The 144,179-nt window shown below is 45.4% G+C and overlaps 1 long non-coding RNA gene across 2 annotated transcripts; it reads right to left on the bottom strand.

Moving 5' to 3' along the window:
* Positions 1–43,462: 43,462 nt before the first annotated feature.
* Positions 43,463–98,016, bottom strand: LOC119855928. Of its 2 annotated transcripts, none has more exons than XR_005293076.2 (3): positions 97,456–98,016; positions 71,751–72,071; positions 43,463–44,406 (listed from the first exon to the last, which is right to left on the bottom strand). It is a non-coding gene; the product is annotated as an uncharacterized LOC119855928 (long non-coding RNA). The 2 variants fall into 2 exon arrangements; XR_005293077.2 differs by lacking the exon at positions 97,456–98,016 and adding an exon at positions 94,440–94,498.
* Between the last annotated feature and the right edge of the window lie 46,163 nt (positions 98,017–144,179).

Raw genomic sequence — 144,179 nt, 5'->3', positions numbered from 1 at the left:
TTTTAAATTACTTTCTCCCCGTTAGTAGCCTATGTCCAAATTGATAAAGTATTTCTAGAGCATCAGTCTTGTGTTTTGATAAAGGTTATTTAATATGATAAAGATACAGTTTCTCAGCACCGAAGGGAAGTGCCTATGATGACTGCTATGCATTTAGCACAGCGTTCCTTGTAGAGCTAGTCATTTGCCGGGGGCAGTACAGAGCTTTCACTATCTTCCTGTGATCTATTCAACGAGGTCAATGACCATATTGTAGTCTGGAGGTATTCATTGTCACAAGGAGGAGCAGGGGTCTGTATAATAATTGCTTGTAAGTATAATGATAGCTGTTAATTAAAATTTTGTCTTCATTAAACTTCAAGTTGTTTTGGTTTGCAGTAACTAGTTCTGGTAATGGTTTGCTCCTTCAGGGAGATAGTGCATACAAAATGAGCCTTCTGTAGCACCATTGAAAGGACTGTTTGCATTTAATTAGTTCAGAAAGAGTGGCAAGCAGCTGAGAAGAGAGGAGAAGGCACTGAGTTACAGAACTTAAATGTGCAGTGTTAGATAGGGAACGAAGATCAAACCTTGTGGAAGGCTCTGCCAGTTTTACATCTTTTGAGTGATCACTGTTCTTTGAAGATCACCCCCCGAATGCCAAAGAATAGATTCCTGCACTGGGACACAGAAGGGTGGAGTGGAAATGTTGGGGGTTAGGACAGATGCATGGCTCTAAAAGACTAAAGCCCCCGTGCAGAGGAAGTGTTGTGGGCATAGGCCAGTTATCCCTCTAATGCCCTTCATGGCTGATGGCACAGTAACTACCACATAGTGTGGCTGAGTATTCCCTTTTCTGCACATTTCTCTAATTGTGCTCAGCTGATTTGCTTATTTCCAGCACATGGGCCACAGATTGCAAGCTAGTGTTCCAAAACTGGCCTTGACCATCAAAGAGGAAAGTTGGGGCAAGGCTGAAGCCTCTATTTGTGAAGCAATTACTGACCATTGTCAAAGTAAAACCCCTTCCACCTTGCACTTATTTATTACCATTATAACAAATTGAAAACCAAAATGAGGCTTTCAAAGTTTTTTCTAGCAGCTGTTTGGAGTCTGTCCCCACAGAGGCCGTTCAGATAAACTCTGAATGAGCATCTGAAATGTTCCTGTCTGAACTGGATGGAACATCTAACCTATTTTAAGTTTTCCCGACACAAGTAACAAAGAACCTTTGGCCTGAATCCTGATAGAACACATCCCAGCACCTGAGTCACTTTGTTAGCATTCTTTAAAAGGTCCTAGGAAACCAAAGTGAAAAGACACTTTTAAAAAGTGTTTAAACTAATCCTTAATGACCATGTGGAGCAAATCTATTAATAATCATAATTTATAATTATCTAGTGCCACAACCCTACTGGCATGTGCAGAGTTATGCACAACAGTGTAAAATACAGTTTAAAAAACAAAAAATTAAGGAAAAAAAAAAAAGCCCAACCCTTTCAGAAGTCATTGTGAAAGGCTGAGGAGCAGGAGGGTAAGGCATGAGACTGGAACCCACGAGGTCTAGGTTCTGCCCTGGCTCTGTCACGGACTCCCTGTGTGCAACTTGGGGCGAGTCACTTGGGTCTAGTCAATCAAAAGTATCTAGGGTCCTAAATTCCATTTCAATTCCAGCTAGGAGCCTAAATACCTTTGAGGATCTGGGCCTCAATCCCCTTGTGTATCAGTTTCCCACCTGTACACGAAGGTGCTGTGATTCTTCCTTGCTCCCATCCTTCACATGCCTGGTCTACTAAGATTGTAAGCTCTTCAGGAAAGGGACTGTCTCTGTCTCTGAAACCTCTCAGTGTGTGCGTACAGTGCCTCTAGGTACTACTGTAATACAAATAACCATCATCATTTAGGAGGGGAAGAGTCTTATATAGGGTCTGTGTGTTTGCGTCAGGGAAGCCTGGCTGTTTAAAAATAGCCAGAGCCTCGCGAACCAGCTGAGCGGCAGCGAACCAGCGGAGCAGCGGGGACAGCAGAGCAGCTCACAGCAGGAGTTTGCCTGGGACTGGTAAGTATCCGAGTGTGTGTGTTTGCTTGCTGAGGAAGTATCCGAGCGTGTGTTTGCTGGGAGGGCAGGGAGAGAGCCTGAGTGAGTGTCTGATTGGCTGCTAGCCTGCAGGGGGCGGGCATTAGGGTGTCTGTGTGTTTGCGTCAGGGAAGCCTGGCTGTTTAAAAATAGCCAGAGCCTCGCGAACCAGCTGAGCAGCGGGGACAGCAGAGCAGCTCACAGCAGGAGTTTGCCTGGGAGTTCGCCTGGAGTGAGCCCAGTGAGGCTTACATCTTGCCAACGTCTCTGAGGAAGCTCATAGTAGGTAGGTGATATGGAAGGGGGGAATTCAGCTGTTGTGACCTGCACTGGATGTGCCATGTTTGTCTTTCTTCCACAGGACAGAAGCGACTTTGTCTGTACAAAGTGCAAGCTGGTCTCCATATTGGAAGAGAAGATTGAAGGTCTGGAGCAACAGGTAACGACCCTGCGTTGTATACGAGAGACTGAGGATTTTCTGGACCAAACTCAGGATAGCCTTCTAGGGGCACAAAGCTCTAAAGATATAGAGCAGGTTGCACAGAGGGGCCAAGAGGCCAGTGAAGAAGCTTGGCAACATGTGACCTCCAGAAGAGGTAAGCGGAATGTCCGGGTTCCAGTAACACAGACACAGGTAACTAACCGCTTTCATGTTCTCTCCACAGGTACCAATGCGGAGAGTGGACCAGATGATATGTCTGGGGGGAGAAAGCAGAAGGAGACTCCGCTGGTTGGGAGGCATGAGATGCGATGTCCTGAGGTTGGGGGTTCCACGACCACCACTCCCAAGAGGAGAAGGCGGGTGGTGGTGGTCGGGGACTCTCTCCTCCGGGGGACTGAGTCATCTATCTGCCGCCCTGACCGGGAAAACCGAGAAGTCTGCTGCTTGCCAGGGGCTAAGATTCGTGATGTGACGGAGAGACTGCCGAGACTCATCAAGCCCTCGGATCGCTACCCCTTCCTGCTTCTCCACGTGGGCACCAATGATACTGCCAAGAATGACCTTGAGCGGATCACTGCGGACTACGTGGCTCTGGGAAGAAGGATAAAGGAGTTGGAGGCGCAAGTGGTGTTCTCGTCCATCCTCCCCGTGGAAGGAAAAGGCCTGGGTAGGGACCGTCGAATCGTGGAGGTCAACGAATGGCTACGCAGGTGGTGTCGGAGAGAAGGCTTTGGATTCTTTGACCATGGGATGGTGTTCCATGAAGGAGGAGTGCTGGGCAGAGACGGGCTCCATCTTACGAAGAGAGGGAAGAACATCTTTGCCAGCAGGCTGGCTAACCTAGTGAGGAGGGCTTTAAACTAGGTTCACCGGGGGAAGGAGACCAAAGCCCTGAGGTAAGTGGGAAAGCGGGATACCGGGAGGAAGCACAGGCAGGAATGTCTGTGAGGGGAGGGCTCCTGCCTCATACTGGGAATGAGGGGCGATCAACAGGTTATCTCAAGTGCTTATATACAAATGCACAAAGCCTTGGAAACAAGCAGGGAGAACTGGAGGTCCTGGTGATGTCAAGGAATTATGACGTGATTGGAATAACAGAGACTTGGTGGGATAACTCACATGACTGGAGTACAGTCATGGATGGTTATAAACTGTTCAGGAAGGACAGGCAGGGCAGAAAAGGTGGGGGAGTAGCACTGTATGTAAGGGAGCAGTCTGACTGCTCAGAGCTCCGGTACGAAACTGTGGAAAAACCTGAGTGTCTCTGGATTAAGTTTAGAAGTGTGTGCAACAAGAGTGATGTCATGGTGGGAGTCTGCTATAGACCACCGGACCAGGGGGATGAGGTGGATGAGGCTTTCTTCCGGCAACTCACGGAAGCTACTGATCGCATGCCCTGATTCTCATGGGTGACTTTAATTTTCCTGATATCTGCTGGGAGAGCAATACAGTGGTGCATAGACAATCCAGGAAGTTTTTGGAAAGCGTAGGGGACAATTTCTTGGTGCAAATGCTAGGGGAGCCAACTAGGGGGAGCGCTTTTCTTGACCTGCTGCTCACAAACCGGGTAGAATTAGTGGGGGAAGCAAAAGTGGATGGGAATCTGGGAGGCAGTGACCATGAGTTGGTTGAGTTCAGGATCCTGACGCAGGGAAGAAAGGTAAGCAGCAGGATACGGACCCTGGACTTCAGGAAAGCAGACTTTGACTCCCTCAGGGAACAGATGGCCAGGATCCCCTGGGGGACTAACATGAAAGGGAAGGGAGTCCAGGAGAGCTGGCTGTATTTCAAGGAATCCCTGTTGAGGTTACAGGGACAAACCATCCCAATGAGTCGAAAGAATAGTAAATATGGCAGGCGACCAGCTTGGCTTAATGGTGAAATCCTAGCGGATCTTAAACATAAAAAAGAAGCTTACAAGAAGTGGAAGGTTGGACATATGACCAGGGAAGAGTATAAAAATATTGCTCGGGCATGTAGGAAAGATATCAGGAGGGCCAAATCGCACCTGGAGCTGCAGCTAGCAAGAGATGTCAAGAGTAACAAGAAGGGTTTCTTCAGGTATGTTGGCAACAAGAAGAAAGCCAAGGAAAGTGTGGGCCCCTTACTGAATGAGGGAGGCAAGCTAGTGACAGAGGATGTGGAAAAAGCTAATGTACTCAATGCTTTTTTTGCCTCTGTTTTCACTAACAAGGTCAGCTCCCAGACTGCTGTGCTGGGCATCACAAAATGGGGAAGAGATGGCCAGTCCTCTGTAGAGATAGAGGTGGTTAGGGACTATTTAGAAAAGCTGGACGTGCACAAGTCCATGGGGCCGGACGAATTGCATCCGAGAGTGCTGAGGGAATTGGCGGCTGTGATTGCAGAGCCCTTGGCCATTATCTTTGAAAACTCGTGGCGAACGGGGGTAGTCCCGGATGACTGGAAAAAGGCTAATGTAGTGCCCATCTTTAAAAAAGGGAAGAAGGAGGATCCTGGGAACTACAGGCCGGTCAGCCTCACCTCAGTCCCTGGAAAAATCATGGAGCAGGTCCTCAAAGAATCAATCCTGAAGCACTTAGAGGAGAGGAAAGTGATCAGGAACAGTCAGCATGGATTCACCAAGGGAAGGTCATGCCTGACTAATCTAATCGCCTTTTATGATGAGATTACTGGTTCTGTGGATGAAGGGAAAGCAGTGGATGTATTGTTTCTTGACTTTAGCAAAGCTTTTGACACGGTCTCCCACAGCATTCTTGTCAGCAAGTTAAGGAAGTATGGGCTGGATGAATGCACTATAAGGTGGGTAGAAAGCTGGCTAGATTGTCGGGCTCAACGGGTAGTGATCAATGGCTCCATGTCTAGTTGGCAGCCGGTGTCAAGTGGAGTGCCCCAGGGGTCGGTCCTGGGGCCCGTTTTGTTCAATATCTTCATAAATGATCTGGAGGATGGTGTGGATTGCACTCTCAGCAAATTTGCGGATGATACTAAACTGGGAGGAGTGGTAGATACGCTGGAGGGGAGGGATAGGATACAGAAGGACCTAGACAAATTGGAAGATTGGGCCAAAAGAAATCTAATGAGGTTCAATAAGGATAAGTGCAGGGTCCTGCACTTAGGATGGAAGAATCCAATGCACCGCTACAGACTAGGGACCGAATGGCTCGGCAGCAGTTCTGCGGAAAAGGACCTAGGGGTGACAGTGGACGAGAAGCTGGATATGAGTCAGCAGTGTGCCCTTGTTTCCAAGAAGGCCAATGGCATTTTGGGATGTATAAGTAGGGGCATAGCGAGCAGATCGAGGGACGTGATCGTTCCCCTCTATTCGACACTGGTGAGGCCTCATCTGGAGTACTGTGTCCAGTTTTGGGCCCCACACTACAAGAAGGATGTGGATAAATTGGAAAGAGTACAGCGAAGGGCAACAAAAATGATTAGGGGTCTAGAGCACATGACTTATGAGGAGAGGCTGAGGGAGCTGGGATTGTTTAGTCTGCAGAAGAGAAGAATGAGGGGGGATTTGATAGCTGCTTTCAACTACCTGAAAGGGGGTTTCAAAGAGGATGGCTCTAGACTGTTCTCAATGGTAGCAGATGACAGAACGAGGAGTAATGGTCTCAAGTTGCAATGGGGGAGGTTTAGATTGGATATTAGGAAAAACTTTTTCACTAAGAGGGTGGTGAAACACTGGAATGCGTTACCTAGGGAGGTGGTAGAATCTCCTTCCTTAGAGGTTTTTAAGGTCAGGCTTGACAAAGCCCTGGCTAGGATGATTTAACTGGGACTTGGTCCTGCTTTGAGCAGGGGGTTGGACTAGATGACCTTCTAGGGTCCCTTCCAACCCTGATATTCTATGATTCTATGACAGATGATGGTTCTGATCCTGCACAGAGACCAGCAAATGCACAGGGCCTGTTGGTGTCAGTTAGGCTCCACATGAGCACAGAGGTCTACCCACGAAGAAGCACTTCCAGGAGGGGGACCTAAAATTAAAGACACCTCTAAGAAGTTATCCAGCTATGCAGGGACAGAGAGTTCCACACATAGAGAATTGCCACAGCAAAACTGCCATCTCCTGTCAACATAAGGTGCAGTAGAGAATTCCTGGGTGTCAGGTCATATCAGAGTGCAGACAACCACCACAATTCAAGAAAGGGGTCTCAAACACAGCCAGGACCAGTGTTATTCTAAGCTTTAAAAAACCAGCAGGATGGTCTTAAAAATCAGTCTGCTGCTCCATGGACAGCTAGTATAAAGAATACGGGACAGCTTTGATACCATCACAGCTGATCAGTCCTATGAACCTCTGTGCAGCTGGGTTCTGAACTAGGAGCCTGATCAGTAGAAAGACTCCCATTAATTTTAATGGGCTTTAGATCAGGCCCTAAATAGCAGTAGTGGAGAAGCCTTTCTGGGATGGAATTATAATAATCAAGCTTCATGATGGGGAGGACATCTGCTGCTCCATGAAGATCCTAGTTCTGATTTCTAAGGCTCTCTCAAAGACCATCTCCCCATCCACGACCCATAGCTTTACTCAGTGGGGATGCTATGGCTGACAGAGGCGGGGTAAAACTCTTACGAGCAGGGGCTAGAGCAATTTTGATGGATTATCCCTATGTGATGGGACTCCACTCACCACGCTGGCACCTCCTGCTGGCCATCTTGGGAATTAGTTGCACAGGTCAGTATGCCCTCTCCTGATGGTGCCTCACCCACCAATACACCTGCTCTCTGACCCACATCACTCCGGGGACCATGGTATCCTCTTCATGACATGGTCCTCCAGCTGTGTTACCATCTGTGCTCCCCCCTTCCAGGGTTTAATACAGCTGTCCAAATGTCCTGCCATTTCCCCAATGGCAACTGTGGTGGGGAAGGAGGGGGAAGAAACTTGGGCCCACACATTACTCCGGGTCCCGACCCAGGGACCCTGTAGGTGGCAGCCACATGCTGCATCCTCTCCAGCTTCTCAGTACATTTCACTGGACCACTTCCCTCAGCAGTTTCTTCGCCCTTACCTCAGGGCCTCACACGTCAATCCAAGCAGCCAGCCAGGAGCTCCCTCTCGCTCCCTGTCAGCAACTGCTCTGTCCCTGGGGCTAGCTTCCATCCACCTGTTAGGAACCCAGGCCTCCCTCCTAGAGCTCCAGGCAGCAACTCACTACCTCTGGGTCCTGATTGGCTGCTTCTTGCAGCCTCTCTCCTATTGGCTGCTTCCGCACAGGTACCTTAGGGTTCTATTAACCCCCTTGCATGCTAGTGTGCGGGGGACACCACATCACAGCCCATTAATGGAATCAAATCGGAATGAGCTGTAGGTGGATCATTTTCAGAGCTCATCTCCAAACCTTTTCTCAATAACAAAGGCTGAAGAATGACCTGCAGTATTTCCTATGGACTGAGGATAATGAGGAGGAAGAGGAAGGAAAAGAAGTAAAGGGGGAAGCAGAGGATTCTAAACAGTGGCAGAAGCAAGGAATGGAGAAGAATAGAGTTCATCGTAGACAATTTCAATGCATCATTAATTTTGTTGCTAGTACCTCAATGCTACAGTGAGGGTATATACTACATGCCTAAACCAGAGAAAGGCAGAAAGACAGGCTGGATAGATAAAGTTGGTGGACCGGTCACTAACGATACATTCAATAGGATGTTGCAAGGTCACTGTGGGATACTGTGCACTATGCATTGTGGGATACTGAGAAAACTGTGTTCCTGAAAGAATACTTTCATGACACATTAAATACACAGATTTCCATGGAAAAGACACGGCCAAAACTAAGAACAAAAATTCCTTCTGGATGTGAGGACACTAAAGATGAGACAGCTGCCTCATACCAGCCATGGTGAGGTAGTAGGTAGTTTTTGGAAAGTGTAGGGGACAATTTCCTGGTGCAAGTGCTGGAGGAACCAACTAGGGGCAGAGCTCTTCTTGACCTGCTGCTCACAAACTGGGAAGAATTAGTAGGGGAAGCAAAAGTGGATGAGAACCTAGGAGGCAGTGACCATGAGATGGTAGAGTTCAGGATCCTGACACACGAAAGAAAGGAGAGCAGCAGAATACAGACCCTGGACTTCAGGAAAGCAGACTTTGACTCCCTCAGGGAACTGATGGGCAGGATCCCCTGGGAGAATAACATGAGAGGGAAAGGAGTCCAGGAGAGCTGGCTGTATTTTAAAGAATCCTTATTGAGGTTACAGGGACAAACCATCCCGATGTGTAGAAAGAATAGTAAATATGGCAGGCGACCAGCTTGGCTTAACAGTGAAATCCATGCTGATCTTAAACACAAAAAAGAAGCTTACAAGAAGTGGATGATTGGACAAATGACCAGGGAGGAGTATAAAGATATTTCTTGGGCATGCAGGAGTGAAATCAGGAAGGCCAAATCACACCTGAAGTTGCAGCTAGCAAGAAGGCTTTCTTCAGGTATGTTAGCAACAAGAAGAAAGTCAACAGAAGTGTGGGCTCTTACTGAATGAGTGAGGCAACCTAGTGACAGAGGATGTGGAAAAAGCTAATGTACTCAATGCTTTTTCTGCCTCTGTTTTCACGAACAAGGTCAGCTCCCAGACTCCTGCACTGGGCAGCATAGCATGGGGAGGAGGTGACCAGCCCTCTGTGGAGAAAGAAGTGGTTCGGGACTATTTAGAAAAGCTGGATGAGCACAAGTCCATGGGGCTGGATGCACTGCATCCGAGAGTGCTAAAGGAGTTGGCGGATGTGATTGCAGAACCATTGGCCATTATCTTTGAAAACTCATGGCAATCGGGGGGAAGTCCCGGACGACTGGAAAAAGGCTAATGTCGTTCCCATCTTTAAAAAAGGGAAGGAGGAGGATCCTGGGAACTACAGGCCGTCAGCCTCACCTCAGTCCCTGGAAAAATCATGGAGCAGGTCCTCAAGGAATCAATTCTGAAGCACTTAGAGGAGAGGAAAGTGATCAGGAACAGTCAGCATGGATTCACCAAGGGCAAGTCATGCCTGACTAATCTAATTGCCTTCTATAATGAGATAACTGGCTCTGTGGATGAGGGGAAAGCAGTGGATGTGTTGTTCCTTGACTTTAGCAAAGCTTTTGAGACGGTCTCCCACAGTATTCTTGCCAGCAAGTTAAAGAAGTATGGGCTGGATGAATGGACTATAAGGTGGATAGAAAGTTGGCTAGATTGTCGGGCTCAACGAGTAGTGATCAATGGTTCCATGTCTAGTTGGCAGCTGGTATCAAGCAGAGTGCCCTCAGGGTCAGTCCTGGGGCTGGTTTTGTTCAATATCTTCATTAATGATCTGGAGGATGGCATGGATTGCACCTTCAGCAAGTTTGCAGATGACACTCCACTGGGAGGAGAGGTAGATACGCTGGAGGGTAGGGATAGGATACAGAGGGCCCTAGACAAATTAGAGGATTGGGCCAAAAGAAATCTGATGAGGTTCAACAAGGACAAGTGCAGAGTCCTGCACTTAGGACGGAAGAATCCGGGTTGGATTAGATGACCTCCTGACATCCCTTCCAACCCTGATATTCTATGATGATTCTATGAGTAATCCCCTGGGATACTGCAACCAATCAGAAAGCAGCAGATTCATAACAATGGAAGGTAGGGGTAGTTATAGGTTTGGGTTTATTTCGGATATCGCCTCAAAATTAATTCTGTCAGCAACATAGTTCAGGAAAAACATTACGTCTCTGGGCACCTTTATGGTTTAACTGGACAGTGAACCCTGCATGAAGTACAATCTCCATCAGGTAACCCCTGTCTTAGGGCACCATTTTTATAGGATGGTCAACATTTCCCATATACGTTACCTTTGATTTTATCTTTATTCTGGTACTACATAATACTTTCGGTCCATAGATCCCAAAGTACTTTATCCAGGTGGAGAAAGTATTATTATCCCCACTACACACGTGGCGAAGCAAACACACAGAGTGGCAAAAGGTCTCACAGGAAGTTCATGGCAGAGACAGAGGTAGAACACAACTCCTCCTGATTGACAGTCCAATGCCCACTCCAGAGCATCATGATGTCCCTGAGGTGACTGATTCTTGCCACTACCTCAGGTGGCATTAAGACAGTTTTCATTGTATATTTGACCTTTTCGACCTCCTGGCTCAATCATTTCTATTAAAGGAGTGCCTAGAGGTCCCACTGTGGTGGCACTGTATACACACAGCATAAGAGGCTGTCCCTGACCCATATAGCTGACAGTCTAAATAGACAAGACAGGAGGGGGAACAAAGAGTGTTTTCCCACCATAGGTCAGTGACTTAGCTGTGAACAAAAAGAAAAGGAGGACTTGTGGCACCTTAGAGACTAACAAATTTATTTGAGCATAAGCTTTCGTGAGCTACAACTCACTTCATCAGATGCATTTCATGAGCTGTAGCTCACGAAAGCTTATGCTCAAATAAATTTGTTAGTCTCTAAGGTGTCACAAGTACTCCTTTTCTTTTTTGAAAATACAGACTAACACGGCTGCTACTCTGAAACTTAGCTGTGAACAGAACCTTCATTTCCTAGCCTCGTGCATTATTCACCTGCCTTTTCCTGCCCATGCTGTCTGATCATTGGATCCCTGCCAACTCCAACTACCACTACAGTTTTCAGTGGTTGCTGATCTGCAGTCTGGTTGCCTAGTTGTTCCTTTTGGACACACAGGCTAAATCCGGATATATTCATGACTCGGACTCCAGCGACAGCAGCAAAAAGGAAAAGTTCCAAATGAGTTGGCCACAGAGGAAGTCATTGAGCCAGGCTTAATCCAAAGATGAGCTGCTTTTATCTTGCATGTTTTACTTATTTTTTTAAAAAAGCAAAGCACAGCTGTTTCCTGCCATTACAGTAAACAATAAAAACCAGACTATCCACTTTAAAAATAGGAAGTGCTGTCCTATCCTTTTAGAGAACTTTGCCCAGACTGCATCTATTTTAATATTGATTTTTTTTGTGGGTTAGGACATTTGATTTTGTGGGTTTGTATTTTTCTCTCTCATATATTTACCAGTGATGACAGAGATGAATCATGCTACCCACTAGTAATTCTTTGTCTTCAATGATAGAAGCATTTAGTACCTATGGTGGTTACTACCCAGTTGTACAAGAACAGGAAAAGGGAATGTATTAAATGTGCAAGATTACGTGAGGTTGCCTGGTGTGACTCAGAACAAAGAAAAGAACCTTTCTCTTGTTCAAAGTTCTTTTGCTTATTTAAAGGAAGATTTCACTTGAAGCATATCCATATAGTGCTGAGCACCGACAACTCCAACGGATGCAGCTGCATGTGCTCACCACCTCTGAACATCAGGCCCTGAGTGTAAACCGTGATCGATAAAGCTCACACAGCTTGGGGAAGGGGTGTCAGAGAAAAACCCAAACATTCAGATGCTTTACTAATATGTCCTGCAATAGGACATATCCTGATGATCCTATAGACAGAAATCTCATGGAATAAGACTTTCTTGAAAGACTTTTAGTACCTCTTGTTTTCTGATAAGCTACTTAAATAGTGCAAAAGCACCCTTTCCCAAAGCATTTGGGTATTTTTGTTTCTGATCAATAGTAAGAGAAGCAATCCCCACTTCATGAACTCAGATTCTATTAAACCCTCTTTAATCCCAGTGCCTATGGCCCCCAGTCTGACAGTAAACTATGGTATTTTTCCAATTTTATAGAAATTTTGGATGTTCCTCAAAGCCTGCAGAAAATTAGAGTGTATCTGTTTGACCTCTGCTCATGGCTAAAACCAGGAACTGCGGAGGAGTATTTAAAAAATGTTAGCTTACCCTTTCTGAATTTCATAAAAACCCAGGTTCAGTTCAAGATGGACTCATTTTATTTAATCCAAATGAATGCACTTTTCCCTAGTAGCAACCCTAAATGCAAACACTGATAATAAATAATACATAAAATATTGTTAGTATCACTAGCTGGGAGAAATGAAAGGATGATTATGAATGAGTCTTGAAAAATCAAGGGTAAAAGTGTTTTTGCCTCCTCTTGGTCGGAATAGGGATCTGCGCTAGATTTTACATCAAAGCAGAGAAGGGGAGAAGAGGAAAAATAAATAATTATGGTTAAGTATTTTTGCTAAGATATTTATAAATATTTGCTTTTTCTAGGTGTTCCTATTTCAGCTATATTTTGGATACATGAATTCACTTTAATTAATTCATTCGCTATAACATGCTAAGCATAGGAAGAAGATGGGAGTTTGAATTTAAAGAGACTTTTAGTTTCGTCGATACAACCTTGTTCTTGTACAGAGACAAAGGGTGAAATCCTTGAAGGGTGAAATGGAGTCTTGCCATTGAATTCAGTGGAGTCAGGATTTCATCCAAGTGGAATAAGAGCAGACATATGCAGTATACGTTATTTTATTTACTGTACCTCTATCACATTCTGTTGCTCCACTTTCCGAACTTTAACTAGTCATCAGCCTTTAAATCTCTCCTTCTGGGGGATCCCTCCTTTTGTCCCTTGTCTTGAATAATTTTCATTGCCTTTGTCTGCCAACCTTTTCTCTCTTTTCTATGTTTTTGATGAAAGGAGGAGTTCAAACCTGAATGAAAGATTCAAGGTGAGGACATGCCTGCAATTTATGTTATTGAATTATATTTTCAGATTATTCTCCATTGTATTGAGAACATACTCTGACATCTTATTCATTTTTCTCTACCTCTGCATATTGGGTTGTCCACAATGATGCCTAGACCTTTTCCCCTTCAGGATTTATAACTAATTCAGAACCCATCAATGTGTTCAAGTACTTTATATTGTTCCTTTCACTGTGCATTACCAATTTACCATGCACTTGTCTAAATTGAATTTCAGCTGCCATTCTGTTGCCCAATAATCAGTTTTGTTAGGTCCTTCTGGGTTTCCTCATGGCTTGACTAATTTAAATCATTTTGTAGCATCAGCAAATTTTGCCACCCAACTATTCATCCCATCTTTTAGGTCATTATTAAATATGTTGAGAAACACCTGGGGCAACTCACTATTAACCTCTTTCCATGCTGAAAATTGGCCATTCATTGCTACTTTTTGCTTTCTATCTCTTAAGCAGTTTTTAATCCCTGACAAGCCTTAATCTCTCACCCCATTGTTACCAGCATTTCTTGCTGAAAAGCCTTTTGAAATTCTAAGTAAATTATCAGCATCACTTTCCCTGTATCCACTAGTTTAATTTTTTCAAAGAATTCTAACAGGTCACAAAGGCATAACTAACCCAGTTGTAATATGCTTATCTGGATGCTTTATAATTCTGTCTTTAATGATTTTCTCACCTCTTTTTCCTTGTACCAAAATACAACACCCCCTTGTATAATTCCCTGGCTCTCTACTGGTGTATTTTTAACAGATATGTAGTTATCAACAGGTTGCTGCTAAGCTGGGAGAGCGTGTCTAGTGGGGACCCGCAGTAGTCACTCCTGGGTCTGGTATTATTCAATATTTTCAGAGTTTGCAAATGGTGATCATTGAGGCCCCGGTTATTTAAACACATGCTTAACTTGAAGCACATGAGCACTCCCACTGATTTCAATGGGATGAGTCACATGCTCCAAATGGGGCATATGCTGAAGCTCCTTGCTGAACTGGGGCCTTACAAAGTCAACTACTTCTTAAGACGAATAAAGTTGATCTCTGAGAAGCCCACTTTCCTTCCAGTGCTTCAGTTGACTTCACATAAAATTACTACACCTAGAGAGGAAACTTTTCAGAGTTTAATTACCGGTACACAATTACACTGGAAGTGCACTGGATATGATCTGGGCACAGGGCAAAATGTGTGAATTCCTGTTTTACTCTAGTTAGATATAATCTTCCTAATTTCATGCAGACAACTGTGTTTGCACACTGCAGTGATTTCATAGAAGTGAAGGGGAGAATTATGATAGTTTTGCTTTTTGTTTATAAAAGCAACCTGAAAGAGAACTGTTAGGAATGTGTAGCCTATTGCTTAAAAGCTACCGAATTTACTGGCAGTCTAACAAAAACCAGGCAGATAATTTATTTGGATTTATTTTTAGACTCTTTGAGCCAAACCCATAGCTACATCCAAAGTGCTCTGAGCACCCCAAACTCAGCTACCACACTGAGGAGCACCATGTAAGTGGATGGATGGATGTAACTCACCTTCATCAACAATTTTTCAGATGTCAGTGGTTGGCTGCCACGAAATTCAGTTTTGGTACTATTGAAAAATAAGATCTGTAGAAAAACAATATTGTCATTTCATTGAGTAGCCATCCCTCTTAGTACTTTGTCACAGAGGTGGGTTTTCCTTTGCAATATAACTACACTGCTCACTGCAGTGAGTTTCAAGGAGGCTTCCACAGTTTTTGGGGTGCTAAGAGGTGAGCTGGCTCTTCTCCGGCTCACCCAAATGCTGCTGTTTCCTCTTGTGGTACAGAATATTGCTCTTCTGGAGAGCAGGGCAGAAGCTGCTATACTGGTCTTGACCTTGGCTGCCCAGTGCCACAAATGATAACACTTTTCAGCTGCATGGGGGCTGCCAGAAGCTGATTTTAAATAGAAACATTCATGTCAAATATATTGTGCAGTTTGTAAGTGGAAAGAAAGTGCTTCTCACCCCTTTTGCACTTTAAGGTGGCATGCTGAGAAAAATATCCTAGGCTTGTTGCAGGGAGGAGGCAAAATCCCTAATTCCAGAAGCTATGCACACCTGGGGCTGACTGCTCTGGGAGCACCTGCTATGTGGATTTCAGCATTACACACACTGAAAGTCATGTTAAAAATCATACTAATTCACAGGTGTCTCCCCCTGCCAAGTTCTACCAATCAAAATAGCCTGAGCACTCTAGTGGTGCTAAATTGAGATAATGTTGGAGATAGGATAAAGCAAAACTCATCTGTTGGCGAGGAAGAGGTCACGAGCCTTTCCTTTGGCCATCTGGGTATGTCTACATTACAGCGCTGGCGCTGTGCCACTGCAGCACCATAGCATAGATGCTTTCTACAATTAATGCAAGGGTTTTCTTCCATCAACACAGTTAATCCACCTCTCTGAGGCCTGGTCTACACTTAGGTCAGTTTAACTACGTAAGTCAGGTGTGTGAAAAATCTGCACCCCTGAGCAGCAGAGTTAAGTATACCTAAGTGAGTGTCTACACAGAAGTGCTACTGCAGAAAAGCTGCAGCACTAAGGCTATGGGGCTGTAGCACTTTAAGTGTAGACATAGCCTGAGAAACCTTTCCCAGCCCAGAAGAAGAGCTCTGGGTGTCTTGAAAGCTTGTCTCTCTCACCAACAGAAGTTGGTCCAATAAAAGATATCACCTCACCCACCTTGTCTCTCTAATATCCTGGGACTGACAGGACTACAACTATCTGCAAATATTATACCTCAATGTAATGAAAGCCCTAGGCTTCAATGTTGCCTAATGCCCTGAAGAGCTATTTAAGTGGCAGGGCTGTACTGAAGTTGCATGTGTAAGAAATAGGTATTTGGTTGAATTCTGGCCAAAATTATGAACCTCGGTTTCAGGCAAATAGTTTTTCACAGTTGTCTCATAGAAGCAACACCATTAGGAGGAGGCACCACTCCACTCCCCAAGACATGGCTGGCTGAGCTGCTCTCTCTTTGCTCTTCCTTATTGCCATTTTTGATAGCACAAGTCCAGTCCTCTCAGCAGCACCCTCTCCTTCTCCCCCGTTGCCATTTGTGCCAGAACTTTCAACTGAGCCTTCCTTGTGCACCCTCTCCCTGATATCACATTCCGCTCAGGAGCGGCCCAGAAACTGCAGCAGCCTCCGAGTGGAAATGTGCCCACAGGGCAAGATTTTCAAAAGTGTTCAGTGTTGGCCTAAGTCTGCTCCCATCAGGGGTGAAAGTAAAATGCAGCTCTTATCGGTACGGGGCCGCTCTGGCTCCCCCAGAAGGGCGTGGCCTTGGGGGGAAGAGGTGGGGCTGGGGTCAGCATCCCCCAGCCAGCCCATCTGCCCTTTTTGCGCCCCACATTGGCAGCCCTGCCGGGTCATCGCTGCCCCTTTTGTGCCCCCACAATTGGCGGCCCTGCTGGAAGGGACCCGGCAGGGCCGCCATTCAGGGGCACAAAAGGGGCAGCGATGTTAAAGCGCTGCTGCAGCAGCACTTTAAAGTCAGCGGTACAGGCCGGTATTGGCAACTACCTTTTACCGGTACTCCGTACCGGCCCATATCCCCTTACATTCACCCCTGGCTCCCATTGATGTTAAAACTCTAGACGTCAATGGGAGCATCGATTCATAGATATTAAGGTCAGAAGGGACCATTATGATCATCTAGTCTGACCTGCTGCACCATGCAGGCCACAGAATCTCACCCACCAACTCCTGCAATAAACCTCTTACCAATGTCTGAGCTATTGAAGTCCTCAAATCAGGTTTAAAGACTTCAAGGTGCAGAGAATCCTCCAGAAAGTGACCTGTGCCCCATGCCACTGACGAAGGCGAAAAACCTCCAGGGCCTCTGCCAATCTGCCCTGGAGGAAAATTCCTTCCCAACACCAAATATGGCGATCAGCAGAATCCTGAGCATGTAGGCAAGACTCACCAGCCAGACACCCAGGAAAGAATTCTCTGTAGTAACTCAGTCCCACCCCATCTAACATCCCATCACAGGCCATTGGGCCTATTTACCATGAATAGTTAAAGATCAATTAATTGCCAAAATCATGTTATTCCATCATACCTTCTCCTCCATAAATTTATCGAGTTTAATCTTGAAGCCAGATAGGTCTTTTGCCCCCACTGTTTCCATTGGAAGGCTATTCATTCTTCTGATGGTTAGACACCTTTGTCTAATTTCAAGTCTAAACTTCCCGATGGCCAGTTTATATCCATTTGTTCTTGTGTCCACATTGGTACTGATCTTAAATAATTCCTCTCCCTCTCTGGATTTATCCCTCTGATATATTTATAGAGAGCAATCATATCTCCCCTCAACCTTCTTTTGGTTAGGCTAAACAAGCCAAGCTCCTTGAGTCTCCTTTCATAAGACAGGTTTTCCATTCCTTGGATCATCCTAGTAGCCCTTCTCTGTACCTCTTCCAGTGTGAATTCATCCTTCTTAAACATGGGAGAACAGAAATGCACACAATATTCCAGATGAGGTCTCACCAGTGCCTTGTATAACGGTACTAACACCTCCTTATCTCTACTGGAAATACCTTGCCTGATGCATGCGAAGACCGCATTAGCTTTTTTCACAGCCATATCACATTGGCAGCTCATAGTCATCCTGTAGTCAACCAACACTCCAAGGTCCTTCAACTCCTCCATTACTTCTAATTGATGCGTCCCCAGCTTATAACTAAAATTCTTGTTATGAATCCCTAAATGCATAACCTTACACTTCTCAATATTAAATTTCATCCTGTAACTATTACTCCAGTTTACAAGGTCATCCAGATCCTTCTGTATGATATCCCAGTCCTTCTCTAAATTGGCAATACCTCCCAGCTTTGTATCATCCGCAAACTTTATTAGCACACTCACACTTTTTGTGCCGAGGTCAGTAATAAAAATATTAAATAAGATTGGTCCCAAAACCGATCCCTGAGGAACTCCACTGATAACCTCCCTCCAGCCTGACAGTTCACTTTTCAGTATGACCCGCTGTAGTCTCCCTTTTAACCAATTCCTTATCCACCTTTCAATTTTCATATGGATCCCTATCTTTTCCAACTTAACTAATAATTCCCCATGTGGCACGGTATCAAATGCCTTACTGAAATCTAGGTAAATTAGATCCACTGCATTTCCTTTGTCTAAAAAATCTGTTACTTTCTCAAAGAAGGAGATCAGGTTGGTTTGGCACGATCTACCTTTTGTAAAACCATGTTGTATTTTGTCCCATTTACCATTGACTTCAATGTCCTTAACCACTTTCTCCTTCAAAATTTTTTCCAAGACCTTGCATACTACAGATGTCAAACCAACAGGCCTGTAGTTACCTGGATCACTTTTTTTTCCTTTCTTAAAAATAGGAACTATGTTAGCAATTCTTCAGTCATACAGTACAACCCCTGAGTTTACAGATTCATTAAGGAGAAGAGAGTGAGACCAATCCCGAGTGCCTCTGAAAATCCCATTATTATTTTCAATCTCTATTTTCAGATGAAGATTTTGTCACTAGCAACAAATTTTGCTTGAACAAGACTGAAATGAATGTCCTCAAGTACACTTATTATCTTATCCCTCTAGGTAACCAGCATGTGAAAGCTTTCAGCACAAGGTCTTTAAATGTTGCAGGTTGCATTAATTCAATTTCAAAAAAATTAGATAAATTCATGGAGGATAGGTCCATCAATGGCTATTTGACAGGCTGGGCGGGGATGGTGTTCCTAGCCTCTATTTGCCAGAAGCTGGGAATGGGCAATGGGGGATGGATCACTGGATGATTGCCTGTTCTGTTCATTCCCTCTGGGGCACCTGGCATTGGCCACTGTTGGAAGACAGGGTACTGGGCTAGATGGACCTTTGGTCTGGCTCAGTGTGACTGTTCTTATTTTATGTTCTAAAAAATGAAGAAAAAAGTAATTCTTTGCTGAATATCAGTAATTGCCAAAGTATTGTGATAGAAAATGGAAATTACAACCTTTAACGATATCTAGGGATTTTTATACATCTCTTTAACCAAACACAGAGGTTTTCTCTGTAGTGCTTCTTCATCAAGGGTCTGGTGTCAATCGTAGTTACTAAAGAAATACAGCAAGTAAAGTCACATCTGATATGTTCTGATTTTTGATTTTAGGAGATTACAGAGTTCTTAATATTTATTACAAACATTTTGTTGCAATAAATGATTGAGTATAATACATGTGTCTGTATCATTTTTTGTTCTATCCATGCTGGTTTGTAATTCAGCTTTGGCAGAATACATTTGATACTGATTCAGCATTTGGCTGAAGATAGCAATTACACAAGCCATGCACTCCTCACACCAGGTGTCTGAAGTAGTGGTAAAAGGGAAGTACCTCGTAAAGGTGGGTATGCTTTTCCAGAACCCTGAGAGCACAGTTCCTGCTCTTACTACTGTCTAATCAACACCCTCACCGAGGGCCTGCTCCAGCACCCACTGCTGTCAATGGAAATGCTCCCATTGAGCATTGAATTGGGCCTCGAGAGTTTACCCAGGCAAACCCCTCATTTAAGTCAATAGGATTTGTGATGGAGTAAAAACTGAGTAAGTCCCATGGGATTTTGCACTGAAAGGGGGAAAAAATCACTTCTATAAACCCAACGTCCTCACACCTGCTGAATGCTGACCAGTCTCTGCAGCTGTCCTGCCCCCAGCCTGCACACTTATCCTAGTGGAGAGACACCAGAGAAGGAGAAAAACCATCCCCACCTGCCACCACAGGCACTTTTTTTCTTCCTGGAGGAAGAAAAGATAAAAATTTATTGCCCAGCTCCCTACCCCTTCAGGATAAGTGTTAATCTCATTGCTGTAGAGAGTGAAAGCACCAGCATGATGCAAGGAGCCTTGCACAGGTTTTCTGCACTGAGCCAAATTTCACCCATGAAGCAGCTTTCAGTTCTTGTTCAGTGTTCTGGTTTGTGCATCCAAGCCAGAAGTCTGCAGGGATGGGTAGCTGACATCTGTTAAAAGCTGTTAAAGATTGCAGCTGCTCCTTCTTAGCATATGTTTAATGACAGCTAATCAGTCTGAGGTCTTTCCAAGAGCCTGATCCTATCTGACTGGGGAAGACAGCTCCTTTTGCTTTGAAGCAAGAGGATTATTATACCAGAGAGGGATCCAGTTGGTCAGCGGGCAGCAGAGCAGTTGAGAAACTTATAGCATCCTGGGGATGCAAGAAAAGAGCATGCCTTCCTAAAGCCTAAGGAGAGTAGCCCTTCCTGTATAAGATACATTAATGAAGGAATTGTATAAGTGGTGGTTTTATAAGGCGCTCTTGAGCGATACACTGCTTTCCAGGGAGCCACCCCTAAGAATGGATACCAGGACACAAAAGCATGGGCTCATAGAAATGGGAATGCTTCACAAACCACACTGCACAGGCACAGCCTTGGAGGAAAGGGGTTTGGAACAAAACCCTGCTTGTAAACTGCTGAGCTATCTCCTAGGCTTACTACCTATAGGTACCTAGAGACGTAACAGACTGAAAAAAGGCAGCAAGCCTATAGTCTCTGTAGTAAGAGCAATGCAGGAACAAACTGGGTTCCTTCTGTGATGGGATCCCCCGGGGTGCAGCCTGGGACTGTGGGACTGTTGTGCGCCTTGAACTCTCTCCCGCCTGGGCTGTCTCTCACAATGCTTTGCTAGGGACCATCAGCAATCCCTCCAGGTGCTGTGATCACTAGCCCCACACCCAGCTAGATTGCATGAATGCTCCCAGAGACACTCATGAATCACACAGAGAAAGGCACCAGCCCAAACCCCCCAGCTGCCAGCACTGTACCTCAGTATATACCGTCTTGCACTGCTCAAGATGAGCAATGCAGATTTATTAATTGGTTCACCACTTCATCAATGGAAAGTGCACATACACCAGCCTGTGGCAAACCCGAGCAGGTTTGCCACACACTTCATACCAACTCACTGGTAAAGATAACAGTAAAACAAATGTATTGATTACAAAAGGTAGATTTTAAGTGATATCAAGTGCTAGGCAAAAAGTGAGAGTTAATTACCAAAAAAAATAAAATATAAGCCCAGTCTAAACTGTCAACCCTACTAGACTGGGCAACAACAAGATTAAGCAGTTTTTCTCACCCCACTGGATATTGAAGTTCTTAGTATACAGATTTCACCCTTGAAATATGGGCCAATCTCCTTTATTTGAGACTGGTCTTCTTCTCAGTTTCTTAGTTGCTTGCAGCGTAGGAGAAGGGGCTAAGCATATGGCCACTCTATCTGTTTTATACCCTTAGTCCATGTACTTGGAAAACACAAGTCCAGGCATGTCTGGGGCAATGCTGAGTCTCCCAGAAAGGTTGAGCAATTCCCCTGGTGTGGCCTCATGTAGGCGAGTCATTACATTGTAGCTCCCTTGCTAGACAATGGCTGGTGATAGGTTGTTTGACACCCCACCCAGGCGTTGGTTACTTTCATTGCTGTTGCCTCTGGAGAGCTAATATCTGGCTGATTCCCCAATTTACAGCATGTTTTAGTGACCACCATACAACACAATTCTCATAACTTCATATGCATGAATGATACACATATATGGGTAGAGAAATGACTTTCAGCAGATCATAAGCTTTCCCCTGATACATATAAAGCATGCCTTGTAAAATAAGATTGGGATTATATAAAAATGAGGAATATGGGTTCCAGGATGCTCCCACAACATATAGAATGTCACGCCTTCCATCATCTGTGTTCTCTCCACAATACCTGTTAGGTGACAAGAATAACAAGTCATAATCCACATGTGGGCATTGAGTCACCTAACTCTGCACAGTTGCACACCATACACAAGCAGCGACTAGGAACTATGCAATTCACTTCACATAAAGAACACACAGAAAGAGGCTCAAGATTATGACCAGGATGGACACCACTGAGAAGAACTGACCGTTTTCTCATCCAATCGTGAAGACTCCAGAGAATACAAACAATAAGAGGCCTGGGATTCACATATGGATAGATTTTAAGACCAGCAGGGACCATCTAGTCTGGACCCCTGCCTAGCGCAGACCAGAGGATTTCACCCAGTGTTTCCTACATCAAATCCACAGCTTTTGGATAAGCTAGAGTAGCTCTTTTAGATCCATGTTAACCTATAAGTGGCAAGGACTCTTATATGACCTTATCTGTCAAATCGACTGAGTTGAGGGAGGAGTCAGTGGCAGAGGTGGGAGAATGCAGGAGTTCCTTCTATCACGCTACATCCACTGATTCCTCTGCCTCTCACACTGCTGAATGGCCTTCTTTCATGGCCGCATTGGCTGCCTGGCAGAAGTGCCGGCACAGTGGCAGGCAGACAGCCAACTGCCTGAGTGGCACCCCATCACAGCTATGAGTTAACTGGGAGATTCAGGGCCTTGGACTTCAAAGGTCTCAGTGGCCAGCCCTAGGCTACTCAAGGAGACAACCAATACCCCAGTGTATTTATGATATGTCATGGTTGCAAACTTTCAGCCCTAGCTAGCGGTTTGTTTAGATAGACACCTCTTGTTCAGGCATTAAGCTCTGCTTCAACTACTGCAGTATCCTCTTTTCTGGCCTCCCAAAAGCAGACACTTTCTCCCGTCACAAGATGCGGTTACTCATGTCATCCTCCTTGCCAGCTGAATTGGTCACACCACTCTTCTCTTTGAATCCATCCACTGGCTCCCAATTGTCCCCACAAGTCCCCGAAGCATGGTACGGCCCCTCCTTAGCTCACCTGCAAGGCTCCTACTCTGTTCACATTGAACTCTCTCTCAAAGCCCCACTTCTGCCAGACTGCTTACAGTGTGCTGAGTTGACTTATACATACATTGCTTATTGTCTCTGGTTCTTAAAGGGATCTGAAAAATGAGCGGGGTATCTCACCACTCCCTCATCCCCCACCCAACAATTAATTCAGCCCTTAACCCTCAAATCAATCCTCCCAAGTCCCATATCAATTCTATCCCCCACCTGTTCTGCCTCCCCTCTGCTCCTTCTGCAGCACCTGGGGTTCTTTGTCCCACTATCCCAGGCCTGGAGGTGGCTGCAGTGGAGTCCCCTCTCCCACCCCTTCCCAGGTCACATGTTTCAGGGAGGGAAAGGGAGGAGCCAAGGAGCCATCCTGTTGCTCACGAAGTTTGGGGTGGAGGAAATGGACAGGAGCAAGCAGAGATGCCTTGAACTTCCTGCAGCAGTCTGACTGGTTTTTCTTCCCCAGGAGGCATGCAAGTGAGGGCAGCAGCCAATCGTAGGGTTTTTTTTCCTCAACGCAGTACAAAAAACATGCATCCCTCAGGGACCCACTTCGCTATTTTGAAATTTTACTTCCCAGTAGGGCTGACTTCTGAGACATCCAGGGTGATCCTGAGCCCCCAAAACTGGCCAGCTGGCAGTGTGTGCTGAGCACCCATACAGATTCCCCAGGGATGACTCTGGGAAACCCTGGACAAGAGGCAGCTTATTTTCCGGCTCAATTTAAGCACTGATTGTCCCCTTCCCCTAAACTGTGGCAACCAGTCAGTCCTTAAATTGTGAACCCCTTGGAGCAGGGCTCATTCCTTCCTGAATGTCTGGGAAGTGCTTCACATACAGCAGGCATTACTGTAAATAAATATAAACAACAATCACAATCTTTAAAGCTGTGCAACTAACAGGGCTAGAAACAGACTTTCCACACAGCATAAATATTGAGATTAGCCTTGACATTTCTCGAATCCCCAAACTCAGGAAGGATCAATGACCATGGGTTTCACGGATCCCAGGGGTCAATTCTGTCTACTAGGCTAGCTGCTTATGCCTTTCCGTTAAACCAGAGCAATGTCCTTTATGTCACTTATATGGAAAGCAACAAGATCTGTTCTCCCCTGTCTGCCTGTCATTCTAGCTGAGATGGTTTTCTGATTCTATCAAGAAGAACAGCTTTTTGTAAAACTGAGTGCTGCTATCTTTATAGAATGCTATTGTAAGCATATCTATCTTTTGTTTGTTTATTCCCTGCAGGACAGAGCTATGCCTTATGTCTCAATTACCTTTTCTTCTGCTGCAGAGATTATTCGATTTGGAGTTTCAAGGGACGGTGAAAATACCAGAAATCTAGACAGAAAACCAATATCTCAGGAGCCAACAATTTGCTGGGCATATCTTATAGCACTTAAACAACTCAAGTCTTACAGCTTAATGACTTTAATGGTATAGGTATTAGACAAGTATGGAAAAGAAAAGAAAATGACATGAATGTTTAATGAGGACACTACTAGAAGCCACATGTAAATTCTGAACTCTCTTTTCTGCTCAGGAAATACAAAGTGGCTTTAACCACTTCATCAATATATGATGAGCAGGTTTGATACATATTATTGCATTTCCTAGAATCAGAAGGATCTGTTCAAGAGAAAGTCTAAATAAATTATGTCAACTGGTTCTACTTCATCCATTACTTTTTTGATATTTTCAAAGAACTCTAATAGATTAGTGAGACACGATTTTCCTTTCCAAAATCCATGCTCGTTACACCTTTTCATTCTGGTCTGGAACAACTTACCATAGGTAGTGGTGGATTCTCAATCACTGTCAATTTTTAAAGAGATGGGCTGTTTTTTCTAAAAGTTCTGCTCTAGAAATTACTTTGGGGAAGTTCTATGGCCTGCGTTATACAGGAAGCCAAATTAGATTATCACAATGGTCCCTTTTGGCCTTGGAATCTGTAAGACATTAGGTTACTATCAAATGGAAAAGTACAGTACATGTATTCCTCAAAACAGTATGTGTAGTACAAATTCCTTTATGACATTGTATTGCAATTAAATTTACCTGGCTATCTTTATTTCCAGCTTTTTTTAAGGGATTTTTTTCATTATACAAATGTGCTGCAAAGAAAAGAAGCATAAATGTAGAGGAAAATACCTGATTAGGCTAATGCAAATCAGCAGTAACTCTGCTGAAATAAATTGTGTAAAACTGAGCCATGGAATACGATGACCACATGTGCACAGGATCGTTTCTTTCTGCCTGCTTATCTTGGCCAAGCTGAACAAGCTTAAAAAACAATCATTCCAAAGTAGAAGATGGAGGGCAAGTGCTCCAGCATCCTAAACCAGCATGGTTCTATTGACTTCAGCAGCGCAACACAGATTCACCCAAGCTGAGACTTAGCACGACCAATGAATTAACTTCTAAGTTTGTTCACCATTTTAGTGATAAAGGCAGACAGCAGTCCTTTTGCAAAGGCCTGTTTATACTAGCTATGGGACAGAGAATTTATACCTGCTCGTTGCAAGTCTGTGTCTGAGCACACCTGTTCCTGCTCTTCAGGGAGGTTACAATTAGTTATAAATGTTCTTACGCTATTCAGTGGCAGTTTATACAGCAAAAATGTTGTACACTTGGCAACAAAAGCAACTTTCTCAACATGTTAAGTACAAGTGTATGTCCCTAAGACTTGAATTAAACATTTTGTCCATCAGGTTCACACATGGGCTAGTGTAATAGAGCTGTAGAAAGTTTGGGGTGAATACAAAAAAGGTCAGGTCATCTGGTGTCAGATTAAATCAAGTGTGAATCCTGTTGCTGTTGGATTGACATCCCTGATGACTTCCTTAAGTGTTTCCTAAGCACCTAGCAGTTCCTATTTAGCCATCTAAATAAGTGCCCAGATTTTCAAAAGCTTTCAGCATCCAGCACTTCCTATTGAGAGAAATGGAAAATTCCAGTTCAGGACCTAAATTACTAGGGGAATATATTTCCACATCTGTGCTTTTGGTTTGCTTTTGGTTACTTATCTAAATTGAACAACACGGAGTTTTGAAAAAAGAAAAGGAGTACTTGTGGCACCTTAGAGACGAGCAAATTTATTTGAGCATAAGCTTTCGTGAGCTACAGCTCACTTCATCGGATGCAGCTGTAGCTCACGAAAGCTTATGCTCAAATAAATTTGTTAGTCTCTAAGGTGCCACAAGTACTCCTTTTCTTTTTGCGAATACAGACTAACACGGCTGCTACTCTGAAACAGAGTTTTGAGGTTCACCTACCATCCCTCTATGAGCAGCAAGTGGCAGTTAGAGCATCAGAAGGCACAAAATTTAATGTTTTGTTTGCTCAGGGACTATATAAAATCTACAACAATATACAAACTATCCTGAAAAATGATCCCTCACTCTCACAGAGTGGGAGACAGGCCAGTCCTCGCCAGCAACTACATACCATACCACAGAAACACTAACCCAGGAACTAATCCCTGTAACAAACCCCGTTGCCTACTCTGTCCCCATATCTACTCTAGTAACACCATCAGAGGACCCAACCATATTAGCCACACCATCAGGGGCTTGTTCACCTGCACATCTACTAATGTGATATATGCCATCATGTGCGAGCAATGCCGCTCTGCCATGTACATTGGCCAAACTGGACAGTCTCTACATAAAAGAATAAATGGACACAAATCAGACATCAGGAATGGTAACATACAAAAGCCAATAGGAGAACACTTCAATCTTCCTGGACATTCTATAACAGATTTAAAAGTAGCAATCCTTCAACAAAAAAACCTTCAAAAACAGACTTAAAAGAGAAACTGCAGAGCTACAATTCATCTGCAAATTTAACACCATTAATTTGGGCTTGAATAGGGACTGGGAGTGGCTGGCTCACTGCAAAAGCAACTTTCCCTCTCTTGGTATCAAGGCCTCCTCATCAATTATTGGGAGTGGACCACATCCACCCTGACTGAATCTGCCCTGTCAACACTGGCTCTCCACTTGTGAGGTAACACCCTTCTCCTCATGTGTCAGTATAATAATACCTGCATCTGTAATTTTCACTCCATGCATCTAAAGAAGTGGGTTGTTTACCCACGAAAGCTTATGCCCAAATAAACCTGTTAGTCTTTATGGTGCCACCGGACTCCTTGTTGTTTTTGTATCTAAAATAAATATCTCTATTGTCAAATGGACTGTGTCAAATAACTGTCAACTAAACTTTCAGACACTACAGACCAAGGTCAGGAAATGAGTGTATCAGTATTTCATTATAATATCCAAACTTTTCACAGAAGAACAAAAGCATACTACTCTTGATACTTATCATGGTGGTGACAAGTGGTGCAGACTGCCATGTAGAGAATCTTGGGATCTACTTAGCCAGAGTAAATCGGCCTAGCTCCATTGAAATCAATGGAGCTCAGTTGATTTACACCAGCTGAGGGTCTGACCCGTGGTGGTTATTAGCAGTTATGAAGAATCATTCTAGAAGTCAGAAAAGCAAATGGTCAAAGCTAATGTCAAATTCAGAATACATAGAAACAAAGTAAACTGTGGGATAAGACTTAACATGGCTGGAGGAAGGGGAGTAGATGGCTCATGGGCTTGGCCATGGGGAGCAGTGCCTCATGTCAGCAGGTCAAATCCAGTCCACATAACAAAAAATCATTTTGCAGCCCATATAAAATGAGTTGATGGATACCAGAGCTATAGACACCTCAAAACATAGAACTAGTATTTGGCTATACCATTATGCTAGTTGGCAAATTTGATTCACACATCCCTTGTGGAAATACTGATAATAAACCATATCCTTCATCCAGATTTCTGCTTCTGGAAGTCAGGTTTTTAACTGATACTGAATACCACAAACCTCATGCACCCAGACTAGACATGTGGCTTCTGGGAAGTTCAGTGCATGTGATAGGAAAAATGCCTAGTTTCAAAAATAACACTTAAAAAAAAAGCATACCTGCATGACTCATTTATTAACTACAAGTAGAGGGACTCTGTGGCCAAAGTACTAACGTTAAGCTTCTCCCCATATTAATATCTTAAAGCTGATTGCTATCCAAGAGACTACCCATTATAATATGTAATTTAATCTGCCTCCTCCACCCAAAAATGATGTATTAAAGCATGAAAAGTAGCGACATACTGGGCCTACAAACAAACAAACAAACAGCAGAAATAATCACAAACAGAATAATTTTGAAAATACTTATCAATTCAAGAATGCTAAGAAAACATTCAAGTATCCTTCAATCCAGTGAGAGAGCAGGAATGTGATACACTTACAGGCCCAGAACTACCCTCTTTGTTCCCCACTTATGCAAATGTCTTGTATTCTGTGTGGCTGAATGGGTCCGATTTGCAATCTGTCTCTACAGTTACTTGGTAATAATCATGTCCTGGGTTGATAAACTCTATGCATGTAGGTATGGGAGTTCCTGTTTTATAACCACTTCAGCTTCAAGCTTTATTTAGTCAATTCTACCAAGCACATTGATGGAAAAGCTTTGTGTTGGCTAACATTTCTCATGCTTGATTCTGTCCTCGGGTAATTTTTTTTTATGGAAGTCTGAACTAAAGCAGTTCAGTCACTTTTGCCTGTGAGAAGAGTGAATAAAATGCACTTCCTGTTACCAAAAATGAACAGAGCCTTCTTTGAACAGCCTCCAGCCAAAATAGTTGGCACTTGGAAGGTGAAATTTGGCCTGGAAGAAGCCTGCTTTGAGAAATAGGGCCTTTCATTGTTCTGGAGGGAATTGGTTTTGGTAACATTGCAAGCCTTTGATAGTCAGACACTGAGCATGTGCAGTAGGTTTATGGTCACTAAACTTGTTACGGGTTTGCTCCATGTGCCGGCAGGGCGTGTCTTAACTCCAGATTGAAAAATCCGTAAACCACAACAGCTGTAGTGTAAAGATGTAAAAGATGTGACAGGGTTTGAGGAAAGCCTCCTGCATGCTTGCTTTGTAAGGTGCGTTGGAGGGATGCCAGTTCTAAGGCAATTTATGAGCTCCTGGGGATTTCCCCAGCTGCTGAGCTCCTCTGAGACTTAGCCAAGCAAACTGCCCAGGAGTAACTTTGTTCACATGTATACTCCCATTGCACAGGAGTAGGACACTAGTGAAGTAATTCAGGAGTACTGAATGTAAACCTATTATTGTATTTGCAAAATGTTGTGAGCCAGCAAAGCTTCACAGTCATGGAAAGTGAAGTTCCCTTTTATGATTTTCCCTTTTTCCCCCCCTCTTAAAAATATCACTTCACCACTCTGCCTCTGTTATGCCCTTTCACCCTTTGCCAGTTTATTTGACCTGTCAATTCTTCAGGGCAGGGGCTGTCCCTCACTATGTGTATGTGCAGTGTGACTCTGATGTAGATGGATGCTACTGTAATGAATAATGATATATTTAGTATATTCTATGGGAAAAACTACATGAACAGAACATTTAGGTTGCGTGATTAAGCATCCAAAAGTCAGGAACTAGCAGTTAATGATGTCCATGAAACTTGATCTCGGCCCTCTTGTGCAGCGTGAGCATTCAGTTCTCAATTGCCTAATCAAAACTTATTTCAGAAATGCAAACAGTGTGCCAACCCCAAGCATTCACCAATCAAAAGGCGGGCCCTCCCCAAAATCATGAGACAGCTTTAAAATCATGAGACTTGGGTTCCTTTTGCCAGGGCCAGTGCACATTTTTTAAAATGGAAATATCTTCTCACTGGAAAATGTGGTTTAATCAAACTCAATATTTCCAACAGGAAAATGTGAAAAATTTCACTGAAACCAAATTTTCCTATCAGGTGATTCAACACCAAAAAATGGGTTTCAAAAGGTCAGATCATTTGGTTTCAGTCAAAAAAGGTGAGTTTTCTACATCAACATTTCTGAAGCAAAACTTTTCTGAGGTTTTTGTTTCATTTAAATTTTCACTATTTTGACTTTTTGTTCTGATTTTTGGAATAGATAGTAATTTTGAAATGTCACAATTTGTCATGAAAGGACTATTCCTTTTTTCTGCTTTTTATTTGCCTTCTGTTTTTTGAGTCTATTTTGGAGATCTTTTCTGCAACTCTGAGGGCTAGAAAACATACTTCTTTTTTTAAAATGAAAGCTGAGATTTTTATGTATTCACATAATTCCAGCAACTAAGTCTTCAAGAACGATACCAACTATCACAAGACTCATGATAAAAATAATCAGAGTTGGCAACAGTGCAATATATTTCTCAAATATTACAATTTTAAAAAGGGTGCATGAAATCACATTTGGCCCCAAACACCCTAAACAATTCCTGTCCCCCCACTTAGAAATAGATTGTGAACTGTCCTTACCTGGGTGTGCCGGAGGATTGAGTCTCTTTGCATGGCCACAAAAGGGCAATACATAAGAGCAGTTCCTTGACAAGAAGTAGGGGAAAGGGTGTAGAGGAGGCAGGACCAGCATTTTGGCCCATAGAATGGGCTTGGTACAACAGAAGGAACAATCTGTGCTATACTAATGGGTCCCTGTGCATGCTGAGAAGCCCTGAAAGACACTGCTGCCTGAGCTACTCTATCCTTTCGTTGTTCTACAGGAGAACCCGGAAGCCACAACCAGGTAGCAACCCCGCTGTGCTAGATACGGTACAGACATAAAGTAATAGACAGCCTCTGCCCTAAAGAACTTACAACCTCAAAGCTTAGTGTTGCACCAGGAGGGCAAAAGGTTGTATGCAAATCACACCACATAGCCTTAAGGTCAAGATTTCAAAAATAGGAGCCTAAAGTTAGGCTCAGAAATTCACAGGAAGACACCTAAATAAGGTGCCAGATTTCAAAAGTGCAGAGCACCCAGCAGCTCCGATGAGCTTCATCTGGGTGTGGAAGTGCTCAGCATTTTTCATAGTGGGGCCCTTTATTTGGGCACCTAAATAAAGATTTAGGAACCTAACTTTAAGTACAATTTTAGGCAATCAGCTTCAGTGTGTTCATCCTTCAGCTGTTTAACATATCCATATCCCTCATCACTTTCTTAATCATTTCTCAGAGGGGTAGCCATGTTAGTCCTGTGGCACCTTATAGACTAACAGATGTATTGGAGCATGAGCTTTTGTGGGTGACTACCCACTTCATCAGCTGCATCATGCATCCGACAAAGTGGGTATTCACCCACGAAAGGTCATGCTCCAATACGTCTGTAAGTCTACAAGGACTCTTTGCTGCTTTGAGTAATTTCTGTTGCTGCTCTCTCAACTCCTTCCACTTTGCCAATAATTTTTCTGGTCTGGAGGTGCTCAGCCCTGCAGGCATACTACAGCAGCAAGCGCATCACTGATGTACAGGCTGATACCTCCCCAAATTATGACGTAATGTCTCTGCACATAGCTAAAACCTGATTTTTTTTGGCAGGGAGGGCACGTCACATATCAGGACAGAATTAGACAAAGCTTTTTTGCTCAGCTTTTGAGAGCACATTAAAACTTGCCCATTAATCAGAGCACCAACCCAACTCTGATGCCCCAAAAGCATCTCTTGTGTTTGATTTACATTAGGAGTGTGACTTAATATTATCACCTGTGTTTGTAAACAATTGGCTCATCAATATTCCAGTGTTGCCAGCTCTCACAAATTGAACGCGAGTGTCTCAGTGTTTGGTTGTGGGTTTTTTTCCCTTCTTCTTAAAGCACCTGGATTCTTGAGAGAAACTTGGCTTTCATTAAAAATAAATAAAAGGGGAAGTTTGTATCCTTGTGGTTGAAAATGTGAGGCTACAAAAGGATGAAAAACCCAAAAGCAAGTCAAAAGAACACAAGAGGTATAGGGTTTTTTTAAAACAAATCTCATTATTTTAAAACTGCTCTCATGAGTTTTTAGTGCCTGACTCAATTTTTGAATACTGGGGGTTGGCAATATGGGTTTTCAACACCCACGGGCATAATAACAAGGGGCAGAGGGGACAGGGGGAACTCATGAGGAAATAAAAATGTACTGATCAGCAGTAAAGAGCAGATTTAAGGCCCAGTCTCACAAGACTTTGGGCATCTACTCTGAGGTCCTTAGTGCTCTCAGCTCCCACAAAATCCCCTCCGCTAGCCTCTACAGTTCTTATGCTTTTTCTCTGCCCCCTGCCCAAGCCCCACAGAGACCACTGCTGCCCTGCGGCTGCAGAAACCCTGCAGAGTGACACCTCTGCAACACGCTAAGAGGAGAATTGAGAGGATGGAGGTGCTTGGCAAGAGAAGCTACACTGTTCCGCAGCCAGGCCCATTCCCCATTGAAACAGGGTAGCGAGGGGCTCCATCCTTGACACCAAATCTCTGACAGTTCCCATGCCTCAGGCCAAGAAGGGGCATTTGCTTAGCTCTCCTGTCTACTTGGCAGCTGTGACAGGGGCAGACACTACTTCCCATACACAGCCATCAGAGAGGCACTCCCTCCCCGGGATCATTCCCTGCCACAGAGGGCACTGAGTCCCAGAACCTGCCTCTTTGGGGAAGGGACAGGGCTGTGTGCCTACAAAGACTGTCTGCAGCTGCTGCTGAGGGTTCCCCCTCACAAATGGAGTAGCAGATTGTGGGTGTGAGAACAACCAGACAATGGAGCTGTACATACACTCAGGGACAGTGCCACACCAGGGTCAGGACATGGCCTGCTGTCATGTTAGAGCCCGAGGGCTTTGGTCACTTCTTACGCTGTGGATGAAACCATTGGGAGTTGGCTGAGTAAGGACTGAAAGGGAGTTGGGACCCAGGATATGGGGCACTGACTTCAGTGGGAGTAGCAGCTGTGCAGCCTCTCACAGGTGGTGTTTTACCCAGAACCACGGCTCTCATCCTCTAAGGGCCTGATTCTGCAAGGTACTGAGTTCAGTGGGAGCTGAGGGCTTTCAGGCCTGGTTGGCTGGGACCCTAAATCATCACTGTTATTTATTCATACTGCAGTAGGGCCTAGGGGCCTTGCTCAGGGTCGGTCAATTCATGTCTTTACACCAAACACATAACAAAAAAAAATTCTACAACTATGTTAGAAGCAAGAGGAAGACCAAGGATAGGGTAGGCCTGTTACTCAATGGGGGGGGGGGGAATAACAGAAAATGTGGAAATGGCGGAAGTGCGAAATGACATTTTCGTTTCAGTTTTCACCAAAAAGGTTAGCAGCAATTGGACATCTAACACAGTGAATGCCAGTGAAAATAAGGTAGGATCAGAGGCTAAAATAGGGAAAGACCAAGTTAAAAATTACTTATACAAGTTAGATATCTTCAAGTCACCAGGGCCTGATGAAATATACCCTAGAGTACTCAAGGAGCTGACTGAAGCGATATCTGAGCCATTAATGATTATCTTCGAAAAGTCATGAAAGACAGGAGAGATTCTGGATGAATGGAAAAGGGCAAATATAGTGCCAATGTATAAAAAGGGAAATAAGGACAACCCGGGGAATTACAGACCAGTCAGCTTAACTTCAGTACCCAGAAAGGTAATGGAGCAGATAATTAAGCAATCAATTTGCAAACACCTAGAAGATAATAAGGTGATAAGTAAGAGTGAATATGGATTTGTCAAGAACAAATCATGTCAAACCAATCTAGTAGCTTTCCTTGACAGGATAACAAGCCTTGTGGATGGGGGGGGGCAAGTGGTAGATGTGATATATCTTGACTTTAGTAAGGCTTTTGATACTGTCTCGCATGACTTTCCCATAAACAAACTAGGGAAATACAACCCAGAAGGAGCTACTATAAGGTGGGTGCACAACTGGTTGGAAAACCATTCCCAGAGAGTAGTTATCAGTGGTTCACAGTGAAGCTGGAAGGACATATTGAGTCGGGTCCCACAGGGATCAGTTCTGGTTCTGTTCAATATCTTCATCAATGATTTAGATCAGGGGTAGGCAACCTATGGCACGTGTGCCAAAGGCGGCACACGAGCTGATTTTCAGTGGCACTCACACTGCCCGGGTCCTGGCCACCAGTCCGGGGGGCTCTGCATTTTAATTTAATTTTAAATGAAGCTTCTTAAACATTTTAAAAACCTTATTCACTTTACATACAACAATAATTTAGTTATATATTATAGACTTATAGAAAGAAACCTTCTAAAAATGTTAAAATGTATTACTGGCAGGCAAAACCTTAAATTAGAGTGAATAGATGATGACTCGGCACACCACTTCTGAAAGGTTGCCGACCCCTGATTTAGATAATGGCATAGAGAGTACTTTTATAAAGTTTGCGGATGATACCAATCTGGGAGAGGTTGCAAGTGCTTTGGAGGATAGGATTAAAATTCAAAATGATCTGGACAAACTGGAGAAATGGTCTGAAGTAAATAGGATGAAATTCAATAAGGACAAATGCAAAGTACTTCACTTAGAAAGGAACAACCAGTTGCACACATACAAAATGGGAAATGACTGCCTAGGAAGGAGTACTGTGGAAAGAGATCTGGGGGTCATAGTGGATCACAAGCTAAGTATGAGTCAACAGTGTAACACTGTTGCAGAAAAAGCAAACATTATTCTGGGATGTATTAGCAGGAGTGTTGTAAGCAAGATGCAAGAAGTAATTCTTCTGCTCTACTCTGTGCTGATTAGGCCTCAACTAGAGTATTGTGCCCAGTACTGGGAGCCACATTTCAGGAAAGATGTGGAGAAATTGGAGAAAGTACAGAGAAGAGCAACAAAAATGATTCAAGGTCTAGAAAACCTTGAAAATTGAAAATACGAAGGAAAATTGAAAAAAAATGGGTTTGTGTAGTCTGGAGAAGAGAAGACTGAGGGAGGTCATAAAAGTTTTCAAGAACATAAAAGGTTATTACAAGGAAGAGGGAGAAAAATTGTTCTCAATCTCTGAGAATAGGACAAGAAGCAATGGGCTTAAACTGCAGCAAGGACAGTTTAGGTTGGATATTAGGAAAAATTTCCTAACTGTCATGATAGTTAAGCACTGGAATAAATTGCCTACGGAAGTTGTAGAATCTCCTTCATTGGAGATTTTTGAGAGCAGGTTAGTTATACAAACATCTGTCAGGGATGGTCTAGATCAGTGGCTCTCAACCTTTCCAGACTACTGTACACCTTTCAGGAGTCCGATTTGTCTTGCATACACCCAAGTTTCTCCTGACTTAAAAACTACTTGTTTACAAAATCAGACATAAGAATACAAAAAAGTGTCACAGCATGCTATCATTGAAAAATTGCTGACTTTCTCATTTTTACTATATACTTCTAAAATAAATCACTTGAAATATAAATATTGTACTTACATTTCAGTGTATAGTATATAGAGCAGTATAAACAAGTCACTGTCTGTATGAAATTTTAGTTTGTACTGACTTTGCTAGTGCTTTTTATATAGCCTGTTGTAAAACAAGGCAAATATCTAGATGAGTTAAGGTACCCGACAGATCTTTGGGTACACATACCCCTGGTTGAAAACCACCAGACTAGATAATACTAGTCCTGCCATGAGAGCAGAATACTGAACTAGATGACCTCTCAAGGTCCCTTCAAGTCCTACAATTTTATGATTCTATGAAATAGGCAATCCCTTGCCCAGAAGAGCTTCTTGTGGAAGTATCTTTTCTCCACAGCTTGCTGACTGGGAATGAGATGGGCCTTATACTTCCTGGGACCTGTTCCCTGGTTTTTGATGTTTCCATGATAACTGCTGATCTTTATTATTCTGGTATTCTTGAGATTGAGGCTTGAGGATAGAGAGTTGGGAAGCCAGGCTCCACAGAAGTAGAAACACATTGTAAAATCATGCAAAAAAGGACAGACACATTAATGGAGATAGCTAAGTGTCGGCTGCCATTCAGTTACATTACTGTACATTACTGTATATTATATATATAAATTAAATTGATGTTTGTTGCAACTTCCACTACAGAGAGATGCTGTGATACTAATGAAATTTCAAAAGACAGCAACAAAAATCTTGTCGTTTGGAGTGGGTGGCAATATACTCAGAAAAATAAATTCCTCAGCTCCAGTCACCTTTGTGTTTTTAGACATGCTAGAGCCTACTCATTCCCTTTATAAATAACTGGGGGAGAAACTGGCAGTAGTATCATCCACCAGAAAGATGGATCTTACCAAAGTCTACCTACCGCCTGTGCCCCCAGAAAATAAATGTGGGTGAGGATCCAGGGTGTGTCTAGAAGCACACTTCATTTTTTGGTTGCTTGTGAGTGCTTTTTAGGGGGAAGACAGCAAGAGAAACTAGACCCTTGGCATTAGGAAGCCAACAGCTGTGTGCAGGAGGGGAGGGGAAGGAGCTCGTTAAGGTATCATCCCCACCTGAAGAGCTGACATCATGAGCCAATGTGCAGCTGTGTCCAGACAACACTGAGCACAGCTGAGGGTGGGATGAGACATAAAGGAGCCCTTGTGCATTCCCAAATCTTGGGGCCAGATCTGCCCAGTCCAGTCTCCAGCTGGGTAAAGCAGCCTAAAGTCCACTGGCTGCCTCCAGCTTCCTCTGTGGTTTCCCGCATTACTCCCTCTTGCAGGTATTTCATGGTGGAGGAGGGGCTGGCAGAGGGCAACCAGAGCCGAGAGTCTGCTGCTTACAGTCTTATGAGGCAGAGTGAGACACCCCCTGACCCCAAGTTTTAATACTTTACAGACTGGGGGAGGGGATAGAGGTCAAAAAAGGGGAAGAGGGAGGCACCAGAGAAAGGGGGAATCTGAGGATGGGGCTAGAGGAACCCTGGTGGTTAAAGACCAGGGAGAAGAAGATAAGAGACCCTGTAGGAAAAGCCCATGAAAAGAAGAGAGACACTTGAGACAGACGCCCCAGTTGAGATGTGGTAATGGGGGAACCCCCACAGGCCAGGGCACAGAGACACCAGAAAGATGCCCTGCTGAATGCAGAGCTGAGAGGGAGGGCCATATACACACACCATAAGCCTAACAGCCATGCCAAAAGCTGAACACTTCTCCATTGCACTGTGAGGAAAGCATGGTCATTAGGCTGCTAACCCAAATAGTAGCATATGCAGAACTGTTGCTGAGCGCATCCCCTACTTGCACTGCTAACCTGTCATACACTCTGAGCAGTGCAGCGGGGTACAGGAATTGTGCTCTGGGGAAGGAACAGCTGAACTCAGAATTATACTCCCCAGCTAGATGGAAGCAGTGTTGTCTGCACACAAGTGTGGTGGCACATCACCAGCATCCACAGTAGCTAATTTCCATTTCAGGTTTTGGGGCCCCATTCTCTGAGGCACTGTGCACCTGCAGCTGCCAATGACTTGAAGCTGGACTTGTGGGTGCTCAGCACTTTGGAATATCAGAGCCTATCCCTTTTCCTTAAGAGCGTGATCCATCGAAAAGCCTGATCCAGAGTCAACTGGAGTCTTTCTGCTGACCTCACTGTGGCTCAGACCCCACGCTCCCTTTTCCCATCTCTGTAAGCTCTTCCTGGGGTAGCGGGGGCAGTCAGTGGATGGTATAGTTCTCATAGAATATCAGGGTTGGAAGGGACTTCAGAAGGTTACCTAGTCCAACCCTCTGCTCAAAGCAGGACCAACCCTAACTAAATCATCCCAGCCAGGGCTTTGTCAAGATGGGCCTTAAAACCTCTAAGGATTGAGATTCCACCACCTCTCTAGGGAACCCATTCCAGTGCTTCACCACCCTCCTAGTGAAATAGTTTTTTCTAATAGCCAACATAGACCTCCCCCACTGCAACTTGAGACCATTGCTCCTTGTTCTGTCATCTGCCACCACTGAGAACAGTCTAGATCCATCCTCTTTGGAACCCCCCTTCAGGTTGTTGAAGGCTGCTATAAAATCCTCCCTCACTCTTCTCTTCTGCAGACTAAATAACCCCAGTTCCCTCAGCCTCTCCTCATAAATCATGTGCCCCACCCCGCTAATCATTTCCGTTGCCCTCTGCTGGACTCTCTCCAATTTGTCCACATCCTTTCTGTAGTGGGGGGCCCAAAACTGGACACAATACTCTAGATGTGGCCTCACCAGGAGAGGGGAATAATCACTTCCCTTGATCTGCTGACAATGTTCCTACTAATGCAGCCCAATATGCCGTTAGCCTTCTTGGCAACAAGCGCACACTATTGATTCATATCCAGCTTCTCGTCCACTGTAATCCTCAGGTCTTTTTCTGCAGAACTGTTGCTTAGCCAGTCTGGACAGTAATAACAGAGGACAAATAGATGCTGTTGAATTCCACTGATGCAAATATGGAGAAATTTCCCTTTGCTTTTTGCTCTTCTCTTTCAGTACAGGCACCACTCTGCTGCCATTCATCAGTGGGAGTAGGAGATCTATCATCTGAAGAAACAGAGCCAAGTATTTGATTTAGATGCAAGATTAAGTTGGCAATATCTCCTCCATCCTCCCCTCCCCCCGCACACCCTTCACTTACATGCATTTTGCACTGAACACTAACTACATGGTGTGACTCATCACAAACAGCTTCTGTGCCTCCTTTGGGGAGATGAAGACTAGCCCGAGAAAAAACATGCTGCTTTTTGAGTGGAGATAATGGAAACTGCTATTTCCAGAGGAAGCAGAGCGGTTGTTGTTGTTTTGACTTGGATTTAGAAAATGCTGATCCTTTCTCGACCTTTCCGTAGGAGGGCTTGAGGTTGGTATTTAGCCTGCAGGTTTGGAAGAAGGTTAGGTTACTGGAGTAATAAATCATAACTATGACTGCTCCCATTATATACATCGCCACCATCACGAGGGTCACATTCATAACTGAGATCACTCTTATTGTCATGAGTCTCGATGCAAACTTAGGGGGTTATTGTCATTTTTTAGCATCACTGCTGGGCAGGGACGACAAACCAGTCTGGTCAAAATGCAAATCTTCGGCCTCTCCTCAAGTGTTTTTTTTTTTTTTTTTTTAAACACTTGAAAAGGCTTGTGATTAACCCTCTCTCCCTACCATCTGCACTGTTCATGCTGTGTACCAAGCCCTGATGGAAACTGGGAGGAGCACGAGAAAGCCTGTTTTATGAAATTTGCATGAAATTTCCTGCGATGTTTTACAGACTCAGAGTTTCAGACAGTGTGGATGTTCATCTACACCAAATCCTTCCCAAACAACAATCTGGGAATGAAGGTTGCCACACTTACATTGCTGTTTCTACACTGCCATGATACTGCCTCTACCTCCCACTTCTGGCCTCACCCCAACCCAGAACAGCTACAGGTGTGGATGCTGAACACTTTGGACTCCCCATAAAAGGGCTGCCAGGGTTTCAGGGGAAAGGAGGAGTGGAGACAATACTCTGCCTTTCTATGTCTCTCGGGCTGGGAGTCACGGGATCTCTTTATCTTCTGCACACAACACTAGAGGCCACAATATGGCCCTACAGTTTTTGTCATGACAAAGTATATTTATTATCTGTGGAGCACACTCCCCTCCAAAAACTGGACTTGAACCCTTTATATTTGAGTCTCAACATTCCTTTGTGCTATCAAGCTGGGAAACTGACAGGCCTGTCTAGCAGCTGGTTATGGTTCCTTGTTTCTCTGCCCCAGACCCGAAATGTTAGAGCAGCCTTAAGGCTGTTCTAACTTATGCCTCCTGATAATGGTTCCCTAGGGACCAAGTGCCAACTGGTAATAGCAGAAATGCAGCATGCTTTATCAAAAGCCCCACCAGCCCTTGCCAACTCCTTGTGCTGGGGGATGTGAGGTGGGTATAGGAGTTGGTTCTCTCCCCAGCACTCCCTCTCTCTTAGAACCAACCCCGCTCACACTCAGAGTTTCCCCTGTAGTAGGGCTTCAGCTTCCTTTATGCTGCCTGAGCATAAAGGGAATGTGCCCTGAAATCTTTTATAAGACTGAAATCTTTACTGCATGTCAAGCCTTACAATAAACACAATATTATGTAATGTCATACATTCCTGATTGACCCTGACCTGTATTTTATAAATCACTTCTGTCCAGACATACACCCTGAGTAAGACTAGTTCCCTCTTTCTTGGGGGAATAGTCCATTAGATGTACACTTAGGATCATTCTGATATCACACGTGAGTGAAGGAGTCTTGATGGAGACTCAGGCTTAATAGCTACAACTGATATTTCAGTTTCTGAGTCTGGGCTTGTCAAAAATACTGAAATATTGTCACAGGTATTAGGAAAGCAGAGAAAACTTATAAGATGTTCTATATTTTAGACATCTATCCTCCCACCTACAGAAAAACCAAGCACTATAGACAGATCAAGAAAAAGTGCATAAAGCGGCACCAGGCCCAAATGTTGTGTTATAGTTTGGAGAATATGCTAATAAACTCCATTGTGTACATCATAGTGCATAATAAGTTTTGGTGCATATGGAAAACAAATGACTGTAGGGATAGCAGGAATGGGCTGCCATTGAATCCTCCTCTAAGTTCTTTTAGGAAACCAAAGAGCAGAATAATTTCTGTAATTACTTTTTAGACCTCTGAGCTTTTCCATTGTCAGACTGTCCTAGTGCATAGTAAATCATATCGGAATGTATCAGGGTTCACACTTTCCCAGTGAGCAATGAGGTAAAGCATGCTCCAAGAAAGAATATCTGCAAGTGGGTCAATTATGGAAAACTTCCCATTGACTTGGATGGTGTAGATTCAAGCCTTCACAGTTCAGCTCCACTGCAGTCAATGGCAAATCTCCCATTGAGTTCAATAGGGACTGGACAGCATCCTGTGGACCGGACTTCTTGTGACTCTGCCACTTGTGCAGTTATTTACAGCAGTGGAAACAGTATAAAATGCACTTTGCACTAGAGCAAAATGACTGCACAAGTGCAGCGCAATAGAGAACCAGGCCCATGCGCTCAAGTACACAGAAGGAGCTAGCACATTGCGTACAAAGCTATACCTGGAGAAAGTCTGGCTTGTTTTGTTTTTAATGGTATAAGCAAAATTGAAAAATCAAGAATCAGAATGAACTTGGCAAACAGGTGTTGCTGTCAGAGATATCTGGCTGTATCCTGTGATATCACCACTTGTTTTAGATTCTAAAACATATTGATCATAGGCTGGTTTATCAGATATAGCTGATTAGCCATTCACCAGTGGAAAGACAAACCTGTCTTGATAAATCATTTGCAGTTTAATACCTATGGGTGAAGGTGATGAGATTTGCAGGACGTGCTCTTTATGGAATTAAAGTCACACTGGCACAGAGGAATTCTCAGCTTCAGCAAAGCTTTGATAAAAATGTAAAACCACTCTTTTCAGTGACTAGTCTGACAAAACAATTAACAGTGCAATTTGTTTACAGATGAGCTCACCCGCCCCTCCCCATTACAACACTTGAGTGATCCTGAGCTAGCAGTTGCTAAAACTGAGCGCACAAATGCCAACTTTAGAATAATGATGCCATGAGGAACGGGGTGAATGCACGGCTACAGTAATGGCTTTTCTTAAGCTACATATCTTTATTGGCTCATAGCATCGCCAACTCCCCAAGAAATGGTGCTATTTTCTACACCATCGCAGTGTGAATAAATGAAGAAGCTACACTCACATTTCACAGCAGATGATGTGGCAACCAGCAATGGAATGCACTCTTTTGTATGCTGGAACAATGGCTATGTGCATCTGGTAATTACAGACCCCTAGACCATTACATCCACTATTCTGGTACTATTCCTAGGGTGTTATCAGTGACCTCCTGCTTCCTTCTGAATTGTTATTAAACCTTATGGGCCAGTTTCTCATTTACACCAAGGACTGTTTACTCTGCTTTGTAAATAAGAATCAGGAGCTATGAATCTTCCTGAAGCTTAACACCTTCAGAGGTGTAAGATTTACCTGGAACGTGGCCCAGGATTTCTAAAAGATCACTTGCAGCTCCAAGATGAGGAGTCTGGTCTATAGCTCCACTCCTCTGGCACAATGGAACTTTCTACTCTAAGAGTAAAGTTCATCTGTGCAGGAGACACAGCTTTCTCAGGGCTGGTCCTACACTGTGGAATGAACTCCCCCAGCAATTAAAAACCATCACAAACCCCTCCAACTTCTGTTCCAAGCACAAAGTGCACCTCTGTCTGGGCTTCTCTAGTCAGTGTGGACATTGAAATGTTTATTTAAATAAAATAAACTTACCACAAAATGTCATACACAAGTCATCCTCCCACCCCCATGGAAAGGATGAGAGAATGAATTGAAGCACACACAGGACTGATCTTAGTGGCATTGCTGAAAACACTACTGCAAGACATTCAGATGCTATGGTGATGAGGGAAACAAAGGGAAAAGAAGGGAAGGGAATCATCATTTCTCCAGGGATATTGAAATGAATAGCTAATAATTAAAACACAGGTTTCAGAGTAGCAGCCGTGTTAGTCTGTATTCGCAAAAAGAAAAGGAGTACTTGTGGCACCTTAGAGACTAACAAATTAATTGTTAGTCTCTAAGGTGCCACAAGTACTCCTTTTCTTTTTAATTAAAACACAATAATTTTCCAGCAATGAAATGCTTTATTTCATGTCAAAAAGATGCTTTGGTGAATCAGCTTTACAAAGCTGGGATTGGTGGTGAGGTAGCAGCTATTTTTGTATAATAGAAGTCATAAAGACTAGGCAGCAGAGCAAACATGCCATATTAGTGTATACTAGGGCAAATTCTGCCATCATCATCTTTATTATTAGCAGCATCATTGCGTAGTGCTTAAGAGCTTAGTCATGGATCAGGACCCCATTGTGCTAGGCACTATACAAACTCACAACAAAAAGCCAGTTCCTTCCCTAAACAGCTGTCAATCTGAGTAACTACATGTACACCCGTGGACACCCAATCTTATCAATGGGATTTCATTGTGGTAAGCAAAAAAAAAAATCTGGCCACCGGGTACAAGTTTTGCTCTTTAGCCATCAGAAATTCCTAACTTTATTAAAAAAAAATATCCCGATGGTGGTGGTTGTTGTTTTCTGATCATGGTGGTGGATGCAAAATTTATGGAGATATTATTTAGAATATTACATTTCCTAGCTGTCATCCTTTGAGATGTCAACTGAATAAGCAAAATATAATGAATGAATTTTCATGTACCATTAGTACAATTGCCAAGGGAAGAAGGGAGAGAATCTGCAGAAGTTTGTTATTTCTAGAGCTGATAAAGTAACGTAACTCCGACTCATAGTTTTGCAACATATCCTATGTTATAAAACATCTTAAACGAGAGGCAGACAGCCCTAGAGAAGTGACCTATATGGTTACACATGGTACACCCCATCTGCCAGGAGCACCATGTAGGCAAACTGATTCCTTCTAGCTGCAATGCTGGCAACTTGTTGGAAGAAGGTGGCCTTCCTGGCACTGCCTCCTACTCCATAGATCAGCTATCTTAACTGCCTTGAGGAAAGAGAGGGTCCATAACAGGAAAGGCAGAAATGCATGTCAATGAAGAGCAGCATTAATACAGCCCAAAAAGGCCCTCACAGGCAGGATCCCTCCCAGAGGTGCGTAAAAGAATGTGCTGGCCCAAGGGACACCCTTGATCTCAGCAAGGAGTGAGGCTAAGATGAAATCCTGGTAGTGGGCTCTGCTGCTCCACAGGGAAGGATGAGGGAAAGACGAGATCTCCTCCCACTGGCTCCTCTCTACCTTCCAGTGGACATCACATGGAGGGGCAGCTGGATCAGTGTAATGTCACTAGTGATGATACCAGAGCGGCAGATGCACACACATGAAGCACATGTGGGTATGCAGCACCTCACCTCCGTGACATCAGTGTTTAGTGCTACCCTAATGGTAGGTGCATGGAAGAATGTGCAACCACCGGGATTATCGTCAACCATAACGATGGACACTCATTCACAGTAGTAGACAGTTTATTTATATTAATGATCACTGCTTTTCAGGAACTTTGTAAAAATCATCTTGATGTAATCAGATGGGTTAAAGCACAAAAATGAAAGATTTAATTATGGAGAGGCACTGATTAAGGTTGTAATGGGGCTGGCACCCCAGGGAGGCAATGAACTCCATTTTAATGGATGGAACAGATTACTCATTCTCTCGGGACAGGGAACAGCCCTGGGAGAGATTTTTGCACCTCTAATGCACAATCCCCTAGTGCTCCTCTGGGCATGGTGGGGCTGTGCACTGCTTCTTTCACAGGGCTATGTCATAAAAGCCACAATCTAGACCCACACAATTAAAATCTCAACCTTAGAGGAGACAATTTCTTCTTTGAGTAGATGCAGATTCCCGGTAGGTGTGCGTGTAGGTGTAGGTGCCCAGCATGCTGGAGCCAGAGAACTTTTGTTTAGCAGTACCCCGTAAGGGCAGCACTTGTGGTCTTAGCCCCTCCCCTGGCCATATAAAGGTGGCCCTGCTCCATCCCAGTCAGTGCAAGTTTCACGGCTTGTCTCTCGCACCAGCAGAAGTTGGTTCCCATTTTGAACATTTGCAAGGCAGCCACTTGGTCTTCTGTACATGTTTATGAACAATGCCTTTGCTACGGCATCCCACTGAGATGCAAATGTTGGGAAGGCAATCCTTGTTTAAATAGACTCGGAGCCCCACCTCCTGTGGGTCTTGCTTGTGAATCACCTACATGGAACACATGGCTGCATCTACACAAAGAAGAAAACACAGTTAATTACTGTAAGGGTTATTCTTCGAGATGTGATGCCCATGTGTATTTCAAAATCCACCCTGTCCCCTCTGCATTGGAGTCTCTGCTTCTGATGTTCAGTGCGAAGGAGCAGATGGGGGTCAGGGCACTACCTCCCTTATATGGCCTGGGGAAGGGGTAATGCCACAGGATGCGAGTACTGACCCTACAAGCACCGCTAGGCAAAGTTTCTCCAGCTCCTGAGTGCTGGGTGTGCACACCTACATGGAATACACATCTGCATCACATCTTGAAGAACAAAAGTTACTATAAGTAAGTGTGTTTTACCCACAACATCTAAATTAATAAAAATGTATTAGTCCATTATGTGTATCTACATTTGTAGGATAAATTGTATGATGGTATATTGTATTATTTAAGAATTATGTAATTATAGACAATCATAATGCATCTACATGAGGGGGTAGAGTTAAGGTTACCATGCAAGCTACACCTGAATTCTCTTTAATACCTTATGAGAGATGAAAATGATGAATTATCCATTTCTCAGCAGCAATCAGTTCTTCTGCCAACCATGAAATTGCTATGTAAATAATATTGAATTATTTCATAGTACAACAGTTTCTCACACTTACTGGAAAGCGCATTGAGGATGAACCAAATAGGGTTCTATAGATATTACTCTATAAACCAAGACCACCAGATTCTTGACCTCTCCCACACTCTCTGCACAGCTCAGGCCACTCAAAGAGAGGGGAAACTGCCATCAAGTTCCCTGATGGGGATATCCACAGCACAAGGGAGTCCCCAGCAGGCAAAGGGCCAACAGAGCTGGCTCCTATTCCCCTCTCACTGCAGTCACCACTGGAGGGGTGTACTGGGGAAAGGGAAGGGACAGGAAGGAAAAGTGTCCTTAGGGGAACATACATCACTGGTGCAGTTGAGGGCTTTTCCCTGCTTGCCAAGTCTTTCGTGGCTCGCAGGGCTGATTTGCTACCTCATGTGGCTCTGCCCTGGTGACTATAAGAGGAGAGCTGCTGTGCTGATCTGTTCCATGGGACAGCTCCCTCTGGAGCACAGCAACCCCTGCTCCCTCAGCTCTGCTCCTTCAATGACAATGTCATTTGCTTGTTAATGCGTCACAGGGGATCCTGGCAACAGCTCTTCTCTAGGCCTCCTGCACCCCCAAGCAGTCACTGTATCAATAGTCCAAGACAAAAAATAATCCAGCATTCAAGTCTGAAACTAACCACCTCATTCAGTCTGAGGCAAGACCATTTAAACAGATCCTTTGCCCAGAGCAAGGTTGAGGCCTGACTTAAAGTCAAAGAAGGTAATGATCTGATCACGGAGAGTGCAGAATGTACACCTCTCCTGTTTCAAATCCCATCCAGAAAGCAAGCTCTGAGTGTTTCCACTTCTGTCTAGGGTCCACGAGCTACTGAGCTGAGCCCCAAAATCCATCATTTTTACAGATTTTGGAGTCATACTAAACAAAACACAGGCCAGACATGGCTCCTATTAATTTCAATGGCAAAAATCGCCTTTGCCTTCGATGAGAACAGGAGCTGATCTACACTCTAAGGCCAGATCGGAGTAAAACGTGATCTACTTTATTAGGGGGTCTGAAGCATAGAGGGCACCTAAACACCAATACAATTCCAATTGTAATTCCATCCCAGGACTCACGTAGGCTGTAGTTTTCTTTACTCTCTTTTCTGTGTGTAGTGTTGCTGCATAGTCAGACAGCTGCCACTTTTGAACCACTCAAAAGAAAAAGAAAGAAAAAGAAAAAGAAAAAAAAAGATGGGCAATTCAGTCTTCATAAAGGAGCAGAGCAGCCTTCCAACTTCACTGTCAGAGGAAGAGGGCAGTTTAAAATGCAGTGTTTCCTTTGATGTTTACCAGCTGGCCACCACATTTGTGAGTGATTTATGGAAGGCTGAGTTGCTGCAGTTTGAACTTTTATTTTAAAAGGTGAAATTAGGAACATTTTACAGCTCCTGATATAGTCTCCGGGAACTTCCAAGGAGTCAAGCTATTTACAGAATGTGTTGATTGCAGCACTCAGGCTATTTTTATATTTATTTTAACTTTTATAAAACATACCTACCTAATGCTCTAAGTAAATTGCACATGTACTTAAATACAAAAGTGCATAGAGATGCCACAATGGACCAATGTCCATATAATCCTCCTGACCAATGACGACAATTCCATCCTCCAACACACCCATGCCATTCTCTGATAACTACCCAATCACGCTCCCATCTACTAGAAAGCGTGGGGAACACCATCACCAGATATCTTGGGGTCTGCAGCCTAACTTTACGGTAAACAAATTTGACATCTGTCAGTTCAATGGGTGAGAATATTATAAGTTCCAGCAACAGAGAACCTACACTGAAAATGCCCTGCCGCCCAACCCCACCAATTTAAACCTGGGAGCTGTTAGTTTGGGCTCAGTTGCCATGTCTAAACTAGCGGAAAAAAAGTTATATTTTAAAATGTGTTAGCACACACATTTTAAATTAAGGGAATGTCTAGACTAGGAAAAGTGGCCAAGGTTATGTTGAGGTTCACGAACACATTATAGATGTTAAAACCTGTCTGCACTAGATGCTAACACCTTTTTAAACACAATTCAAATATCCGCTAAAAACATCTCTTTCCTACTCTAGACAAGGGAGACTATTTTCCAAAGTGTTTAAGGGTCATAGAAGGACCCTAAGCCCCAAATCTTCAAAAAGCAATGGAAGTTAGGAGCCTGAATACCTTTGAGGAGTTGAACTGAAGTGCCTAAGTCACTTTTGAAAATGGGACATAGGCACTTTGGAAAATTTTACCCAAGATCTAAGGTAGCCCAGACCCAAATCTGTGGTGCACATAGCTATGACTGTTTTCTGGGTACTGCAACTTTAGCTGCAAGAAGTTGGCCTATCTGGGAGGGGACAGGGCAATTCAAGCTGGAGACTCTAGGAGTTAGTCTTCACTGTATCTGGAGCGAACACTACTGGTACAACTCAAGTGTTACCAGACTCCCAACACACAGATTTCTGGCCCTTATGCTTGAGCTGGCTGACCTGGTAGTAAGGGTGAGCGGAAGCTCAAGTGCCCCTGAAGCTCAAGCTAGTAATGCAGTGGGAACTCAGCTCTAGCCTAAGACACACTCTACTTTCTCGTGTTCTTTCTTTGCCTCAATCTAAAGCAAAGTCACGGGGTGTGGAAAGTACAGGACACGCTTTGCTCTTGGTGTATGGAATACACGACAAGAAATCATTTAGAACTTTAACAAATCCACCACTTGGAACTGTCCCTGTGAACCACCCAGGCACCAGTATACCACAGAGAGAGAGAGAGAGAGAGAGAGAGCGTGCAGCCCTCTGCCCCCCACAACAAGCAACAGGAGGGAGAGTCATGATGGAGCCCAAAGCAATAGACTAGACAGTTCCTAATGCCTCTAGCATTGCACTGACTAGATACAAACACCCCTGGAAAGCATGTGACCCATTCTCCACTGCCCATTTCCCCACAGACTTTCCCAGCTTAGACAAGCAAGACTCAATAGTGACTTAGGAAGAGATGGAAGTTCTGGCTAGACTGTGAAACCCTTACTCATGCTGGTGAGCATTAACTCTCAGCAGCAATCTTGACTGACTTCCCATTGACTATTTTTCCATAATTCAAGACAAATGTCTTGCATTGATGCTGACTCTTTTATAGTTCAGCTGTCAGGCTATATTGGATAACAGAATCAAAATGCCAAGCCTTATAAAACGTACAACGTTCCTTGCTGTTATAAAAAATTCTTGCCAGAAGAAAAATAACTTTTTAAATTAAAGAGGAAAAAGCTCAACAACTTAGTATGCAAATTGGGAACTCTAGCAAATCTGATATCTTCTGCACCAATCTCGATTAAATAGAAGCCCAATCATTTTCAAAGGGAAAAGGACGGATTCATTTCAGGATGCTTATTCAAAACAGAAGAAAAAAAAAAGATGAAAATATGTTTGCCATCCATAGCAGTTTATCCGTGAAGAAAAATTACCAAGAAATCAACCCTCACAATAGCTGGAACAAGACTATTATTTTTAATGAGCAAATGTAGTACTTATATATGAGGCTTTCAGAGAAATATTTCATCCAGGTCAGAACCAATATATTACTGTCCATGACGACTTTGCTAGAAACAAGGTTAAAATAAAATTTCAGCCAGAGTTACTGATCTGGATCGACAAACGGAGGGAGCCAAGCACCTTGCAGAGGCAATGGAAACTCCACTGATAGATCTTGCAACCACTGCATCTGAAACCACTACTTGAATTTAAACTAATTAAAGTAAATATGATCTTAGAAACAAGAATAAAATCTCTGGAGAACCAAAACATGTTACATTACTGGTAAGTCATCAGATGTATTGAAGATGATCTTTCTAGATCTGTACAGATCTTGGAGAAATGCCTCTTGCCAGCTGTAAGCACTTCATTGTCACCAGTGGAATCTGTTCTGCTTCAATCTCTCTGACTAGAATAATTCCTAGGTGCAGTTGCCCTCAGGTTATAAGCAGGCAAGCAAACAAAACATTATTTGGTTCCAAAGCATTACTGGTCAGATAGGGTCTGTTTTATGCAAATAAATCCTAGACCCTAATTCATGCACAGAAATTTCAACTCACAAGGTTAAACTCTACCTTCAGAGAGGCATGTACAACTGCCATTGCAAACAGTAGCCATTTCACTCTTTCCCTCTGAGAAACCTCTGGAGCATCCTCCAGGCAGTCAAACAAACAGCATCTCATAGTTTGGTGAAACGAGAATCAGAGGGCTCTTCAGTCCAGGATGCATCTCCTCTTAGAAACCTGGGAATTGCTTCAACGCATTCAGAGAATGACAGCTCTGCAACTGAAGCCCAAGAGAGAAGAAGTGGTGCAGGTAATTCCAGTAAAGTTGCTTAATGACTGTTTAATAGGGAGGGAGGAGAGGCAGCATAATACTTCTGTGAGCTCCGGCTGGAGGTACTGAGAAGTTTGAGTATTTAGAACTGCAGCTGATTTTACGTGGAGTAAAGGAAAATGCATTGTTTCTAGATAACATACTTGCAGAAAGGAGAGAGCTGAAGAAAAATCAGAGGGATTTAAATAACAATGTGTCCACCTTCTCAAATAGCTGTGTTGACCAACATGAGTGGATATCTTGATCACCAGGCACAACGCCCTACACTACAGAACTGTAAACAGACTTTTAGCATCTCACCCCCTGCCGAAGATCCAGCTCTCCATTATCTCAATACCACACTCAGAGGAAGAAATGTTCCATTAAGACACAAGCTGCAGTTGAACCTGGTGGCTAGAGCTAAATTTTGCCTCAAGTGCCATCTCTTGTCAGTCGGCTGAAGCTAATGGGCTGGCAGGGGGGTGAGAAGGCAGAATTGGAACCCATGGTGGGTTTATATTGGGTGTCTATGTACTGACTGACCTCTTCAATGTGATCAGCTGTTTCAGTTTATAGGTTGTTGCCTCATTCTTTTCTCATTTCATTGTTTCTTGGCCTGCTTGTAGAACTAAAAGGGCAAAAGAAGGAACTGCAGGTGTTTACAAGGGATGAGGGTATAAAGCATACAGCAAACCAGCCTTCCTGCAGCAAGCCTCAGGTAACTAACCTCAGCAGCAGCAAAACACAGAGAACTAGGAAGGTGGAAACCTCAGAATGTTTACATCCTGTCCACCCACACAAGTCCCCTTCCCTCAACAGGTCCTGCAAAAGACCTTCCCTCCAACAACCCTCTGGCCTCTCCTTGGGGCTAGTGTCTCACAACTCTTTACTCCACAGTGAAGTAAAGTGGCTCAGATTGCAACTCCAGCCATAGGGATGAGCATAAGGATGGCTTGCCAGATGCGCCCTCCTTTGGAGGAGTGAGGGAGGAACCCTTCTCTACTTACTGACCAGGTAGCTGGCTGGAATAAACTGCTCCATGACAAGGTGTGAGGTAATTTACCCTTCACATAAAGCAGAGTGAGGAGCAGAGGAGGAATTATTACTCATTTGTTGTTCTGTTCCAAGGGTGATACGTGCTACCTCTTACTCTAGGCACATTGCAAGGTTACAGTCTAGCCCTTTGTATTGGCTACATGTTGTCGAACCACCAAGTCGTGATTTGTGCTTTCCAGACATTAGCTGGGGAGCTAATAATTCCTGGAGATGACAGCATTTTTTAACAACCCAGGTTTTCTTTATATTCATCTCTACACCTTTACACGAAATAAAGTAGATCATGCTCTTTCAGTGGACAGTAATAGGCTTCAGGGGCTTGAGGCGGATGCATCCAGTGGTGAAATTGGAAAAGCTGCACCTTTTTTCACTTTAAAAGAATATTCTCTATTTGATGGAGGGAGTGTAATTAATCTGCAGTCTATTTACAAGGTACATTTCCTACCACCTGACTGAATTACAGACAAGGGAGCTAGCTAGTAGCTGGCAGGGTGTTACTCAGTCCAACATCTAGCCAGTAGAGGGCTCCATAATCCTTAGAGCAGTGGTTCTCAACCAGGGGTACATGTACCCCTGGGGATATGCACAGATCTTCCAGGGGGCACATCAACTCATCTAGATATTTGCCTAGTTTTACAACAGGCTACATAAAAAGCACTAGCAAAGTCAGTACCAACTAAAATTTCATAGTGACTTGTTTATACTGCTCTACATACTACACACTGAATGGTAAGTATAATATTTATATTCCCATTGATTTACTTTATAATGATATGATACAATAAGAGAGCAATTTTTCAGTGATAGCATGCTGTGACACTTTTGTATTTTTATGTCTGATTTTATAAGCAAGTCATTTTTAAGTGAGGTGAAATGTGGGGTATCCAAGACAAACCAGACTCCTGAAAGGGGTACAGGAGTCTGGAAAGGTTGAGAGCCCCTTATCTAGAGCACAGGCAAAGCCAGTAAAATGCTGAGGTCAGAAGGGGTCAGGGCTGGGCAGACAGCAGGCTCGGGGGTGGCAGCCTGAGAGCTGGGTTTTACCATTGAGATCTAAGCAGGGAAGCTGTCTGTTGCCAGCGGCAGGGCACCCGCAAGAGCCACAGCAGGAGGGTGCAGGGCAGGAGCCTGCTAGCAGGAGACATGGAGATAAGTGCACGTGTGACAGCAGGACGAGGGTGTAGAGGGGCCCTGACACGACCATGGGTATGTCTACACTACAAAGAAAACCTGGGGCAGTAAGTCTCAGAGCCCAGGTCAACTGACTTGGGCTGCGGGACTAACTATAGCAGTGCAGATGTGCCCCAGGTTCAGAGACTCTCCCCCCTCACCAGGTTTCAGAGCCCTGGCTCCAGCCTGAGTGGGAACTCCTACACTGTTATTTTTAGCCCCCCAGCATGAGTCTATTGACCCAGGCTCAGAGACTCAGTCCCACAGGTTTTTCTTTGCAGTGTCGTCATACCCCAGTTGATCTGGACTCTGGCCTATGGGGTCTGTAGTGCATGAATGTATCCAGGACAGAAGTGGACTAGAGGGAGCAACTAGTATTGCCAAGCCCCAGATTTCAAAAAGGCACAAGTCAGGCCGCAAAAGAACCATGAGATTTTAAAAATATAAATAAATATTGGGCGCTTTTTATTTGACTTCTGGTTTCGAAGCCTTTCCGGGGCACATTTCCAAGCTTGTCTTTGAAAGCCTGCGGGCTAGATGCTTCCATCTGAAAAAAGTAGTAAGCGGAGATTCTGACATAATCATTTGACTTCAGGAGCTGGGACTTGATGAAAAAAAAAAATAACCCAAACACCAAATACATATCACATAACTCCCAGTAAAAGCATAAGAGCTGGCAACACTGGTCAGTAGCCCAGGCACAGTCTATGGAGACCTAAAGGATGCAGTAACCTTTATATCCTGCACTGGGGCCTGGTCTACTCGGGGTGGAGGTGAGGGAAATTGATCTAAATTACACATCTAAGTGAATAATGTAGCTGAAGTCGACGTACTTAGATCTACTCACCGCGGTGTCTTCACTGCTGACACTCCCCCGTCGACTCCGCCTGCACCTCTCGCTCCGGTGGAGTACTGGAGTCGATGGGACAGTGCTCGATTTATTGCATCTAGAGTAGATGTGATAAATCAACCCCCGCTGGATCGATCGCTCCGGAGGTAAGTGTAGACATGCCCTGGGCATCCCACTGGGGTTGGATAAGAAACTCCTGGGTTGATCTTGTTAGTATCTGGTGAACTTGTTATGGACTCTGTTATGGGAAGTGCTAGTACTGCAACACTCCACTACCTAAAGTGTGTGAGCATTTACGGAAGCCTGCAGAGCCAGTGTCTGCTTCTAAGCTGATAGTACAGAGAGCTCATCAGCAGACATCGACCATCTCACTGCAACATCCTGCAGCAGAGTCAGTTATGCTACAGTAGAACCTCGGTGTATAACAACAGAGTTATGAACTGAGTGGTCAACTACACACCACATTTGGAGCCATAAGTCAGGCAGCAGCAGAGACAAGAAAAGCAAATACAGAACTGTACTGTGTTAAACTACTTAAAAAAAAAAAAGAGGGAAAATTTTTAAAAAAAGATTTGAAAAAATAAAGAAACTGTTTCTGTGCTTGTTTCATTTAAACTAAGATGGTTAAAAGCAGCATTTTCTTCTGCATAGTAAAGTTTCAAAGCTGTATTAAGTCAATGTTCACTAATAAAGTTTTGAAAGAACAACCGTAATGTTTTGTTCAGATATACGAATAGTTCAGAGTTACGAACCACCTCTATTCCTGAGGTGTTCGTATTCTGAGGTTCTACTGTATACGCAGAATACCAAACATTTCTGAAAACATCACATTTCTAGCATGTACACACAAAGCAGTGTGGGTAAATATTGAGCAGCTGTCTAACTCTTTTTAAAACATTCATTTAATTGTTATTAGGCATTACAGTTAAAATGATTCCACTGTAACCATGGTAATTTTTATTACTGACACACTGTTGATTGTTCTATGTGGACATGTCAGTTTGTTCTATTCTGATCACAGATGACTGGAAGTGCCATTACAACAGGAGCTAGAATGCCATGTCAGATCTCTCCCAACTGAGGGATGGGTCAGAGGTCCATAGATTTCAAAGTCAGACAGGACCATTGGGATCATCTAGTCTGATCTCCTGTATAAACACAGGCCATGGAACATCTCCCAACTAATCCCTAGAGCAGATTTTTTAGAAAAACATCCAAGCTGGAATAAAACCTGTCAGTGATAAGAATCCAACACAAACCTTGGTAGCCACACTACCCCAGGAGCGGACTAGAGAATGAACTGTGATTCCATTTTCATGCAACAGCTGACTCCTTCCAACCAGCGAATTGGGCGAAGAGATAGGCAGACCAAGGGCTCTGCCAACACCCAACCCTGGTCTGCCTCCTCTCCACCCACATGTTTCAGTGAGGAGGTACTGGGCCAGCAGCTCCGGCTACATCTGTCCCCATCAGCTAGAGCTGCCATCTGGGCAGGAGGAGAATCCAGGGGGTGCTTTATTTCCCTTTACTCCTTTGTATGGCTGAAGAGGAGCTGTGATACGCCAACCCTAAGGTGATGTCTGCCTGTGACAGAGCTCACCTCACCATGCTAGTGCCACCTGCTGGCCCTCTTGAGGATTAGCTCCTCAGCTTGGTACACCCTCTCCCAAGGGTGCCTAGCCTGCCATCACGTCTGCTCTCTGACCCGTGTCACTCCAGGGACTGCAGCGTCCTTTTCATGACACAATCTGCTGCTTTGCTCAGTGCCAGATCTGTAGCTCTCTCCTCATGGCTTGGCCCTCTGGCCAGGTCACTTAAGTCCTCCCCTTCCGGGGAATCACAGTCTTTCTAGGCCCTTCTATCTGGTGGGTATCTTCCATGTCCATATCCACTACCTGGTCCTGGCTCAGGGACCCTTTGAACTGCAGTCACCTACTGCATTACTTTTCCTCAGCTACCACTGCATTTTCCTGGACCACTTCCCTGTGGCCACAGATCCCTACTTAGCCCCAGCAGTCCATCCAGAGTGCCTTCTCTACTCCCTGGGTCTCTGCCTGCCTTGCTCTGTCCAAGGTGCTACAGGGTTGCGGCCTACTAGGGACACAGTGTTCCCTCCTCAAGCACCCAGAAGCTACTGACCCTCCTCTGCACCTCTTCTTATATGGGCCTGCTGAGCCAGGATTGGCTGCTCCCCACAGCATCTCTCCTATTGGATGCTTCTTCACACAGCCTCTCTAGGCCTTTTTTAACCCCTTCATGCCAGTGTGGGCTGGATGCCCCATTACGCTAACTTCTGAGGGGGGGGATGCGATTCTCAGCTCTAGGAGATATACCGAGGCTAGCTCTCATCAAGCTAACATGTTAAAAATAAAGAGTTGCCATCCCAAGAATGGGCCCAGCATCTAGGCGGAAACATACTGAGAGAGGCTAGCCCCTCCTGCCTCCAGGGCTACCCTCTGTTTTTAGTACATTAGCTCAAGTATGTCTCCACAAGCTGGGAATTACATCCCCTGCTCGAAGTGTAGACATACCCTTAGTGTTATCAGCTGCAATAACACCACCATAGCAGCAGAGTATCAGCTCAGGGCATGCGTAAAAAGAGCATATTCACACAAATGCTGCCAACGTTTGCTACACAGATTCTGCTGCCCGCAGATTGCAAAGTACCTTACTCAATGAGGATTAAGGTCCTACCCAGCTGAGGAAAGGTGGTTGAATTTGGCTTTTCATGTACTTCTGCTGGGGTTCTACAAGGCAAAGGCCAGATTGTGCACCCCTTGCCCCCACTGACGAGCAGTCATGCCACGAGTGCTCCCCTTGATTTCAAGTGAAGAACTTGTGTGAGTAGCAGTTCCTCATGGGAGGAAAATGTTCACCATCTGGTCCTAAATCAGGAGATTCAGTGTCCCCTAACAGAGGGAGTATTGTCCAGTTGCTGACGCAGGAGCATAAGGCAAGGTGTTGCTGAAAAGCAGTGAAGACAGTGCAGTCATGCTGATCGAGTGATTTGTGTTACAGAAGGGGCTAGAGGCCCCAGATGACATTGGAACTCCTATTGTGCTAAGCACTGTAACAACACAGACCATCCAAAGAATGTTCAAGCTAAATAGGTGAGACAGACGTGATGGGAAGGGAAACAGAGGCACAGAGAGGGGAAGTGGCTTGCTCAAGGACACCCAGCAGGGAAGTGGCAGAGCTGGGAACAAAACAGGTCTCCTGGCTCCCACTCCAGGGCCCTATTCAGTAGATCATGCTGCCTGCTTTTCTAACCGAGATTACCTGATCCATAGGATAGATTCCACTGAGTGACAATGACATTCCCATATCTGCAGGGAAGGTGGGTTTTGGAGTGGATAGGAAACATACATTCTTGATTCCTCAGACTGCATTTGCATTCACTTCAGCCATCTAATAATAACTGTGCTGACATTTCTTCTGATTCTCTGCTTTTTAAAAAACACTTCTAAAAATGTTCTATAAAAAAACCTCACCATTGATTCAAATTCTGGCAGGCAGAGCCTGAGTTTCACTGAGAGGGGACATGTTTTCATAGAGCAGCAGGCACTGGAAGTATTAAATCTGGGAAGTTCAAAAGGAGTTCAAGGGATTTGGGCACCCAAACCCATCTAATTTCAGCATGATCTTGGCACCTAATTCTTTTTGGGTCCTCTGAAAATCCCAGTTTAATCTCACAGAGGCAACATGACATGAAAGTTACTATGTGGGGAACACAGTCTGGTCATGATAAAAATGTTCTTACTGAAATCATAATGTACAGTTTTGTCTTTATTCTTAGTTTCTCAGTTGATTCAATTCCACTTCTTCAAAGTGCGCTCAAACCAGTATGGAGCATGGATCCTATTGCCATTAAAAGCTCTGGACTGTTTTGCCTCATAATTATGTCTGCGCTCCACAGCTGAGTAGGGAAGTCAGTTTGGAATTTGCTTAAATGTGATGGAGGAAAGCTGAGCAGAGCACGATCTGTGTTTAACTATCGTGAAGTGAATCGTCACTGTCAGAGTTGTAAATTCCATGTAGATTTTCGGGTTTGGATTGATTTTAACTCATTTATCCTTTTGGCCAGAAGCACTTGCAGCTTCCCACTTGAGATTTGTTTCTTCCACTCTTTTTGCGCTCCATGCCAATGCTCTGGGTTAGTTCACTTCATCGTTTGAGGGACAGGGACAGCAATGCTTCAAGTTCTGAGTAAGGCACAACATGCAGTTGTGCTGTCCTAGGAGCACACTCAGAGTCTGAATCTTCTTCCTGGCTCCCTCACGGCTCCCTGGGGTGCCAGTCCTTAACCTGATGGAGATGACTTCCCACAATGCACTAGCTCCATTGGCTGCAGACTGAGAAGGTGGAGCCTATGCTGCTATCATTGATGCACATAGCCAGTGCATGAGTTGGACCATATGTTGGCTTTCGTGTGTCTAAACTGTAAAGTGGCTTGAGGACATACTGTACATCTTAGTTCTGAAAACAAAGCACTGGCTTTTGATATTATGAGGATCAGGGTCCCATTGTGCTAGGCGCTGTACAAAAACAGGGCATCTGTCCCGGTCCCCAAAGAACTTATAAATGAATGAGAACATTGATAACAGGTAAGGCTGCAGATACTAATTAAAACATATCATCTTACTAATAACAAAATTAGCATTTGGAAACCTGGAAATTCTTCACAGAAAGAGTATGCAACAGGCTCTAAGCCAGGATTGGGGAAACTTTGTGGCCTGAGGGCCACATGAATGCTTACAAAATTGGGGTTGGGGTACACCAGGGGGTGTGAGGGCTCTGGGGTAGGGATGAGGGGTTCGGAGGGCAGGAGGGGAATCAGGACTGGGGCAGGGGTGAGGGTTCCGGCTGGGGGTGCAGGGGGGGGGGGAAGGAGGAAAACCTTTCATGGTGACAAGCAGGTAGGCTAATTCCAGCAGTTAACAAGAATATCAGAGGAACAGTGGGGGGTGGGGTGGGAGGGAGAAATACCATGGGGAAATAGTTTTACTTTGTGTAATGACTCATCCATTCCCAGTCTCTATTCAAGCCTAAGTTAATTGTATCCAGTTTGCAAATTAATTCCAATTCAGCAGTCTCTCATTGGAGTCTGTTTTTGAAGCTTTTTTGTTGAAGTATAGCCACTCTTAGGTCTGTGATCGAGTGACCAGAGAGAAACAGCAGCCTGGATTTCTACATAGACTGCTTCCGCCGACATGCACGAGCTGAAATTGTGGAAAAGCAGCATCGCTTACCCCATAACCTCAGCCATGCAGAACACAGTGCCATCCACAGCCTCAGAAACAACTCTGACATCATAATCAAAAAGGCTGACAAAGGAGGTGCTGTCGTCATCATGAATAGGTCGGAGTATGAACAAGAGGCTACTAGGCAGCTCTCCAACACCACTTTCTACAAGCCATTACCCTCTGATCCCACTGAGAGTTACCAAAAGAAACTACAGCATTTGCTCAAGAAACTCCCTGAAAAAGCACAAGAACAAATCCGCACAGACACACCCCTGGAGCCCCGACCTGGGGTATTCTATCTGCTACCCAAGATCCATAAACCTGGAAATCCTGGACGCCCCATCATCTCAGGCATTGGCACCCTGACAGCAGGATTGTCTGGCTATGTAGACTCCCTCCTCAGGCCCTTCGTTACCAGCACTCCCAGCTATCTTCGAGACACCACCGATTTCCTGAGGAAACTACAGTCCATTGGTGATCTTCCTAAAAACACCATCCTAGCCACTATGGATGTAGAAGCCCTCTACACCAACATTCCACACAAAGATGGACTACAAGCCGTCAGGAACAGTATCCCCGATACTGTCACGGCTAACCTGGTGGCAGAACTTTGTGACTTTGTCCTGACCCATAACTATTTCACATTTGGTGACAATGTATACCTTCAAATCAGCGGCACTGCGATGGGTACCCGCATGGCCCCACAGTATGCCAACATTTTTATGGCTGACTTAGAACAACGCTTCCTCAGCTCTCGTCCCCTAATGCCCCTACTCTACTTGCGCTACATTGATGACATCTTCATCATCTGGACCCATGGAAAAGAAGCTCTTGAGGAATTCCACCATGATTTCAACAGTTTCCATCCCACCATCAACCTCAGCCTGGACCAGTCCACACAAGAGATCCACTTCCTGGACACTACGGTGCTAATAAGCGATGGTCACATAAACACCACCCTATATCGGAAACCTACTGACCGCTATTCCTACCTACATGCCTCTAGCTTTCATCCAGATCATACCACTCGATCCATTGTCTACAGCCAAGCGCTACGATATAACCGCATTTGCTCCAACCCCTCAGACAGAGACAAACACCTACAAGATCTCTATCATGAATTCCTACAACTACAATACCCACCTGTTGAAGTGAAGAAACAGATTGACAGAGCCAAAAGAGTACCCAGAAGTCACCTACTACAGGACAGGCCCAACAAAGAAAACAACAGAACGCCACTAGCCATCACCTTCAGCCCCCAACTAAAACCTCTCCAACGCATCATCAAGGATCTACAACCTATCCTGAAGGACGAGCCATCGCTCTCTCAGATCTTGGGAGTCAGGCTAGTCCTTGCTTACAGACAGCCCCCCAATCTGAAGCAAATACTCACCAGCAACCACACACCACACAACAGAACCACTAACTCAGGAACCTATCCTTGCAACAAAGCCCGTTGCCAACTCTGTCCACATATCTATTCAGGGGATACCATCATAGGGCCTAATCACATCAGCCACACTATCAGAGGCTCGTTCACCTGCGCATCTACCAATGTGATATATGCCATCATGTGCCAGCAATGCCCCTCTGCCATGTACATTGGCCAAACTGGACAGTCTCTACGTAAAAGAATGAATGGACACAAATCAGACGTCAAGAATTATAACATTCAAAAACCAGTTGGAGAACACTTCAATCTCTCTGGTCACTCGATCACAGACCTAAGAGTGGCTATACTTCAACAAAAAAGCTTCAAAAACAGACTCCAACGAGAGACTGCTGAATTGGAATTAATTTGCAAACTGGATACAATTAACTTAGGCTTGAATAGAGACTGGGAATGGATGAGTCATTACACAAAGTAAAACTATTTCCCCATGGTATTTCTCCCTCCCACCCCACCCCCCACTGTTCCTCTGATATTCTTGTTAACTGCTGGAATTAGCCTACCTGCTTGTCACCATGAAAGGTTTTCCTCCTTCCCCCCCCCTGCTGTTGGTGATGGCTTATCTTAAGTGATCACTCTCCTTACAGTGTGTATGATAAACCCATTGTTTCATGTTCTCTGTGTGTGTGTGTGTGTGTATATATATAAATCTCTCCTGTTTTTTCCACCAAATGCATCCGATGAAGTGAGCTGTAGCTCACGAAAGCTTATGCTCTAATAAATTTGTTAGTCTCTAAGGTGCCACAAGTACTCCTTTTCTTTTTGCGAATACAGACTAACACGGCTGCTACTCTGAAACCCATGAAAAGAGGGTGGTCAGGAAGAAGTCAAACAGACCATGCAGTGACAGTGGAACCCAACGAGCATACACATGGGATGAAATCTCAGCAGCGGATTTTAAATGTGGGAAGTCCGGAAGGAACACAGATTGAAGGCACAGCTAAAAATGCAATTTAACCTGGATGGGTTCAACCCATCACCGCAGTTCTTTGATGAGCAATGCTTTCACAGTGTGATGAAAGGCTTAAGGGCAGATAAAATAGAAAAGGGTTTTTGAAGTAGCTATTTAATTTCATGTAGTGGGTGAGGAAGCTCTTGAAGACTATAAACAGACACTGCCTGAGGAAGACAAATGTATTTGGCAGGAAGTCTTAAAAATATTTAAGAATGACTAACCCTAAAGAGAACATTGTGTTTGAGTGGCATCAATTTGAGTCTCCTCATGTGGGAGCAAATGGGATTGACAAGTCTGGAGCCAAATTGAGACAGAAAGAGTGAGAGAGTCTGAGATTACTGAAAATGATCTGCTTAGAGAGAAAACTGTCCCTGGTGTGATTGACAAAACCAGAGAGAAAGGTTATTAAGGGAGTCTGATTTATGCTTGCAAAAAGCAATAGACATCTGCAGGGCCCTGGAGGCCACACCACACTAGAGAGAGATAATAAAAGCACTGAAAAGTTGGTACAAACCGTCAGACAAAACAGTACTGGGAGTAGCATCACCAGAGCTTAGCCATGTGAGACTGAATGGGGGTGCAAATGAACGCCATAAACTGAAACGTAACAGGCCTCACCAATTCCTAGCTTACCTCTGCACAAGAAAGCTTCACAAACAGTGCTGCTGAACATAGGCTGAGTTGAACACAAGGAACTTTATTAAACCTTGTGCACTGCTTTGTCTATGCGGCTGGGTTGCTTCCAGCCTAACTCCCCAACTTTCCCTGATCCACTAGCATCCCGTCAACAACAGTCCCTCCAGGGAACATGGGCCCCCTGACCCCAGTTCCACTGATTGTGGTATATTTCCCCTATTTTACAAAAACACTTTATGGAAACATTAAAAAATAATTGACACCACCCCACCCACCATCTCTTTGGCCACAGGTTGCTAGCACATAGCCTAGTCGGAGTCTTGTCTTTACCACAAATTTAGCTGGTCACATAGCTTCTGACATAGTTTGGTCTGCTCAACAGGCAACCACACCGGAAGTGACCTCTCTGTCTCTCTCTCACCAAAGTCTAGCAAACTTTCTGTGGAGTCTCCTCCCTCACCGTGGGGTTGGCCTCCGGATGGTTCTCTGTCTCACCATTCTGTGAGGATCTCTGAGTCTCTGTGGGCTCTCTGGCTGTTGTCTCTGCTAGTTCGTAAGCCTACCACTTGTTTTTCTTTTGTAGTCACCTTGTATGCACTAGATACAACTCTAGTGACTGGATCCTCACAGGACAGCCTGTTTCCAGGGCCAACAACAGATCCTTGGTTGACCTGTCGTACACTTGTATTTGCTTTCTCTGATTGTCGGCTATCTCCTCTCAGCAGTATTTCCATCCTTCTGGGTGAAACAGGTCTCCCCTTATGGGTAGCAAGGTTTTGGTCCTTTGGGTACCCCGTGATGGGGTATTTCTGTGTGCCAAGAGCGTTAGCAAGGGTTCTGAGCCAGAAGAAACAGCTTTGTCTAACAGCCTTAGCTGTTTTCACAGCTGATTCCACCTTACCATGGCTCCGTGGGAATGCTGCAGAGGTGGTGTACCTGTCAAACTCCCATTTGCATGCAAATTCCTTGAATTCTTCCCAGGCAAATTGGGTTCTGTCGTCCGTGAATATGCTATCCAGAATGCTGTGTCTTGCAAAGTGGGCCCTCAGTTTGCCAATCACTGACTTGCTTCTTATATCAGGCAGGCCATTAACCTTCCAAAAATTTGAATAGCAGTCTACTGTAATCAAGTACTGCTTTTCCTTGAGGGTAAATAAGTCTGCTCTCACCTTTTCCTATGGTCGGATGGACAGCTCATGTGATAAGTGCCAGCAGAAAGACTGGCAGATGTCACACTCTCCTATTAAAGAAGCGGAGTTCTGTATTCATTCCTAGCCAGTAAACACACATTCAAGCCTGTCTAAGACAGCTGTTACAATCGAGGTGTGAGTCATGTATTTTTTGAATGACATCCTTGCATAATGAGGCAGGGCCAATAGCTCTGTGTCCTTGAAATAGGATTCCGTCCCTATACGCTCAGCTCATCTTTAATTTCAGAATATGGTTCTGCTCTCACCAATACTTGGCTTTTGTCATCTGGCTCTGCTTGAATCATTCTCTCGATTGCCTGCAGCTGGACATCCTTTTCTGTAGCCTCTGATCACCAACAACTATGCAGTACAACATGTGAATGGATTCAATGTCCTGATCCCCTTACACCAGCTTGCTGAAACTAGGTATACATGCTGCTTAGGGTGTCAGCGAACAACAGTAGCCATTGTGGAGAATATCTGATCTTTAGTTGTTAGTGCTGGAGTCTTTGTGGCATGAATAAGGGTCTTGGCCATGATTGTCTCTAGGGGTTTATGGTCTGATAGCACTACTAGTGGGTGGCCATAGATTTACCGATGGAATCGTACCACTCCAAATACCACAGCCTGAAGCTCTTTTTCTATTTGAGAGTACCCCGTTCAGTCTCAGACAAGGCTCAGCTGGAATAAGCAACTGGCTGCTCCTGCAAAAGAGCTACACCCAATCCCACCAGCCTGGAGTGTCAGTGGCTCTCATGGCTGGTCGTATGCAAGAACAGGGGCATCTGTTATTTCTTTGTGCGTCAAATGCTTGCTGTTGGGAACCTTCCCAGTCCCACTAAACATTCTGTCTTGTTAACTGATGTATGGGTTCCACTACTGCAGCCAAGTGTAGACAGAACTTTGACACAACATTTATCATTCCTATGAAGTGCTGTACCCCTTTCACATCTAATGGAGTTGGCATATCTGACTACCTTGATCTTCTTAGGATCTGCTTTCAAACCTTCTGCTGTGAGCAGATGTCAAGTATATGTCACCTCACCTTTGAGTCACACTTTGTCTGGCTTGAATTTTATGTTCTTGTCCCTGCATCGCTGTAGAAAAGCTTCTGGTTTTCTACCATGGTCTCATTCAGGTTCCTATCATTGCTCCCGTCACTTACAGTGAGGATATCTGCAGTTATTTTCACCCTGGCAGCTCTTCCAACACTTGGGTGAGTCTTCTCTGGAACACTTCTGGTACTATGCTTATGCTATCGGCATGTGTGACCATCTGTAGCAACCAAATGGTGTTGCAAAGGTCGCCAGCATGATAGACTTCTTCCACACTTATGTGCCAAAACCCATTCTTCACATCACAGAGCATAAAGATTCTGGTTTGAAAAGTTCTGGCAAGATGTCACCAATTGTAGGCCGTGAACAGTGGCATCTTTTCACTACCTGGTTCAGAAGCTTTAGGTCTATGCAAATGTGTAATTTGCCTGATAGCTTCTTTAGTAGCACCATGCTGCTTAACTAGGGTCTGTATTGACCTCTACAGATGCTATGTTACCCCTTGCTCTGCAGTGTTTGAGCTCCTTGCATGCTGGAATTTTTTTTTTGTAGTAAGCACATTGAGATGGGAAATGGAAACAGCTTTTCTTTGAGGCACCTGTTGCCTTTGAAAACATCCCCATATGCTTTTTAAATTTTTCTCAATTTTTAAAATTGTCCATGGGACTCCTCCCCCCCCCCTTTTTTTTTTTTTGCTTCTTGCACTGCATCTATAAAATTCTGATACTGTACCCTGATTAAATCCCAGCTTCTACGGCTGTACTCTCCCAGAGGGGTCTGTGGTGCTTATCATCCCATCACCACAAACTTCAGCTGGTACCATTGGTTATTTTTCAGGTTTGTTACTATAAAGTCACATTCTCCTACAATCTGCATTATGCCCTCATTGTATATTAGATTGCACCTGCTGTTTGTAATGGGTGTGTTCCATTCCAATTTACCTCAAGGAATTACAGTGCAGGAGGCCCTATTATTCAGATGAAATTGCATGAGGTGTTTCCCTAATAACATTGATGCAGACACGGAGGTTGGCATTATCCCTTGTTGCATTCCTGTCCCAAATGCCTGTACCCAATATGCTCTCAGAATCAAGGAGAGAGAGTCATGATGTCACCATTGCCATCCCCTTCTTGATCATCTTTCTGAGACCTTCTTCTGCTCTTGGACACACTGATAAAATGACAGGTTTCAGAGTAGCAGCCGTGTTAGTCTGTATTCGCAAAAAGAAAAGGAGTACTTGTGGCACCTTAGAGACTAACAAATTTATTAGAGCATAAGCTTAAGTGAGCTGTAGCTCACGAAAGCTTATGCTCTAATAAATTTGTTAGTCTCTAAGGTGCCACAAGTACTCCTTTTCTTTTTACTGATAAAAATGGTTCAACTTGCCATATTCCTTGCAATGCTGTCCTAGTGCAGGGCAATTCTCCTTTACATGCTCACGCTGCCTCCCACAGTAGATGCACGTCACGATGCGCATGGAACCTTGGCCACTTGCTCTTCTTTGCTGTTGTCTCACTTCATGTACTTCTGGGGATATTGTGCCTCCTAGGGCTTTCAGTGTTTCTTGGGGGCTTTCGATGCACACCCAGGTCTAAGTATCTGTCTAACGTGAGGTCCACTTTCCGGAGAAGCTGCTCCCGAATCAGGAAGTCTGTCATTGGATGGAGCAGCCAATGTGCATAAGGCATAACATAGGGGGTCTACCTCCTCCTCTTCAAACTGGTGTCTAGTGAAAAAGCCGTGTCACGCCACAGTTTTGTTCTGCTTTGGGGAGCAATAGGCCCCCATGGATCTTAGGACTGTTGTGAAGCTTGAGGCAATGGTGAGTTTCAGAGCATGCAGCTCTCTTTCTTGTGCCCCACAAGGTCAAATAATCATTTTAGTTTTACTTTCCTGCTGCTGTTGTCCCCCTGCAAGGCCAGGCCTGCGTACAGCTCCAACTCCTTCGTCCACTGGATCCATCCCTGGGCTAGGTTCGTGTTTGCAAAAATCTAGGTCTCCAGAGTGAATTCCGTGACTTACGCCATCAGCTGCTGCACGGCAGAGAACTTGTTGCTCAGACACAGACACCATGTTTCATTCACAAAAGCTGACTGCAGGTGAAATTGAACGGATTGGAACAAATTGAACAAGTGAAACAGATTAAATCCTGTGCACTGCTCTGTTTATGTAATCCAGCCTAACTCCCAGTGTTCCCTGTTCCCCTAGTGTCCTGTCAATAACAACACCGCAGGGAACATGGGCTCTCTGGCTCCCGTTCCTCTGATCCTAGTACAGAGGCACTGGAGAACTGTGTGAGGAATTCCTATCTGCTCATAACAAGAGCCTTTTCCAAGAATTCAGAACTTACATCAGCAAATGCAGCAATTGCCAAAGCAGAAATACCCCTCCTGAGACATGGCAGGCCAAATATTTGAAGGCAACTAGTGATTGGGTACCCAAATTAAGACACCTTAAAGACACCTGATTTTCAAAAAGTGCCAAGAAATGAGTCATCTTTCAGCTGTCTCAAGTAGGGGATTTAAAAATTGAGGCATCCAAAATCTCTTTGAAAAATTTACTGCTGCATCACTAAGGAACTAGTGAAGGACTACGTACCATTTGCATTCAGAGACGCAGTACATTTGTAAGGCTTCAGGGAGTGAAACTCCACTATTTCAGTTCAGGGACCCATAATTGGATAGAATAGCGGAAACAGTCATGTTTTACAAACCCAGATCCAGGCAGAGGTCCATAGGCACTTGTTCTAGTGTTTGGAAAGACCACTGACAGCAGAGTCAAAAGCACTGTGACTCAGGCAGCCAGGCCTCCACTGTCTGTATAAATATAGACACTGGACCAGCATCAACAGTGCCCCTTCCCCATGGAGAGGGGATCGCAGATGCAAGTTTGCTATTGTTTGCACCCCTCAGTGGTGTTCGCCAGTGATCCTTTCTGCGCGCCAGTGACTGGAGCCTATGCACAGGGAATAACCCTTGGAACTCCCCCACCCTCCGACAATGCCCCAGGCACAAAGGAAGAGCTGCCCTGCCTCCCTAGTGGATTGATTTGCCTGACTGAAAGGGGCCTCTCAGTTTTTTGAAGAAGAAAATTTGCATGACTTTAGCAGAGCACTAAATACCTCCCTTGAGCCAAACCAAACCCCTTGGTGTACTGGCCGGGTGGGTGGGGAGGGGGTTTCTGTTAGGGCCAGATGTGCTCTTTCAAGAGCCCAGAAGAGGCACTGTGTCAGAGATACACTCCTTGTTGGCACAATTCCTCCTGGGGCTCCCCTGTTTTGCTGAGGGGGAATGACCTGTATCACCCCTTCACAACGCAGCATATTCCTCCCCACTGCACACTCAGTTGGCTCTCCTGACTGGCAAGAACCATGACTCTGCCTACTCTCCCACCCAGCACCTGGAGTTTAGATCCAAATAGCCCTCATGCAGATGGGCAAACTATGTGGAGTGGGGAAAGGGCAATCAGTGTTGCCCCCTACTCCTCTGCACTGCTGTATTAGGGCTAATTACAACCCCGTCTTTAGAAAGATGGGTACTAAAGGCTAAGGACCTGATGCAACCGGCACTCAGATAAACTAATAGACTGGCAGATAGATATCAGTGGTAGTTGGATGGGGCCCTAAAAGCATTATCACTTGGATCACATACAGGCAGGTCCCTTTCTATACAGCAGGAATCAGGATATATTTTTAAAGACATAAAATCTCAGAAAAATTTTAAAAACCCTCTAGTTTTTGGAATTTCCCAGATTTTAAAATGACCCTAAACTTCTCCCTAAGAAAACGGTGGGTACTTGCTTTTCTCACATATTTACTCTCTGAAATTAATTTCTATTTTAGGCACGATTTCTCTTCTTCTAACTAATTGCTCCCAATTTACATCTGACACTTCCTGATAAATTTTGTTAGGCTTGTCTGCCACATCTGCACCATACACAAAATTATCCATAATGCTCAGACTGAACTTTGCCAGATGGGTGTTATTTAGATGTATTTATTTAACACACAAGACTGAGGCAAATGCAATTTAGCCTTGAGAATGTTATGTTTGGCAAATCTATTGCACATTGTTATTAAGAAGCAAATTTAAAATAGGAAACTCACTGTGCTTTATATCTGTCTATCACAATATTTTCAAAAGAGCTTGTGTGTGATAGAATGTGCACCATTCACTGAGATATCATATTTTAGATCAATAAACCGATTCCTAGATTTAAATGTCAGAAGGGACTGAATACTATGATAATTTAGTCTGATCTCCTGGATAATACAGGCCATAGCATTTCACATCATAGAATATCAGGGTTGGAAGGGACCTCAGGAGGTCATCTAGTCCAACCTGCTGCTCAAAGCAGGACCAACCCCAATTTTTGCCCCAGATCCCTAAACAGCCCCCTCAAGGATTGAACTCACAACCCTGGCTTTAGCAGGCCAATGTTCAAACCACTGAGCTATCCCTCCTCCTGTCTTGTATCAAGCTCATTACTTTTGATTGAACTACAGCATCTCTATTAGCAGCATCCAATCTTGATTTGAAGACTCCAGGTGATAAAGAATCCACCACACTGAATAATGTAAGTGTGTACAAGGAAGCCATGATCTGGCGAGACAAACATTAAAACAGGTAGTAGAGAGACACTTTTGGAGGTATGGGATATGAAAGCAGAAGGGAATGTTAAACTACACTGAAATTTGCACTTCAGTCCGGGATCAGGAATATTGACATGTTAATTGACCTTCAGAAAGGGAGAAATCATTGGTAATGAATTACCTATGCATTTTTTTAATATCACATACACTTTGAATAGGTCTGAGTGTCCACTGAGAGAAAATGCTTCTGTTTTTGTTGCTAGTTGTCCATGCTCTGCTGATGACTTATGAGTCTCTCAGAAAGAGTCACTCTTTGTTTCATGTCTATTTTTCTTTGCCTTTATTGTTCACCAGATTGGTTTTCTTTACCGCCCTCCTGCCCATACTGCTGCTCACAGTAACACTACATGTGGCCGTTTTCACCACCAAATTAAAGCACACTCTCAAAGCAGAAGGATCCATCAAAGGGTTAAGAATATTCCTGAATATGCACTCACATCTTTGATTTACTGGAAAGACTACTTTTTCCACTGGTGCAGCACCTACATTTTTATATCAGACACCTATTGATACATAAAAACACAGATCAATATCTTGTGTCCTGAGGGGGAAAAAAATCATATGCTTTTAGCCTCTGAAGTACCCTCCTGTTAGTTTGTCTGTATAATCACATATATTTACTATGGAAACTACTGACTTGCTAGCTCACATATGAAGCATCTTGTGCAATTACCATTAAACATAATTTAATAATTAATACAGTTACTCCTTCACTGAGCAGTAGCAGATCCCAGGGCTTGGCAGGTTGGTTCTGGAGGGAAAAAAAAGAAAAATTGGCTCTGTGGAACAGGCCTAGTTTAATGAATATGCACTAGACTCACTTGCTCCTGACCACCTAACCAGTTTTTAACTGGCCATATTGATCTTTCCCTTGCGTTGCTGGCTGCAATGTGCCAGGGTTTTTCACTTGAAACTTAAAACATTGCAAATGGCAACCGTTGTTACACACATGCATGGGAACGCCAGCAGCTCCTTCCACTCTGGCGCAGAGGTAACATGGCCCCTAGGAGCGCTGCTGGCATGGCACCCAGGTCCTGTTCCACTTGCCAGGCCCTCAACGTGCAGATGTGGCAGCTGAGGCTCCTGCTCCTTCCAGTGCTGGAAATCAGGGAGGACCCAAGGCTCACCTGCAGGAAGGGATAAAGAGCAGGGTGCGGATCCTGGGAGAGGATGGTAGGGGAGCTCCCTGCACTGAGGCTCCTGGGACAAGGTGGGTGCAGAGGCTTAGGGCCGGGCTGGGTAGGGGAGGGTGTCTGAGAGGGGAAGAGGAGGATCAGGCTGGTGGGGAAGGTAGTGCTCAGTTTTTATGCCTCTTGGATGTGACAACCCTACTTAGCTTCCTACCAGGTTTGGTCCAGCTGCAACTGCCCAATCATGACTCACCCCCGGCATGAGTGGTCAACACTTCTGTGAGTGGTGTTGTGACCTGGCACATGGTGTCGCAGCCCCACTCAGGTTTGGTGCCATAGGTAGATCTTTGCATCCTGGGGAGCTGCGCCACCACCTCTGGGTGCCCCCCCAGATGCCAGAGCGATCAAACCATATCAGAGGAAAACCCCTCCCAGGAGTCCCATTTCTCAGAACCCTTTTCAGGGATCAGTTTGTCTTCAGCCCATTCTGTCTCTTTCCTGGTGTTGGTGTCTGTCATGAGCCACGGTGGCCTCTTTGGGGTCTTGGTAGCTGGCCGTCATGGTACCCAAATTCACCCTTTGTCCCAAGGAAAAGGGTCCGTTTTCTTGCTTTCTTGGCTGCTGACATGGTCTGATCGCCCAATCAGTGTCTCAGAGTCAGTCCCTTATTTGTATCGATTTGAATCTAAACTTCTGTCCCAAGCCAGCTGAGACTCAGTGCTCCTTTCCCTGAGGAGCTGGTAAAGCTCTTCTCTTAGTCCTCCCAGTGTTTCAAAAGGCAGGAAAGCACCTCTGGCTCAGAAGGCTCAGCTATCAAATGCACCGAGGTACTTGCTCTTTTCTGCTTTCCATGGTCTCCGACAAGTCCAGCTTTAATCAGGAACCTGTCCCCTATGACTGGGGAGCCAGCTGGGCACAGCTGAGTTCATTGCTATGTGCACCCCAGGAATTAGCCTACTTAGCAAATGTCTCCCAGAGCAAAAGGAGAGAGAATGGGTATTAGATTTTTTTAAAAAGTCAAATTGTCATGTATATTTAAATTGAATATTCTAGATGTATACTTTTCATTATATTTTTAAAACACTTCTCTGATCTAATAAAGATGTTCTCTTACTTATAAATTGTATAATCACACACTCTAATTTATGGAAGGTGGGGGTCCCTCCCATTTCCATAGTACACAAAACTGCAAAATACTTTAATCAGTCCCCGATGTGGAGCGTGTACCTTGTTTTCTTCACATTGTACACACCAGTCCTCCTACAGACACAGAGGGAACACAGCCAATCCTGTCTTTCAGAAACCACACTCCCAACACTAATGCTGGGTTCCCAGGGAACTCCTCTACACCAAGAGTCAACTCTAATTAGAGGGCAGAGAAAACCCTCCTGCCCCCTGCAGTTACTTTTCAGGGAAGATGTTGCACCAAACAGTAACAATAAGAGCATGCGTTTAAGGACTGTACATTGCTACCATGCTAAAAAAAAGAATGCAAGTCTACAAGTAACAGCACCACCTGGCGACTCCTGTCACAAGAATATATTCCTTAAACTTAATAGGCTGGATGACATGAAACATTCCCAAAGTCTTGTCACTGTGCAATTCCCCCAACGAACCATTTTACACATGCATTTCAACTAGTCTGCGGAATGTCTAAGACTAAGAGCAACATCCTCACAGTTACTTCTGGCTTTACAGCTTCCTGATCCTGGGGATTTATAGGAACCGATTTGGCCAGTAGTGCAACTCAAAACAGCCTCAGAGCTGGTCTAAATTGTGCCAAACTACAATGCCACCAAGGACCTGTTCTGGTAGCCAGGCAACACCAACACAAAATATGCTCCAATCCCTCTTCCCTTAACTGTGCCCCCAACATCAGGGCCAGCAGGCAGGCCTGGAGGTGGTACTGCCTGTGTCAGGGACAACTTAAAGAGTTCACTGAGCTTTGTTCCAGCATAGCAATCTAGGAGGTCCTGTACTATGCACATTGCATGATGTGTGCATGATTTGAGCAACGTACTGTGTGAACTGGTTTGGTGTTGGACAATGGATCGGACAGCTATGAAGCCTATGGCACTGCATACCAGAGAGTCTGGACAGCTGAGTAGCTGCTTGGGAGGTTAGCATTTTTCTGGGCCTCGTGCCAATGTTTCCACACTGAGACAGACTGAAGCTGAGGCAGTGCATCTTGCAGAGGATACATAGGGCTTATCCTGGATGCCCCCTAGCTACCTCCTGATGCAAGATAAACAGGATCTTGGACATCTCCCTAGGGTGTGCACAGCTTGTAAACAAACCAGCTCCTTTGCTGAGCCCTGCAGAAATAGGGTCCATGCGTTTGTCCATTGCAGGTGTGTTCCCTCAGCTGCAATGTGGTCACACTGCTGGTTAGCAGAGGGCGAGAGCATGACCCTAACTGCAGCACAGAACTCTGCCAGCAGAGGGCTTGGAAGCAGAGTTGCACATTCCTTACATCTATTGCGCTTACAGCGCTCCTGACAGCCCCTGCCCCTGTCGTGCACCCAGGCGGGGCGGTGACGCAGCAGAATGCCAAAGCTCTACTGTGCCAATCCCAGCACGGGCCATGCAGCACACCCGGAGAAGCATAGCCACCACCGAGCCGACAACATCTGTAATCTAGATTTGTAATAAATTATTCAACTTTTCTTCGTTATTTGCCGGACTTTCAGAGCTGGGGGAATCATTTGGGATTTTATGACTTGCACCATACTTTAAAAGATACATTAGTGGATAACGTTCAGTTGTTACTCAATTCTAATATGAAACACTGGACCCAATATCCCCATTATTAGCCTGTCTCCACTCCACTCCACTGCTGTTTCTTATCACTTAGTTTCCATAGGAACACGGGATTTGCCATATGGAATCAGACCCGAGGTCCGTCCAATCCAATATCCTGCCTCTGACAATGGCCAAGGCCAGACACTTTGTATGATACAAGAAAGCCTAAACAGGCAAATAATTCAATTATTATCCAATCACGCAGTCTTCCCCCTTGACTTACCCTTCTTTATTCCATACAGAGCACAAGGCCTTCACTAGTGCCTTCCCTCTTCAATGAGCTTCTGCTGCACTCTTAGCTTTAATTCTGCTTCAGTTGTGTGTTTCCATGTTGCCCTTGGTCAACCTCGGCCCCTCTAACCCTGAGGATTTCAGTCTAATGCTCGTCTTGTTATGGTCTTCAGATCTTTCCTTCATGTGTAATCTGGCCAACTCCATTTTCATTCCATAATTTCCTCTCCTGTTGTTTCTGTTCCATCCTCCTCCAAAGCACGTCATTTGTGATTTTTCTGGCCATCTGATACTAAGGATTTGTTTCAGGCACCTGTTTATGAAAAGTTGGAGTTTATGTAGTAGTGTCTTAAGTCCCCAAGTTTTAGCCCCTTCCCCCTGTATGTTTATTTTCCTGATCCTCTTAATTCCTATAGCCATGGATGAGGTGGTGCCTTTTACAACTGGTTATTGAGAATTCAGGAAGGAAGCAGTTAATAATCTCTGAAGGAGTTCGTTAGCATAGTAGGAAGGACCATCCTCCTCCCTGCCAGAAGCTTGAGACACCCTCAATTACCTGGAATAGCAAAATGCAGATGAAAGAAGCTCTTGAGGAGACCCTTTGTATCAGGGCAGCTTCCCTCTGGATTCTGATTTACATGACGTACAGAACACACCTAGTCCCTGGTGCACCCTACTGCAGATGCCTCAGGCCTAGCGCATCTGCTCTGTCAGGCAGAGCTACTTTGTGCCCTGATGCTGAGGTGCCCATACAGGGACTAGGATGGGATGGTCACATGGTCTAGGATTGGTACTCAGATGCCAAGAGATGCAAATAGGAGGTATTAATTCTCTGTTCTATTCAGCTTTGTCATGTTTATACAGATTTGTGATGGCCAGTTAAGATGTAGAACACTTGGGAGTGACTGTTCTGTTAAAGGTTTCAGAGTAGCAGCCGTGTTAGTCTGTATTCGCAAAAAGAAAAGGAGTACTTGTGGCACCTTAGAGACTAACAAATTTATTTGAGCATAAGCTTTCATGAGCTACAGCTCACTTCATCGGATGCATTCAGTGGAAATGCATCCGATGAAGTGAGCTGTAGCTCATGAAAGCTTATGCTCTAATAAATTGTTAGTCTCTAAGGTGCCACAAGTACTCCTTTTCTTTTTGTTCTGTTAAAGTACACCTTCCAACTGACACAGATCAGTACTCCTCCCTTCTTGCACAGAGGAAAGATGCTACAGTGATAAATCACAAATGGGTATGAGAAACTAAGAATTAAAAAAAAACCTAAAACCCCATGACTCCTAAGGGTGATATTATAATGATATGAAATGGATGCATCAGAAATAGACTACACCTCCTGAAAATGAATATGTGTTAAAGAAATAAGTGCTCTTGGCAGCAAATGAAGCCTGCACAGTGTAATACAAGGGAGCGCTAATACCTCAGTAATTGAGTCAGGAGAAGATAAGCATTTCAGTGCCAAGAGCATGTTCAACCCTCTCTGCTTCAGGAATGTGATTCTTCTGAAATATGCTCATTTGAGTTCTCTTATCAATTCATGCACTTTTCAGTGGTACCCACCATTTTGATCAGGCACCACTCAATAGCCCTGATTCAGCAAAGTACTTCAGTGCATGAGTAGTCCCACAGAAGTCAAAGAGACTGCTCAAATGCTTAAAAGTTAAACATGCATTCAATCGGGTCTTCAAGCAACCCCATTGACTTAAATGATGGAAGGGAATATTCAGCCTGGGTAAAGGAACCACCTAATACATCTAGGACAGTGGTTCTTAACTTGGGGTGCACGCACCCCTTGGGGGTGCGAGATGCCCTTTCTGGGGGAGTGAGACATGCGAGATATTTTTAGAAGGTAAATCATCGAAAACACAAATTAAGCACAGCACGTAAGTACAACTACTTTGTTTAATCAAATCTATGTATTTATTAACATACATTTTTAATGATTACTGTAATATACAAAAATATATCTAGGTTTAAAGAACTGACCTACTTCAATGATTTTTTGATAAGGGGTGCGAGAACATATTTTGAGAACCAAAGGGCTGTAGGCTGCAGTAATGGTTAAGATAACTGATCTAGAATGTTCAAAGGTATTTGGATACCTAACTCCCACTGAAATGAGCCAAGAGTGCAGGCTACACCTACTGAATGGGGGACTATATCCTGGAAAGCAGTGACTTTGAAAAGGATTTAAGGATCATAGTGGACAAAACTCAACATGAGCTCCAGTGCAATGCTGTGGGGGGAAAAAAAAGGCTAATGAGATCCTTGGATGTATAAACAGGAGCATAGGGAATAAGAATATGGAGGGATTTTGCCTCTGTGTATGGCAGTGGGGAGACTAATATTGCATTCAGTTCTGCTGTCCTCATATTTAAAAGGATGTTGAAAAATTGGAAAGGGTGAGGCGAACCACCACAAAAGTGATTCAATGGCTGGAGAAAATGCTTAATAATGAGAGAGACTTCAGGAATTCAATTTCTTTAGCATGTCAGAAAAGAAGAAGATCAAGAGATGACTTGATTATGGTGTGCAAGTACCTTCACTGGAGAAAATACAGGACAAAAAACTCTTTAATGTAGCAGAGAAAGCAATGACAAGACCCAATGGCTGGAAGTTAAAACCAGACCAATTCTAATTAGAACTTGGCACAAGTTTTGCTGAACAATGAGGCTGGTTAACCACTGGAACAAAGGATTAAGGGAAGAGGTGGAATCTCCATCTTTTGGAGTCTCCAGGCCAAGACTGGATGCCTTTCTAGAAGATGCTTTAGCCAAACGCAAAAGCTATTGCGCTCAATACTGGGGTAACTGGATAAAATTCTCTGGCTTGCGTTATTCAGGAGGTCAGACTAGGTGATCCCTTCTGGTTTAAGAAAAAACAAACAAACAAAACTATGAATTGGCCTAATGAGTATGGGTCACACATTTCTTCCCAAAATTCAGTGAAACTACAGTTTAATAAATGTGATTTGAGTTCATGTAAAATCTGTGAAACTGTGAGACTGCAGGATTGCGTGAGGGTGGAATTATTTCTAAATCCCTCTGGTGACACACTCTGCCAGGAATTTATATAGGTGGCAAAATAACTGTAAACAAACATTTATATGTATAGCTATAACAGATTTCACTGTACAGAAACATTTTAAAGAGGTACTGGGAGTTTATGGGAGCTAACAAAGGATTTCAGGGACTGGCATTCCATGCCCACCTGTTGTATGTATTTCTACTCAAACCAGAATCAATACAACAGTAACAGCAAAACTTATTTTTCCCCCCAACATTTCCAATGAACTGCATTTCTGAAATGGGACACGGCTACAGTACAATCTCTAATTTACACAGTTCAAAGTCATACCAGCTGACTGTCTGCTTCCCAAATCCTAGTCTATTTATAGTAAACAAACGAGACAATAAGTGTAGTCATCCCACATATTCCAGGTGCAGAGGTGAACATTTTCAGCATAAACAAACTCAAATAGTTCAGTGGTTAAGTTGTCTTAGTTTTCCAAAATCCGTACACTGGGCTAATGCCAGTGACTATGCCAAATTCCAGCTAGGGCAATTATATCCTGTCAATCTAATTCTGCATGCAGTTTCAGCTGAATACAGAATTTTTATCTTACATCTCCTGTTGTCAACTTTCACGTAGGATTACTAGAGTGAGGTAGCAGCGTAACAAGGGTCTATCTCAGAGGTGGCTGCATTTCACTGGTGGGTGAAGTGATTTATATAGCTACAGATGGATATAGATCTTGTCTATCTCCAAAGTTACACTGGTTTAATTAAAGGTGTTCTTTTAATATTTTCTATGTGTGTTTGCCATGTGATCTAGAGGAAAAAAAAATCTCTGAATTAGAAGGAACCTTTGCTCTGTTAGTGTTCAAATACTGTGCCAGCGAGTTAGTTCAAGTGTGTAACACTAACTTTATTTTTGTCAATCCAGTGTGTGCGTTTCCGTGGAAACAGGAACCGACAGAAGAACACTGGCTCTTAGTTTTTGGTTTGCTCTTGTCTCCATGGAAACAGTGGTCTCATTGGTGAAATAAGGATAAGGATTTTTAAATAATGACTTTCTGAAAGCTTCCCTCTACTTAATTGTGCCTTTGTGATCTTTATTGTCACAGAAAGAAATGCAACAAATTACAATCTGAGAGCTTCAAGCCCATTTATTTCCCAATTAATACAAACAGCAGGTCTATCAAGCTCCTTCCCCAATCAGACTATACTGTGGCACTCTTGGGACTATCCCCAAGAATTACCTAATTCATTTTTTAATCTCTTCTTTACAACACGATTAGGAACAACACCAGTGTTTTACATTTTAAATACAGGCAGCACTCTGGCCTGCAGTCTGTACCTTGTTGTTTTTTGTTCCGCTATTTGCCAAGTCTGGTCCAGCTGCTTCATCCTAAACAATCTCCGAAATGATACACCGCTAGCTCCTGCACTGTTCTCTTTTAAAGTCAGTCTTCGGGCTGCTCAAAATGCTAGTGACATTATTTTGCTGGGTACTGCTAGTGTCTGTAGGGGTTAACATTCAAAGGTGCACAATTAGAACACTAGGGAGTGTTGTGGTGGCTGTTTCACTTCCATTGAAAGATTCACGTGAGCAAGGGCCATTCTGTTGAGGCAACTCCAGATAAATAAAACCCATAGCTAAGAATTACCTAGCCAAAAATGCACAGCAGGAATTAGTTGAGTCATACAGATTTAGCTGCTAAAATGCTTCTGAATCCAGGGGACTAATAGAATGAGAGCTCCTCTTCTTCATATTGTTTTATAACTCGGTGGTAGCTATCAGACAGCCTTCACCAGCCACCCCCTTTTTAATGGGCATCCATGAATTCAATGAGTTTAAAGTATTTTATATCCATAAATGACTGACTACTATGATTTATTGTGGTAATGTGGTAATTAGCAAGACAGTTACTCCGCTCCTGTGAAGGCTAGGCTGATTGGGGAAGCAGCCACAGCTGGGGCCATGCCCCAATCAGGCCACAACTGGCATTACAAAAGGGCTGTGAGCCAGGAGCTGAGTGAATCTCTCTCTAGCTCTGGACAGAGAGAAGGACCTGGCTGCCTGGGAGAGAAGGGTATGTGAGTAGGAGTAGTGCTGGGGAAAGGCAAGAGGGAGGTGGGGAGCTCCAGCCTAGTAACTCTCCAGGCTTCAGGCCTTGTGCAAGGCCTAAGAAGTACTGGGGCTTCAGAGGTGCATCCTGGGAATAGGCAGAGGCAGCTGGTCCTAACCCCTTGCCAATGATGAATAGCCATGACAGACTGCAGTTTGCCCCAGTGAGCGGGGACTAGATGATGACTGGCAGTAGTTCACTGAGGTGAGGTGGGATAGAGGGTTGGGGTTCCCTGGGAGGGGAGACCAGAGTGTGGGGGTACTGCAGGGGCAGAACCCGAGGTAAAGGGCACCGGGGGTCTGAGAGGGACATGGGGATGGGGGGGCAGACTGAGGCAGGTGAGCCACTTGCCTGCAGAGGGCACTCTGTATGCTGGAAAAAAGCTAACTCCCAAGATGACCAGCAGGAGGCGCCACACTAGTGAGGCTTCGCTACAGGTAGGCACTTAGAGAACCCATTCAGGACCCATTGTGCTAGGCCCTGCATGAAAACAGACGAAAGATGGTCCAAGCATAAGATGCAGACAGACATGGGGGAGCACAAGGTAACAGGTTCCATACATGTGGCTGGGGAGAGAAAGGGCAAAATGAAGTTAAATAGCTGCAACGGACCTTTCAGGGCAGGATATATCTTATTCTATAGCTGAAATTCTGGGCTGTGCATTTGGAAGCTGGGTAAGGGTGGCTCTATGTATTACATTACAGTTACTAACTGCCCAAATCAATGTCAATTTTTCTTCTTTACTAAACACAAAAGCAAGCCTGGCTCACTAGAGATGCCAGTGTAAAGTCAGAGCAGACAAATTAAGAGTGCTATTGTGGGAACACTGAAAGTGCCAGTAGCCTCATAGTCAATACCGGATTAAAGAATGTTGAGCCCTGGGCTCTATGGAAAAAAGCTCCCCCACCCCACCCCCACCACCCTCCTTAAGTGTTCTCCTCTGAGTTTTCAGCTCCCTCCCAGGAGTCCCCCTACTCTTGCATGGTCTGATCCCCCTGGCATCTGGAGGAGCACCAAGAGGGGACCCAGCTGCCTAGGGCACAAACCTGCCTATGCATCCCCTAGGGCACTGAAGCTGAGCACTGTTGTGACCCCATGTGCCAGGCTGCAAAGCAACACACTGAAGTTGTCCGGCCCACCCCCCAGCATAAGTCATGACACGGGGTGGCTGGACCAAACCTGGTTGTGGCCCAAATAGGGGGACCATTCCAAGAGGCAGAAAAACTGGGTACTGCCCCACCAGCTTGACCCTCCTCTTCTGCTTGCAAGTGCCCCCCCACCGCCTGACCCTCCTATTCCCCTATCAGCAGCCTCCAATCAGCCTGAGCCCCTGGCCAATGGGCTCCTACAGCCACTCCCCTCCCAGAAGCCTCAGCCCAGGGAGCCCCCCTACCATCCCCTCCCATGAGTTTCTGCCTCCTCCACCCGGGTCCCCACTCCGTACCCCTCTCTGCTGGCGAGCCTCGGGTTTGTCCTGTTTTCTGGGGCCATGAGGAGCCTCAGCTGCCCTGTTTACACGTTGAGGTACTGGCATGCAGAGTGGGAATCTGGTGCTTTGCCAGCAGCACTCTCAGCACCCATGTGACCTGCACTCCGTAGGAGAAGTAGCCACTGGTGCCTCCTGCACTTGCGCACAGCAACAGATACCAGTTGCAACATCCCAGGGTTTTTTCCCCACTTGTAACTTACAAATAACTTTAAGTTACACATGAAAAAATCCCTGGCACTTTGGAACTGGCAAGGCAGGTGGACAAAACAGCCAGGCTAGTAAAAAAACTGACCAGGTGGCAACCCTAGTCCCAAACCTGGTCATGATTACCCCAAGATTGGGTGTCCTGTGCATTTGCACAGAGTGCACATGGATTAATCCAGTCCTGCTCATGCCCTGAAGCCAGCTTGAAAGTTATGATTCATCAAGTGCTTCCTAGTTCTTTCAAGGTGTTCTTGATGCTTTTTCTTTGGTGCCTCCCGCAGTTTTAGCCCAAACTATTGGTCTCCTCCTTTACAGACCATTGGGAGGTATAATCTGAATTTGAGTCAACAGAACTATGCTTTTTGAAGATCTTTATTCTTATTTGTATAGAGTAGCCTCCCCTGGAGACCTGAGTCAGAATCAAGGCCCATGGAACTGAGCACAGTACAGAAAACACATTTAAAAAAACACTGTCAGCTCTTTGGGGAAAAGGACTAAATCTAAATTAAGACAAGACACAGCAAGAGGGTCTCAGAGCATTGGAAGAGATGGAACAAAAAGGAACGTGTGGTTACACAAACTTGCCAACTTATGTTAACGAGGCCAAACAACACTCCACCACCACCTACTATAAAAGAACACAAAGACAACTCCATGCCACAATCTATCCCCAGGAATTTGGGGAAGGATTTGATGATATCCTTAAACAACTCCAAGAGAACTCTACAAACTCATCCCCCATAAACCCACCCCAGGGACCTTTTACATGCATCCCAAGATATACAAACAAGGGAACCCAGGCAAGCCCATCATATATGACCACAGCACTCTTATTGGAGGAATATTGGGACTCATGGAAATCATCCTCAAAGCACTCAAAGGGCCAGCTTCCTCCTCCACCAACTCTGCACCATTAACAACCTCTCTCGCCACCATGGATGTCACTTCCCTATATACAATGATAGCATAGCTGCCTACCTCATATATTTACAAGCCAACGCACAAGCTTCAGATATCCACCCCAAATATCGCCAAACTCATCCATTTCATTGACATCCGTAACAGTTTAACATTCAACAAACACTTTGGCCAAACCATGGAAACAGCCATGGGTACTAGGATGGCCCCAATATGCCAATCACTTCATGGGCCACCTTGAAGAAGAATTTCTGGACAAATGCACCATGAAACCAGTGATATACCGGAGATACATAAATTACATTTTCATCCTCTGGACAGATGACAAACTCCCACATAGAATTTCATGGATGGGTGATGGTTGTTGAAATTATGATGGAAATCTCTCGGAACACTCCTGTGCCAGCATTAACTTACCAGATACTATGCTCTGTCTAAACAATGGAACCCTTCAGACAACTATACACAAGAAACCCATGGATCACTTCACCTACCTTCATAGATCCAGTAACCACCCCAAACACACCAAGAAATCTGTTATTTACAGCCAGGCACTGAGCTGCCACAGAATATGTTCCAAGGAGAAAGTCTGGGGTATACCTTAACACACTCAGAACCACCTTCACCAAACAAGAACACTCCACCACAGAAGTAGATCTCATCATGGAAGGGCCACCCTAAGAGAACCTGCTTCAGTACAGAAATAAACCTCCTCCAACCACACACCTCTATTGTCACCTACCACCTCACACTGGAACCCATATGGAGTATCATCAAAAAACTACACACTACATTCAGTGGGGACCCCTGAAAGAAATCTTTCCTGAATCCCCTTTTGGCTTTCAAACAATTCCCATCCTCTTCAAACTCATCATCAGAAGTAAGCTCCCCAGAGACCAAGACACACCAAAGCAAAGTGGCACTAGGCCTTGCCAGAACAGATGCAAAACCTGCAGATATATCTCCACTGCTACAGTGATCAACACCCACCCACCCCGCCCACCCACAAACAATCTTTCAAGATCTATGGATCCTAGACATCCCTATCCCAACATGTGGTGTACCTCTTCCAGTGTACTAAAAGCCCCAACAGCTATTAAGGTGAAACCAGACAGTCACTACGCTCTCAAATGAACTCACACAGGAAAATGATAAAAGACAAGAACACCCTATCACCTGTGGGTGAACTCTGTTCACAAAGCAAGCATTCTGCATCTGACCTCTCAGTTCGCATCCTCAAAGGAAACCTACATAATCCTTTCAAAAGATGAACTTGGGAACTTAAATTCATAACTCTGCTAAACACTCAAAATCATGGACTGAACAGAGATTTATGGCTTATTACAACAAACAACCCAGCCCCCCCATCCTCTTATGACTGGAGTGGAGGTAACAGGCTACTTCACCTTGAATGGTCCCTGGGAATGTGTTAATTAATTACTTATGCTAAACAATTTGTTCCACTTTATATTTAGCTGTGACACTCTGAATTAGTTTCCCAGACCTGAAGGAGAGCTTTGTGTAAGCTCAAGAGCTTCTCTCTCTCACCAACAAACGTTGTCCAATAAAAGATATTACCTTACCCACCTTGTCTCTAATATCTTGGGACCAACCTGGTTACAACAACACTGCATACAAGCTTGCCGGTTAGCAACTTTCAAGTCGAAGCAATTGCTTTTTAGACTATAAATAAGCCAGAAATGTTAAGGATTTCAGAAAACTGTATTAGCCATCAGATTAGCCATAGCCAGCCAGCCAATTCTTTTTTGAACCCAGTTACACTTTCCGCCTTCACAACTTCCTCTGGCAATGAGTTCAACAGATTGAATGTGCATTTTGTTTTAAAACTGCTGCCTATTAATTGTTGGGTGACTCCAGGTTCTTGCGTCATGTGAAGGGGTAAATAATGCTCACTTAGTCACGGTCTCCACCCCGTCATGATTTTGTAGATCTCTCTCATATCCCCCTTAATCGTCCCTTTCCCAAGCTGAACAGTCCCAGTCTTTTTAATCTCCCCTCACAGGGCAGCTGTTCCATCCCCATCATTTTTGTTGCCCTTCTCTGAACCTTTTCCAAATTCCAATATATCTTTGTTGAGATGGGGCAACCAAAACTACACACAGTATTCAAGGTGTGGGTGTACCATGGATTTATATAGTGGCATTTTAATATTATCTATCCTTTTCTTAATGGTTCTGAGCATTCTATTAGCTTTTCTGATGGCCGTTGCACATTGAATGGATGTTTTCAAAGAATTATCCACAATGACTCCAATATCACTTCCTGGAGTGGTAACAGCTAATTTCGATCCCATAATTTTATATGTATCGTTGGGATTATGTTTCCCAATGTGCATTACTGTGTATTTACACACACATTGAATTTCATCTGGCATTTTGTTACCCAATCACTCAGTTTAGTGAGATTCCTTTGTAACTCTTCACTGTCAGCTTTGGACTTAACTATCTTGAATAATTTTGTATTGTCTGAAAACTTCGCCACCTCACTGTTTTTTCCTTTTTCCAGATCATTTCTGAATATGTTGACCAGCACTGGTCCCAGTACAGATCCTTGGGGAATCCCACTATTTACCTCTCTCCATTGTGAAAACTAACTTTGTTTCCTATCTTTTAACCAGTTACTGATCCATGAGAAGACCTTCCCTATTATCCCATGACTGCTTACTTTGTAGTGGTCTGCTTTGCAGGGTTGTGACTTTATGGGTTGAGGAAAAGTTTTGCTTAAGGTACAAGGAATCAAAAACAAGTTAGGAGTTCTATTGCAGTAATGGGGTTTATAAAGCATATATAAATTCAGCTACAAATCACATGCCATAATATCATAGGTTTTGGCAAATCAGTCTGCTCTCATCATTCAGATACATTGATAACACAATCATCATAAAAGGTGCAAAAAGAAAAGGAGTACTTGTGGCACCTTAGAGACTAACAAATTTATTTGAGCATAAGCTTTCGTGAGCTACAGCTCACTTCATCGGATGCATCCGATGAAGTGAGCTGTAGCTCACGAAAGCTTATGCTCAAATAAATTTGTTAGTCTCTAAGGTGCCACAAGTACTCCTTTTCTTTTTGCAAATACAGACTAACACGGCTGCTACTCTGAAACCTATCATAAAAGGTGGTACTTTAAGCTCAGAAGCCTCCCTCTAATGTTAGCTTCCTTATCATATATTGTAAGATCCAAGACAGCTGCTATATAGTTGGGACAGCCATTTACTCATCTACTTGGAGAGTAAAAAACCCCCACCAACTAATTTATTTCATTATTTACATGTTCTAGAAATCACAGCCTGGGAACCAGAACTTTCAGACCAGCTGGACAGAGACAGTGGAACTCAGTCTTGCAAGAGGCAAGAATGACTGTGCTCCTCACCACATTCAAAACAAAACATCTCACCTTTTTGCTTTGGCTTCCCCTCCAGAAGACACTCAGATATTGTGATGGTGTGGTCTGTACAAGTAGCTACACACACATTCCCACCCCAGATAGTCAAGATTGCATCAGTAATATCACTGTGATCATGGTAACTCTCTCCGCATTCAGGATCTGATCTAGCTCCCACTGAGGGAGAGTCTTGGAGAGTCATTCAATGGATCGGGCCATTAGAGTGCAATGGGGAATGTGCAGGAGAGGAGAGAAGGTACTGTAAATCATTATACAGAAGTCTTAGCTGGAACTCATAGTGAGACATCTGCAAAAGCCTACACAAAAAGTCCCCAGGAGAGAAATAAGTAACCAAACCCCCCGTACTGGTTTCTTAAGCAAAGAAGGATGGAGGGAACAGGAAGAAAGGATGGAAAGCAAGCAAAGTAAGCAGCTGATACCAGATGTTGGCCTGCATTTTTTAGCAGAGCCATCACTCTGCTGGAGATACTGCAAAAAGCTCATATATATGTTAAACAGGCTGGTGGAATACAAGTTGGATGGATGCAAAGACGTACTAGAATACAGTTATATAACTAGCCCAACAGCATGTAGTACATACAGTCACATAATGGTGAAAAGATTAATGGAGCTTAGCAATAGAGTCAGGATTGCACTATTTCTGTTACTTAGCAACAACATGTAGGTAAGGATGCAACAAACCCATGGATACAGACACAGTACTTTGAAACTGTTAAGGTAAACTGCAATGACAGAGGATTCATCTAAAGGGCCCAGAGTGCTATAATATATAGTCACCTGCCAGGTACTTGGCAAATTCCATGTGTGTGTGAAGTGACCTGTCCCTTTAGTACTAACGATGGACAACAGTTCACTGCTGCATACTCTCAGGGTATGTCTACACTGCAGTCAGACACCCAGGGCTGGCCTGTGCCAGCTGACTGAGGCTCGTGGGACCTGGGCAAAAGAGTTGTTTAATTGCAGTGTACACGTTCGGGGTCAGGTGGCAACCTAAGTTCTGGGACCATCCCACCTTGCAAGGTCCTAGAGCCTGGGCTCCAGCCCAAGACTGAATGCCGACACCACAATTAAACAGCAACTTGGCCCGAGCCAGCCGGCAAAGGCCAACCATAGGTTTTTAATTGCAATGTAGACATACCCTAAGGCATACCTGGCAGGCTAAAGGACGAGCCTGCCCCGATCTCCATTTACCTCCAACAGAAACTGCAAATTGAAATAGTTTAATGACATCTCAGAAGGAGATCTGCCAGTGCACACTTACCAAGGAGTCTTTCCCTGCCCCATTACAAGAGATGTTGCTCCCTTACTGAGTTTTAGTGCAACTGCAGCTTGGTGCCCTTCTGACCCTCAGGAAGCAAGCAAGGACCGCAAGCGGCATTACAGGAGTCATTCAAACTGACTCCCTTCCCTTCCTCTGCCTTGCATGACCTCATTTTACATAGTTACCAATACTTCCCTGGTACTTGATTTTACAGCAGATTCAAGCACCTGTCGGATTTTAGACTTCTGCGTTTCATGGTCACCCTGGTAGAAAAATCTAGTTGTTTTCCTGTGGGTAGCATCTGGCTCAGATGTTGTTTTTCGTAAATACACAGATTGTTTGGGAAATTTCTTCTGATTTGTAGATTATGCTGGGAACAGAGAGGCAAGTTCCCCTCCCCACAATACTTCCTCCAGATTGGAGTGAAATTGGAATTTAGTTTTAGGACAAATTTTTGAGGAAGCCTCTCTGTTTCTGATCAAACCTGATTCTGCATTGGCTACCTCCCCCTCCCCCTCACTGATTCAGGGCATCCGTTTTTATACTCAGGATAATATGTCCGGATATTAGCCATATCACAGAAGGCAGTACAAACATTTATGCTCAGCACCGCAATTTTCCTGGTGCTTCTATCATGCACCTTTCTCTCTGTCTCAGAGTTATGTCTCCAAGAAGTATCTTCAGGGTTTTATGTCTAACACCACTTTTCTGTGTCTCACCAGATTCTGTCACTTTAAATTACTCAGGAAGATTAAAAATGTTTCCTTCTGCCTCTTCTATCCTCAAAGCAATGGCTAAAAAACAAAAAACAAGAACAACCCATATCACTTAATTCAGGTTAAAAAGAAAAAGCTCTTTGTAACTCTTCCTCCCACAGCCAGCAGTGAAATAAGACTCCACACATCCTTCCAAAATTCACACGTTTTGGGATCACACCTATTCAGGGGTTGGCATTCAGGCTAATGGCCATAGTAAAGAACACTTTGGGGAAGGGAATAGATTCTGGCACTGGGCTTTGGGCTCATCTCCAGGGGCAATCTACCTGGGACAGGCAAAGGTGAATCCTCCCCCTTTTGGGGAAGAAAAAGGAAATACAGCAGCTAGCCAGCTGTTGCTCAGCACTTTGGTCTGCTTGCCAGCCTCTGACAGGTCAGCACTGCCACAAACACACACAACCAGAAGAAAACACAACTGTACATGATTCAGCAATGTACCCTTCGTAGCTGTGGGAAGGATGTAACAAGACAACCTGCCGCTTACTTTGCCCTGTTGACCTCTTGTCTTGTTGGTCACAGAGCTCCCACCGAACCCCTGTCCAATGGCCATAGGCATCTGGCTGTATGGCAAGCAGCTGCCACCTGCTAGCACAGGGGTGGAAGTACTCTGGTGGGTCCATTTTCTCTCTCAATATTAATTTCTCCCCTTAATAGTGTAAGTGCAGCCTTGCTCTTTAGTTCACCTCCAACCACACACTAGGGAGCCACTACTCAGGCCTGGATCCAGATGGGCTGCTCACTTGCCATGAGCCACTTTCAGGTCACTGTGTTCACTGTTGCACCTGCCCTCGAGTACAAATGCCACAGGCCAGCTTTCAAGTTTAGTCAGTGCCCACCATCGGGCTGGATTTTCCAAAGAGCTCAGCTTTTATTTAGGAATCTAAATGAAGTGGCCAAGTTTTCCAAAAGTGCTCAGAGTCCCATGGGAGCTGCTGGGTGCAGAGCTCTCTGGAAAAAATCTGTCCCTAGCTGTACAAATATCCTCTAGATGGTCTCACAAGGATTGTGTCATGAATTTTCCACCGGCTCTTCTGTGAGCAATGCAGCCAATACTGAATATTGCCAAAGAACTTTGCCAAAACATTTTCTAATGGATGGATCCCTACACCTCACTAGCAAGAGCTGAGCATCAAGACTTAATGGGAAATGCTGTTCTGGGGCATGGCACTAGACTGTCTTAGTTACCATAAAATGAATCAGTTAAGAAAAGATTCCCTGTTTGGGGGAAAAAAAACCCCTCACATCTGTAAAGTCTCCAAATTCAGTCCCAGCCATTATTACACTTTCATTAACTGTAGCTTGGAATTTCTAGTATGACCAATGGCGGGTGGGGGGTGGGGGATCTTAATTTGCATATAGTGTTTTTCTCTAGATACCGTTTTAAAAATCTATGTTCTCTTGTACTAACCTAAAGCAGGCAGAATAGATCAAATCTGAAATTATATATATATATATATATATATATATATATATATATATATATATATATATATATATAGGAATTCTATCTGGATTTAGAGGCCTGAGATGGGATCTGTTAGGATGAGCAGACAGAGGGTGCATAGGAAGAAATGAGAGAGGAGTCAGAGTTACTCAGAGCCGTGAAGAGAAGGATTAGTAACTTAAATAGGATGAGAAGAAATTATCGCAGGGAATGGCATGGCCAGAGCAGGGTAGGAGGAAGAGGACTAACCTTTGAATAGATGGAGCTTGTAGTTATGGTGAGAGATGAACAAGGAACTGAAAAGGGTTTTAGCAAGAGAGATGGAGAAGATGTTAGAGGGAGAAGTGACAAAACTTTGGAAGAGCTGTTGAAATATGCAACTATTTCCCTTGGTCACTTGATCTTCTAGTCCATTGAATCAAGTATTTTCAATAAAACCTCTATTATGGTTATACATTTCAATGGGTGTATATGTTTGGAATATTTTAGGTTATATATAACAACTGGCATAAAAACCCAAGAATAAGATAAAGAATCTAAACTACTAATTTATCTATTCTAATCAATTGGGGATTAGAAATAAACTTAACTATTTTTTTTAAATAGCTAGCACATGTGCATGTGTTGGCACACGCACAGAAAACAGACAACTATCTATATTACACACACAAAATACCAGGTTAAAGAGCATTCAAGTTGCAAAGTCAAGCACTCAAAAGTTAGGAAGTGCCTGAATTAAAATTGCCTGTGCAAAAAACTTTATTGGGTTTGTCTGTGAAAAATACCAGGGAGCATATGCACTGCAACTGGCATATAGGAATTGCACGAGGCTGGAAAGTGCTCAATACATTGACATGTAGGACTGCTGTAGTGATTTTAGTGTAGATGAAGCCAGAGACTTAGGCTTTTGGCTAGGTCACTTACAGTTCTAGCCCTTCTAGGAACTCAAAATCCACAAGTATGATGAACCATAAACATCTCCCATACCTCTGGGAGATTTACGAAGCAACAGTTTGGCCCTGGTCTGACTTCTCTCCCAAAATCTGTTCTCTGTCTGCTCCTCTCTCATGGAGCAGGGCTCTTATTTTAAAGCCCCTGCCTGGAAACCCGCCTTCTGCCCCAGTTGTCTCAATTTAGGCAGACTGTGCCTTCAGTAGGTCATTAACCTCTGCCCTGCTTGGAGGCTCTGGAAATCTTAATACAGGCATCATTGTGATTTTTCCAGAGGCTTATAACTTGGCCAAATGTGGGCAGATTTTCACTGGGATGCCCAAAGGCACATCCCTGATGCAAAGACATAACACCCCTTGCCAAATTTCAAGTCCCTGCTCCAAATCTTGGGGGCTCAAGAGCTATCCAAAGAAAGGTCACCATAATTTTTTAGCATGGGCAAACCAGTGCGTTTTTCCCTAGCCTCATGCTTGGTGATGGTTGAGCCATTTTGGGCTGAAATTAACAATCAGGTGCTCATCATGGATAATTGCAGCCCAAATGGTTAAAGTTTGGCAAAGGTATAAGCAACTGAAAACAGGGTCTTAGTGTCAGTCAGCCTTAATAGGTGGAGCTACCAGCATTACCTAAAATATATTCAGCCCAGCAGAGCCTCTTAGCTAAACCAGACAATGGAGAAAAGCAGAATACTCCAAAGAGTCCAGGAAGGACTTAGCTATACTGATCCAATGTGTCTGGTATGCACTTAGATATCATCATGGGAGATCCTACAGAAAATCCTAAAATAGGCTAGAGAATACTAAGAACATAAGTGACAAGTACATAAATGTAAAACATAATCAAGCAAAAAAACTGTACATACGTAACCCTGATCCTGAATCCACTATTTATGCGAGTAATCCTTACCCATGCAAGTAGTTCCACTGACTTCAATCGGATTATTTATTTTAGTAAGGTTTGAAAAAAAAAATGGTTACCCACCTTTTTGTAATGGTTGTTCTTTGAGATGTGATGTCCATTCCATGTACGTTCACCCCAAGTGCATGGTCATAGGAGATTTTTACATTAGCAGTATCTGTAGGACCAGCCAGGGCACCCTCTTGAGTGCCATGCTCATGTGCTGGTATATCAGGTGCCGCTGGTCCTACGCCCTCTGTTCCTTCTTGCCAACAACTCTGATAAAGGGGCAGGAAAGGGAAAGGACATGAGCAACACTCTCGAACAACAGTTACGAAAAAGGTGGGCAAACATTTTTTTTTCCTTCAAGTGCTTGCTCATGTCGATTCCATTGTAGGTGACTCAAGCAGAATCCTCGAAGGTGGGTTTGAACTTCAGTCTGGCTGAGCAGTGCTCCAAACCTCAAAATCCAGTGTCGTCTCAAGATTGCTAAGTCAGTGCATAATGCGATGCAAACGTGTGGACTGATGACCAGGTCGCAGCCTGACGGATGTCCTGGATTGGCACCTGTGCCAGGAAGGCTGCCGTTGATGCCTGTGCGCTAGTTGAATGAGCCATCACAGATGGTGGCAGGAGCACCTTTTCCAGCTCATAGCAGGCCGTGATCCAGGGTGAGATTTTCTCAGAAGATAGTGGGCGACCTTTCATCCTGTCCGCCATCACAACGAACTGCATCGACTTACGGAATGGCTTCATTCTATCTGTGTAGAATGCCAGTGCCCTCCTGACATCCAGAGTGTGAAGCCTATGCTCCTCCTCCAATGCATGAGGCTTTGGACAGAAGACTAGTAAGTGTGTCCTGGCCAGTATGAAACTGTGAAATGATCTTGGGCAGAAATGCCAGGCAGGCACCTTGTCCTTGAAGGTGAGCACCCTGATCTCAGACACTCAGCGACCAGGAAATAAATCTTCCAGGAGAGAAGCAGGTAGCCAGAGGCTCCAAGGGGGATCCCAGGAGCCTGGACAGCACAAGGTTCAAGTTCCAGGGAGGGACAGGGTCCCGGATGTGCAGATAGAGGCGCTCTAGACCCTTTAAAAATCTTGACATCCTAGGATGGGCAACGAGAGACCTGCCCTGGAGCAGGGGATGCAACACTGAGTTGGACCTTGATGGAAGAGAGAGAACACTTGAAGCTTGAGATGCAGTAAGTAATCCAAGATGTCCTGCAGTGAGGTCTGAAGCTGCTGCTCCAAAGCCCAACACACAAGGGTTGAGAGTTTTCTGCTGCTCATCAAAACCTATTGAACGTGGGCCAAGCATGCCTGTTCTTCTGTGCTCAGGCACCCAGGAGCCAAGCCTTGACAAAGCCCTGGCTGGGATGATTTAACTGGGACTTGGTCCTGCTTTGAGCAGGGGGTTGGACTAGATGACCTTCTGGGGTCCCTTCCAACCCTGATATCTATGATTCTATGATTCTAAGCCGTGAGATGCAGCACTGTCAGGTTCAGATGCAGCAAGTTGCTGTGTTTGTGACAGCAGGTCTGGCCAAAGAGGCAGCGGAAGAGGGGCAGCTGCTGAAAGGTCCTGCAGCATGCCGAACCAGCGCTGATGGGACCATGAAGAGGCCACCAGGATAATTCTCGCTCTGTCCTGCTCGACTTTCACCAGGACCCTGTGGATTAATGGCACCAGTGGAAAGGCATACATCAGCACCCGCGACCATGGAATGAGGAAGGCATCCGAAAGGGAACCTCTGTTCAGACCCTGGATGAAACAGAACTTGTGGCACTTCCTGTTCTGTTTGGACATGAACAGGTCCACCTGGGGACTTCCCCACCTTTGGAAGATTATGTCGACCAACTCCAGATGGAGAGCCCATTCGTTGCGAGATGAGAAAGTCCTGCTGAGGTGATCTGCCAGGATGTTCCTGGAGCCGGGTTGGTGGATTGCAACCAGATGAATACCATGCTGCACACAAAAGTCCCAAAGGCTGAGAGCCTCCTGAGAAAGGGTTAAGGATCTGGCACTGCCCTGCTTGTTGATGTAATACATCACAGCTGTATTGTCCATCAGGACCTGTACCATCTTGCCTCTCAGGTGGGGCAAGAATGCCTGGTAGGCTAGGTGGACCATCCTGAGTTCCCTCACATTGATATAGAAGGCTAGGTTGTCCCATAGCTAGCAGCCCTGGGCGTGCAGCACTCACCAAGGTGGGCTCCCCAGCCCAGATCTGAAGCATCAGAGACCAGGGTTAGAGACTGGGATGGAGCTGCAAAGGAGACCCCTTGAAGCACTGACCCGGGGTTCAACCACCAGCATAGGGACAGTATGACACCAATAGTATTACACAGGTCAGGGTAGAGGCCGACACTGATAAAGTGTCCACCTCTTTGGCCATCTCCTCCACCTCAAGGCCCATGTTCTTGGCCACCTGCCAAAGTAAGGCCTAGTGGTCCTTAAAATCATCAGGTGGGCTGGCCCAGGAGGGTCCCACAACTGTCTCATCCAGGGATGAAGATGGCATCTGTCCCACTGGAGCGGGGCTGTAGTCATCCTCTTCCATCGGGGAGAGTGGCTTAGGGGTGGGCACAGCCTCCGGAGTCTCAGCTTCTGGGAGTGTCTCCGGTACCGGGCTCAGTGCTGATAGCTGGCATTCTGTGGCAGCAGCTGACAAGTGGAGCAAAGGGGGCATAGCCATGACTGGAACCCCCCATGCATTCCAACAAGGCCACTGCACAGGCCACTGGCCCGGCTGCCACTGCCTGAACACTGTTGATGCCGGCTTGGTAGCCCACTCTCACTGCCAGGGTCTGGGCAATGGGCTAAAGCAGCCCTCGGTTCTGGAGGAACCCCCTTCCGGAGACCACAGAGGGGCTGTAAACGCCTGAGTCTGCCTTGAGACCACCAATAATGGTGACCAATGCCCTGCACAGAGACACCGATACCAATGGTGTGGAGACTGGGGCCAGTGCCAAGGGGAACAGAGGCAGGAAGGAGAACTCTGCCATGGCATCAGCAACTGGGATTGGGGACGAGACAACAACCTGCAGGATGGTGATCAGTGCCAGCAGTAGAGGGACTGTACCTCCCTCTTGGCAAATTGCATCAGGACAACTGTGACTGTGACACTGGCAACTGATGGCGAGTATCTGCCAACCTGGACAGAGGCTCCAGTGTCTGTCAGTGCAGAGGTGCAGAGCACTTCATCACCTCAGGGGATCAGCGGCGCTCCAGTGTTCCCTAGGGAGCCATATCAGCTGGCTGCTGGGCTGAACGAGTGGAGGCCTATGCTCCTTCGATTCCTGGGGAGCATGCATCAGTGTCAGTGCCAGCAAGGGGGTCAGTCCAGTACCGCTCGCTGGAGTCAGAGGAGGACCCTTTACTGGACCAACGGCCCCAACTGGAGAAGGCCCACTGTGGGGCTCCAGGGTAGGCGGATGGCCCGAGGAAGTTACTTTGCCCGCTGCCACCTGGCTTTTCTTCACCAGTGCCAGGAAGCCATGTTTTCTCGCCTTTTTTTGGTATCGGCGACAAGGACCTGGTGCCAGTGGTGCACTTCTCACTGACGCCAAGATGCTCAGTGACTCGTGCTGAGACGGCTCGGACACTGGATGGAGGGCAGGCTCCGTAAGGAGATCCCAGAGCCGAATATCCTGCTCTTTCTGTGTGCGGGGCCGAAAGTTCTTACAGATCCAACACTTGTCTTTGACGTGTGCCTCCCACAAGCACTTGAGACAACTGCCCGATATCAAGCGGTACCAGAACATCCCAGTATCAGGGATTGTACAAAACATTCCCCAAGGATAACAGGAACACACTTACCCCTCCGAAAAGATAAGGTCAGGATGACAGTGTGTAATAGAAATGTTTTGGTTGAACCAACATGTACAAGGTGATGGGTAATAACTAGCCATGTCAGGGGGCAGTAACTAACTATGTCAGAAGGGCAGTACATAACCGGTTTGTAGGAGGGTATAAAGATGCATTTCAGAGGGATTGTCTTTGTCTAGCCTAGGAAGGAATGGAAAGTCCCACCATTCACTGAGCTGGTCCATTGTTACAGGCATACACGTATTCGTGGTCCAGCAGAGCCTGCAGGATACTAGTACCATGCTATGTCGACAATAAACCTGGCCTGGTGTCTTCATACCTTAACGGATCTTGTGGTCATTGGGTGGTGCCTTTGAGGTCTGCCATCCTGGCTGTCTGCACAGAGCTGGGGCAACACACAGAGGGAACACATACGGCCAAACATCTGAGCACAAACAGCACTGGTCAAATAAACCAAATATGGCACAGAAATCCACTGTGAAAACCTGTACTTATAATAGATGCAAGTCTCAATGGCTCAGTCATAAGAATCTAAAACCAAGGACGATAAGCTTCCCAAATCACCAGCTTTTCCCTTTCAGAAATATGAGCCAGATTCTCAGCTGCTGTCAGTCAGTGTAGCTCTAGTGACTTCAGAGGAGTCATACCCATTTACACCAGCTGAGAATCTGGTCCTTTTTTTCTAGGCTCACCAGCTCATTCATTTCATTGAACTATTTAGTAATAGTCCATTTATCTGCTGTATTCCAGCATCTTGAGATAGTTCTCTTATCAACTGCAGATGCTTTAACAGAAACTCCCTTGCAGGATTATTAGAACCTCCATTTGACCCCAAATCTTCTCAAACAGAAATCAGAGTGTCGTTAGGGATGTTGCTATGGAGAGCCATGTTTTTTCTTTTGCTAAACTCTTAACACTTAAGCATCTAGTATCCTCTTATTCAAAACCACCTCTTTTAGAAATTCTAACATAAAGCAGATTCTCTTGTTGCAACATCTCTTCTTCTACCTAGTATCAAAACAGCCTGAAAAGATCTTTTGTTGTATTAACCAAAGTGTAATTACAAGTGATTTTTTTTTCAATGTTATGTCAAATATTCTCCCATCTCTTTGCTAGAATGTCAATATCAGCAGTATGAGCCGGGTGAAGACATTTTTACAAATTCACTTGGACTATATTCATGCCTCTTATATGTTCACTTTCTCAGAATATTCTAGCAAACAAGTTTATTGGCAGGAATATTAGTGGAACCAGCTAGTTTTAAGCAAATACTGAAGCATACACAGAGAAAGTTCATTTTGAACTCATAATTGCAAGCATTTGCACTGCGGCATGATTCTGAAAATTAAAGGGAACAGGACCTATGTAACCAATACAATCTAGCCAGCACAGCTCTAATTTAATATCAACTACTCACAATGAACGATTTACAGGCCAAAAATCATTCACAGAAATTTGGCAGATAATTGTTAATAACAAATTCAAGATAAAAAATTAAGCTGCTTGCAGACAATTCATTAAATAATTTTTTGCTACACATTATTTGCCCAGCTTCACCTTGCCCCCCCCCTGCAAACCTGATGTATTTATTGTGTTAAAACAACTTAACATCTTCAATAAAGAATTAAAAATATTGGACATAATCAAAACCTTAGAAAAATATTAGCATTTCTTTAAAGTTGGCAACTGGTTCAAGTTCCTGTGGTGTATTAACTGAACATGTGTTATAGCCAATCTCATGTTTAGATATTTCTAATGTTGTCGTCTTTGTAAATGGATCTCTCTAGTGACTATTCATTTGTTCAGAGTGAGTTTGTAATGGGTCGGCACCAACCTCTCATGAGCACCCCACCCATCCCCCGGCTGGGTGCATCTGCACCTCTTTCAGTCTGTGGTGACCCCTTCTGGCAGTTTTTCTGGTGGTTTCTAGGTACTCAGCTCTCTGGCCAAGTCACAGACAGTCTGTATGGAACACAACTCAAACAGACCCCTTCTGGGGTCTTAGTATAACAAAGTCTTTATGCGCTCCTGGCCCTGGTAGGGGGCCATGCCCCCAGGGCTTCCTCCCGGGAGACACTTTGCCCACTCTGGTCTGTCCTGGCCCCAACTCTCCAGCTGGGCCTCTTACAGTTCAGCTCCCCTTCTGGAGTTTATCTCTGTCCAACTGTAGGCCACTTCCCCAGTGGCTTATGGGGACAGGACCTGGGCCCGCCCACTACTCCAGGTCCCAGCCCAGGGACCGTAAGAATAGCAGGCACACACCAATGTGTCCCTTTAACTAAAGTGCTTTTAGTTCCTTCTGTCACTTCTCCATGGTGCCAGCCTCCACCAATGCTTCACCCTTACCTCAGGGGTGTTTTACATTCAGGCCCAGCAGCCAGCCAGGAACTTGCTCTCACTCCCAGTAGCACTGAGCTGACTAACTCTGGGCTGTGGTGTGGCTTCTTTTATTCTTGCCTGAAACCCACTGATTGGCTATCCACTTGCAGCCTCCCTTCCTGATTGGCTGCATCCCACACAGCCTCTCTAGGCTGCTTGGATGACTTAGCTCCACTACTCTTTTTCTGGGACAGGTGTAGCTGGACTCTGAGGCCTCTAGCAGGGAGACTCTGGGCCTAGTCCACCCTGTCACAAAGTTATTTCAATGAAGGGCAAGAATAACTTCTGTTGTTATGATTGTGTCAAACAACAACAACATATAAAGAAGCCACATGGGCACAGGTGGGTCCCAAATAACCAGGTTAACTAAATACACACAACAAGCCATGCTAACTATATACACATGGCTGGTCTGGCTGGATTCTGTCTGCTTCTAAAACACAGAACACAGCGAGCATCACTAGAGGGCTCACACAGTATTCCTGTGCACTAGATAACTCATACTCCTGAAACAGAATAAAGTGCATTACAAAATCAAAAAGCACTATGTTTCAAATGCTTCCATATCATTGTCCTTTTGGAGCTCCACTGTTAGGTAAGATGGAGACAAGTGTGCCTGGAGCTTAGCACTCCTTAAGATATGGCAGAATCCTTTGGATCTTCAATTAAATTAAATATTTAATGGTGTTTGCATTTCAGGAAACATCTGTGAATCTGGTGCCAGAACTTGATGTTGGCAATTATAATATTAACACATGGGACTATTTTCTTCCTAAAATTATGTACATGTAACTCCCATTGATTTCAGCAGGAGTTTTGCATGCGTATGTCAGGTAAGAATTTGACCTCACATGGACTGTTAGTCCAAATTTTACTGTGAATTACAGTGAGCACTATGAGCACACATTTGCTGCAGAGACATTTTGCAGAGAGGTGTGGTAGCTATGGAGGAAGGAGCACATCCTTGTAGTTGCCTTTACACTTTGCACAGCCCATAGCCCCATTTCCATGGAATAAGGGTGGTTTTGTTCCCTACTGTGCTGTGCCTTGTAGGGAACCTATTGGGCAATAACTTTAGTAGCATGAGTTGGCACCATCTGACTGTTTTTGAGATAATTTCTTCACGTGTGTTGTTCTGCTGAAATATTCATGGGGTTCTGGCAACATGTTTGTGACGGTCTAACTAAAAAGCTGAAAAAGGATTCTGTTACAACAGCTGCTCTGTGCGTTCTGGGACTTTCGGATGGCTTAGGGTTTATTGTATTAAGTTTGAAATCCAAAGTGCGCAGTTGGCATTAGTTGTCACTGAAGCTCAGAAACTGCAACATTGGGTATCATCATTTCTCCAAGTATCTAATTTTAATCAGATTACAAATAACAAGAAGCCTGAGGCACCTGCCTCTCACTATTTACTTGGTGTTCCAAATGGGAAACACCTCTCAGGATTTGGCCTTTCCAATTTGGAAAGGTGGTCTAGTGGTCTGGATCCTAGCTGGGGACTTGGGAGACCTGGGCAAGCCACTTAGTCTTTCCCAGCCTCAGTTTACAAATGGAGATAACAGCACTTCCCCACAAAAAGGGTTTTGTGAGAATAAATATATCCAAGATTGTGAGGTTTTCAGACACTATGGGAATGGGGTTTATATAGAATCATAGAAATGTAGGACTAGAGGGATCTTGAAGGTACAATGGTGGGGATTCCACAGCCTTCCTTAGGAGTCTATTCTAGACCTTAACGACCCTTATAGCAAGGCCCCAGCTTGGCAGTGGTCAGCCAGCAGCTCACCCTCGCACTTTGCTGTCCCTGCCCAGTGCTGCTTTATCTATGGTGCTTCTTCAATCAGTCCTCCTCCTTTGCCTCCCCTCTGCTCTGATGAGCAGTCCTCTATGTATGGCCCTAGCCAGCCCTGATTGGCTGCTCCAGCAAGCCTTCCCCTCTCGGTGGGCTCAATAAGCTCTTTCCTGATTTGTGGGTTCTGAACAGCCTCCTGGTGCTGCTTTTAACCCCTTATTCTCCCTGTGTGGGGCAGCCACCCCACCACACACCCTCCCTCTTAAGACTACACACTGTGAGGGGTCTCTATCCCCAGCTTCCCTCTCAGCTGGGCCCCAGAAGATCCCTCTCCTGCCACAAATTTTCTATTAAGAGGAACAACCTGCTTCCCTCTTCTAAAGTCTGGGTCCCCACCATAGCCTGTCCCGTTCCTGCATGGATTCCCCATCCATCTGTGTCCCCGCTGTAGCTTATCCCGCTCCCGCGTGGGTTCCCCTTTTATCTGGGGCCTCTCTGCCCCAGACATTATCCCTTCTAGGGCCTTGGTCTTCACCACCTCCTTGCCCTAAGCAATCTCAGACTGAGTCCAGCTCTCTGGCCTCCCCTTCTTCTCTGGGGGCAATGCCATCTTATCTGGCTCTCTTTGTGGCACTGGAAACACCTCTGTGCCTTCCCTTGGCCATAGCCCTTCCATGGTCTGTCTCTGGCTTAGCCCCTCTCTCTGGGGTAGCCTGGACCCTGCGAGTCCCATGTGGGCATTCTGCCTTCAAATGTCCCAGTTCCCCACAAGCCCAACAAGTCCGCCACTTCCCTGTTCTGTTCACAGCAAGGGCTCTCTTAGGTTCTTCCTGTTTCCTCTTCTCCAGGTGGGGCCTCCATTCCCCATCCCATTAGGGGCACTCCTGCTTGAAGTGTTTCTGCCGCCCACAGGTGAAACATTGTCTCTGCCCAGACACCGGCCTCCAGCCCCTGGTGCCTGACATGAACGTTCTATGGGCCCTCCCCACAGTAGCTTAAACATGTACATCTGCTGCTTGGCTAGCCAGGCCCCACAGACTCTCAAATAGACCATGGCCATTTTCTCCACTTTCACTGGTCCTTGAGTCTCATGGTTCTCTCAGTCCTCACTCTTCCCCTTGTATCGGGGGTGGGAGGGGGGAAAACTGTGCTGCCCGCATTCTCCGCCATGTGTAACAAAGCATGACTCACCACTGAGGTGCCTTCTGCTGGCCATCCTGGGAATTAGCTCATGGCCCTTCCAGTCTGCCTTCAACATGCCAGCTGTCACTGCTATCTCCACTCTCTGGACCTGCATCACTCCCCAGACCACAGTGTCCTCTTCTGAGCACAGTCTTCCAGCTGTGCCTCCACTCTGGTATCTCCCCCTTCCTGGGGACTGGCAGACCTTAGTCCCCCCACTTGCGTCAGTGGCCAACTGCAGTCCAAAGTCCAGCCCCTCACCTCAGGGGCAAACTGCAGTCCGGATACCAGCCATTCTCCTCACTGGCAAGTGGGATGAAAGGGGGATAACCCAGGCCCCCGCACTACTCTGGGTCCTGACCCGGGACCCTATAGCCAGTCATCACCTACTGCCCTCCTCCAACTTGCTGCCTATTTCCCTGGGCCACTTCCCCCGTAGCCCTAGCATCCTCTGAGCCCACGTAGCAAGGCCCAAGCCTGGCAGTGGTCAGCCAGCAGCTCACCCTTGCACTCTACTGCCCCTGCCCAGCACTGATCTATCCATGGCATTTCTTCAGTCAGTCCTCCCCCCTTGCCTTCCAGGGAGAGACTTCCCCTCTGCTCTGATGAGCAGCCCTTTATATATGGCCCTCGTCAGCCCTGATGGCTGCTCCAGCAAGCCTTCCCCCCTTGGTGGGTTCAGTAAGCCAGTAAGCTTTCCTGATTCATGGGTTCTGAGCAGCCTCCCTGGTGCTGCTTTTAATCCCTTATTCTCCCTGTCTGGGGCAGCCACCCACCACAAATCGCCTCAGTATCTCAGCATGGTCAACTGGGATCTGGGGCAAAAATTGGGGGATTGGTTCTGCTTTGAGCTAGATGACCTCCTGAGGTCCCTTCCAACCCTGATATTCTATGATTCTATGAATGTAGCACAGAGGGAACCACCAGGGTACAGGGTCAGCTACTCTCAGGTCTGCGGGCTATGTGGAGTGGAAGAGAGGGACTAGGATCTGGCCTCCTTCCCACTCCTCCCTGCCTACTTTGTATAGATCAGTGCTGCCAGCAGGACTAAGCCTGCAGAGACCTTGTGCTGCAGTACTCCTCTTGTGTCCGGTCCCAAGGGTCATTGATGCTTTTGATTTAATTTTCTTTCCATCAGAGACCATCGTGGTAACAAGATGACTAAGAACAAAAGAGACCCAACTAGCGTAAATACATCCTAGTTAATACAGGACTTGCATGTGTGCCAGGCATCCTTAGAACTGGAAGGAAAGTTGATATTAACATGAGATCATGTGAAAACAGTGACAATTAGCACCTGGTAATGCAGGAATTGGCCTGATTTCACAAGGGGAGAAATTAAACAATGGTTCAGTAGGGCTGACTGAAAAGTGGGGACAAGGATAATTGGGAAAGTTTCAAAATTGTTTTCTATTCTAAGGGTTAGAAATGAACCCTTTTCCCCCCAAAAAATTCACGATTTCCCCAAAATGGCAATTTTTCAACCCCCAAACCCCCTTCTCATTAAATAGTTTTTGACCAACTGTACTATTCAGAAATGACATTACTGACAATTTTAACACACTTTCATTGTCAGCTGTATCATCATAGGCACTGACCTAGTACAGGTTTATATTCTTCTTCAGTCCTTCATTGTGATGCTGTCTCTCCTTTTGCCCTAAAGTAAGCATATGAAATTGTGTGTGTTGAACAAACTGTCAGAGAGGGAGGTTTCCCCAAGCTCTAACGATATTTTAGCAGTTTTCAAAGTAGAGAATGAACATACAACAGAGTATCCTCTAGGAGAAGAAAAGACAGTATTTAAAAGCAAGCAGCAGGTCCTTGTTGGAACTATATCTACTGAAGCTGTGCTGAGCAGTCTGGGACATGTCTTTTTATCCCAGAGTAAACTGTAAACACTTCACAAGACGCTTGGCAAACCACAGCATCTGTAACTGCCATAAGCGTTTCATGAATATTGTACAGCAGAGATACAAACTGGAAAACTCAGCCCTATGTGTACATTGTCCACACATGCTGGAGGAGTGCTTGGGGGATGAGAGGTACCTAGCCACTCACTGGAGGGGGTCTGTGTGCAGTTGGATGAATTTGGGATCTTATACAGCGCATTAGCTATTGCACTATCACAGCTTCCCTGTGAGGTAGCTCAGGATTATACCCATTTGTAGAAATGCAATGTGAGGCACAGAAAGGTTGAGGGGAAAATGTTCAAACTTGGGTGCATAAAATTGGGCACCTAAATCAAGAATTAAATATCTACTTGAAAATATCCTCAGATTTTCAGAGGTGCTGAGCACCTGCAGCTCCCATAGAAGTCAACAGGAGCAGTGGGTGCTTATCCTCTCTACATTTAGGTGTTTAATTTTAGACATCCGAAGCTTTAAAATTGTGGTGTGACTTGACAGGGACAGAATGAGTAAGTGTGTTTCAAAGCTGGGATCAGAACCTTGCGGTCAGTCCTTGGATGATGTAATAGCTCATGCTACTTCTCCAGATACTTAGCTAGCCCCTCCTTGTGGTTGGAGATGATAATGTCTGCTCAGCAGAGGAGCTGCCTCAGCTGCAGGTTGGGATTGACAGGGAACTTGCAATGGCCCTAGTGCCACGAGTTGTAGCCTAGATGACAGTGTCCCCAGGGCAGAGAATTGACTTGAGGGAGTTCTTCCCAAACATCAAGGCATCCGTAGTCCTGCCCTGAGTAGCTGTGAAGGGACTGCAAGAAACCCAAGATCTTTAGTGATGAGCTCTCAGGCCTTGTTATGGGATTCTTCAATCTGAGAGTCACAACCACCCTGCCATCCCTTGTAGCTAAAGGGGAGGAGGGTCCTCAGGAGGTCCCTGTATGGAAAAGGCATTGACTTATTTGTATAGCAGCATCACTTGAATGTCCCTTCCAGGACTGGGGACTCCCTGTTCAGGAATTCTTGATGCTGTTCAAACACATGGGAAGACACACTCCTTACAATCTGACTATTCAACTCACTCATTTTTTTTCAAAACAATAGGAGGGAAGCTGAGTGCAACAACATGATCCCATCCCTCCAGCTGAGTGTCATCTGCAAACTTGCTGAGGGTGCAATCCATCTCATCATCCAGATCATTAATGAAGATGTTGAACAAAACCGGCTCCAGGACCGACCCCTGGGGCACTCTGCTTGATACCGGCTGCCAACTAGACATCAAGCTGTTGATCACTACCCATTGAGCCTGATGATCTAGCCAGCTTTCTATCCACCTTATAGTCCATTCATCCAATCTATACTTTTTTAATTTGCTGGCAAGAATACTGTAGGAGACCGTATCAAAAGCTTTGCTAAGGTCAAGGTATATCACGTCCACCGCTTTCCCTGTATCCACAGAGCCAGTTATCTCATCATAGAAGGCAATCAGGTTAGTCAGGCATGACTTGCCCTTGATGAAGCCATGTTGACTGTTCCTGATAACCTTCCTCTGCTCCAAGTGCTTCAAAATGGACTCCTTGAGGATATGCTCCATGATTTTTCCGGGGACAGAGGTAAGGCTGATTGGTCTGTAGTTTCCCGGATTCTCCTTCTTTGGTTTTTAAAAAATGGGTGCTATATTTGCCTTTTTCCAATCATCCAGGACTTCCCCTATTCACCACGAGTTTTCAAAGATAATAGCCAACGGCTCTGCAATCACATCAGCCAAATCCCTCAGCACCCTGGGATGCATTCCATCCGGCCCCATGGACTTGTGCATGTCCAGCTTTTCTAAATAGTCCTTTACCTGTTCTTTCACCACTGAGGGCTTTTCACCTCCTCCCCATACTGTGCTGCCCAGTGCAGCAGTCTGGGAGCTGACCTCGTCTGTGAAGACCAAGGCAAAAAAGCATTGAGTACTTCAGCTTTTTCCATGTCATCTGTCACTAGGTTGCCTCCCACATTTTCCCTGACCTTCTTGTTGTTGCTGCTAACATACCTGTAGAAACCCTTCTTGTTACCCTTCACATCCCTTGCTAGCTGCAACTCCAATTGTGCTTTGGCCTTCCTGATTAAATCTCTGCATGCTCAAGCATATTTTGGATGTCCAAAGACAGCACCCATCAACAGACATGGACTATTAGTCTCAAGATTTACAATACAATTAAATTTAAATTGATGTGGGGGCATACATGATGACTGTGATTTCTAAATCAACTTAAAAAGGTGAGCACTAGGTCTACACTGGAGCAGCTCCCAGAGAGTGCTCAATAAGCCAAAGACATGTTGGAAGCCAATTCAAAGCGGGTACTAGCTACAAAGACAGGGAACATGAGTTATCATAGAATATCAGGGTGGGAAGGGAGCTCAGGAGGTCATCTAGTCCAAGCCCCTGCTCAGAGCAGGACCACTCCCCAATTTTTGCCTCAGATCCCTAAATGGTTCCCTCAAGCTTTGAACTCACAACCCTGGGTTTAGCAGGCCAATGCTCAAACCACTGAGCTATCCCTCCCCCACCAAAAATTGGACGTCTTTGTCATTAATGGGATCAGCACATGTAACCTCTTAGACTGAACCACAGCCATTAAGATGGGCTTGTTAAACACACAGGAAGTTGAGTCAGGGTTTGGTAAAGTGGCCTCAAAGGAGAATCAGTGTGAATTCTGCTGAAACTGAGGGCCATGTTATATGAGCTCAAAAGGCACTTAAGTACAGTTATCTGGGAATGTAATGAGTGCTGGGATGCTCCATGCCACGTCCCAGAGTTTCCATTCACTGCAAAAACACACATTGCATTGTATCAGAGTAGCAGCCGTGTTAGTCTGTATTCGCAAAAAGAAAAGGAGTACTTGTGGCACCTTAGAGACTAACAAATTTATTAGAGCATAAGCTTTCGCATTGTATGTAAGGGAGCAGTATGACTGCTCAGAGCTCAGGTATGAAACTGCAGAAAAACCTGAGAGTCTCTGGATTAAGTTTAGAAGTGTGAGCAACAAGGGTGATGTTGTAATAGGAGTCTGCTGTAGACCACCGGACCAGGGGAATGAGGTGGACGAGGCTTTTTTCCATCAACTAACAGAAGTTACTAGATCACAGGCCCTGGTTCTCATGGGAGACTTCAATGACCCTGATATCTGCTGGGAGAGCAATACAGCGGTGCACAGACAATCCAGGAAGTTTTTGGAAAGTATAGGGGACAATTTCCTGGTGCAAGTGCGGGAGGAACCAACTAGGGGCAGAGCTCTTCTTGACCTGCTGCTCACAAACTGTGAAGAATTAGTAGGGGAAGCAAAAGTGGATGAGAACCTGGGAAGCAGTGACCATGAGATGGTCAAGTTCAGGATCCTGACATATGGAAGAAAGGAGAGCAGCAGAATATGGACCCTGGACTTCAGAAAAGCAGATTTTGACTCCCTCAGGGAACTGATGGACAGGATCCCCTGGGAGAATAACATGAGGGGGAAAGAGTCCAGGAGAGTTGGCTGTATCTTAAAGAATCCTTATTGAGGTTACAGGGACAAACCATCCTGACGTGTAGAAAGCATAGTAAATATGGCAGGCGACCAGCTTGGCTTAACAGTGAAATCCGTGCTGATCTTAAACACAAAAAAGAAGCTTACAAGAAGTGGATGATTGGACAAATGACCAGGGAGGAGTATAAAATATTGCTCAAACATGCAGGAGTGAAATCAGGAAGGCCAAATCACACCTGGAGTTGCAGCTAGCAAGAGATGTTAAGAGTACAAAAAAGGTTTCTTCAGGTATGTTAGCAACAAGAAGAAAGTCAAGGAAAGTGTGGCCCCTTACTGAATGAGGGAGGCAACCTAGTGACAGAGGATGTGGAAAAAGCTAATGTACTCAATGCTTTTTTTGTCTCTGTCTTCACGAACAAGGTCAGCTCCCAGACTACTGCACTGGGCAGCACAACATGGGGAGGAGGTGACCAGCCCTTTGTGAAAAAAGAAGCGGTTCAGGACTATTTAGAAAAGCTGGACAACCATGAGTCCATGGGGCCGGATGCGCTGCATCCAAGAGTGCTAAAGGAGTTGGCGGATGTGATTGCAGAGCCATTGGCCATTATCAGTATCTCTCAAAACTCATGGCGATTGGGAGAGGTCCCCGATGACTGCAAAAAGGCTAATGTAGTGCCCATCTTTAAAGAAGAGAAGGAGGAGGATCCGGGGAACTACAGGCCAGTCAGCCTCACCTCAGTCCCTGGAAAAATCATGGAGCAGGTCCTCAAGGAATCAATTCTGAAGCACTTAGAGGAGAGGAAAGTGATCAGGAACAATCAGCATGGATTCACCAAGGGCAAGTCATGCCTGACTAATCTAATTGCCTTCTATGACGAGATAACGGGCTCTGTGGATGAGGGGAAAGCAGTAGACGTGTTATTCCTTGACTTTAGCAAAGCTTTTGGTATGGTCTCCCACAGTATTCCTGCCAGCAAGTTAAAGAAGTAGGGCTGGATGAATGGACTATAAGGTGGATATAAAGCTGGCTAGATTGTTGGGCTCAATGGGTAGTGATCAATGTCTCCATGTCTAGTTGGCAGCCGGTATCAAGCGGAGTTCACCAAGGGTCAGTCTTGGGCTGGTTTTGTTCAATATCTTCATTAATGATCTGGAGGATGGCGTGGATTGCACCCTCAGCAAGTTTGCAGATGACACTAAACTGGGAGGAGAGGTAGATACGCTAGAGAGTAGGGATAGGATACAGAGGGCCCTAGACAAATTAGAGGATTGGGCCAAAAGAAATCTGATGAGGTTCAACAAGGACAAGTGCAGAGTCCTGAACTTAGGACAGAAGAATCCCATGCACCGCTACAGACTAGGGACCGAATGGCTAGGCAGCAGTTCTGCCGAAAAGGACCTGGGGATTACAGTGGATGAGAAGCTGGATATGAGTCAACAGTGTACCGTTGTTGCCAAGAAGGCCAATGGCATTTTGGGCTGTATAAGTAGGGGCATTGCCAGCAGATCAAGGGACATGATCATTCCCCTCTATTTAACATTGGTGAGACCCCATCTGGAGTACTGTGTCCAGTTTTGGGCCCCACACTACAAGATGTGAAAAAATTGGAAAGCGTCCAGCGATGGGCAACAAAATGATTAGGGGACTGTAACACATGACTTATGAGGAGAGGCTGAGGGAACTGGGATTGTTTAGTCTGCGCAAGAGAAGAATGAGGGGGGATTTGATAGCTGCTTTCAATAGCTGAAAGGGGGTTCCAAAGAGGATGGATCTAGACTGTTCTCAGTGGTAGCAGATGACAGAACGAGCAATAATGGTCTCAAGTTGCAGTGGGGGAGGTTTAGGTTGGATATTAGGAAAAACTATTTCACTAGGAGGGTGGTGAAGCACTGGAGTGGGTTACCTAGGGAGATGGTGGAATCTCCTTCCTTTGAAGTTTTTAAGGTCAGGCTTGACAAAGCCCTGGCTGGGATGATTTAGTTGGGGATTGGTCCTGCTTTAAGCAGGGGGTTGGACTCGGTGACCTCCTGAGGTCCCTTCCAACCCTGATAATCTAGGAGTCTATGAAATCAAAAGAAAGCAATGGGAAAACTGGGTACCAAAGGTATAATCAGATAGCAACACAATGGAGCTGTCATTACTGGGCCCTGTTTCTTTGGAAAATCTCTGTCTCTGGTACCCCTACTGCTGGGTGGCAAACAGCAGCACAAGTATGCAACAAAGAGGAAAAGGCTAGGAGAAGAGGGATTCCTCTTGCTTTTCAGTGGATTCCTCAATAGTAGCTTCTGTATCACTGTCATCAGGCATAAGAGCTGCTACGACGCCTCACCCATCACACAGTAAACTACCTGGCAAGAGGCTAAGAACTGGAGGTAGGAACGTTTTCTTTCCCTTTCTGTCTCCTACAAGAAAGTTGCATGTTCCCTGAATAATCCAATCGCACTATTGTCTGCAGAGTAACAGAAATGATCCCTCTTGGTCTCCAGCTATAGCCCATTAACCTGGAAATTAGGTTTCAAAGAAGCATATTCAGCCATGCTATTTCCACTGAGGCAGAAAATGTTCCCCCCCTATTGCTTGGCCTCATCTATAACTTAATGAGTAAATGAGAGATGCTTAGAGAGAAGCAGAGGGAAACATTGTAAATTTAACACAGATGTGTGCAAGCAGTCAAATGTTTGCCTGTCTCTTCTTTTCTCCTTCTACTATCACACTGAGTTAGCTTTGAGCCTGAGGGGAGTGAGGTGGTCTCATTACTAGCACAATTCCCGGGCTTGGCAGTAGCACCACTATGACACTGGCTTTGACACAACAGAAAGGGCTGAGCTCCAAACTGAACATTGCATCCACCACAGACAGGGCTGAGAGCACCCAAAAGCAGCTGGAATGTCTGAATCCCTTCACTAGGACTCACATAGAGATTATTCTTTGGTAGCAATACAAAAGACATGACCCAGGGATTCTGGGCACACTCATATCTACTTCTTTGCCTGTTTTCGTAATTAGATCATGCAAATTTTACCCCAGCATGGAAAGATGATGGGTGCAGAGTTTGCCCCGACTTTAACCATGTGACTAAAGCTTTTGAGACTCTTCCTCAATCCAGCATAGTTTAAAAAAAAGATCCCAGTGCAATAGTTCATTCAGTGTCTAAAAGCTGCCTGCTATACAGCCCTGGTTAGAAGGCTGAAGTTTTGTATGCCTCATAAGTAATGAGTTGGAAGAAAGCATGCAGGCCTCACTTCTCATCCTGAAGTCATCTATGGTGGCCACACACCAAAAGTCAGCAGGGAAGAAATATTAAAATTAAATGTAATCCCCAATGCCTAGCCCCAACTCAAAATTATCCCACTCATCCAGAAGCTGAAAAAATACATGGAATAAAATGAAGTGTGTGCACAAGGCTCAACCAGAGCCTGTCACATGTCCAGCTCTGCTTGGCCATTTGACCAGTGATTAAAAGATATACACCCAGGAGAAGGTGAGCTTTGACATTGGGGATGGATCGCTCTCTGCTGACAGCACATAGACAATTATCACTTGACGAAAAGGCAGCACTGATGCTTTCCCTCTTTTGGAGGGTCTCCTCCACCTAACGGACTATATTCTGCACGAGCAACATAACTCAGACCTAGAGAAAGGCAGGTAGAGAATACACTAAACGGGAGAATATGGAACACTTAATGGACTGAGAGTTAATCTTCTCACTCTGACCAACCAGGACATATTAGCCAAGGATGAGGAAGAATAATTTAATGACCCCCCCTCAAACCTGTAGGCCCAAAATCTTAGGGTAATTGTGATAGGCACTCACACTTTGGTTCTGTCACCCTCAGAGGTAGCATGCACCTGAACAGCTGATCATGGCAGGCCGGAGGCGCTGGGAGGGAAGGGGAGGCGCTGACCCAGAGGGCTGCAGTTGCCTATGCCCAGAAGTCTCAGTGAAATGCCATGTGCAACTGAAAAACATACCATACCTAGGTCAGTGCTCTCCCTTCATAAACCCACACGCAAACTATCAGATCGTGAAAGCCTTACTGGGGAAGCAAGGGAGGGCTGGGTTTGCCTTCACACACTGATCAGCACCATCTTGCTCAGTAGCAAATGTGACCCTCTGGTGCATGTTCTCAGTTGCAGGCAGTGAACCACTTCCCAAACAACTTTCCCCTTGGCACAGAAGCAAAGTCTAGCTTTTCTCAGCACAAAGCAAATAAGTAGTAGGTAAGGGCTTGTTTGTAATTACGTGGAGGCCATATTCATATTCCATGTAAAACACAAAACATCATTCTCAGACCCACTTTCATTCCTCACACATATGACTGATAGTTTGTCATACTCAGACCTCAGACACAGAGACAATACCTCTCAGAAGGCACTTTTGGAGAATGAATCCTTTAACCTGCATCTCTTAGTAGCGGAGGAAACTACTGCTCGTTTCTCTGTGTGTGTCTTTTTAACTACACATGATGAAAATATATCAGAGCCTAGGCAAATATGTCCATGATTTCTATATCACCCTTCTGCCCATCAGAGTTGGCAGCAACAAGGGCCAGGTTCAGTATCTAGGGGTTCCATTCCAATAACACAATGCAAAACCGGCTCGAGCCCCCACCCAGTGACCTGGGACAAATATATACCATCCCCCTGGGCGCCTCTAAGAGGCAATACTTCCCCTCTCGCAAGCACAGTGTCTGAGTGTAGCAAAAGCCTTTTAATAACAGAGAGAAACAATGTGGCATTATGTTGGGGAAACACCACCAACAGGATTTATAACACAACCCATGAGAAAAACCCACGCCAAGCAAATTGGGCCATGTTCTTTCCCTTTGGTTCTTGAGTCCAGCAACCCAAAAGTCCCCCAAAGTCCCAAAAGTCCAACAACCCAAAAGTCTGTCCCTAGTCAGTGCAGCCCCAGAGTTCGAACGTTTATCTGCAGAGTTTTACCTCCCAGCCTGGGTGGAAATGGGGGGGTTAAGGGGCACCTTACATGGTCCAAAGCCAACTGCCCTGCCTCTCTGTGAGGCTCCACTCCACTCTGCTCCACCAGCCATCCCACAAACTGCTCTGCTCACCAGCCACTCCACAATATATCTTCGCCCCCCCCCCAACTACTTAACACAGCACTCAGTGATTTCAGCTCTTAGTGATTTTAGCTTGTAATAGGGGAGCCTCAGTGATGGTGCACTATTAAGCCCAAAATTAATTCAGCTCAGCAGCCTGTAACTAGACTCCTACTAGACTCAAAATTAGCTCTGATATTTCACAGTGGAGAAAAGGAGGCAGTGCAATTGGTCTTCACCAGGACTCATACCCTCCAAGTATTAATACCTATCCCCAACTTCTCTCAATTCACTGGTTTTTGGAACCCATGATCCTGGCCTAGTGAGTGCTTCGACGTTGATGGTGAGTCCTTCCATCATAACACAAATCCAATTACAGTTCCACTGTCCTTGATTCACATAATCAGGATAACAACAGTTTATTCTTCCTGCCCCAATAACAGAGAAACTGGGGCTCCTACAGCAGCCAGAGTGACCATCTAGGCGGGATGAGTGTGCCTATGCAAATGAGATCAGCCCCTGAAGTTCTTTTCCACAACTCACCACCAGATGTCAGGGTAGAGCTCATCCTGACTCTACTTACATCTATATACTTGGATTCTGGGATATAAATTGGGCATTCCCTCTTAAAATGAGTCATTTATCATCAAGTAACTGGATCATCCCCTCCCACAGTAAAATCCATAGGAGAGGAGGAAATGACAGCAGAGAATCCCCCAACATCATCCTTCTGGCAGAAGGGAAAGAGACATGAGATTTTTCCCCCTTCCAACCAATAAAGATCAGAAGACTCAACCCTGAACCCAGCAGATCTCCAATCATGGGCAGTGCAGACTTCATTAGCTAAGTATCTCCTCCACTGACATGTAACTAACTGTGAAGCTAACAGCTGTGAACCAAGGTGGCCTGTCATAAATATAAAGGGAAGGTAAACATCTTTAAAATCCCTCCTGGCCAGAGGAAAAACCCCTTCACCTGTAAAGGGTTAAGAAGCTAGGATAACCTTGCTGGCACCTGACTACAATGACCAACGAGGAGACAAGATACTTTCAAAGCTGGAGGGAGGGAGGGAGAAACAAAGGGGTGACTGTCTGTGTGATGCTTTTGCCGGGGACAGAACAGGAATGGAGTCTTAGAACTTAGTAAGTAATCTAGCTAGATATGCGTTAGATTAGGATTTCTTTAAATGGCTGAGAAATTAGACTGTGCTGAATAGAATGGATATTCCTGTTTTTGTGTCTTTTTGTAACTTAAGGTTTTGCCTAGAGGGATTCTCTATGTTTTGAATCTAACAACCCTGTAAGGTATTTACCATCCTGATTTTACAGAGGTGATTCTTTTTACCTTTTCTTATATTAAAATTCTTCTTGTAAGAAACTGAATGCTTTTTTCATTGTTCTTAAGATCCAAGGGTTTGGGTCTGTGGTCACCTATGCAAATTGGTGAGGATTTTTAATCAAGCCTTCCCCAGGCAGGGGGGTGCAGATTTTGGTGAGGATTTTGGGGGGAAAAGACATTTCCAAACAATGTTTTCCCAGTAAACCCAGTCAAACATTTGGTGGTGGCTGTGGAAGTTCAAGGGCAAAGGGCAAAATAGTTTGTACCTTGGGGAAGTTTTAACCTAAACTGGTAAAAGTAAGCTTAGGAGGTTTTCATGCAGGTCCCCACATCTGTATCCTAGAGTTCAGAGTGGGGAAGGAACCTTGACGTGGCCTATAGAGGTTCATTATTGCATTTCAGTATTGCTCTTTGTTGTATAATATAACAGGTACATGTATTCAGCCAGATGGGAGAACAATTGGTTGAGTTGGGCTTTATTATACAGGAAGTCGGACTAGATGATCAAAATGGACCATTCCAGCCTCAATATCTATAAGTGTGGTGTAAATGCAGTTTATGGTGTATTTTTCATAAAAATGACTTTTGTGGCCACTGATCTGCTAGTATACACAAAACTGTACATATTAGAAAAGCTGAATGATATACTAGCTCTGAGTATGGGATCAAGCAGAACGAATTAAAAGTAGTGGAGTGACAATCATCTGGCCATACCACAAGCTTGTCGATGTGATTTGCGAGTTAGAAGATGGCCAAAGACTTGGACCCAGCCCCTGATGGTTCCTATTCATAAAAAGGAGGGCCCGATTATTTGTGGATATTAATGCATGGCCTCATTATTAACATACTAGATCTAGACTGTTCTCAATGGTAGCAGATGACAGAACGAGGAGTAATGGTCTCAACTTGCAGTGGTGGAGGTTTAGGTTGGATATTAGGAAAAACTTTTTCTCTAGGAGAGTGGTGAAACATTGGAATGTGTTACCTAGGGTGGTAACACATTCCAGTGTTTCACCACTCTCCTCGAGAAAAAGTTTTTCCTAATATCCTTCCTTAGAAGTTTTTAAGGTCAGGCTTGACAAAGCCCTGGCTGGGATGATTTAGTTGGGGATTGGTCCTGCTTTGAGCAGGTTGTTGGACTAGATGACCTCCTGAGGTCCCTTCCAACCCTGATATTCTATGATTCTTTACCCTAGCAAAATACTGCTGTGCATCATCCAGAAGACAAGTGCACTCAAGATAGAGAACTTTCTAGCTGAAAAACAAACCCAATTTAGAGCCAAAAGACAGCAAATATTCAATCTGCATGTGTTATACAAGAATGGTGGGAAAGTGGCCCACGTCTTTGTGGATTTTGCCAAAGTGTTTGACAGCATTTGGCACAAACCTCTTAGGGGAAGCCTGAGACTAGTCTGAGTTGGTGAAAATATATTAAGGCTGATACAAAACCTCTAGAGGAGCATGACAGCTGAGGTGTTTATCGGGCATGAGCAAAGTAGTTGGTTTGATTGAGGGATACACGTCAGACACGGCTGCATGCTATCACTGACCCTCTTCAACTGTTATTCTGAAGAAGAGTCACTGATGGAAACCTACAGGAGGCCGTATCCATTGGTGGATGAAAAATTAGTCGTCTGTGCTTTGCCAATGATATTGACTTGACTGGGGCATCGCAACAAGAGGTGCAAAAATAGCTAGAAAGAGTCATTGTAGAAGCAGAGACATTGGTTCTAAAGATATTGTACAAAAAGATAAAGAAACAATGTCTGTTGAAAAGGTGAAAATATTTCTACCCAAGTCTGAGGCGGCACTGGAGTACCCTGAGATACCTAAGCAGTGTGATACTTAGAGATGGGATACTTAGAAGTGGACTTCTGACTGCTGCTCTAGTGATATTCAATGGCATTTGGAAAAGCAAAGGAATTTCCATGAAGTGTAAAATTAAATATGTGTATGGGAGCTCTGGATGCTAAGGAAACAGGACACTAAGAGGCTTTCTGACCTCAGATTGCTGCACATTTGTCATAACCATACAACTAAGGGTAACCTAGAATTCCTCCTTACCTGTAAGGGGTTAAGAAGCTCAAATAACCTGGTTTGCACCTGACCAATGGGGAAAGAAGATACTTTCAAATCTTGGGGGAGGGGAAGGCTTTGTGGTGTGTTCCTCCTGGAAAGCAGAGAAGCATCAGGTCAAAAAAACCTCCTTCTCCTATAACCCATCCTGTACAAGCCTCTGATATTGCAAAAAGAGTAAGTAAATAAGGCAAGGCACGTTAGATTACCTTTTGTTTTCAACTTATGAATTTTCTCTTTGCTAGAGGGAGGTTTATCCCATTTTTTGTAACTTTGAAGTTTTGTCTCGAGGGGAATCCTCTGTGTTTTGAATCTGATTACCCTGTAAAGTATTTACCATCCTGATTTTACAGAAGTGATTCTTTTACCTTTTCTTTAAATAAAATCCTTCTTTTAAGAACCTGACTGATTTTTCCATTGTTCCAAGACCCAGGGGTTTGGGTCTTTGATCATTTTGTAACCAATTGGTTAGGATATTATTCTCAAGCCTCCCCAGGAAAGGGGATGTAAGGGCTTGCGGGGAAAGAGGAACTCCAAGTGGTCCTTTTCCCTGGTTCTTTGTTCAATCACTTGGTGGTGGCAGTGTTACTTAAACCCAAGGTACAAGGGAGAATTTGTGCCTGGGGAGTTTTTAACCTAAGCTGGTAGAAATAAGCTTAGGGGGTCTTTCATGCGGGTTCTCATGTCTGTACCCTAAAGTTCAGAGTGGGGAGGGAACCCTGACAATATTAGATATGCTTCACACACAACTAACAAGGAGGTTTATGCTCATAACTGACCTGATACTGGACATCAGCAAAACAAACAGACAAAGAAAACTTAAGTTTGAGGCACACGTGGGTTGGATGAGTGGAGGAAGATTGCCAAAGCAAACTTTGCAGAATTGGTGCCAGTGGACACACACGGCTAGGGTGGTTCCGTGCGGTGGCTAACTGGATGGCACACAAAATGGGACACTTCTCAAGGCTGTTCCAAGATTGCAAAATATGGAGGAAGATTGCTGCCAATAACTCCCATGCACTGTGTTTACTGTCCATGTGATGTGACTATGGTGCTTGGCTCTATGAGAGTATGTATGAGTCAATGTGTAACAGGGTTGGCTGACCTGAGCAGCCTCTCATAGCCAGACTTGTCTCTGCGGCACCCTGCTTCTGTTTCCCCCTCTTTGGGACCCCTGAAGAACTGCACACAGGCTTCTCTCTGGGTTACCACCACCCCTGCCTGGGGCAAGTTCAATAAAGAAATATTTCTTAACAATCCTCAAGGTCCCACAAAACAGTCTGCCAGCACACAATAGTCCATACTGAGCGCTGGTGTCTTCTTGCACAGCCAGAGCTATTCTTCTCTCGGAGTCTGCTCTCACAGACTCACAGGACTCATTCTCTCTCCTGGCTATGGACAGTCCCTGGGAGGAAGCCCCTTCAGTGCAACAGCCCTTTTCAGGGGTCCACTCTCTCGGGGGTTAAGCCATAGGCCCTGCCCCCTCCTGGAACTGCACCTCTCTCAGCCTTCAGCATGTCTGTCCCTTGCCATGGGCCCCCTCAGGGAGTCCACTCGCTCTGGACCCTGGGGCCTCCAACCTAGGGAATAATGCAACCTTCATCTCTAGACCTGAGCAACTCTCTGCCAGCGTAAAACAGGAGGGTTTGTTAAGCATGTGAACCAAACACAGGAAACTCTCCAGGCCTTCAGACCTAGCAACCCTCAGCACAGTACATCTAGGTCTCTCCTGCATCCAGGTGGGCTCTGGCTTCTCTCTCTCCCCAGTCCAGAAGCTCCCTCCTTCCAGCCAATCATCCTATATCATCTCCCCCAACAGCTCCTCCACTATCCTTTGTCTTTGGACCCAGGTAAACAAGTTTCTTGGGCCTTCTTTCTTCCGTCCTTCTCTCTTCAGTCCCACTGGCTGGTCAGATCAATGGGGTCCTCTCTCCTCAGCTCTTTGTCCTCCCTCTGGTCAGAACGGCTGACTGCCAAGCTGGATGGGCCTCCTGGTCAACAGATCATGGGTTGCTAGGATCCCCCATCTCCAGGCAGTTGTCCAGGGTCCTGACCGCTAGGCGAGGTCACACCTGGTCCTCTGTAACAACAAACCCTCTCACCCCACCTCCTTATATATACAGCACATAGGGAAACTGTGACCCACACAATATTCACGCAAAACTCTTAAGAAAATCCCCCACTTCGTCACAACAGCCCATCCTCTCAGCTCTTCCTAGTTAGCAGAGACTCCTTAGGCTCTTAAATGTCTAGATCCAAACTCCATCCAGGTTTCCGCAAAGGAGCCTCCTGCTTCCTGGGCTCCTCTCAGTCACAGGGTCTTCCATGCAGGAGCCCTTCCCATTCACTCCCAGCTATCTCTCTACCGGTTTCTGAGCTTCTTCCCTTCACTGCAGCTTCCTGCTGTTCTTTATAGGGCAATCATCCTGATCTTTCCCAGGTATGGCTCAGTTTGTAATGAGGTTCAGCTAGCCCCTGCCCTCCAGCCCTTAAGGGACAAGCCACCCTTTTACAGCATGTAAATCAGCATGATCAGGTAATTAAAGTGGGGGGAATCACTCACAGGGCAGAGTTAAGCTTACGTAGGCAGCCTTTGCTGAGGTATCTCTACTTTTGAGCATTTAATTGGGCAACCTTAACTTTGTCTTCACAGAAATGTAGCTATAGATTAGCCTAAGTTTTAAAAAGGAAAGGAACAAAAAGAAGGTGCTTTGCTCAAAGGGTTTTAAAGCTCCACTGGCTCGCAACAAGTTGGCAGTAATCGTGTGTAAATTCCATATCCAGGAACCATTTAACTCAATACTTGCAGGATAATTTATTCTGTGCACATCGGGAGGTGCTGAGAGTCTTAGGAGCTGGGTAACTATTAAGACATTAGGATAATGCAAAAAATAAATAAAATGCATCAGAGTGAGGCACTCCCTAGAGAATCTCCCAAATTCACAGCAGGGCTCTCTGCCCCCTTTACACCTTCAGTACACTATTCAATACGTAGCTAAGTTAGCCACATGCAAAGCCACCATCATTAGCTGTACGCTGTGTACTGCATCTGTGTGCAAATGAATAGCAGAATTAGATCCTTAATAAGGATGGGTAAAAGCCCATGCAAAATATACTGGGCATGTGTCACATGCAATTTCCACAGGATCATAACCTAGTCAAATTAAAAACAAAATTTCACTGGAAAGTCTCCAAGGCAGGTCTCCTCAATGTGGCCTAATTTCAGCGCTCTACCCTCACCAGTTCATCTCTGAACTATTTAAAAGCTCACAGGAAGTTCTCCTGCATTGTTAAAAGTATATCATCATTGTCCTTGAACTCAGACATGACTGGACTGTTTTTGTTCAAACGCAAAATAAAAATCACCTACAGGCAGACGCAAAAACAGAAAAGTCAACATTTCAGAGAGTTCCAAGGCACCAAAACCAGGGTGTTAGAATGGGGTCAAGGCCACTCCTGCTTCTTTAGAATGGCATCAGGGCCACAAATACGTTTTCTATGTGTAGGATAGAGATGTGCCTGAGCTGCAAAGTTTGACACTGTTGATATCAAGGAGTTGTAGGTCAGCCAGGTGCCAAGTGCATCCAAACTTCCTCCAGATTTGGCACTGCTTGGATCAAGGGGTTTGATTTGGGCCCATGTGATCAGAGAACTCCTTCTTTCCATTATATTGAACAATCCTAGGATAGCAAAGTACACGAGGAATCTTTGTAAGTGCTGTCATGACGATAAATGCCAGCAGCATAATGAAATGATGTGATCGCCTAGAAGGCATGATTACAATGTGCCCAAGGGCAGACACTACTTATACACCGGATTTATTTTTTTCTGGGCAGTTACTCATGTGACAATGGAGATTAAAGGGCTGTCACATTCAAAGTGCGGCTGACCTGCTTGCAGTGTGTCTGCCTTGGCGGCTCCTGCAGGGACCGATGATGGAAATAGTCTAGATTTCCACAGTGCTGGGGTGCTGTGACTCCATCACCCATTCAAACAGCTATCCCTGGTTGGAAACAAGTTGTTTCATTTTAGCATTTCTACCTCTTTGACCTTTTCATTGTCTAGGACAGTTTCCCAAACTTTTTGGCCATGGAACACTTTTTAGCCTATTACAGAACACTTATAATATTATTTGTAGTCGTTTGGTTTTCAAATAAAAAATGGTGTTATTTATGCTCAAAATATTTTATTTTATAAAACAAAGCAAAAATACAAATTTAAAATAACTTGAACTAACAATTTCTAACTGGAAAGCTTGTATAAAGTAGTACAAAAATCAAGTGCAAGAGTCAAAATTAAATTCTAGATTCTTTCACGGAACACCTATTCACATCGTGCGGAACACCAGTGTTCGCGGAACACAGTTTGGGAAATGCTGGTCTAGGAAGTGCCCCATTTCTCTTTAGCCAGTTGTCAAGGTTTCTGGAGATACAGACCAATGTTGGGAGAGCTCAGGCTGAACACTATTTACACATAAACTCTACTATACTTATATAGTGATAACGTCAAGAGACCTCAACCAGGTCAGGACGCCATTGTGTTAGGAGCTGTACAAACACATAGTAAACAACAGTCCTAGCCTCAAAGACTTTACAGTTTAAGGGTATGTCTACACTATGAAATTAAGTCAATTTTATAGAAGTCGATTTTTAGAAATTGATTTTATACAGTCAATTGTGTATGTCCCCAATAAGTGCATTAAGTTGGCAGAGTGCATCCTCAATACCATGGCTAGCATCAACTTACGGAGCAGTGCACTGTGGGTAGCTATCCCACAGTTCCCGCAGTCTCCGCTGCCCATTGGAATTCTAGGTTAAGCTCCCAATGCCTGATGGGGCAAAAACATTGTCGATGGTGGTTTGGGTACATGTGGTCAGTTGCCCCTCCCTCCCTTCCTCCATGAAAGCAATGGCAGATAATCGTTTCGTGCCTTTTTTTCCTGGGTTACCTGTGCAGATGCCATACCGTGGCACGCATGGAGCCCGCTCAGCTCACCGCTGCTGTTGTGAGCATTGTAAACACCTCACGCATTATCCTGGAATATGTGCAGAACCGGGCTAAGAGACACCAGCACGAGGATGATTGTGATGAGGACATGGACACAGATATTCCTGAAAGCATGGGCTGTGGAAATTGGCACATCATGGCGGCAGCGGGGCTGGTTGATACCGTGGAGCGCTGATTCTGGGCCTGGCAAACAAGCACAGACTGGTGGGACCGCATAGTGTTGCGGGTATGGGATGATTCACAGTGGCTGTGAAACTTTTGCATGCATAAGGCCATTTTCCTTGAACTTTTTGAGTTGCTTTCCTCCGCCCTGAAGTGCAGGAATACCAAGATGAGAGCTGCCCTGATAGTTGAGAAGCAAGTGGTGATAGCCCTGTGGAAGCTTGCAGCACCTGACTGCTACCAGTCAGTCAGCACTCAATTTGGAGTGGGCAAGTCTAATGTGGGGACTGCTATGATCCAAGTATCCAATGCAATCATTGATGTTCTGCTATCAAGATTAGTGACTCTGGGAAATGTGCAGGTCATACTGGATAGCTTTGCTGCAATGGGGTTCCCTAACTGTGGTGGGGCAATAGAACACATATCCCTATCTTGGTAGCAGGCCACCTTGCCAACCAGTACGTAAACTGCAAGGGGTACTTCTCAGTGGTGCTGCAAGCACTGGTAGATCACAAGGGACATTTCACCGACATCAACATGGGATGGCCGGGAAAGGTGCATGATGCTTGCATCTTTAGGAACTCAAGGCTGTTCGAGCAGTTGCAAGAAGGGACTTGCTTCCCCAAACAGAACATTACCATGGGGATGTTGAAATGCCAATAGTTATCCTTGGGGACCCAGCCTATCCCTTGCTCCCATGGCTCATGAAGCCTACACAGGCAGCCTGGACAGTAGTAAGGAGCAGTTCAACTATAGGCTGAGCAAGTGCAGAATGGTGGTAGAATGTGCCTTTGGATGTTTAAAAGCTCGCTGGTACTATTTGCTGACTAGGTTAGATCTCAACGCAACCAGCTTTCCCATTGTTATTGCTGCTGCTGTGTGCTCCATAATATCTGTGAGAGTAAGGGAGAGACATTTATGGCAGGGTGGGAGGTTGAGGCAAATTGCCTTGTGGCCGATTTTGAGCAGCCAGACACCAGGGCTATTAGAAGAGCACAACTATGCATGCTGCACATCAGAGAGGCTTTGAAAACCAGTTTCGTGACTGGCCAGGCTACGGTGTGACATCTGTGTGTGTTTCTTCTTGCTGCAAGCCCGCCTCCCTTGTTGATTTTAATTCCCTGTAAGCCAACCACCTCCCCCCTTCATCACAGCTGGCAAAGGAAATAAAGTAACTATTGTTTTGAAACCATGCATACTTTCTTTATTAATTAAAAAAAGTGAGATAACTTGACAAAGTATCCCGGGTGGTGTGGGTTGTGGGAGGAGGGAAGGACAAGGCCACATTGTTTACTGTAGCCACGCTAAAAATCAAAACTGTTTGAATGACAGTCTTCTGTTGCTCCACATCCTCTAGAGTGGAGTGGCTGGGTGCCCGGAGCCTCCCCGCCCCGCATTCTTGGGTGACTGGGTGAGGAGGATCTGGAACTTGGGGAGGAGGGCAGGCGGTTATACAATGGATGCAGCGGGGGTCTGTGCTCTTGGTTGGCTTTCCTGCAGCTCCAACAGATGCTTCATCATGTGTCCGTTTGCTCCCCCATTAGCCTCAACATCGCCTCCTGCCTCTGCTTTTCGCACTCACTTAATGCTTTCCTGGCCTATGCGACTGAATGCCTCCATGCATTAAAGCTGTGCCCTATCAGTGCGGAAGGACTGCATGAGCTCTGAAAACATGTCCCGAGTGTGTTTTTTTCGCCTTCTAATCTGCGATAACCTCAGGGACGGAGATGATAGGGGGAGCATAGATACATTTGCACCTGGGGGGGAGATAAAAAGGGAGAGTAAAGTTTAAAATGATGCATTTCTGAGAACAAAAGGGAGACTTTCACAGTGAATCAAGCAATTCATAGCACACAGCACATTTGCTTTAGGTACAAGATCGCATTTTGCCTTTTATATTGAGCACCTGCCGGTATGGTGACACATCACACATAGCTGGGCAACAGAATTCGGTTTCCAGGCAGCCATGGTAAGCCTTTTGGTATGGGGGGTTGGCTTCTTCCGCCTTCATAACATGTGGGAATGGTTTCAAACTGCAGCGCCATCCTTTCCTATAGCAAGCAATGCTGGTTGGGTTTTACATTTAAAAGGAGGGGCTGCAGTTTTCAGGTGAATGTGCAACACACACCTCCCCCCACCCCACCACATGGCTATTCTCTGGGATAATCCCTTCACCCGTCCCGCCACTGCACGGCTATTCTCTGGGATGATCCCTTAACCCTCCCCCCACCACATGACTATTCTCCGGGATGATCCCTTTTAGCCAAGTGCAACAACCCAGCATGAACGGGGTCCTTTTACTGTTCCTTTACAAAAATTTTACTATTTCAACCAGGTGACCATGAATGATATCACTCTCCTGAGGCTAACACAGAAAGATAAAGACAGAATGTTGCTTGAATGTGACCAAAACCCAGGACCAATCGCTGCCATGGTTTGTGCTGCAGTGATTCCAGACTACTTTCTACTGGCTTGGCATGGTAAAGTGTCCTACCATGGAGGACGAAATAAGCAGCCCTCCCCAGAAACCTTCTGCAAAGGCTTTCAGAGTACCTCCAGGAGAGCTTCATGGAGATGTCCCTGGAGGATTCCCGCTCCATCCTCAGACACATTAACAGACTTTTCCAGTAGCTGTACTGGCCACGAATGCATCTCAATTCTTCAGGCAAATCAAACATTAAACTCCATTGCTTTTAAACCCTGTACTGTAGTACAAATATGCACTCACCAGAGGTGCCTTCTCCGGCTTCAGGGTCAGGGATCCTGTCTTGGAGGGTATTGGCTCCAGGATGATGAAAAGGTCCTGGCTGCCGGGAAGAATGGATTCACCGCTTGCCTGCTGCGAATTCTCCTCCTCCTCCTCTTCCGCCACTTCCTCCTCCTCCTCATCCACAAATCCTCCTCCCTGTTGTGTGAGACTCCCCCTTGCAAGTGTCCACAGACAGTGGTGGGGTAGTGGTGGGGTCTTCCCCTAGAATGCCATGCAGCTGATCATAAACAGCACGTATGGGGCTCTGACCCAGAGCAACCATTTGACTTCTTTGTCTTTTGGTAGGCTTGCCTGAGCTCCTTAACTTTCATGCGGCACTGCTGTGTGGCCTTGTTGTAGCCTCTCTCCACCATGCCCTGTGCGATTTTGGCAAGTATATTAGCATTTCGTCTTTTTGATCGGAGTTTGGCCAGATTCTTCTCCCCTTACAGCAATCAGATCCAGTGTCTCCCTTTCGGTCCATGCTGGAGCTTGTTTGTGATTCTGGGGGACTGCATGGTCACCTGTGCTGCTGAGCTTGCCAAGCTGACCAAACAGGAAATGAAATTCAAAATTTCCCAGGGCTTTTCCTGTGTACCTGGCTAGTGCATCGGAGTTCAAAGTGCTGTCCAGAGCGGTCACATTGGAGTTTCTGGGATACCTCCTGGAGGCCAATACCATCGAATTGCATCTGCACTACCCCAAATTCGACCTAGCAAGGTCTATTTTAGTGCTACTCCCCACTCCAGGGAGGAGTACAGAAGTAGATTTTAAGAGCCCTTTAGGTTGATGGAACAGGGTTGGTTGTGTAGACGCATTCATTTTAAAATCATAGAATCATAGAATCATAGAATATCAGGGTTGGAAGGGACCCCAGAAGGTCATCTAGTCCAACCCCCTGCTCAAAGCAGGACCAAGTCCCAGTTAAATCATCCCAGCCAGGGCTTTGTCAAGCCTGACCTTAAAAAACCTCTAAGGAAGGAGATTCCACCACCTCCCTAGGTAACGCATTCCAGTGTTTCACCACCCTCTTAGTGAAAAAGTTTTTCCTAATATCCAATCTAAACCTCCCCCATTGCAACTTGAGACCATTACTCCTCGTTCTGTCATCTGCTACCATTGAGAACAGTCTAGAGCCATCCTCTTTGAAACCCCCTTTCAGGTAGTTGAAAGCAGCTATCAAATCCCCCCTCATTCTTCTCTTCTGCAGACTAAACAATCCCAGCTCCCTCAGCCTCTCCTCATAAGTCATGTGCTCTAGACCCCTAATCATTTTCGTTGCCCTTCGTTGTACTCTTTCCAATTTATCCACATCCTTCCTGTAGTGTGGGGCCCAAAACTGGACACAGTACTCCAGATGAGGCCTCACCAGTGTCGAATAGAGGGGAACGATCACGTCCCTCGATCTGCTCGCTATGCCCCTACTTATACATCCCAAAATGCCATTGGCCTTCTTGGCAACAAGGGCACACTGCTGACTCATATCCAGCTTCTCGTCCACTGTCACCCCTAGGTCCTTTTCCGTAGAACTGCTGCCGAGCCATTCGGTCCCTAGTCTGTAGCGGTGCATTGGATTCTTCCATCCTAAGTGCAGGACCCTGCACTTATACTTACTGAACCTCATTAGATTTCTTTTGGCCCAATCCTCCAATTTGTCTAGGTCCTTCTGTATCCTATCCCTCCCCTCCAGCGTATCTACCACTCCTCCCAGTTTAGTATCATCCGCAAATTTGCTGAGAGTGCAATCCACACCATCCTCCAGATCATTTATGAAGATATTGAACAAAACGGGCCCCAGGACCGACCCCTGGGGCACTCCACTTGACACCGGCTGCCAACTAGACATGGAGCCATTGATCACTACCCGTTGAGCCCGACAATCTAGCCAGCTTTCTACCCACCTTATAGTGCATTCATCCAGCCCATACTTCCTTAACTTGCTGACAAGAATGCTGTGGGAGACCGTGTCAAAAGCTTTGCTAAAGTCAAGAAAACAATACATCCACTGCTTTCCCTTCATCCACAGAACCAGTAATCTCATCATAAAAGGCGATTAGATTAGTCAGGCATGACCTTCCCTTGGTGAATCCATGCTGACTGTTCCTGATCACTTTCCTCTCCTCTAAGTGCTTCAGGATTGATTCTTTGAGGACCTGCTCCATGATTTTTCCAGGGACTGAGGTGAGGCTGACCGGCCTGTAGTTCCCAGGATCCTCCTTCTTCCCTTTTTTAAAGATGGGCACTACATTAGCCTTTTTCCAGTCATCCGGGACTTCCCCCGTTCGCCACGAGTTTTCAAAGATAATGGCCAAGGCTCTGCAATCACAGCCGCCAATCTCAGCACTCTCGGATGCAATTCGTCCGGCCCCATGGACTTGTGCACGTCCAGCTTTTCTAAATAGTCCCTAACCACCTCTATCTCTACAGAGGGCTGGCCATCTCTTCCCCATTTTGTGTTGCCCAGCACAGCAGTCTGGGAGCTGACCTTGTTAGTGAAAACAGAGGCAAAAAAGCATTGAGTACATTAGCTTTTTCCACATCCTCTGTCACTAGCTTGCCTCCCTCATTCAGTAAGGGGCCCACACTTTCCTTGGCTTTCTTCTTGTTGCCAACATACCTGAAGAAACCCTTCTTGTTACTCTTGACATCTCTTGCTAGCTGCAGCTCCAGGTGCGATTTGGCCCTCCTGATATCTTTCCTACATGCCCGAGCAATATTTTTATACTCTTCCCTGGTCATATGTCCAAGCTTCCACTTCTTGTAAGCTTCTTTTTTATGTTTAAGATCCGCTAGGATTTCACCATTAAGCAATCTGGTCCTGCCATATTTACTATTCTTTCGACTCATCGGGATGGTTTGTCCCTGTAACCTCAACAGGGATTCCTTGAAATACAGCCAGCTCTCCTGGACTCCCTTCCCTTTCATGTTAGTCCCCAGGGGATCCTGGCCATCTGTTCCCTGAGGGAGTCAAAGTCTGCTTTCCTGAAGTCCAGGGTCCGTATCCTGCTGCTTACCTTTCTGCCCTGCGTCAGGATCCTGAACCAACTCATGGTCACTGCCTCCCAGATTCCCATCCACTTTTGCTTCCCCCCCTACTTCTACCCGGTTTGTGAGCAGCAGGTCAAGAAAAGCGCCCCCTAGTTGGCTCTCCTAGCACTTGCACCAGGAAATTGTCCCCTACGCTTTCCAAAAACTTCCTGGATTGTCTATGCACCGCTGTATTGCTCTCCCAGCAGATATCAGGAAAATTAAAGTCACCCATGAGAATCAGGGCATGCGATCTAGTAGCTTCCGTGAGTTGCCGGAAGAAAGCCTCATCCACCTCATCCCCTGGTCCGGTGGTCTATAGCAGACTCCCACCATGACATCACTCTTGTTGCACACACTTCTAAACTTAATCCAGAGACACTCAGGTTTTTCCACAGTTTCGTACCGGAGCTCTGAACAGTCATACTGCTCCCTTACATACAGTGCTACTCCCCACCTTTTCTGCCCTGCCTGTCCTTCCTGAACAGTTTATAACCATCCATGACTGTACTCCAGTCATGTGAGTTATCCCACCAAGTCTCTGTTATTCCGATCACGTCATAATTCCTTGACATCACCAGGACCTCCAGTTCTCCCTGCTTGTTTCCAAGGCTTTGTGCATTTGTATATAAGCACTTGAGATAACCTGTTGATCGCCCCTCATTCCCAGTATGAGGCAGGAGCCCTCCCCTCACAGACATTCCTGCCTGTGCTTCCTCCCGGTATCAACCTAACACGGCTAAATTTGACCTAACCCCGTAGTGTAGACAAGGGCTAAGGGCATGTCTACATGTGGACACTCCTGAAAATTAATCCATATTAACTAAAGGTGTGAATTCAAAGAAGATTAATTAAACCCCATTAAACCCATATGGATATTCTTATTCAGAATTAAAGTAATCATACTTTGTTCCAGTTTAATTCACTTCCAAAATGTAATTAAGCTAAACCAAATTAAGGTCATTTTACTTCTGAGTAAGAGCATCCATGCAGGGTTCAATGAGGTTTAACTAGCTGGCTTTGAATTCACACATTTAGTTAATTTGGATTAGCTTTCATGAGTGTCCCCACGTAAGCAAAAAGAAAAGGAGTACTTGTGGCCTTAGAGACTAACAAATTTATTTGAGCATAAGCTTTCGTGAGCTACAGCTCACTTCATTGGATGTAAGCAAGCCCTCAGAGACAAGACATACCAGGTGAATGAGAAACAGCAGGGCAGGAGTGGGGAAAACAAACAGGGCAACAAAAAGAATATGCTTTTTAACAAAGATGACCAGTTTCACAATTCTTAGCCAGTCAGGAGCAGTAATCACAGTATTCACAGCTCATCCACTGCCCAGTGGTTGTTATACTGACACTTCTCTGTGTGCATTACAGAAGTGGAGAGGTTTCAGGAGGCTTGAAGGAGGATAATGCAGAGGCTCTCAGGATTTTTTCATAAGGGGCAGCAAGAGAGAAAGGGTGAAGGTGCTCGTTGGAGAAGTCAGGGGGCAATCAAAGTGAGCATCACTGGCAGAGCGAAGGCAAGAGTCAATCTCATGAGAAGACGGTAGGATGGATATGTAGGGCTATGGAAGGTTAGGATAAGAAGGTATCCTGCGTCTGATGTGGTGGAAGAGGGGGACTCAGTGGCAGGGTGTAGACAGGGGTGACATAGAACAGCAAGCCAGGAGAATGATCTAGCAGCAGCATGTTGTATAAACCAGTGGGGGGGAGGAAGATTGCAGGCACCGAGACTGAAGAGGGGATTTCAGTGGTCACGGTGTAAGATGGTCAGTGTCTGGACAAGTATTTTGCCTGTGTGGGCAGAGAAGAAAGGCTGGATCTTGGAGATGCTGGGTGTAGCGAGGCAAAGATTCACTGGCATGGTGCCTGTTGCTGATTGTCTAGGAAATTAGCTCTGGTCCAGCCCAGAGCATCCTCTGCAGGCCGGTGTCTCACCTGCTGCTGGCCCCATGTCCCTCCTGGATGCCGATGCCTCTTTACCTCAGGGTTCTGCCCAGCAGTACCCCCACACTCTGGGTCTACCCTCTCTGGGGAACCCCCAACCCTCTAAACCTACCTTGCCTCAGTGGCTACTGCCAGTCATCATCTAGCCCCTGCTCACTGGGGCAGACTGCAGTGTAATGGCCACTCATTGTTGGCAAGGGGGTAGGACCTGCTGCCTTTGCCTATCCTCGGGCTGCCCCTCTGCAGCCCCAGTACCTTTCTGGGCCTTCAACAAGGCCTGCAGCCTGGGGCTTTACCAGGCTGGAGTTCCCCAGCTCCCTTGCCCTATTCCCCAGTACTGCTCTGCTTCAATACCTTGCTCATAGCCAGCTAGCCTTTCCCACTCCAGGGCCAGAGTGAGACTCCTGTAGCCCCTGGCCCTCAGCCTTCTTATAAGGGCCAGCTGGGCCCCGATTGAGCTGGCCACACCTGTGGCTGCATCCCCAATCAGTCTTGCCTTTCACAGCCACAGACCTCTCCAGGGCTGCTTTTAACCCTTGTTTTCCAGAAGTGGGGCAGCTGCTCCATTACACTGGGCAAGAAGTGGTGACACTATTTTTACCTGGCCTGGATGTGTAGGACAAAGGAGAAGGCCAGAGTCAAAGATGAAGCTGAGATTAAATATCTGAGCAGGGGGTGGCACTGTCCACTGTGACGGAGATAGGGACAAGGTGATTGAGGCCAAGAACTTTGGAAGAGGACTGGGTAACAAGGTGGAGGAAATATCAGGAGGTCCTTTCTGGCTATGTTAAGTTTAAGTTAAGGGATGGACGGAGGGGACATCAGAGAGACAGGCCAAGACTTTAATTGGATGGAGGGTGACAGGTTCTGAGTAGTTTTCAGAGTAGCAGCCGTGTTAGTCTGTATTCGCAAAAAGAAAAGGAGTACTGGTGGCACCTTAGAGACTAAAATTTATTTGAGCATAAGCTTTCGTGAGCTACAGCTCACTTCATTGGATGCATTCAGTGGAAAATACAGTGGGGAGATTTTATATACACAGAGAACATGAAACAATGGGTGTTACCATACACACTATAACGAGAGAGTGATCAGGTAAGGTGAGCTAATACCAGCAGGAGAGCCGGGCAGGGGAGAACCTTTTGTAGTGATAATCAAGGTGGGCCATTTCCAGCAGTTGGTGTGAGGAACAGTGTGTGTGTGTGTGTGTGTGGGGGGGGAAATAAACATGGGGAAATAGTTTTACTTTTTGTAATGACACATCCACTCCCAGTCTTTATTCAAGCTTAAGTTAATTGTATCCAGTTTGCAAATTAATTCCAATTCAGCAGTCTCTCGTTGGAGTCTGTTTTTGAAGTTTGCTTCTTGAAGAATTGCCACTTTTAGGTCTGTAATCAAGTGACCAAAGAGACTGAAGTGTTCTCCGACTGGTTTTTGAATGTTATAATTCTTGACATCTGATTTGTGTCCCTTTATTTTTTACATAGAGACTGTCCAGTTTGGCCAATGTACATGGTAGATGATGGCATATATCACATTGGTAGATGTGCAGGTGAATGAGCCTCTGATAGTGTGGCTGATGTGATTAGGCCCTATGATGGTGTCCCCTGAATAGATATGTGGACACAGTTGGCAATGGGCTTTGTTGCAAGGATAGGTTCCTGGGTTAGTGGTTCTGTTGTGTGGTTGCTGGTGAGTATTTGCAGGTTGGAGGGCTTTCTGTAAGCAAGGATTGGCCTGTCTCCCAAGATATGTGAGATGGGTCGTCTTTCAGGATAGGTTGTAGATCCTTGATGATGCGCTGGAGAGGTTTTAGGGGGCTGAAGGTGATGGCTACTGGCGTTCTGTTTTTGTTGGGCCTGTCCTGTAGTAGTAACTTCTGGGTACTCTTCTGGCTCTGTCAATCTGTTTCTTCACTTCAGCAGGGTTTATTGTAGTTGTAAGAACGCTTGATAGAGATCTTGTAGGGTTTGTCTCTGACTGAGGGGTTGGAGCAAATGTGGTTGTGTCAAATATAAAGGGAAGGGTAGACACGTTTAAAATCCCTCCTGGCCAGAGGAAAAACCCTTTCACCTGTAAAGGGTTAAGAAGCTAGGATAACCTCGCTAGCACCTGACCAAAATGACCAATGAGGAGACAAGATACTTTCAAAGCTGGGGGGGGGGGAGGAGAAACAAAGGCTCTGTCCGTCTGTGTGATGATTTTGCCAGGAACAGGAATGGAGTCTTAGAACTTAGTACGTAATCTAGCTAGATGTGTGTCAGATTCTGTTTTGTTTAAATGGCTGATAAAATAGCTGTGCTGAATGGAATAGATATTCCTGTTTTGTGTCTTTTTGTAACTTAAGGTTTTGCCTAGAGGGATTCTCTATGTTTTGAATCTAATTACCCTGTAAGGTATTTACCATCCTGATTTTATAGAGATGATTCTTTTACTTTTTCTTCTATTAAAATTCTTCTTTTAAGAACCTGATTGCTTTTTCATTGTTCTTAAGATCTGAGGATTTGGGTCTGTGCTTACCTATGCAAATTGGTGAGGATTTTTATCAACTCTTCCCCAGGAAAGGGTGTGTAGGGTTTGGGAGGATTTTGGGGGGGGGGAAGACGTTTCCAAGCGGGCTCTCTCAGTTATATATCTGTTAGATGCTTGGTGATGGCAGCAATAAAGTCCAAGGAAAAAGGAAAATAGTTTGTACCTTGGGGAAGTTTTAACCTAAGCTGGTAAAAATAAGCTTAGGAGGTTTTCATGCAGGTCCCCACATCTGTACCTAGAGTTCAGAGTGGGGGAACCTTGACAGGTTGTATCGTAGGCTTGGCTGTAGACAATGGATCGTGTGGTGTCATCTGGATGAAAGCTGGAGGCATGTAGGTAGGAATAGCGGTCAGTAGGTTTCCGGTATAGGGTGGTGTTTATGTGACCATCGCTTATTAGCACCGTAGTGTACAGGAAGTGGATCTCTTGTGTGGACTGGTGTAGGCTGAGGTTGATGGTGGGATGGAAATTTTTGAAATCATGGTGGAATTCCTCAAGGGCTTCTTTTCCATGGGTCCAGATGATGAAGATGTCATCAGTGTAGCACAAGTAGAGTAGGGACATTAGGGGATGAGAGCTGAGGAAGCGTTGTTCTAAATCAGCCATAAAAATGTTGGCATACTGTGGGGCCATGCGGGTATCCATAGCAGTGCTGCTGATTTGAAGATATAGATTGTCCCCTAATGTGAAATAGTTATGGGTGAGGAAAAAGTCAAAGTTCAGCCACCAGGTTAGCCATGACATTATCGGGGATACTGTTCCTGATGGCTTGTAGTCCATCTTTGTGTGGAATGCTGGTGTAGAGGGCTTCTACATCCATAGTGGCCAGGATGGTGTTTTCAGGAAGATCACCAATGGATTGTACTTTCCTCAGGAAGTCAGTGGTGTCTCGAAGATAGCTGGGAGTGCTGGTAGCGTAGGGCCTGAGGAGGGAGTCTACATAGCCAGACAATCCTGCTGTCAGGGTGCCAATGCCCGAGATGAAGGGGCGTCCAGGATTTCCAGGTTTATGGATCTTGGGTAGCAGATAGAATACCCCAGGTCGGAGTTCTAGGGGTGTGTCTGTGCGGATTTGTTCTTGTGCTTTTTCAGGGAGTTTCTCATAAAAAACCAACCTTCCACACAAACTTCCTTATGGCTGGACTTTACAAAAACTAGACAAGCCATTTACATACTTTGCTTCGCTACAAAAGAAAAAGGACACTAAACTATCTAAACTACTACATGCCACAAGGGGCCACAACAGTGGTTCCCTTAAACCATCCAGCAATATTGTTAATTTATACAACTATACTCTTAGCCCAGCAGAAGAATCTGTCCTATCTCGGGGCCTCTCCTTTTGCCCTTCCACCCCCACGAACATGATACAGTTCTGTGGTGACCTAGAATCCTATTTTCGATGTCTCTGACTCAAGGAATATTTCCAACACACCTCTGAACAACATACTAACCCACAGAGACCTTCCTACCAGACTACAAAAAGAAGGATTCTGGATGGACTCCTCCTGAAAGTCGAAACAACAGACTGGATTTCTACAAAGAGTGATTCCGCCTACGTGCATGGGCTGAAATTGTGGAAAAGCAGCATCACTTGCCCCATAACCTCAGCCATGCAGAACACATGCCATCCACAGCCTCAGAAACAGCTCTGACATCATAATCAAAAAGGCTGACAAAGGAGGTGCTGTCGTCATCATGAATAGGTCGGAATATGAACAAGAGGCTGCTAGGCAGCTCCAATACCACTTTCTACAAGCCATTACCATCTGATCCCACTGAGGGTTACGAAAAGAAACTACACCATCTGCTCAAGAAACTCCCTGAAAAAGCACAAGAACAAATTTGCATGGACACACCCCTAGAGCCCCGAACAGGAGTATTCTATCTGCTACCCAAGATCCATAAACCTGGAAATCCTGAGATGATAGAGAAGGAGATATAGGCAATGAAGGAGCAACCTGAGAAACAGGAGGGGAACCAGCAGAGGACTGAGTCCTGAAAGCCCAGGGATGACAGAATGTCAAGCAGAAGAATTAACAGTGGGAGATGCTGCGTGCCCAGCACTTCAGAAAATCTAACACTTCTGGTAGGTGCCTAATGGGAGCTGAGTTTTTCTGACAAAGTGCCCCCAGTTGTGAAGGCTGAGCCCTTTTGAAAATCCAGATACTAAGGACTAAGTCATAAATTCAACCACTAAAAGCAAGAAGCTTCTTATATCAAGAAGCCAAAAACTGCTATTCCCATCCAGCGTCACAAATGTTCCATCTCACCACGGAATGTAACCTAGAAGTTGCTAGGTGCAGTGAGTTTAACCAAGAGCCTTACTTGTGCAGCTCTTGCACTGATGATTTATGTAGGAGTCAGATGATCACATCAGTTCCATTTTTAGTATTTCTATATCTTCATTCCTTCATGCTGTTGCTCAATAATTGTCAGTGTGCAGTTTTGTCAGGAAATAATTATGTTTATTCTATGAGAGTCTTTGCATGTTTCTCTTCATATTTATAAGTTCCCACGCAGAATCACCAGTACCTGAGAGACAAAGGGAAGGAGGAATCAGGAAAAAAAAAGGCAGTTGCTATGACTCCTTCTACTTAGCAGAAGGAATTATTTTTGACAATTTAAAGCTACATTCCTCTTTATTCTGTAAAATTGTTAAATGTCTTCATTTAGGGCTGCCAAGTGAAGGGGAGAGGTATATAACTGAACACACAGACAACTCCACTTTCATTACGGGATTATTTAGATGCCATTTTAAAACTGTGATCTCATTGGCCAACTGAAACAGCAAGACAGGCTGGCACTGTACGTGTAGCAAGAGACATCCACAATGCACCCCTATGGAGCAATAAGGGGGGCATGAGTTGGCTAACTATTAGCCAGCACTCGGATCCCAGAGTGATGGGTATGGTGTAAGATGGGGGGGCATGACCACTTATTGGGGTGGGGGTGGTGTTTCAAATATGGCCTCAAAGATTCCTCTTTATTTGACTGCATAAGGAAAGAGTGCATAGACAGTGAAATTCAGCCTTGTGCAGAGGCCAGCATAAACCTATGCACTATGCTGGAATGAGTTTCACCCATAGGGCAGAAACAAAGAAAGAGCCCCACGGACAAATATCTCCCTCCCACACATCAGTTCTAGTGATATTAGTGAAGAGGGGGTTTTGTCCCCTCCCCCATCTACTTGCATGCTACCTCCTCATTCAGCTTCCTTTAATTTGGACCCACAATATGTTTGTGCCCCTCCAGCCATGTCTGCCCATGAAATCTCTTTATGGATTTACAGATTCTTAAGAATTTAAGTCCATGTGATACACAGAAGATCAGACCATCTAGTCCAGGAGTCTCGAACACGCGGCCCACGGGGTTATTTTCTGCGGCACCCCTGCCGCCCCCTCCCCCCAGCATTTACCTAGAGCGGCTCCTGCCCGGTGCTCCCAAGGAGCTTCGGGGGAGGTACGGGGAGGCGTGTCCAGGGCAACACACAGACCCCTGTGCCCCTCGCCCCAGGTCCCAGCTGCTTTCAGGAGTGGCACGGGGGTAGGCAGGCAGGCAGGCAGGCAGGCAGGGAGCCTGCCCTGCCCCCAGTGTGCGCCGGGCCAGACCTGCCCCCCAAACTCCTCCTGCAGCTGAACCCCCTGCCCCAAGCACCCTGCCCCAACCCTCCTGCACCCCAACCCCTACCCTGAGCCCCTGCCACACCCTGCGCCCTGACGCTCTGCCCCACCCTTCACCCTGACCCCTCCTGCACCCCAACCCCCTACCCTGAGCCCCGCCGCACCCTGCACCCCGACCCCCCTGCCCTGAGCCTCCTGATGCACCCCACACCCTGACCCCCTGCCCTGAGCCTCCTGATGCACCCCAACACCCAACCCTGATCCCCCTGCCACACCCTGCACCCCTCCTGCTCCCCCTGGGAGCAGGGAGGGGGCGGAGTTGGGGTGGGGATTTCAGGGAAGGGGTTGGAATGGGGGCAGGGGGGGACTGGGGTGTGGTCAATGGTGCAGCCCTCAGGCCAATGTACTAGTCCTCATGTGGCCCTCGTGGTCATATGAGGTTGAGACCCCTGATCTAGTCTAACCTCCTGTACATCACAGGACATTGCATTTCATGCAGTTACCCCTGTAATATCTTATGTTTGGCTAAAGCCTGTCTTCCAGAGAGGCATCCAGAGACAGAGAATCCACCTCGGCGCTCGGCATTTCCAGTTTGAATTTGCCCAGCTTCAGCTTCCAGTTCTCAGTTCTTGTTCTGCCTTTCTCCCTTAGATGAAAGAGCCCTTTGAGCAGCCGGTATTTTCTTCCCACAATGATACTCATAGACCAGAGGTGGGCAAACTATGGCCCGCGGGACCCTCCTGCTCAGCCCCTGAGCTCCTGGCCAGGAAGGCTATTCCCTGGCCCCTCTCCCGCAGCCTCACCTCTCAGGGGGTGCAATGCTCTGGGCGGGGGGGCTGTGAGCTCCTGGGACAGCGCAGCTCCAGAGCCCGGCCTGACCCGATGCTCTTTGCTGCGTGGTGACAGTGGAGGCATGGCCCGGCTCCAGCCAGGTGGCGTGGCTGTAGCGCCACCAGCCACTGGTGCTCCAGACAGTGCGGTAATGAGGCATGGAGCGGTGGGGGTTGGATAGAGGCCAGGGGAGTTTGGGGGGTGGATAGGGGTCAGGGCGGTCAGAGAGCGGGGGAGGGTTGAATGAGGGCAGAGGTCCCGGGGAGGGGCAGTGGTTCCAGGGGAAGTCAGGGGACAGGGAGAAGGGGGGTTAAATGGGGTCAGGGATTCTGGGGGCGCAGTCAGGAAGGAGAGGAGGGGTTGGATGGGGTGGCAGGGGGCAATCGGGGGGGGTTTCAGGGGATAGGGAGAAGGGGGGTTGGATGTGGCAGGGGTCTCAGGGGGGCAGTCAGGACAGAGGGAAGGGTTGGATGGGGTGGCAGGGGGCAGTCAGGGGCAGGGGTTCCAGGGCAGTCAGGGAGAAGGGGTTGTTGGATGAGGCAGGGGTCCCGGGGGGGCAGTGAGGAGTGGGGGTTCCAGGGGTCTTGGGGGGCCCCATCAGGGAAAAGGGGCAGGGGGGCAGAAGATAGGGGGTGGGGGCTGGGCCACGCCTGGCTGTTTGGGGATGCACAGACTCCCCTAACCAGCCCTCCATACATTTCCGAAACCCGATGCAGCTCTCAAGCCAAAAAGTTTGCCCACCCGTGTCATAGACTAATCAAATCACCTCACTCCTCTTTTGATAAACTAAACAGGTTAAGTTCTTTAATTCTCTCAGTGTAAGACATTTTCTCTCATCCTCTGATCATTTTTGTGGCCCTTTTCTGCACCCTATCCATTTTTCAACGTCTTTTTTTAAAATGTAGACACCAGAACTGGACGCAGTCGTCTAGTGTCAGTCTCCTCCGTGCCATATACAGAGGTAAAAATCACGTCCTTACTCTTACTCGCTATCTCCTGTTCAGACAAGGAAAGCACCAGCCCTTTTGCCACACACAGCACACTGGGAGCTTACGTCGAGTTACATGTCCACTATTACCACATAATACTTTTCGGAGTCACTGCTGTCCAGGCTACAGCCCCCATTCTGTAGGTATGGCCTGCGCTTCTTCTTCCTGCATGTACAACTCTGCATTTAGCAGTATTAAAATGCATTTTGTTTGAATGGGCCCAGCTTACCAAGAGATCCAGGAATGCTCTGTAGTATTGGCCTGGCATCATTTACCATTCCGCCAATCTTTGCGTCAGCCACAATTTATCAGCAGTGATTTTATATTGACCCCGATCATTGATGTAAATATGTGAGCATCGGCCTCACAGCTCCTGGAGAAACCCCTTAAAAGTCCCCATCAGGTATCATGACAATTACTTGAGATTTAGTCTCCAGTTCTTGATTTAACAAATGTCTATGATAGTGTTAGTGCTTTGTTTTTTATCATGCCATGCAATACTAAGTCAATGCCTTAAAAGTCCTAAATCTATCTATGCAGTTACCTTCATCAACCAAGTTTGCAAATCACATCAAAGAATGGCAAGGCCTATTTTCCATAAAACCATGTAACTGTCATTAATTATATTCCTATCCTCTAATTCTATTAAATTGATTCCTGTATAAGCTTTTTCATGTTTGCCTGGGATTGATATCATGCTAATTGGCCTATACTTACCAGGTCATCATGCTTGCCCTTTTTCCATAGATTCATAGATGCTAAGGTCAGAAGGGACCATTCTGATCATCTAGTCTGACCTCCTGCACAACGCAGGCCACAGAATCACACCCACCCACTCCTACGAAAAACCTCACCTATGTCTGAGCTACTGAAGTCCTCAAATTGTGGTTTAAAGACTTCAAGGAGCAGAGAAGCCTCCCTCAAAATCAACCATGCCCCATGCTACAAAGGAAGGCGAAAAACCTCCAGGGCCTCTCCAATCTGTCCTGGAGGAAAATTCCTTCCTGACCCCAAATATGGCAATCAGCTAAACCCTGAGCATGGGCAAGATTCACGAGCCAGATACTACAGAAAATTCTTTCCTGGGTAACTCTGATCCCATCCATCTAATATCCCATCTCAGGGGATTTGGCCTATTTACCCTGAATATTTAAAGATCAATTACTTACCAAAATCCCATTATCCCATCATACCACCTCCTCCATAAACTTATTGAGGAGAATCTTAAAGCCAGATAGATCTTTTGCCCCCACTGCTTCCTTGGAAGGCTATTCCAAAACTTCACTCCTCTGATGGTTAGAAACCTTCGTCTGATGTCAAGTCTAAAGTTCCTGGTGGCCAGTTTATACCCATTTGTTCTTGTGTCCACATTGGTGCTGAGCTTTTGGAAGTGGCATAGGATTATGCCACTCTTCTGGAATATTTTCCCAGTATTCCAAAATGTATTAAAATCAACATAGTCAGGCCAGAGATCTCCTCAGCCAGCTCTTTTAGGACTCTTGAGTGCAAGTTATCTGAGCCTGCTGATTTAAAACATTTATCTGTCAGATTTTTTAACATCCTCCTTAGTTACTAATGGATGGAAATATTTCATCATCTTCATGTAATATGACCATATCCATCTTCATTCTTTCCAAAAAAGAAACAATATTTATTGAACATTCTGCTTTTTCTGCATCATTAACAATTTTACCATCTCCATCTAGTAATGGGCCTATACCACTGCTAGGATTTCTTTTGTTCCTAATATTTAAACTCCAATTAGCTCTACCAGCTATGAATTTTTCCCCTGATCTTTTTAGCTTCCCTTATCAAGTTTCTACACTTCATAACTTCTCATTTATATTGATAGCCATCTATTTCCCCCCGCATTTGTTAGATATTGCTTTTTATTTTTAATTGCTGACTTCACCACTGAACCACGATTAGGCTTTTAGCCAAAGTTGACCTCTTTCTTGATTGTAGAATCATGGCTTTTTGTCCATCTAATAAACATTTCTTAGAAGAATGTGAATAAAATTGGGCGTTCTTTGTCTAAATATTTCATCCTTTCTCCTTAGTTGTCCTCTCCCTCCTTGGTTCATCCTTTCATATGCTTTTCTTTCCCCTCTTGGTGCCAGTGGAGATTGGTCTTCCTGAGCTCAAATTATTGCCCATCTTCCTTTCAGTTTCCCTCTTTAAGGATTTGTTCCAAACCCCACTGAGTCCCCTTTCCCCCCCCCTTTTAAAATTATTCTGGAACCTCCCCCCTTCAGCCCAGATCATTCAGAGAAAAAAACGTCCTGCCACTGTGACATCTATCTTTAGTTATATTTTCAGCACCGATTGTACCCAGCAGTATGAGTCAAACTGACAACAACCACATTTCCCACCAGTGCTCCTTTCCCAACAGACTTGCAGTGCTCTCGAATGGCTGCTGGTGAAAATAATGAACATGAATAAGTAAAACAAATCACAGCTCTAAAAATTTTGTGCATCTGTTCCTGCTTTTTATTTATATGCTGGCATTTTTGACCCCCCCCCCCCCGCCCATCGTTCCCTGTTCATCTCCATCTTTAATTCTCTCTGGTTCCTTCCCCTGACACCCTCCTCCCCTTTTAATCTTTTCTTGCTAGTCTCTACTTTCAGTTTCTCTCTCTAAGCATAATAAGATTTCCCCTCAGACAGGAGCAATTTCTCACTCCTAGCTGCACTTTTTTGGTGTTGGAGTCTGCTTCAGTCTCTCATTCTGCCCATTTCCCACTGCTGGCTCCTACTCACACAACTTTACTCTGCCCCTGTAGGGACTCCAACCCACAGACATTCTAGCTCTCTGTGTAATGCACTTGGAGTTCTGGGTATCACTTTATAGACTTGCACTGAACACTGCAGTAGGTCATACCTCTCTAGCTTCCCCTTGGAGAGAGGCACCCATCTGCACTTGTGCTGGCTCTTGGTGAATGGGCTCTTTAGGCCACAGATCCAGTTCTGACAGTTGAGTTATTAACATCCCTTCTCTGGTCTTCCAAAGCTTTAACAGATTCACATGGGACAGCCTAGTTTCTTTGCGCCTTGCAGGCAGGCGCATTCATAGCCCACAAGACCAACCTGATGAACCATTTCAAAAGGTCCTTGCCATCTGGCTAGCAGCTTGGTTTCTGTGCGTGGGGAACAATACCCCATCCCCAGGCTGGAAGGTCATAGGTGTAAACCCCAGTTATATGTTTGTTCTTGCACCTCGCTGTGCCCCCAATAGGTTTTCATGAGGAAGAATTCCCCATCTTTTTTGAGGCATTTCCTGAGCTGGAGGACACACTGGGCTGTATTGTTGCCTCAGGTCTTGCTCTTCCCAGCCCTCATGTAGAAGGTGCAATATCCCACAAGGCTGTCACCAGTATAACAGTTAGAAGAGGGAGACCCTGGTGGAAGCTTGTGGTACCTCCATTGTTATGAACAAAATGGGAGGAAGTATCTGGTCCCAATGCTTGGGATCAGAGGCCACACACCTTTATGTCATCACCTTCAGGGTTTTGTTGAATCTCTCATCTAATCCATCCATCCATCTCTGAATGACAGATGGAGGTTCCTAGCTACTTGATCTTGGATAGGGAGAACAGCTCCTGCGTTATCTGGGAAGTAAAGTTGGTCCTTGATCTGTCAGTATTTCTCAAGGGATCCCTACTGAAGAGAAGAGTTCTATGAATTCTGGGACAACTGCTGTCACCTTCATGGAGCACATGGGATGGCCTCTGGATGCTGGGAAACAGTCTACGATCATTAGAACATACTGATGTTTCACTGCAACTTTTCTCCAGGGGCCCTACCATATCCATCCCAATTCACTTAAAGAGAGTTTCAATCAGGGGACTGAGACCAAGGGGGTTTTTGAGACAGGCTTTGGGGTAGTCAATTGGTACTTGGGACAAGAGGTATGGTATACTCAGACCGTTCCTGTTATCTTTGGGGAATGTGTTTATTGGGGTGTTCTGGTACCACCCTTCTGGAATGTGCTTGCGTGAGTGCTTTATGCCTAGCACCTTTTAGGATGTGTTTTTGCAACACAACCCCTAATCTTACCAATTCTGTGAGCACGGTCGGCCTCTTGCTCACAACTTAACTTTGCTTTATATCAGCAAGGTTTGACTACTTTAGCCCAGGCCTCAGGCCTCATACCAGGCCTCTGACACATGGGCTTATGTTTCAAGCTCTGCTTCAAGCTCTGTTTCAGGCTTATGTTCCTACTACAGCGGATACAAACCAGGGGCAAAAGAAACCAGAATTAAGGTCAGTGGGAGTGACTGGGATCTAAGTGGAAGGAAAAGGAAGCAAAGGGGAGCTCTAAGGAAAGCTCAGGGGATGAGCCTGCACTGAGGAGCTGGGAAAGCCTCAGCCTCATCTGGCTGTAAGAGTGCAGTGCACGGTGATACTTTGTAAGGAAAGAATAAATACACAAGGTAAAAGGGTAACAGCCTGGGCTGGAGTGGGGTATGGGGGCATGACTGTGGGACCACACAAACCAGCCAGGTTGTGAAGTACACTGGGTAGCAACTGAGGTGCCCTGTGACAAAGAGTAATTGTATAAACTGCTCAACCAGTACTAACTCATCCCCCTGAGCTCCAGTCAGCTCTGCTGCCCTCAGCCACTACCAGCAACAGGCTTTGGGCCACCACCAGTGGCCATGCTCCCCAGGGATACATTTCCAACCAGAAGTGGCGGTAGCATCTCTTCACTCATATCAAGAAAGTCCAGGCTGGCAACCTTAACCAATGTGTAGTCCTGGGCAGCCACCAGGTCAAGCCCTTGGTATGCTACCTGGGCCAGGCAAGTCAGTAGAGGGCCAGCACAGGCCCAGTACTCTGGGGGCCATTAGGAGGTCACTACCATGCATTCAAAGGTGATCAAGAAAGGCTCAGGGTTGTCATTGTGAGGCCCTATATTAGTCAGCTTCACAGGCCCTGATGGGACCAGTGCTCCCAAGCTCACGGCCCCAGCCATTGCATCCCCAGGCCTCCTGCCAACCCTGCAGCACCAGCAGTAACTGTTGGACCCGCAACAAAACCTGATACTTCTGCTGGGTTGCCATTGTGACCAGTAGCTGCGGTTATCAACTCCTCTGTAGCTGCTGTTGCAACAGTTGCTGGCACTGCTGTTGCTGGGTTGCCTGTTGTCACTGGCTTTCCCTCGGCCACTTGCGCCACTAGTCTGGATCCATGCTACTTGGTTGCTTTGCCTCTCACATGTGGGTTTTCTATCCGACCTTTGGGTCGGGTTTGGGAAGCGAATGCTCACATTCTCCACCACTTGTAGTAGGGTATAAGTCTGTAGCTCCCCTGGGGGAGAGGGCAGGCACTGCTCCTACCTTCGAGTCTGGGGCACAGTCCTCCAGCTGCACTGTTCAGGGCAGCTGATCCCCTCATGGATAGTATAGTCCATAGACTTCAGCAGCCTGCAAAATGCAGAGTCCTGAGCTTTCAGGAAGCCAAAGAGGGGAAAAAAGGGAAAACTACCAGTTCTTTCTGAGAGGGCCTGGCTGTCCAAGGCTTTCAAGTCATTTCTGTGGTGAGCAGTCCCTGCTTCTAGGGGCCAGTTGAGTTGCCATCCTGCTCCTTCAATGCGCTGCCTGCACCCAGCAGGGATCCATCTCCAGGCTTGACAGGCCTCACAGGTGCACTGGGCTGGGGCTGACTCTGCGCAGAGGAGCTCTTTAACTCCTTCCCGACCAGGTGTGATGGGGTGTATAACCTGTATAAGCCCTGCGGGGGTTAACATGGGCCCAAGAAGCCAACTAACACCTCACAGCACCTGCAAGAGAGAGACTAAAAACTAAGCATAAGTGATGCAGAAGCGCAGCTGGCAGGGGGCTGGGTGGTGAGTATAAAGCCAGGAAGCTTGTAGCAGACGGGGCTAAATATTACTGCTAACAACCACATTGGTGCAACTGGCTGCAACCATAGTAACTGCCTGGATCTCAGCACACGTAGCAATAGCTGGCAAAGAACTGGCACACAAAGAGGAAAAAACTGCTCTTAAGCAAATGAGTTGACCTAGAGATCCCCTTAAGCACACTGGAATTTAAACATTTCATCAAAACTGAGTTAAGAAAAGAATAGCAAGAACTGTGGGCACATGAAACGAAAGGGGGAAAAAATCCCTGAAGTAAGGCCAACAGCTGAAAATGTTGCTATAATCCAAGGCACTGAGAGAAAGAGCAAAGTGGCTCTATTCAGAATTTTAACAGATCGTTGTGTATCTATTTCTAAAAAACATACATAAGGATGGGCTACGCAAAATGTGTAAGATCCAGGAAACAATAGATGATCTCTTATGGAATTGTAGAGATATACCAGTGAGAGGTTTTCCATTATATGGAAAATGCAAAAGCTTTAGAGTAACAAAATTTCCTTTGCAAGACCTGCCCAGAATACGAGGAAAACGGGGCCCAATTAAAAAGTGATCCTGCAATTCTTTAAGAAGAGTGGGAAAGGAGACAAACTTTAATTGATAACCTAGCCTCAAGGTCCAGTAAATTGCTGTCAGACTCAGGAAGTGAGTTTTCTGTGCCACAGAACCAAAGATGAAGAAAGGGGTTGCAGGAAGACACTACAGTCACTTTGGGATAGAAGAGGCAGGAAGTGGTCCAAGGAGGCAGCAATTAGTCTGAGGGAGCAGACCTTGGCTCCCAGCTACAGGTTCCCTGGGCTGGACCCCAAAGCAGAGGGAGCCAGGGTTCACCTACCAGCCACTGAGGAAGGAGGGGTGAAACCCCCTGACGTAAGGGATGTAAGGACCACAGAGCCCAGAGACAAAGGGAAGACCGGCTGCAAGGTCATTGGACTATAGCTGGTGGACTCTGATATACAAGAAGGGATGGACTGAAGTGTGACCTGGATGTTGCTGGAAGAGAGACCCCCACATTGACAGAGTGACTGTCGGCAGGGGGTGCCATACGGGGAGACTGCTGCTATGTCATGCTTGGCCACGAGGATCTGCCCCACCATATACACAAAATGGCAATTTTTTTATGAGGGGAAAGGAATCTGACTGTGAGAACTCCTGGTGACATCCATACAGGTACAACGTGAAGTCGGTGTGGGCATGTTGTACGGGACAGGTCACTGTATTTCCTGGTTTCCTTAAGTTTGTGGCTTATTTTTTGTTGAAATGCTGTTGTTCATTTAAGGGATGTGGAAGGGACTTTAACTGAGCATTTCCTGGTTTCCCAGTACCTGAGTTAGGGGTTCTGAAGTCTCATATACCAGACAGAGAGAGCAAAAGACACTGTTGTGCCGGGCCATACTTAACTCTAACAATGTCATTTTAAAATGATTTTTATCAGACAAATGCCCCTTTAAAATACTCTTTGGAGATCCAAATAGTAGATCTGAGAGACTAACTCTAGAATCATGTCCGCTCTCCCCACCTCAATTTCCTCCATTAACTTACACAATGATCTTCTGAGAACTGGAGCAGTGGTAACTGTTAGCTACGTTAGAGTGATGACATGATGATAAGCACTTGGGTACCACGGTGACAAGCACAGCATGAAAACTTACAGGTAGAGAAAGAGAAGCTGTTAAAGTTCAATTGCAGAAATTCTGATTTAGCTTTTAATCTTAGGTTGTACTTCTAGTTTTAGATCTTGTTTTTAATCTTCTGCTAAAGAAAATCATGTTCTTAGAGGATGCAGCATCAAATTTAATAAATTATTTCATCTCACTCATCTGAATCTTTGACAAACGTGTTCTCTTCTGTGTGTTGACTGGGCACTCAGCTTTGAAAAGCCCATCGGGGCGGTGAGGGAACAAGTAGGGAAGATGAGTGGAGGTGAAGGATGGGGGCAGGTAGCTTGGGCAAGAGGGAGTCCTGCCGTAAAAGATCCTTCATGAATCCACACATGGCACACTTGGTGCATCAGTTTTCAAGAGTTTAACCAGAAAAACAGGCCCACTCCTTGTTTTTCCTAGAAATTACTGGCCCTTCCAGCCATCTGGAGCTGACTGCTAGGCTTTCAGATTTCTGAGAATTCATAAATTCATAGATACTAAGGTCAGAAGGGACCATTCTGACCATTTCAGATTTCTGAGAATTCACTCCCACCAGCTGGTTCTAACTCAGAATTTCTCTCTCTCAGATGTAAACTAGTTGTTCATCTTTAAACATTGACAGCTCTCCTCAAAATGGCCCTTGTGCTTTGTGGTCAATGTTCACTTTTGCACAGCTCCTACCAGGATCTGTTGTTCTGCTTTGGGTGGTGCCTCTTGGGACCTGGGATGAGATTTAAAAAGGAGCCTAGAAGAGTTAGATTCCCAAATCCCATTGAATTCCACAGAGAGCTGGCACCTGACTCTGCTCCTTTGAAAATCCCAGCCCCAGTCCCCTTATCAAAAGTCCATTCTGCTTTAGAGTTTCAGAGATTTAGGTTAAGGGGTTTTTAAATTAGGAGGTCCACTCTGGAAACCAACACATTTTTTATTCCCAGCTGTGCTGACAATATATCAATATGATTTGAAAGGCACAAAACCAGCACCTGTTACTGGGTCTAATATACCTTACACTTTACAGTTGTTTTCAGAAATTATGTAGAGCATAGTTACACTAAAATTAAGCTTCCTTATTAGATGATCTCACAGTACAGATGTGGAACTACTCTGTAATCATTTATGACTATACACACACACACACACCACAACACACACACAACTTATGCCGTATGACCATATGACCCCTGGTGCAGGTGGTAGGAGGGTCAAGTACCATGGACAGCAATGACATCTAGGCCTCAAACTGAGTTCAAATCCTCACCACAGGCCAGATGTTCTTCAACGAATAGGTCTCTCTGCTTTCTGCACGAAGTCCATGTCTTGCTTATGGGCACAAAAACACCTTTGCATTGAGACAATGCAGTCAGGATCTATCAAACTTGTGTACTACCTGTATTGCTCTATAGGTCAAAAACCTGGCCCTCTTACAGGCAGACTTGGAGTGGCTAGAGACCCTCCATGTGTACTGTCATCACCAAAACCTGAGCATGGAGTTGTCTAGCTTTGTGCACAATGTCACAGTCTCTCAAAGATATGGTCTTTCTTCAATCAGTCATTATATTCAAAAGCAGCATTGGCTATGCCGCCAGGATGGAAAAATACACACCATGATCTCAAACTCTCAATTTATACGTGTGTAACCCTTCTGCCAGGCCGAGTTGATAGCAGCAAGGACTGGGTTCAGTACACAGGGGTTCCCTCTCATCAAAGCAAATGCAAAACTGGCTCCAGCCCCCACCCAGTGACCTGGAAAAATCTTACACACACCCCTGGGCGCCTCAAAGAGGCAATACTTCCCCTCTCGCAAGCACAGAGTCTCAGTGTAGCAGAGAATCTTCAACAACATGAGGTAAACGACATCAGCATTAAATTGGGAAACCACCACAACTAGGGTTCATCAACCAAACCATGAGCAAAGACCCACCCCAGCAAATTGGGCCATGTCCTTTCCCTTGGGTTCTTGAGTCCCACAACCTAAACGTCTTGAGTCCAGCAATCCAGAGATCACCTAAAGTCCAAAAAGTCCAACAATCCAAAAGTCCAGCCCCAGAGTTCAAAAGTTCGTCTGCAGAGTGTTACTCCCCAGTCTGGGTGAAGTGTGTGTGGGGGGGGGGGGGGAAAAAAAGAGGCAAGGGCCACCTTATGTGATCTGAAGCCGACTGCCCCGCAGCTCCATAGGGCTTCACTCCGATCCGCTCCACGAGCCACTCCGCTCTGCTCAGTGTCCCACAAGCGGCTCCCGCCATCCCATGAACTGCTCCACCAGCCAGTCCACAAGCCACTCCAGCCATCCCTCAAACTGCTCCACTCCACAATAGATCTTCAGGCTCCCCACTACTTAACACAGTGCTCAGTGATTTCAGCTCTTAGTAATTTTAGCTCTTTAGTGATTTCAGCTTGTAGTAGTGGGAGCCTCAGTGCCGGTGCACCGTAAGGCCAAAGTGAATTCAGCTCAGCACCTGTAGCTAGAGTCCTAATAGACCCAAAATTAGCTCTGATGTTCCACAGTGGAGACAGACAGAGGTGCAATTGATGTTTCAGGCCCTCACAAAGGGACCCACACTACCAGATACTAATTTCTGCCTCCAGCCTCTCTCAATTCACAGACTTTTGGAACCCATGTCCCTTGCCTAGCGAGTGCTACTTAGTTGATGGTGAGTCCCTCCATATACAAAAGGCCAAGTACAGTTCCACTGTCCTTGATTCCCATAATCAGGGTAATAATTTATTCTTCCTGCCCCAATAACAGAGACACTGGGGGATCCCACAGCAGCCAAAGTGATCATTTGGGCAGCTATGGCCTCATTCTAGGCAGGGTGGGTGTGCCTATGCAAATGAGATCAGCCCCTGAAGTTCTTTTCCACAACTTGCCACACCTCACCACCAGATCTCAGCAGAGTCGGGATGAGCTCCACCCTTACACATGTAAGGCAGTGCCTGCCCGGACCCTATCTGGCACCACCTCCAGGGCCAGCCCAAGATGTGTGGATTCGCAGGACTGAGCCACATCTGGAAACTTCACTGTACGACGCCTGGTGTGATGCTATTAACCGTGGTCACACTGGCTGGCACAATGGTCCTTAGTAGACTATGCTTGTTTGGTGATGATGATATTGGGTTAAATCCTGGGACATTTATTGTATGACTATATTGGGTTAAACTAATAGGGCTGCTGGAAAAACAAGCAGGAAGCAAATCAAGTGCTGGAGATAAGCCACACCCACCACCTTCAGGGGTGTCAAGAGACATTGCCTGACCTATTAATTATGAAGATTCTACCTCTGGGCTGCAGCTAAGTTACAAAACTTGTTTGCCAGTGCTGGGAGCCGGCAGATCAAAAGGATATAAAACAGTTAAAAAAGACTGTCTCTGTCCATGGGTCAGGCAATTTTTGTGGAGCTGTTCAGGTAACACACAGGACACACTAGGGAGTCTGAAGAAGCTAAGCTTTCCTGGCCCACCACCACAGGTAAAATCCTTTTCTCTAAATGCTTTATTTCTACTATTAAGATTAAACAATACTTTGGTCTAAGGCAGCTGTTAGGTCACTCTGTTCACCACTGGTCACGGACTCTGCAAGGGAATAACCATAGGTGCCAAAGCCAGCAGGATCTGCTGCGTAAGCGCTGTGACACACAGTACTGTAGGGCAGGGTCTGGTTTAAGAGTGGGAGATGTCAGTGCTGTGGAATGTTGTTAACGCAGCAGCTGTTCTTGGAACGCCGACGTCAGTTGCACTAGCAGGCAGTGCAGGCTGTTAATTCCACAGACCTCGATGTTACTCAGAGAAAGACCAGAAGCTTGACTCAGTGGCTAAGGTGCTCGGCCAGGCTTATTGTCGACGAAGCACATTACTAGCACCCTGGCTCTGTGGTTACAGGTACACTAACACGTATGCCCGTATCAAGGTACCCACTCAATCAGCACACTGGGATACCGTCCCCTCAGCAAGTACAAGTCACGCCTCCTATGACTTCTCCTTTTATCCACTGATACAAACAAGTTACATATTACACTCTAGATGATGAAAGCTACCACCCTTATCCTTGTACCTGCTAGTTCAAACCCAACATCCTTATCCATTATCCTGTCATGCCAACCTTCTCTCACCAGGAGTTGGTACATTCCTGTAGCATCTTTAGGATTGTGTTTATGTAGTTACGTGAGAGGTCTGGGTGTTTTTGTACCATCCTCTCCAGTCAGGAATGTGCTTACATACTGTTAGCTAACATAGGCGCCGACTTCCCCTCTAGCCAGGCCCTTCCCCCAAACCCCTGCCCCGCCTCTTCCATCCCCCACTGCACCCCCTCCTCGCCTCTTTCCGCCCACGGAGTTAGCACCTATGTTAGCTAATACCTAGCGTGTTATTTTGCCAAGGCCTTTGGTTCTCACTGTTAGTTATAACTAGGGCTCCAGCAAGACCTACAGGAGAATCAACATCATTTCACCCCAGGAGAGAGA

Source organism: Dermochelys coriacea, chromosome 5, assembly GCF_009764565.3.
Source record: "Dermochelys coriacea isolate rDerCor1 chromosome 5, rDerCor1.pri.v4, whole genome shotgun sequence".
Lineage (NCBI taxonomy): Eukaryota > Metazoa > Chordata > Testudines > Dermochelyidae > Dermochelys > Dermochelys coriacea.
The sequence above is the reverse complement of the archived record's forward strand: the minus strand, read 5'-3'. Positions and strand labels throughout refer to the sequence as shown.